This window comes from Cricetulus griseus, chromosome 4 (genome assembly GCF_003668045.3).
Source record: "Cricetulus griseus strain 17A/GY chromosome 4, alternate assembly CriGri-PICRH-1.0, whole genome shotgun sequence".
NCBI classification, from domain to species: Eukaryota; Metazoa; Chordata; class Mammalia; order Rodentia; family Cricetidae; genus Cricetulus; species Cricetulus griseus.
Window position 1 is genome coordinate 90,437,511 of NC_048597.1, and position 122,620 is coordinate 90,560,130.

General features: G+C 44.7%; 3 protein-coding genes and 1 non-coding gene across 17 annotated transcripts in view; 1 reads left to right on the forward strand and 3 right to left on the reverse strand.

Annotated features, from left to right (window-relative positions):
• Ddx51 (DEAD-box helicase 51) overlaps positions 1-2,752 on the forward strand; it is a 4,774-nt gene extending 2,022 nt beyond the window's left edge. The window contains exons 6-15 of the mRNA XM_027415898.2: positions 1-24; positions 181-289; positions 380-525; positions 649-841; positions 922-1,037; positions 1,116-1,232; positions 1,356-1,457; positions 1,626-1,689; positions 1,792-1,926; positions 2,143-2,752. The exon at positions 1-24 is cut by the window's left edge and continues 83 nt beyond it. Coding sequence (XP_027271699.1) covers positions 1-24; positions 181-289; positions 380-525; positions 649-841; positions 922-1,037; positions 1,116-1,232; positions 1,356-1,457; positions 1,626-1,689; positions 1,792-1,926; positions 2,143-2,169 — 1,033 coding nt within the window. The 3' untranslated portion in view covers positions 2,170-2,752. The remainder of the gene's footprint in view (positions 25-180; positions 290-379; positions 526-648; positions 842-921; positions 1,038-1,115; positions 1,233-1,355; positions 1,458-1,625; positions 1,690-1,791; positions 1,927-2,142) is intronic.
• A 4,187-nt stretch (positions 2,753-6,939) lies between these two features.
• Ep400 (E1A binding protein p400) lies at positions 6,940-107,855 on the reverse strand. Of its 13 annotated transcripts, none has more exons than XM_027415887.2 (55): positions 107,690-107,855; positions 98,031-99,400; positions 96,417-96,527; positions 83,950-84,040; positions 82,201-82,308; positions 81,298-81,683; positions 77,620-77,916; positions 76,205-76,390; positions 69,556-69,696; positions 68,736-68,814; positions 66,873-66,922; positions 66,388-66,445; positions 63,613-63,702; positions 61,350-61,457; positions 60,267-60,457; positions 59,902-60,079; positions 56,984-57,120; positions 55,137-55,306; positions 54,514-54,688; positions 54,271-54,407; positions 51,233-51,419; positions 49,474-49,640; positions 48,040-48,209; positions 46,929-47,171; positions 45,154-45,318; positions 43,548-43,706; positions 42,390-42,484; positions 41,660-41,931; positions 39,575-39,777; positions 39,314-39,483; positions 37,714-37,910; positions 33,892-34,003; positions 33,275-33,418; positions 30,100-30,258; positions 29,822-29,905; positions 29,276-29,410; positions 29,010-29,054; positions 28,765-28,918; positions 27,966-28,207; positions 27,629-27,802; positions 26,466-26,513; positions 25,105-25,241; positions 24,926-24,982; positions 21,760-21,838; positions 21,384-21,647; positions 19,968-20,013; positions 19,776-19,885; positions 18,423-18,630; positions 18,090-18,310; positions 16,091-16,312; positions 13,503-13,698; positions 12,823-12,947; positions 12,216-12,362; positions 9,250-9,327; positions 6,940-8,778 (listed from the first exon to the last, which is right to left on the reverse strand). In XM_027415887.2, exons 2-55 carry the CDS (start codon positions 99,363-99,365, stop codon positions 8,506-8,508), a joined length of 9,516 nt encoding a protein of 3,171 aa, XP_027271688.1. In that variant the 5' UTR covers positions 99,366-99,400; positions 107,690-107,855; the 3' UTR covers positions 6,940-8,505. The 13 variants fall into 13 exon arrangements, with proteins under 13 accessions (XP_027271688.1, XP_027271689.1, XP_027271685.1 ...); XM_027415888.2 differs by having other exon boundaries at positions 13,503-13,677; positions 29,276-29,413; XM_027415884.2 differs by having other exon boundaries at positions 29,276-29,413; positions 107,690-107,854.
• On the reverse strand, positions 38,134-38,266 carry LOC113835680. Its single transcript, XR_003485364.1, has one exon. It is a non-coding gene; the product is annotated as a small nucleolar RNA SNORA49 (small nucleolar RNA).
• Positions 107,856-109,647: 1,792 nt separating the features above from the next.
• Positions 109,648-117,922, reverse strand: Pus1 (pseudouridine synthase 1). 2 transcript variants are annotated; one of them, XM_027415901.2, is made up of 6 exons: positions 117,816-117,922; positions 116,943-117,153; positions 114,420-114,557; positions 112,045-112,147; positions 110,453-111,144; positions 109,648-109,957 (listed from the first exon to the last, which is right to left on the reverse strand). In XM_027415901.2, exons 2-6 carry the CDS (start codon positions 117,141-117,143, stop codon positions 109,910-109,912), a joined length of 1,182 nt encoding a protein of 393 aa, XP_027271702.1. In that variant the 5' UTR covers positions 117,144-117,153; positions 117,816-117,922; the 3' UTR covers positions 109,648-109,909. The 2 variants fall into 2 exon arrangements, with proteins under 2 accessions (XP_027271702.1, XP_027271701.1); XM_027415900.2 differs by lacking the exon at positions 117,816-117,922 and adding an exon at positions 117,501-117,774.
• Positions 117,923-122,620: the final 4,698 nt, after the last annotated feature.

Sequence of the window (122,620 nt, forward strand, 5' to 3'; positions counted from 1 at the left end):
ACAGGAGAGCCTTGTACAGAAGACGTAGGTGTGCCAGGTGGTGGGCTCTACAAAACGTCCTTCCCCAGCCCAGCTGGTGACCTTTGGTTGGGGTGGCGGCAGCAATGTTTTGCGTGTGAGGGTTCACTGTTAAATGGCCCTGGGAGGCATTTCCTTTCTTTGAGTCTTTCTGGTTTGTAGAGTAGATGGTTACCGTTGCCTGGCTGACATTTTGGTGGCCACACCTGGCCGCCTGGTAGACCACATTGACCAGACCCCAGGATTCAGCCTCCAGCAGCTCCGCTTCCTGGTAGGCCACCTTCTGGACACCTGGACTCCTGAGCTGGGGTGACCTCAGCAGGGAGTCTTCAGTTGGCCCCTGCTTCCTGTCTCCTGTTAGGTCATTGATGAGGCTGACCGAATGATAGACAGCATGCACCAGTCCTGGTTGCCCCGAGTAGTGGCAGCAGCTTTCCACAGTGAAGGCCCCTCAGGCTCTTGTGCCCTGCTCCAGAGGACACAGCCCCAGGCTGTGACTACTGCCAGGTACCCTGCTGTTCCCTTTTTTCAGCTCCCCTTGCTGGCCCTAAAACAGGAGTCAGGGTGGCCTGAGGAAGCCTGTCCTGCTAATATGCCCTTCACCCTGCTACCGTGCCCTTCATTTTCCAGCACCTGCTTTCCCCAGATGCCTCTACAGAAGCTGCTGTTCTCAGCCACACTGACCCAGAACCCTGAGAAGCTGCAGCGGCTTGGCCTCTACCAGCCCAGGCTTTTCTCTACAAGGCTGGGACACAAAGGCCCTAAAGACACAGTAGAGGTGGATGAAAACTTGGGGAAGTACACCTTCCCTGTGGGACTCACGGTGAGCAAGTAGGGCATGTGGGGCAGGTTGGTGGCCAGGCCCAGGGCTTCTGGCTAGCCCCTGCTGTCCATTCCCCACAGCACCACTACGTGCCCTGTAGACTCAGCTCGAAGCCACTCATTGTCTTACACCTGGTCCTTGGGATGAACTTCTCAAGGGCCCTTTGCTTCACTAACTCTCGGGAGCATTCCCACAGGTAAGCTGGATCAAGGTGGGTGTAGCCAATACAGAATAGACCCTGGCACCACCTGGCTTCTATTTCTTCCCCACCCAGGCTCTTCCTGTTAGCACAAGCTTTTGGGGGTGTGAGTGTGGCTGAATTCTCCTCCCGATATGGGCCTGGCCAAAGGAAGAAAATTTTGAAGCAGTTTGAACAGGGAAAGATCCAGCTGTGAGTACCTAGAGAACAGAGAAGACCTGGCTATGTAGAGTTGGGGTGTTACTGGGTCCCTGGCAGGGCGAGCACAGGTGTGGATGACACAGTCTCTGAGCCTCTGTACCTGTGTCTCCCCAGCCTCATCAGCACAGATGCTACTGCTCGAGGCATTGATGTGCAGGGTGTGGAGCTGGTGATCAACTATGATGCCCCCCAGTACCTGAGGACCTATGTGCATAGGTAAGGGCTAGTCAGCAGTGGCCATTTGTGGGGTTTATGAGCTCTTGGTCATTATACTTGGGATCACCTTGCATAGTAGTTTGTATACAGTTCTGCCAAGAGAGCAGCTGTCATGTTAGGTCTCCAGGGCCAAGGCCACTATCAGAAAACACTCATGCTTGGTTTCAGGGTGGGGAGAACAGCCCGAGCTGGAAAAACAGGACAGGCCTTCACACTTCTCTTGAAAGTGCAGGTAAGACCCTGTGGTTCCCAGCAGATGTCATGGGTCGATCCATGCTGCTGCCGATGCACCTGGTCCCAACCAGCCCTTTCCCATGAAACCGCTTCCCTCTAGGAAAGGAAGTTCCTCCAAATGGTATCAGAAGCTGGGGTACCTGAGCTGGCATGCCATGAGATCCCCAGGGAGCTCCTGCAGCCACTGGTCTCTCGATATGAGATAGCTTTGTCTCAGCTGGAGAAGACTGTCAAGGTGAGGGCTTTGGGGCCCAGGTGGGGCTTCTGCAAGTCCAGCCTCTGCTCTGGTAGTATCATCACATGCTCTAGGAAAGGGAGGCAAGCAGGAAGCAGCCCCATGCCCTGGGAGAGGCCTCCTGACCATGGCACCCATAGTCTCCCAATTATAAGGCAAGGGACCTACAGATAACAGGTAAGGATGCAGCAATTCAAAGCTCTGTTTTCTCCACAGGAAGAGCAAAAGCTGAAGACAGCCTAGATGGGAACAAGGGCCTGTGTATAAGCAGAAGACACAGTTCCTTAGGGTTCCAATGGGAACAACCCTTCCCCTCAAGCACCATGGTCATCCTGGGGCATGCAGCCAAGGTGGTGGCTTAGTCCTGAAAAGTAATGGCCCTTTGGTTTGTACTGCTGGGATCCAGTTGGTCTTTGGAAATAAGCTCAGGTCAAGCTGAAGGGTGCCTGCAGGAGTGTGATGAGAAACTGTGGTCAGCCTTACAGTGACTACAGGTTAAAGTGCTCTAATATTAGCATCTTATGTCTACAGAGAGACTATGGTGTGAGCCTGTCCCAGACGAGTCTAATATTAGAGTCCATGAATAGGTCGGTGGCAGCCTTGAAAATGTTTCCATGGCTACTAGTCTTCAAGATAGTACTTTATAATTAGCCACCACCCAGTATAAAGTAAACTTAAATGGTGGGAGAGTCCTTGCCTGAACATAATCAAGGAGATTTAGCACTTACCTGTGCTTATAAGAAGGCCTCTTTTTTGAGGAAAAAAAATCTAACAAGATAAACTTTTCATTTATGTTGTGAAAAAATAAACGGATCACTTGAACCCATTCATATTCCGGCTTTGGGGGCTGGAGAGATGACTCAGAGGTTAAGAGCACTGACTGCTCTTCCAGGGGTCCTGAGTTCAATTCCCAGCAACCACATGGTGGCTCACAACCATCTCTAATGAGATCTTGTGCCCTCTTCTGGCCTGCAGGCATACATACAGACAGAACACTATATACATAATAAATAAATCTTTAAAAAAGAAAAAAAATTCCGGCTTCAACACGGGAACACTTAACTATCCCTCTAACTCGGACTCCTAGGCCAGCCCTAGAAAGCAGCCCAGGCCAGGAGTGATAGCTAGCTGGGTGGGTATTCACCTGACTTTCAATAACTTTAATAAGGTCAAACTGATATTTAAAGTGCCTGAAGGTCATAGTCTAACTAGAAATGCCTGTTCTCTAACAAAATCTTAGCTAGAACCTAATACTAGGAACAAAGCTAGTAAGAGGTACAGGACCTGCAGAGGCATCTGACACATTTTTGTTAGAAGAGTTTGAAATTGGGAATAATTTCAGAAGTACTGAAAGTAAACATGGGTTCATCTCAGACAGCATTAACCCTGCAGAGCAAATGCTACTTAGCCCTGAGCAGTGGCTCAACAATTCCCTGTCCCACAATAGAACACAACCTGAAACAACTGGAGTAATTATGGAGCCTATGTTTTCCTGACTAGTAGTGTACGGCTTTCTCCACTCTAGCCTGGAAACTGGCCCTGGTTCTGTGGAAGTTGTATCTGATCCTAGCCTCTTGCTGTGTGGGTGGGTGCCCACTGAGGACTTTCCTGTACTGAGATGAAAGACTAGCCTGTGTTATTCTGTATTTTTCAATTTATTTTGTCTGCATGTTTTTCTGTGCTGTGTGTGTTACACTATGGAAGCCAGAAAAGGGAATCAGATCCCCTGGGACTGAGTTCCAGATAATTTTGAGCTACTATGTGGGTGCTGGGAATTGAACCTGTATATTCTGGAACAGCAACCAGTGCCCTTAAATGTTGAGCCATGTCTCTGGCCTATCCTTGTGCCTCTTAAACCACAGCCTTTATGGATAAATACAGCCACTGATCTATCACAGGATAATCACAGTTGGTTTTAGACATAGTTGGTCATCTATTTTATATCTTGGCCACAACCTCCACTCCTCCCCCATCTTTTTTTTTTTTTTTTAAAGGCAGGGTTTCTTCCATGTAACCTGGCAGTCCTGGAACTTGCCATGTAGACAGTCTAGAACTCAAAAGATTGACTGCCTCTGCCTCTTGAGTGGTGGGATTAAAGGCTGCCATCACCATGAATGAAGCTAGTCCTAAAGTGAGTTACTAGAGCTAGGATTTTCACAGACCAAAACAGTGAAATCTGATCATACTCTCTCGCCTCCTGCATTTTCTCCCAGATACACCCTCTTCCACTCTTCCCCTCCCCACCCACCTAACTCTGAGGTTTTTTGTTATTGTTTTTAAACCTATTGGATTGATTTGTATTGTTTACTGTTGAGTGTGGTGCCTACGAGGGGTCCAAGACCAAAGAAAACTGGCTCTCAGCAGCAATGAAATGCCAGTATCTCCTCCTCAGCCAGTAGTAGGGTTTTGTCTGACTTGAGCTTACCTAGGTCTTATGCATGCTGTCACAGCATTTGAGTTCATATGCCTTACTGCCCTGTTGTGTGTGGAAGACAGTTCTCCTTGAAGTTATGTACCACCTTTGGCTCTTAAATTTTTTTCTGCACCCTCTTCCTTGAAGATCCCTGAGCCTTGGAGAGAAAGGTATGAGATGTTCCTTTTAGGCTCAACTACACACAGTCTCTTGCTTTGTTGAGCAGCTGCTATCTACTGCAAGCAGCCTTTATGATTCGAACTGAAAGGGGAAGAAAAAAAATATTAAGCAGTTGTTGCCTGGCCTGGTGGAACACACCTTTAATCCCAGTACTTAGGCATGTATAGGTGGATCTCTGAGTTTGGGGCCAGTTTGGTATACAGAAGTGAGTTCCAGGACAGCCAGGGCTACAAAGAAACCCTGTCTTTTTTTTTTTAAGTAGTTGCTTGCTTCTGTAACACTTGTGCCACAAGTGGACATATCTGTCAGGCTAGTCACTGTACTTCACAGGATTGGGGGGAGGGGTAATTTTCTCCTCCAGCAAGCTAGCCAGTAGGGAAGAAGCATCCAGGTTGAGTATCTAAATTCTGTTCTGAAGGGAAACAAAATAACATTGGTAAAGTCTGCAATGTTTGGGGGTCAGTCGGACCCAATTGGCCAACAACTCAAAAGGGTAACCCATTCCTGCTTTGGGGTTTATTTGCTAACATATGGGGTTGGAGAGATGGCTCAGAGGTTGGCTCTTCTTCCAGAGGACCTGAGTTCAAATCCCAGCAACCACATGGTGGCTCACAACCATCTGTAATGAGATCTGGCGCCCTCTTCTGGCCTGCGGGCATATAGACAGACGCTGTATACATAATAAACCTAAAAAAAATTTGCTAACATGTGTTATGATTGGAATATTGTGCACCCTGAACCCCAATATAAGGTGTGTATATATGAAAATGTCTATAGAAAGTTTCCAGTATAGTTTTTTCAAAAGTATTAAGTTATCAGTAGCAAAGTTAGTCTATGTTCACTTATGACTGCTCTCCTACTGTGTGTCAAGCTGTTTAACCTGCCTTTAATAGTGTAGTAATCAACCTCAGCTGTAATTTTAAGTTACGTCCTCTTCCATGTCCTGACCCAGGTAGTGCACATTTATGATTTTTTTTTTCTTGGGGTGGGGGCGGGGGTCCGAGACAGGGTTTCTCTGTGGCTTTGGAGACTGTCCTGGAACTAGCTCTTGTAGACCAGGCTGGTCTCGAACTCAGAGATCCACCTGCCTCTGCCTCCCGAGTGCTGGGATTAAAGGCGTGCACCAACGCCCAGCATTAATTGCCCTCTTGATTTTCCCTTGACCAGATTTTCGTCCAGTAGTGTGTTTAGCTTCCATACAGTTTTTGTGCTTTTTGTTGTTCCTTTGTAGCCACATGGAATGCAGGGCTGAGACGTGCTTTGTATACTAATATATAGTTCTTTAGAGAAAGTTCCATAGTATTCTTTATACTGTTGGGGTAGAATGTTAGATACATAGTGTTTGTTTTGTGATGGGAACCTAGTCATCAGGAATTGAGAGGTTAAGTGCAACCTCTGGGCCAGTTTTCAGAAGTTTGCAGGGGCCTCACTGTGTTCTATAGGTGGTCCATGGGTAGCAGGGGCTTGAGTCACAGTGGAAATAGGCAGTGCTCTCAAGGTGGGATGCAGGATGCCACACCATCCTAAAGTGAAGGTGAGTGGAGTGGTGGCCAAACTGAAGGTCCTCACTTGGGATAAGGACACTGTGATCTAAATGGTGTCTTGCTGTGTAGTGTGTGTGGTAGACTGGCCTGGGGTTGTCTATCTGGAATTCTAGGTTAAACTCCATATAAGGGTGGGTAGGATGACTTGATAGACAGGTAGGCAGGCTGAATGGGTTTGGGGTCAGACACTACACAGTCTTAGAGATATGCAGTGGGTGGGGTGACTGATAGGCAGGTGAGTGGAAAATGAGTCCTTTTTTTCCATTCTCCCTCTGTGAAAACACTGGCTAGAGTTTGATCTACCTTTGCTTCTCTGTTGGGGATTAGGGGTGTGCTTGAGGGCCAGCCATTTTTATGGGTACACAGTGTTAGAAATGACCACATCTATTATCCTGTCGCCACACAAGATCAGCACCTGTTGTGCCCGAGTCATTAAGGCTTATCTGGGTCTGTATAGAATCATATCTGGTGAAGGTGGTGGAGATCATGGGACTGGGTAGGCAGAGGGCCACCTGGGGATCTGCATGCATGAGGCTGGCTGGGTATGAGGTGAACCCTTAAGACCTTTAAGAAAGGAAGAGGTATGAGGGCTGATTTTTTGCAGGACAATCCAACATGGTTTCTCTGGTGTCATAATGGAAGGTGCCTTGGAGAGGATTTTTATATGGCTATATTCTGGGGTAAAGACCAGGTCACCTGGTCACTTAGAAGGCTGAAAGGAGGTAGCAGCAGCTACTGGGACTACAGCTTTGGAGCAATATATGCACAGAAAGCCTTTAGTGCCAACACTAGAATTTTCTCACCTTGCAAATGGAAAACAACAAAGCCACACATCCTTAGCTCAAACACTGGTTTATGAAAGACAGAACAAGAAGGGTGTAGAAAGGTCACTTTTATTAGCCTTTGCTTGGTAGGACATCGGTGTCCTTTTAAAATCCTATTCAAGTACAAATGCTTGTGTTTACAAAGTATTTACAATTTCAGTCCTGTTTCTTACATTAAAAAAAAAAAAAAAACAAAACACAAAAACCTCATCTGGTTGAAAAATGAATGAAAGTTAACTGCCAAAAATAAAGACCTTGCCCCTCACTCCCACCAACCACTTGGCTTGGGCACACTGAAGTATGCTGCCACATACTTCAATGGGAAGGGTGGAGAAAGGTGAGTGTGACGTTGATAGAGGACCCCACTGAACTCAGTTCTGTCTGAGGACTATGGGAAACGGGAACTGCTGCTGGGAGCTAGGAACCTCTAAAGGCTCTTCCCCCGATAGCATACACCGAGCCAAAACGACCACATTGTTGCTTGAAGACCACATACAGGACAGGTTTATAGGTCAGGAAATTATTAAACCTCTTCTGGTTTTTCAACACCTAATTGCTACTTTCACCCCAAGTTTCACATTAAGACCTCAAAAGTGAGTTCTAGGTGGGCTTCAGGATGTATTGTCATATTCCTGCCCACACTGCACAGAAAAAGTGGGATGGACATGACAGGGAAGAATACTCAAACAAACAACTGTCTTCAAGGCTACAGTAACTTCAGGCCATAAAACAGGCACTGATGTGGAACATGGACCTTACACTCTGGCAGGTAAGAAGGCACGTCAGCCTGTTATGCCCATGAATGCCACACAAGTCACCTTACAGTGGTAAGAAGAGTGAACATAGGACTAACTCCATTGTAACTCTCTCCTTTAACTGAAGGCCTGTCACTGCAACAGCCATACCAGGCACAACAGGGATACCAGTTGTTGCTTAGTCAAGACATTTAAAATCCATAAAGAGCTGCTGAGGGGTGGCACAACAGATGCCTTCCTAAGAATACTAAGCTTTCCAGACTAGACCAGAACAACAGTAAGGGAACAGTAACCTTGGTACCAACTACACCAGGCTGCCTCACCTGCCATATACATGTGTACAGCACCTGAGAGCCACAAGAATACTGTAAAAGATCACAGTACAGTACAGTGTATCTAAAACACAAACTTGGCTATACAGAGATGTCAGTCAAAGGAGAGCCATTGCTCACTGGGGCAAGATGGGTGTTCATGATGCAAGCCAGATCTTGTGACCTACTGAAAAGGGTAAGAGGACCAGAGGGAGGCTCTGATGGTCTGCTGTCATCTTTCCTGCTGAAAGCTTATGGTGCATCTCCCTGGACAATGGCACCAAAGACCATGTCTGAGCTAGAGCCTGATGTAAGACATGCTGCCCCTACCACGTACTAAGTAGTGTGCACTACGAAAGAAACTCTAAAGGGCTTTTAAAAGACTGATGTGGGCACTCCCCAAATATTAAAAACTGCAACTGTCGCTTTTTCAGCTAGTCCCATACACACAGGAGAAAGTCAAGCAACTTTGGCCAACCTAGGCAGCAGAGTCCAGAAACAGTACAACATTCTGCTAAAACAGCCTTGTCATAGTACCAACCAGTTTCCTTCCTACTGGCACGGAGGCTTGGTGGGTGTCTTCAGCCTCACAGCAGGCACTCGCATCTGTAACTTTGGCTGCTGGCTTGGACTGTCAGAGCTGGCTGGAAGCTGTGCTGGGCTTGGACCACCAGGGGTCTGCAGTGAGGCAGAGGCTGTGGTTACCACCTGCTGCTGGATGAGCTTCTGCTGCACCACCTGGGCTGTTGCAGTCACGGTTGGGATCATCTGCACCTGTTGTCCTGCTGCTGTTGCCTGTGTGAGTGTCACTGTCTGTGGAGAAGCCTGAGCCAGGATGAAAGAACATAGGTCATCAGAGAACACCCCTGTCAAGCCTGTCCCTCTGACACATATACCCAGTGGCCTCAGTAAAACGGCAAAGGATGTGGACCAATGTAAGGGTAACTGGTTTCTTCAAGTTCACAGAAAGCTTAAAGTGAAAAACATGTCACCAAATAGTACTGCACCATAGGTAAAAACAGAAGTCAGCTTGCCTCCATCTGGATCCCATGCTGCCTACACTCCCCAGAAACTGTAGTCTTGTCTTGTGCAACATAACAAAGACGTCTGCTGACAGCAGGTTGGGGCACAAGTCTGGCCCTTCCCTAAAAAATCCCCCTAGTCAGCTGGTCATTTTCCCTGAAAGCTCATGTTTTTCGTGTGCATTATGAAAACTAAAAGTAACTCTCTCGTCACTAGTATTCTGCTTCTGAAACAAACTGTGCCCCATCCCCTGGTCCTCTCCTTGTACTCTACCTGCTGCGAAGCTGATGCAACCTGTTGGATGCTGGCCACAGGTGTTTGCTGCTGCACAACTTGAGGAAGTTTTGCAACCTTTGACAAAACAAGGGAAGCAGAGGATTCAAAATACATAAACAGACATCTTTTACCTGTTTTTAAGCAAACAAATAGTGGCAAGTAACATGGAGAAACAACCTCAAGTATACCCACCAGGATCCTAGGAGGATTGAGGAGAGGAGCAACAGACTCACTAGCAGAAGTAATCCATTAATGACTCAAGAGGACTGGACAGGCAAGCTCAGTGGACCAGGAGGTCTCACCAGGACAGATACCAACAATTCCCAGTGGTTTCATCCATCATAATTGAGAGCTCACATATATAAAGCAAAACTTTCTACCTTATGTTCACTTCCTGCAGATATTTTGTTGCAGAAATATCTTGCTACACTGAAGCTGTAGCTCAGTAATGAAACTCTCATGTAACAATCATGAAGCCCTAGGCTGAATTCTCAGAATCACACAAGCTACAAAACTTCCACACAGTCTGTGGTGTATGGCAGTCCACATGCACAACCCCCAGCACTCTGGAAGCTGAACAGAAGGATGGTGAGTTTGAGGTCAGAGCGGGCTACACAGCATGTTCAAGACCAGCCTGAGAAATAGTGAAAACCTCCCCTCAAACTAGCTGACTGTTTTATAGTCAGATTTCTGTAACCTGAAGCATGCACAGAGGAGACCCTAAAACCTGTGGAAACAAGGATCATGAGTCTGGAATTCAAGAGTATGTGGAAACACTTACACAAATTAATTTTAAAAAATTTTAACAGTGAAAGCCAGAAGATAGGAATGTAAACACAGGAGAAGTTGACAAAATCCTATCCCTAACCAAGAAGCTATTTGCTGGGAAAGAAAAATATCCTGGTTCTTCAATGCGGTGTCACTGAGAGTACACTATACATACTCCAGGGCAGACCCCATGACCAGGAATAGTTGACCAAATGGATTCCATGGTTGGTTTTTTGTTTTGTTTTGAGAGAGAGAACATATGCCTGAAGCTGGCTTTCTGTCTAGGGATCTGGGAGGTGTTGTGATAGGGTAAAGAATACGATCAAAATACATTGCATGAAGAAATTTTCTTAAAAGTATTATGCACTGAAAATATGAAAATGATATAAATACAGCTTTTATGACCTAAGTACCACAGAGGCTTAGTTTTAAGTAAGAGAACAAGATTGTATACAAGAATCCCATTATCTATACAGACATACTTATTATTTCCAGAGACAGGGTCTCTCTCTCTCTCTCTCTTTAGCCTTGGCTGTCCTGGAACAAACTGTGCAAACCAGAGTAGCTTTGAATTCAGAGATTCACCTGCCTCCCAAGTGCTGGGATTAAAAGTGTGTACCACCACACCAAGCCCATATTTAAATTATTGTAGAACAGCATTTAAAATGTTTACCTAAATAATAAAGTCTAAATATATCAGGGTTTCAAAAAAGAAAAAAAATACAGACTATTTGCAAAATAGCAGAAGAGGACTGGAGACATGGCTCAGCAGCTGAGAGCTTATCTAGGTCCTGGCTTTGAGTCCCAGCACCTACATAGAAGTTCACAGCTGCCTATAATCCTAGCTACTTGGGAGGCTGAGGTAGGAAGCTCGTAAGTTCATGGTCTACTTGGGCTACAAAAGGAGTTCAAAACTGTCTAGCAACTCAGCAAAACAGTTTCTAAATTAGTTTTTTTGTTTTTGTGCTCTGCAGCAGAGCATACTTACATAAGGTTCTAGGTTTAATCCCCAATACCACAATAAATACATCAAACACAATTTATAAGGCCCTTTAGACATATGTAACAGATGTACTATCCTGGTAAATTAGAAGCTAAGATCATAGACTACAACTCTTTTACTACTGAATCCATGCAGTTCTAACAAACTGACTCCAAAATCATTAACTTTAAAGTGCAGATAGCCAAAAACAGTTAGGATAGTCATAAGTGACAGAGCAGAAGAACATGCCTGCCACAGAGTGACACAGGCAATAAGCACTAGTCAGGGCGTGATGGAACCCACAGGATGAAGTGGAGGGTAGGATAGACATTTTTAATAAGCAGCCTTGAAAATAACAGGCATCCACATATGCATATTTCATCAAGGCATATTGACTGCAGGCACTATAGAGGCAAGAAAGAAGGCACTGGGTCCCCTGAAGCTGGAGTTACAGGCAATCATGTGTCACCCAATGTGGTTATTGGGAGCTGAACTTGGGTCCTCTGCAAGAGCTTAACTACTGCCAACCCACCTCTCTAGCTTCCAGGCTAGTTTTCTTAAGCAAGACTTTAGCCAGAAAGAGACTGGATATTCCAATGGCTCATCTAAAGATACTGTAAGTGGGAAGAGAAGCCATACACAAATGTTACCACAGCAACTTATATCTAGACTGTAAAAACTAACCTGGCAGACAATTTGACAGGTATGTCAGAGGAGACTTGAAAGTCAAACCAGAAAAAGATGAAATCTCATCAATTACCCAAAACACAAGCTAACAAAGTAACAAAAGTTTCTCTTGTTCCCACCCACCAGATATGGAGCTCAAATGCCAAACTTGCAAGTACAGTATTAAAGGCTTAGCCTCTCTGGAATCCAAATGGAACCGCACCAACCCAGAGCCAGGCAATGCCATCTGTACATCTGTGGACACAGTGGCCAGGACTGCTCAGGGACCGTGCCCATGCACGCCCACACACACAGAGTTGGTATACAACAGCATGAGTCTGAGACCTCATTCTCGAGACTTCCCAATGTTCTAGAAGGCTCCATGCCTACCACCCAGAAAGGGCCTTACAGAAAAGGTCAGGCAGTGATAGCTACACTGGCTGGCTGGGTGCTGGTACTCTTCCTCAGCCTATAGGACTCAGGAACTCTCATTACTTCCCCACAGACCCTGCCATCTGCAATGAGTTGCATACAGTAGCATGCTTACCTGGATTTGCGTCTGCACCTGCTGAGTCCCAGCCAGTTTCTGGGCTTGGGAGATGGGTGTGGTTAGAAACTGGGTTTTAAGGGCTGGTTGGGCAGCATATGAAACCTTCTGCTGTGGGCCCTGAGCAGTGATCTGTTGGGTGGTTAGCTGAAGAAAAGACAACAGAGGATCAGACCCAGGTGAAGATCAGGTTCCCTACTCAAACCCTCAGCAGCTGCCAAGAGCCTTCACCATTTGACCCAGTCACAGCACCTTCTAGACATTATGGTCAAGAGCATCCCAAGATACTGGCTTTGCCCTGCACAGAGGCAGTGTGCCCTGCTCTGAACCCACAGTCCACATGATGAACTGTTCCTGATTTTCTAATCTTTTTGGGCCCCTTCCAGTCTGATAAGTCCATCCCTAGCATCCAGCTTGTGACTACCCACCCTACCTAAGCATTCATATCAAAAAGAAAGGAAAACAAGGGACACTGACCACACTAACACCCCAACCCTGAAGCACACACCCCTGTGAGGCTTGTAGCCTAATACAGCCCATTTACTCTGGACCCTCCTCCCCAGCAAAAAGCTACACTGAAGTGAAACCTCACACAAGGAACCCATACCTTCTGCTGGACAGCAGCCTGGCCCTGGGCAACTTGTGGCTGGATGGCCTTTTGCTGCTGCACTGCCTGCTGCTTGAGCTTCAGCAGTTGTTGAACATGTACAGGTTGGGCCACGACAGTTTGCCCTATGAGAACACCAAGTCAGTTAGCTCCTGGCCAGGGCTCCCTGCTTATCTAGGTTCTGTTCAGAAAAGAATAGATCCTAGAACTGTCCTAAGGCAAAATAATCAGGCACTAAATAGACACTGTGTTTCTTTTTCTCATTTATTTATTTATTTATTTATTTATTTATTTATTTATTTATTGGCAGAGTTTCTCTATGTAGCCCTGGCTGTTCTTGAACTCATAAATTTGCCTAACTCTGCCTCCCAAGTGCTGGATTGAAAGCATGCACCTCCAGTGCTACATCACCACCACCACCACCACCACCACCACCACCACCACCACCACCACATATTATGTTTCTATTTCATAAATAACAAACATGGGAAATGTCAGAATGTTAATGGTTAACTGAGGGCCAAAATAAGAGAATTTACATTAAGCACTAGAGGACAACATAAGTGAAGCAGGAGTTAGGACAGAGCAAGGCAGTGACCACTTCCACCAGAAAAGGCTCCCTGTGTACCACATGTCCATCTGGGAAAGGCATGCTGCAAGAAGAAGCGGCAGGAAGGTACCTGCTGTTTTTTGTGGCTGTCCAATTGCCACGCTGATCCCTGCAACATTCATAGGCAGGGTCGTGACCCCTGGCGAGGAGACCACAGCTGCTGGGACAGACACCACTGGAGGCTTTGCCAAGGCCACCTGAGCAGGTTGGGGCGTCTGAGTTTGCATCTGCCCTTGTGCCTGCAGCTGAGAAGTAGGGACCCGGGTCTAAACAGTGAAAATAACAGGAGAATCCAGAGAAATTCAGACATTGCGTCCTTGTCTTTCCTATTTTGTTTTTTTTTGTTTTGTTTTTTTTTTTTTTTTAAAAACAAACATTTTATGACCAGAGGTCAAGAGAATTTACACAGACTAAGTGGAAAATCTAGAATCATGAGGCCAACCCAGGGACTTACTTGTCATTGTCACTTTTGCAGACACATGGGGACGGAATCTGTACAAGACTTTTGGACTTGTCTGCCGTGATGCCATGTTCTGATGTTCATAAGATTCCAAACACTCATCTCTTCTCCTGGTTCTATGCCACTTACTCTCCATCCTCTGGCTTCCACCACCCTCTCTCCAAGATCACTGCCATAAGTACCTATCTGAAAACACCCCCAAGGCTACCTGATCCTACAAATTTTCTACACTGCCAGCAAGCATTTATCTCTCTAAATTACATTTTACAAAAGCAAATGGAAATGAGTCAAGTTTTGTATATATAGAGATTATCCAAACACACACGTAAACCTTAAGAAAGTAAGAGCTACCCACAGTCCCAAAGTGCCCACAGACGGGGGACTGAAACTGACTTTCAACCTGTTAGGCATCTCTTCCATCTGTGTAAAAATGCAGTAGTACAACGAGTCACCTGCATTTTTTTTTTTTTTTATAGCCTCTTCCCTTTACAACAGTCACTTTCAAAGTGCTTGATGAAAGGTTAACCTTCATTGTCAATCTGATTGGTTGCCCAGGAGACAACCCTCTGTGAAAATCTGGAAGGAGATTATAGAGCCGAGGGGAAAACCCACCCTGACTGTGGACTGGGCGCCCAGACTGAAGAGCAGGTTAAAAGGAGTAGCAAAGCCTGATGAGCATCAGCATTTGTCTCTCTGCTTCCTGAGTATAGGGGCAGTCATGTCTCTTTTTTCACACTACCAGAACTCCCCTTCATGATAAACGAATCCAGTTGCTAACCCACCTTTTAGATCCATTTAGTGAAAACCTTTAGTCATTTCAACTCCTCATTATCACTGACAAAAGCTTTGTAACAGCCCCACTATTTCTGTAGGAGACAAGAGTACTATTGTATTAACTAGTATGTAAGGTTTGTAGCCTAATTACCAAAATCTACTCTGCAACAGCTCATTAAGTTCCTACCTACTAGCTGTCACCATTCTCCTGACTTATGAGTTTTGTAAACACAGGCATAATAGACTAGTTTTTTAAATAAATCATCCTCAGACTCCCTCTTTTGTGGAGGGGGCCTCTCACAAAGACCTACACATAGAACAAAGCCCAAGTACCTGGGACCCCAGTCCTAGCTCAAGCTATACTTGCCAAGTAAAGGATCCGAACAGATAATTAACCCATGTGCTCTGTGGTTCCTTCACTGGTTAAAAGTAGCTCATGTCGGGCGTTGGTGGCACACACCTTTAATCCCAGCACTCGGGAGGCAGAGGGAGGCAGACCTCTGTGAGTTCGAGGCCAGCCCCTCGTGAGTTCGAGGCCAGCCTGGTCTCCAGAGCGAATGCCAAGATAGGCTCCAAAGCTACACAGAGAAACCCTGTCTCGAAAAACCAAAAAAAAAAAGTAGCTAATGATACAAAACACCAGGAGACTGGTACAGAGCTCCTAGGGCAGCACTGATTGGGCAAACCCTCCAAGGGGCACCCATCACTGGCTGCTGCGACACAGAAGATCCTCACTGACTTTAGTGTGTTCATCTCCTCAGACACCACTATCTTGCTATGTTCTTTCCTTCAAACCTTCAAAGGCTCTCCCTATGGCCAAGTGGGCACAAGTGAGCTGGCCACGGAACCTGAGGTGCCTGTAACATACTAGACTGTGTTCTGTGCTCTAGCCACACTCACATTGCCCCTGCCCTCCCTTTCACTGCCTGCCAAGAACAGAACAACCAGTGTGCTGTGCCTACCCCTTACTATTCACCTTCTGCTACCCCCAAACCATTCAGTCCCTAACAGACCTGGTGACACTTCACTGGTTCTGTAAGTAATGCTAGCACAGCTTGCCACAAGTCTAATATCTTATCCTCTGTAAGGACCAAATCTGTTTCACATCTAAGTCTGCCACAGACCTAACATGCTCCTGAGCAAGCAACAGAAGCCTGACTGAAATGCAGTGATGGTGTCTAAGACAGCTCAGCAGGGAAAGGTGCCTGTTGTACAAGCCAAGCCTAACAACCTGAGATTAATCTCTGTAACTCACATAAAGAAAAAAAAAAAAACAACAAAACCCCCACCTTATAAAGTTGTCCAACCTCACTACACATGCTGGGGCATGTGTGCCCCCGCCCCCTCCTCACAATTTAAAAAAACAAACGTTGGGTAAATGCAAAGATGGTACTTTTGGACAATAAATATGAACTGGAACTTACAAGCCGGGCCACCTGGAGGTTGGCCACGGTGGTGCCCGTGAGTAAAGCCCCAGGCCGTGGGGCTGTGACTGTGGTGAGCTGAGGACTCTGTTGCTGTTGTGGGGGCTGTGGGGTCTGCACTTGCACTTGTGCCGGTTGCTGTGGGGGACCTTGCTGGGCTTGCGGTGTTGGGGGCTGTGGTGGCAGCTGCATCTTCTGTTTCTGCATCTTGATGATATGTTCCTGAAACCCAAATAAGGTATGTTCTCTGCATGAACTAACCATATGCCCCCCTCCATCTCTACTAAGAATTCATGTACATTAGCTGATATGCAGAATGTGAACCATCCCCACAACCAACTAGGTACTGAATGAAAATCAGCACTTCACCAAGGAAATGGGGGACAGCAACTCTGACAGATCACTAAGTTCAGAGCACGCTTTCCGGGTTCTTATCTCTCAAATGTCAGTTTAAATAAACAGTAATGGTTTTGTTACTAAATTCCATCAATAGTAATAACTTGGTAATAAACCCTATGAAGATAAGATGATGAGCTGGGCATGGTGGCTTAAGTTTGCAATTCTAGCACAAAGGAAGTAAATGGAAGGACCAGGTGTTCCAGGCCAACATCAGCTACATGATATTACCTGACTCAAAAACAAAAACAGACCAAGTTATCAAAAAACAATTAAAAAACATTAAAAAAAAAAAAGACTTTCCCCCTCCCACAAATGTTTGAGTTGTTCATAACTATTGGCTCTCTCTGGATATATCAGAAGTGACAATGGCTTTGAAACTGAATTAGAAGAATGTGGGAGAAGAATAAAGGAACAAGAAAGTGGGCAGGACTCCTGGCAGCTGGACTGGATGAGAAGTACTGACTGGAGCAGTCTAAATACTGGAGAACTGTCAGACAATTTTCCCCAGCTGGCCTTAGAGTAGTGAGAACAATTACTCTGGTCAACTGGAAGAAAAAGGGCTGTCTAATTCACCAGCCACAGCCTTGGGGGATGGTTTTGGAACCCTGAAACATAACTGCTGAATGAAGAGCTAGCTGAATGTCATAATTTGTGGCATTTTGAATGATTTAAAACGTGTGTAGCCGGGCGGTTGGTGGCACACTCAGGAGGCAGAGGCAGGTGGATCTCTGTGAGTTCGAAACCAGCCTGGTCTACAAGAGCTAGTTCCAGGACAGCCTCCAAAGCCACAGAGAAACCCTGACTCAAAAAAACCAAAAAATAAATAAATAAATAAAAATAAAATAAATAAATAAAACATGTGTGTAGTAGCCACACACACAACTGAGTAGTTTTCATCTTAGGTACTTTACCACCACTTCTCAAATAAAACAAGGTGGCCAAAAACACACTCTGGAGGTCCCAAGAGAATACCGACACTGTCACAAAAGAAACACAGAAAAACTGATCCATCTCTGGATCCTTCCCAAGCCTCACAGAGGTGGCCTCAGGTCAGTTCAGCTCTAGTGAGTCAAGCCTCTGACCAGCAGCTCACAAAGTCAGACCTAGCAGTCAGTCTGTTCACATTGCATCTGTTTTTCTGTCTCCTTTTGATGCTACACACCTGTGATTCTGCATTTGTTGCAAGGACATTTCCTTCTAAATACATTAGCACAATAGACAGCAAAATGACAGACTGGCAAAACTAGGAACATAAATTTTCAAACAAGCAACAAAGAGCAGCATACTTTGACCTATCTGCTCCTGAAGAAGAGCTCTGAGGAGCATCTTCACAATATCCTCCAAGAATGGTGCACACAGGCTTTTTAGTCCTCTGGAAATGAGCTGTGGCAATACAGTACATAGAAGATGCACCTGCTGGCAGGAAGCTAAGGTTTCCTAATGCTTCTCAGAGGCGTGATTCACACTTACTAGATAGAAAGTTGTGGTAAATGCAAGAAAGCAGGCTCTCTACCTAAAGACAATACATTTCCGTAAAATAGGTTCTGAACTACAGACAAACCAGGTCTGCCTGTGATGTTATGGTGAAGTATATGCTCACCGGTGCCAACTTGCCCACAGCTTTGATCTGTGCAGGGGACTGGGCCTGGCCCTGGAGCTGTGGAACTTGCACCTGGGAGGTCTGCTGCTGCTGTTGCTGCTGCTGCTGCTGCTGCTGCTGTTGCTGCTGCTGCTGCTGCTGCTGCTGCTGTTGCTGCTGCCTAAGAAGCTGAAAGTGGGCAGCAGGAGTGATGGTTTTTCCAGGTAGCTGGACTCCTGTGGCTGTAAAGAGGTTGGCTTGTTAGATCTAGGCATCCTCAGCTCTCCCGGACAATACCTGCAAGCTGAAGTTCTAACAGTAGATACTGGCTCAGGGAAATACCAAGCCTCTCACCTTGGGACACTTGGGTCACTAAAGACCGGGTTGGGGTCTGCACTGGAGTCAGGTTGGTAGTGACCACAGCTGAGGCTGTCACAGAAGTGACTGCTCGAACACCCTGAGTTGTTGTCATGGACACCAGGTCAGTGGTGGCAGTGGCTGGGGAACCAACTGCTCGTTGCTGGGTGTGGACCACCTGGGCAGGAGCAGAACCTCCAGATGTCTAGAAAGGTAACACAGGAATGTTATCAGAGTACTTGGGCAGGAGCAGAACCTCCAGATGTCTAGAAAGGTAACACAGGAATGTTATCAGAGTACTTGGCACAGTGGCCCAAACTCAAAGCAGCAAAGATTTCCTAGTATGTTTCCCTCCAGAAGTCCATTGTTTCAGTGTTACATATAACAAGTGTGAATTCAGTTGGGCATGGTGGTGCATGCCTTTAATCCTGACACTTAGAAAAAGAAAAGTATGAACTGTGCGACAAGTTTAACTGCTTAGTGCATGGCTCCTCAACTGTTCTAGCACCACATGGTGAGGCCAGTCCATTCCCTCCTAGCTTCCCTTGGCAAGTTCAACAAACCCACTGATTATACATACACAAGCATGTGTATCTATGTAGTTCTGTATTCCCCACAACTCCATCCATTTGTGTGTCTACCTCTGTAGGTTTTCAGAGAAACCACATCTTCCTAGTAAAGACATTCTCTAAACCCCAGCATTAGAGCTTTGAAGTGTCACGTCTTATACAGGAGATAGGCTACCTTTGGGTATGAGAACATCAATTCTAATGCAATGTGTTTTATTCTGACTGTGAGCTATGAAAGGAAAACAGGTGGTCGACACTAGGAAAACCTTCTGATCACGTTGTGTTATGTCACAGAGGGCATTTCCTTTCCTCCCTGGGGATCATATTCCCCCAGCTGACCTCTATCTTCATGCTTCGATGGCTCTCTCTGTGTCCAGTTTGCCTTCACCCCAGGAAGCCAGTTGCTTGATCACTTCATATGGCACTATGCTCCACACTCCAGCACAGCTCTCTACACCAAGGCAAAAACCTCACCTCTGCTTCCTACCGGTCCAATGAGGCACAGGTAAGGGGAACCTGGGTCAAGGGGACTGGCTGCTCTATCTTCATAGACCACCTCTCTCCTCTCTGAAAACTTGTCCTATCGGGAAATTCACCCTTTCCCTAATAATACAAAAGAGGACAGTTTCCTAAAACCTGAGGATTCCCAAACTGATCAGCTACTTATTTTATGAAATTCAAACTAGACCAGTTACTTTTCTCATCTGTGGAATATTAAAAAAGCAAATAATCTTCCCAAATACAAGTCATGGTAAGCTCTCTGAGCATGGGGAAAACTCACAGTCAAAGCTCCAGGAGCCACAGGTGATGCCAGACGCTTGTTAATGGACTGGAAGGTAGCAGCAGGGACACCCGCTATTGTGTTCACAATCACATTTCCACTCACAGTGCCTAGTAAGCAAGATGTGGGTGAGGCCAGAGGAGACAGACTGAACTCCATTTTCACGTTTTCAAACCCTTGTACCCTCCTCACCTGTTGGGATGCTTGTTCCAGTGACTGATGTCTTAATGGTTCCTGCCTATTGAAAAAAAGAAATTCAGATTAACTTCAGGTCAGGCCTTTTGCTGCACAAACTCTGCAAAAGCAATTATAATTAGCTAATGCATATTCCCTAGACTTCCTTCAGACTCCAGCCTGCTCCTCAGCACCTGGGCTATTTCCACATTGGTTTTCCCTTCCCATGCTGCCCCTCACCACATGTATTACCTCCAGACTATATGTCTCCCCCTAAAACAAACACACACACACACACACACACACACACACACACACACACACACACACACACACACACACAGGTCACATACAAGCCTCTGTGCCAGCCGCTTCCATCCTTCTAATGAATACCTTCCTGTCATTCAGGCCTCAACTTTCAAATGCCACCTCTTCAGAAAGAATCTTTCTGCCAACAAACAACTGTCCAGTTTCTTTCTGTGATCATTACTCCATTCCATATAGGAAGGCAAACTTCAGTGAGCAGGAGACACTGCCCATCAGCCTTTCTGTGAAAGTTCCCACACCATACAGTGTTTAGTAAATGTATCATCTCAGTGAAGAAAAAATGATGCCCAACCACATACAAAACCCCACCACAGCTTGATGTAATGATTCAGGGTCTGAGAAGACATCTCAGTTGGTTTGCAAGTATGAAGACTTAAGTTTGACTCCTAGCACTCATGTAAAAACCTGGAAGTAGTTGTGTGTGCTAGTAATCCTTGCACTGGTCAAGTGCAGACAAGGATCCCTGTGGTCCACTAGCCACCCTACTTATCCAAATCTGCAAGCCCCAGGTGAATGACCATCTCAAAAAACAAAGTGGATGGGCCCTGAGAAAACCACCCAAACCAGCACTCATGTGCACTGCAAAGGTCTGACTGTCAGAGCCCGTTCTCTTCGAGTGTAGTTTCAATGTCTGTGTGACAAACACCACAAAAAATTGAAGTATATATGTCAACAATATGTCCTTCAGGGCCATAACTCTGAATTTCCTTTGGATATTTGTATGCTTATGGCTTGAGAATGTGTGTGGGCACAAGTGGAACATCTTTAGGTGGTGGCAGGGCATGCACACTGACACAGAAGGTACTGCTCTATCCACCTGAAACGAGTGAACAAGCTCCTCTGTCATAGTCTACATAATCCAGGCTGGACTCATACTCAACATCTTCCTGTTTCAATCCCCCTCAAGCTGGGATTAAAAGTATGTGCAACTATACCCATCTTTAGAACCCAGGTTCTCCTTAGCCCTGATCCTTGTACCAAAGAGTGGCTTTACCCTCCCAACCAGGTGAGATGGCATAGTCAGGCGAAAACACAAGACTTTCCCCAGGGAGCACCCTGTGTTCTCACAGAGCGAGGCCCATAGACTATGGGTTTAGAGGCTCTCACCAGCACAGCAGCACTGCCTACAGTCGTCATTGTAGGTTGCCCCTTTGACTGTGCCTGCACAGGCTGTGGCTGGGCCTGGACCTGGGGCTGGGGCTGGACAGCAGGCTGTCCTGCTGGTGGCTGGCTGCCTGTTGCCTGTGGCTGTGGCAGTGGTGGTGGTGGCTGTTGTGGAGGTGGTGGTGGTTGCTGTTGCTGCTGCTGCTGCTGCTGAGGGGGCGGCTGTGTCACTGGTGGCTGCTGTGCCTTCTGCTGATCAGCCAAAGCCTAGAAGGATCATATGGGAAGAGAATCTGCTAAAGAAGCTGGACCTAACCCAGGGTGACATCATGTCACAGAAGCATGTTTCTGAGAGGACCCAGGGTCCAGGGTACCATACCTTTTTCTCTTTTGCAATTCGCTCTGCTCGGAGAGAAGCAACTTGAATGGGAGGCAACGGCTTGTCATAGTTGATCCCACTGTAAGATAAAAAGTCAAAGCTTGCTTCACTTACATATATCAGCCATGGGATGGATGGATGGATGGATGGATGGACGGACGGACACACACACACACACAATATTCTATAAACAATTCATTAGTTTTTTTGTTTTTTTGTTTTTTTAAAGATTTATTTATTACGTATACAGTGTTCTGGCACGAATACCTACACACCAGAAGGGGCGCCAAACCTCATCATAGATGGTTGTGAGCCACGAGGTGGTCCCATGCTGGGAACTGAACTCAGGACCTATGGACGAGCAGCCAGTCTTCTTAACCTCTCAGCCATTTCTCCAATCCCCATTTGTTTTTGTTTTGTTTTTTAAAATAGATTTAATTTTATAAATTTGAGCTTATATTTGTGAATACAGGTGTCTATGGAGGCCAGAAGATTCTGGGAAACTGAAGTAACAGGTGGTTGTGAACCATCTGACCACTCTTAGAAACCAAACTCTTAACTGCTGAGCCCTATCTCCAGGCCCAAAATTCACTAGTTTTAAATGGCACATTTTCCTGACTAGTTTGATGATAACATACGTTGTCCCATTCATTGCAGCCCAGGGTGTGACCTGTGTTTTGGTCCAGGGTGTGCACACTGTATACACTACTCATCTACTAGTCACCCTATCATAGTCTCAGCTACCAGACTGACTGTATTTCAGGCTTGTGCTAAAAACAAACAAACAAACAAACAAACAGCCTGGCCTACAAATCAAGTTCCAGGACAGTTAGAGCTATTACACAGAGAAACTCTGTCTGGAAGGGGAGAAAAAAAATCCCACAAATGAACAACAAAACCTGACTTAATAATGTACAAAAAGAGTAATGCTGGTAACGTAATTATGCCAAAAAGAAGCCAGGCGTTGGTGGCACACACCTTTAGTCCTAACACTCAGGAGGCAGAGGCAGGTGGATTTCTGTGAGTTTGAGACCAGCCTGGTCTACATAGCTAGTTCCAGGACAGCCTCCAAAGCCACAGAGAAACCCTGTTTTGAAAAAAAAAAAAAAACAAACAAAAGCCAAAAAGGAGTCGTGTAATGCTTAAATTAAATGTTTTTAACTTTAGAAAACACAGTATACAGAGCACAGTAGGTCACACCTGTAAAGGATTCTCAGTACTCTGGAGGCTGAGAAGATTACCACAAGTTCAAGGCCAGCCTGTGCTAAAGCCTTGTCTCAAAAAGAAAACAAATATAAACAAAACTCCCAGGTACATGACATTCAGTACTTTCTGCAATTTCAGGAATCTACTATCAGGCAGTACTCTATGTAAACTCTCTGGGTCTGCCCAGACATACCTTCACAAGTCTTCCACAGCCTACCACAGAACCTAGAGCCTGCCCAAAGCCATCCCACAACCCTGGACAAACACCACCCCACGTCCTACACCTGGCTAAACAGATACAACCCTCTTACTAGCAACCCAGAGCAGATGCTCTAAGGTTTTCATCTGGCTATCATTACACGATAGGCCTGAGTGACCTTATTAATGCCTGCCCATAGCCCACAAAAGTCTCACAGCCCCTTCAGTACAGTCTGTTTTTGCCTATACAGGTCTGGTGGTTCTGAGTCTCTTGTCCTCAGATTCCTTTCAAGACCCAGCTCACATTCCACCTTCCCAGGGAGGTGACTGAACACCCACTACCCTAGTACCTGAAACTATTTCTCCCAAACCCCAAGGATCCTCCTTTATGTCCTGTAGTGTACTCAGAGCATAGGCATCTGTGAAGAACCTCTCCTCCCTCTTTCATGCTACACATACCTCTGGAAGGCATGCCAGTACCCTTCCTAAGCACTATGTGCCATGGTAGCCCTTGACCTACTAACAAACACTAGCTTGACTGACTCATCATTCCACTCAATAAGCACTGCTGCAGAGGTGCAGTTAACAAATGAGTAATATAGGGCACCTCTGAAGGTAATCCCTAGGGCAAACAAAACAAAATCACTGCAGGGTGGGGCTTTAAGTTTCCACATGGTGGTCCAGCCCCAGGAGATGGGACACCATGACATCATGAGATGAAAAAAGCCCAGGTCACACAAGGCACTGCTAAAGGAAGCACAGTAGTGCTATTGGGCTCTCAGTAAATGGGTTATGAGTTGACCATTTGGCAAGCTCCACTCCCACAGCTATGTAACAAGGACATAAACAGCATTTAACAGGAAAGCAGGGGCTGGACAAGAAGCAACCAGTGTGCACATGTGCACTGATGAAAACAGACAGGTGGCTGTTTTACCTGAGCCGATCTCCTTTCCAATAGTTCATCTCAGAACTTACAAAAAAGCACCACCAGCATCTAGCCCAGAGCTCGGCTACAAAGGAATGCTCACATTCTCCCATCTTCCCATTTCACAATCCACCCACCCACTCATTCATTTTTCCTGTATTAAAAAATAACCAAGTGCATTCACCTCTGAACTTAATAACCTCTTATGGTACAACCAACAAAAGTTGTGTTTGCAGGGCAGAAGAACAATCATTCTCTTAGCCTTTGTTCTGTACCAGAGAACAAAGCTGCTGCCACAAAGCAACAGGAGAAGGGAGGAAGGAGAGAGGGAGAGAGGGAGAGGAAGGAGGGAGGGAGGGGGAGAAAGGGGGAGAGAAAGAGAGAGAGAGAGAGACAGAGAGAGAGAGACAGAGAGAGAGAGAGAGAGAGAGAGAGAGAGAGAGAGAGAGAGAGAGAGAGAGACAGACAGACAGACAGACAGACAGACAGACAGACAGACAGACAGACAGACAGACAGACAGGGGCTACCCCAAAAGACCTCAAGGTTTCTCAATTTCAGGGTCTGCACCATCATGGCCAAAGCTTAGATCATGCTGTTTTTTTTTTTTTTTTTTTTTCCCAAGACAGGGTTTCTCTGTGTAGCTTTGGAGCCTATCCTGGCACTCTCTCTGGAGACCAGGCTGGCCTCCAACTCACAGAGGTCCGCCTGCCTCTGCCTCCTGAGTGCTGGGATTAAAGGCGTGTGCCACCAATGCCCGGCGATCATGCTGTTTTATACTATAGTTCATTATATAGTGATGACACAAGGTGAAAAATGTGCCTGATCCATAGAAGTACCTTTCTGCCAGCACAGAGGCATGCTTGGGGTTCTTCTGAAAGGGATTCATGCCAAGCCTGCAACACAGAAACAAGAATGGTTACCAAACAAGAGGAAAACATAATCAAGAGCAAGTCTCAATATCTAGCCTCTCAGCTGATGCAATCACAGTAACGAAATGAGAGCCCAGGGAACATACAGAGGCTTGATTGGGGGGCTTCTCTTGCCAGCTGTCATTTTCATCAGGTCAAAGTGGCTTGTGTACAGCTGGGTGTGAGTGGCGTTCTCATCCTGGGCATAAATCTGGCTGGTGCGGAGTGGACGGTTGTTCTTACTCTGAAACAAAATTGACAGGAGCTCACCAAGTTTAGACCATTAGCCTGACACACTACTCTGGAAACTTAGCCTGTGGCTAAGTTCCGATGGCTGCACCCAAGTCCCATTCCCTTCCTTTCTTTCTGGGATAATATAACTCAACAGTTGCAACACTGAGTGGCCATCATTTGCCGGTAGCTGGCAACATCCCCAATCCTTAGGAACTTTGCTCAGTTGAGCCTCCCCTTCACTGAGGAGAGAAAGGTTGCACAAAACATTCAGGGTCACACTCTGGAGTTTACACACGGCAGGTGACAGGGTGGGGCTAGCTGCAAGTCTTCAATATTAAGTCTAATACCCATGGACAGATGAGGCAGTGGGAATCCCATACTGGTACCTTCTACCCATAGTGGACGGTGAGGGTAACACAGATGTATAAAACTGCATTCCTTGCAGGCTGTGACATTTGTACCTAGTTATCCTTCCTGCTTATAAATGTCACAGGTAAACAAAATTCAACAATTGTCTACCTGCTCCCAAGACATCTAAACACTTCCCCCCTCAGATATAGAAAGCCCAAAGATAGTCTGTGCCAGGTCACAAGTCAGGGACAAGAGCTCACAGGGCTCGCTCTCTCTGCCCTTCAGTATCTCTAAATCCTGACCAACCCCATTACTTGCAGTCAGTGATGTATACCCAGTAGAGCTGTGATGTACTTAGGCAAATACACATCTGTTGCTGGAGGATCTGCTTCTTGAATACTGCCCCCTATATAAGCATCCTCTTTTTTAAAAACAACAACAACAAAACTAAACAAAGGGAAACAGGGAGAAGGGAGAGTAAGAACTAGTGCATCACACCCACCACCAGAGTGAAGGTAAGACAAGGCCAAAGGCAGGAAGGATATGTGTTCAGCAATAAAGCCCTGGTTGGTCCTAGCTATGAACAACAGCTCCAGGGCTAAGTATGGTGTGCTTACTGGCATCTAGCCACCACATCACAGGCCTCAACAGGGTGTGAACAACAGGGAGGCTCTGGATGTCCCTGAGGGGCTCAGTGAGTCACTGTGTGGTTCCTTAATGTGAAGAAGCAAAGCCTCTATGCATAGGAATAAAAGGCACTTGAGAAAACCCTAAGTGCTGTGTTTCTGCTACTACAGTCCGGGCTCAGTCTGAACCTCATTGTGCTCCTTTTCACAGGCACTTACAGAAAGCTTTCCATCTCATTCAGAACACCTCCTCGTACCTTATAAATATTTTGTGCCTTTTTCTTTGGATTAGCTTCACAAATCAGCTATAAGAGAAGAAAATATTTTAGCTTTATTTTTTTTTCAATATTAAGGTAATGGCTGCTATTATTATAAATGCTTCCAGAACATAAAAGAGTGAATGTGAGATTTCAGGAAGTTTTACGGTGGAGGAACCACAGAATGGTATCATGAGGAAGGCTTGCTTTTTTATTAAAAAAAGCAAACAAATGCTTTGTTCTGAGACGAGTGTTTTAGAAATGACAAGAGATGGTTCAAACAGTGGTCACAGAAGTGAGGTGAGTGTGGCAACCTCATCCTGAGGGCACACGTGGCTCTCAACACCAAGGTAGTTTTCACAAACTGTACCAAAATAAGGACTAGATGCCTGTCTTACCAACATCGCTGTTGCTCCTATGCTAATGGACATACTGATGTGGTCAGAAAGGCAGTGTTCTCTGTACACCTGCCTTGGCATCAGAGCTGAACATCTGTAAATGCTGGTGTGACATGGCCTGTGGACACTGTAGAAAAACTAGCTGTCAAGTGGCAAAAAAAAAAGAGGGAGCTGTGTAAAGAAAGCCAAATGGAGAAATGGAAATAGACAAACTCCAAGCAGGTAAGGGAAAAGCTGAGTAGAGGCCTGCATGTCCCTAAGCAGCAGCACTGACTCATTTTGGTCCAGGATGCAAACCATAGCTGGCTTCCTGAATGAAACACACAATGGTTTGGCTATACTATAAACACTTTTAATGCCAATGTTAACCCAGAAACAGAGACTGCTTGTCAAACCACTACTGTGTTTGAAAGCGGCACAGAAAGCATGAACAGACTCTTCTTTAAGTGAGGTGGTAACAAGTCAAAGAAGAGTTCTTCCCTTACTCATCTGAAACCTCGATGGCATAGTTTTCTACACTGCAGCCACAGCAGAGGCTGGCATCTGGTTCATACACAAACACTAACCATGATAAAGGGCAAGGTTATTGACTCCCCATGAATGTCCATTACGTGCCAGGTACTGTGTAGACGTAGGCCTCACTGATGAAGAAGGCTGACTTCACCATAGTCTACAGGGACAGCTACACTGCCCAGCAATACACAGCAAGACCTGGCTACTGAAGAAGCCAGTTCTTCCCAGGGAAACCAAGGGGTACAAGCTCACCTTCCCCTCCTCTCTGGGAATGATGACATTTTCATAACGATTCCGGCACTGCTTGGAAGACCGGTAAATTCGGCTACAGGAGTTGACAACATCACTGACAAGGTCCCAATTAGGAGTGTGGGCAGGTGACACAATCGTGAGGTTCAATGGCAGTTCAAGTAACTGCTTTACAGCCTGGAGGATGAGGTTTCAGAGCACACAGGTCAACACACTTCAAATTTATTGGTGCTGTCTTTCCAAGGGCAAAAGACACACTACAGAGCACTGTGTGTGAATCAATGTGAGGGAGCAAACAAACCATGGGAATGCTCAACCCAAAGACAACATAGTCATTCACCTGTAGCAGGGCCCAATCCTCGCCAATGAGCCAGTCGGGACTGTCCTGGGCAGGCTCCCCTGAGGTCTTGACATAGGTAGGAAGAGGCTTGGCGAAGGGTGTCTGCTGCTTCAGCAGCAGGTTCTTCTTCTGCTCCTTGCCTTCACGTCGGATTTTCAACATGCCAGGTGTCGCCCGGTCAAACAAGGATCGTGGCGGGACTACTGCCTCACCATGCCGCTGCTTCTTCTTCCTGCCTGCAGCTAAACAGAAGTGGGATTCAGCAGTATAGGACATTTCCTCACCAGTGGAGTGGGAAAAGGGAAAGAAGGCACACAAAAGGCATATACACCACGAGGCTATGGAAACAACTGCTAAAATGTAAAAAACCACTTTCTTGAGCCGGTCGGTGGTGGCCCATGCCTTTAACCCCAGCACTTGGGAGGCAGAGGCAAGTGGATTCTCTGTGAGTTCTTGACCAGCCTGCTCTACAAGAGCTAGTTTCAGGACAGCCTCCAAAGCCACAGAGAAACTCTGTCTCGAGAAAAAAAAAAAAAAAGTAAAACCACTTTCTTGAGTTTCCTATTTATTTGGGAGTTTCAAAACAGTCTCACTATTTAGCACAGGCTAGCCATGAACTCTTTATGATCCTTCTGCCTCAGCATCCTAAGTGCTGGGAATGCAGGTGTATGCCATGTACCCATCATCCTAGTGGTCTTCTACACTAACAACCATAATCCCTGAAATTGGAGGACCCTGGAATATGGTACAAGAGACAATGGGTGGGTCCCTCATCCCATTCCAGCAGAGGGGTACGTACCTGATGGATCGGTTTTATGTCGCTTGCGCTCCTTCCTCACATAAACAGGAGGCAGCTTAGCTTCTGGGATAGGTGTAGTCTCATACATCAGACACATAACCGAGTCAATGTAGATATCATTGTCATCTTGAGGAGGAGTGGGTGGTGTCCAGAGCTGTACAGAGAAAGCAGGTTCCATAAGCTGCCAAGTTATGAGAAGGTTAGCCTTTGCTCAGGCACTCAGGGAGAAGGGAGAGGTCACGTACCGGCATGACTTCTGTCTGTCCGTCAGCATCCTCATAAACATACTCCTACAGAACAGAAGTTTAAAATACAACAAAGGCTTTACTTCATGGTACATGCCAAAAATCACATACTTTCATCAATATTCAAAGATGAGTGTGGTTTTAAAAGTGTGTTTTATCTAAATCCTAAAAATACCATCTGCCGAGGGTTAAATCAGTATCAGTTAAGACCTCAACGTGTTAGAACAGCAGTCATGTGAGGAAAGGAGATGAGTACTAGTTTATACCATGCTGTAGGCATCCTCCCGAGTGTAGGTGAGAAGCTCTGCCTCTTCCTGTTCAAGCTGCAGCTGGGCCTCCCTTTCCTGCAGGGCCCTAGCATTGCGGGATTCCCAGTCTCTCACTGATGCCATCACCAAATCCTGCTAAGAGAAAGCATGGGGGGAAGAACTCTCAAGATCTGAGCAGGCAGGCAGGTTGCTTCTAATCTCTTCCTAGTGGTCAACCCCCTTGCCACTGTGCACACACGACCAAGCCCCATCTCCCTTAAGGGATGTCTCAGTTCTTACTGCTGCAAGTATTCTGCCCCTCAATATGTAACCTTGTATCAGCTCCAAGCTACTTCAAAACAAGTGCAGTGACATCAAGGTGAGAAGCAAGCAATTCAGCTGCCTGCATTGGGCTTTCAAGATCACAGTCTCACTAAGGCCTGCACTGCTAGGATTTGGCTTTATCCCTTTAATTCCATGGAGTCATAGTCACCTCAAATCAAATGCAGCACTGGAAATTTTTACTTTTCATATGTTAAACTGACCAAAACTTGATTCTCTTACCTCACTGCTTCTCTCTTTTTCTTGTTCAATGGTTGTATGGAACAATTCCAAGTAATTCAATGCATATTTTTCAATTGGTGTAAGCTATTTCAAAAATACATTTTTGAACTGGGTTAGTAGCAACTTAATAGAGATCAATAAAACTCAAAAAAAAAAATCCTCTCACAAACATTTAATTTAAAAAGTAACTGTTCTTAGTCAAAGCAAACAAAAAAATATTTTACAAAAGGGTTCAAATGCTAAAATTCTTAGCTTTAAAGAAAAAAAAAATCCCAAACCTGTTCCATAAAGTCAGCCAGCTCCTCCAGCTGGGATGGCTCCTCCTCATATCTAGGGCTGTCTGAGTCTGAAGACATGACTACAGTGCTGGATCCAGACATAGCTTCCTCTGTGGACCTCTGTGTGTCTTCCTCCAAATACTCAATGCTCTTGAGGGCCTACAGGGAGTGTGCACTGAGACTTTGCAAACGAAGGAGTTTGTACTGTTAAAGTAAAAACCTGTACCTTGAACAACCAGCAAGCCTCCAGGGGTACTTCCCTTCTTTTAAGACTCATAAACATGCTGATGACAGACATTCCAGTGATGGGAGCTATGGATGGATCTAAAACTTCTAAAACTACAATAAAACTCCATGGAAGAACAAAACACTGGCATGGGTTACAGATGATAACATGCCAAAAGAAACGGGAAAATGAGGCCACCAAAAATTACATACTCTAAGAATGAAAAGGGACCATGTAATTTCATCTTACATCTAGTATATAGTACTAACCACAGCTGCTGACACAAGGTAGAACAAAACAGAGACCTGTTGACAGCCCAAATACAAAAGCAAGTCTACAGAAAACAGTAGCACAGGTGCCCAGAACATACAGGGCAGCTAACTTTATTAGAATATGAAGCATGTCCATTAAAAAGCTGCCATTAATTCCTTTAATTCCAGCACCTGGGAGGCAGAGGAGGCAGATCTCTGAGTTCAAAGCCAGCTTGGCCTACATAGTAAGTTCCAGGATGGCCAGAGCTACACAGAGAAACTGTCTTGAAAACCAAAAAAAAAAAAAAAAAAAAAAAAAAATGCTGCCACTGTTGCCCTTCTAAGCTTCCAGGAGCACATATCTGATCATGGGGATGCTGGGGATGTAAAAAGAGGTGATCACATATGAGACAATATAGCTATGGTCAAAAAACAAACAAACAAACAAAAAACCCATGCAACCAGTTTTCAGAGTATTTGGCAAAACCTGATGTTTAAAAGATGATCGTACTGCACAAGACCCCCAACATCATTCCCAGAAGACAATAAAGGAGGCAGCATGGTGACCTGGAGAATCTTTAAAGCTGGATACAGAAAGTCAGATGAGGACCACAGATCTAAGAATCTCTGTTTAGCAAGATCAAGAACGTAAGACATAAAGCATCCAAAAGGACAGTAGGAGAAAGAGAAAGGAGAAAACAAAATAACCTTCACCAGGGAACAGACACAGTAAGATGGCTCATCGGGTAAAGATTTGTGTTGCCAAGATTGATAACCTGAATTCAATCCCCAGAACCTGAATGGTGGAAGGAGGGAACTGACTCTTGCAAGCTATTCATTCATTCTCTCCCTCTCCCCCCCACTCTCTCATGTTATATTGGGCTAAATAGGTGGTTCAGCAGTTAAAAAGCACTTGCTTCTCTTTCAGAGAACCTGAGTTCAGTTCCCAGTGCCTACGTTGGGGGGGGGGGGGGAGTTCACAACAGCCTGTAACTCTAGTTCCAAGGAAACTGTTTCCCTTTTCTGGTCTCTGCAGTCACTCACATTCATGTGAACATATGCAACCACAAAATAAAACACACATACACAAACAAACAAAAAAGGCCCACCAAACTCCAAAATCCAAGAACCAAGAACCTTGACCAGGCAATTAAAAAAAAAAAAAAATTGTCCAGGGACTGGGGATGAGGCTCAGTAGTAGAAGTTTGCAGGAAGCCCAGGTTTTCATCCTTGGCACTGGGGCAAGGGAGAAGACGTTCATGGCCAGCAAACCCATGAAAAGGTGTTCAGATTCACTACTATACAACAGCAAGATGCAAAATAAAGCTACCACATGAGACCATAAGCCTAAGAGAGAAGCCACCCCGCAGAAGCTCTGGGCGATGCACAGAAGCTGCAGCACTCAGACACCACTGAGGTATACCTTTTAGCTCTATCCACTAGTCATGTGTTCAAGAGACTCAACTTCAAGGCCTACATTCAGTAGGAATGCATGTACATGCTCACATGAGTCACTGCAAAAGCACACTTCAAAACAGTCATCCACACACAGGTCCAATGAGCAATGTACATATCATTATCCAGAATGAAGACAGATACATTACTGCCGCATGAAACGAAAAGCAGACAGACCTAAAGTACAGAATTCCATTCATATCCAGCTCAAGATAGGAAAATGTAGTAAGATGCCACAAGAGTAGTCACTTCTGGAAGGGAGTAGAGGCTAAAAGAGGGACTTTCTAAATAGTTCACTTTTAGTATCAGAAAGTAGCTGGCCATCACCACTGTTGGTAAAGACAAGCTATAATAGCATGGAGTACAGGCCAATAGCAAACCAGGGCACTGATACATGCCATCATTCATGGCTTTTGCAGAAAAGCAAGCAACAAGTCAGTGGTCACCACCCTAGTCAAACAGCAAAATGAGAGGTGTGGCAGCTTCCCTGGGGAGGACACTCAAAGAACGCATGGAGAGCAGGGTCTGGGGAGGAAGGAACCTCTTCCCTTCACTTGAGGCTGTGGTAGAGAAGTATTCAGCAATCGAGGGGCAAGTAAGGTCAAGCCAGGAGCAGGAGGGAGAGGATTTAAGTAGCCTGGAAAGGTATCTTCTATGTTCCTATACAGATGGCCACTACACAGGACCCATGTTTGCAACTCCAAATCTCCTAGTGCCTACAATGAAACAGTAATCTCTTTCATATGAAACCAAAACATTATACCCTAAAAAGACACCAAAGTGAGAGATGGTAAAGAGAGACATTCAACGGCCTCATCTCACTCAGTCTTCAAATTCAGCTATGTGTCTTACAGGGACAATGCATTCAACACAGGTGAACAGTGTTTCTACTGCTTGGGGGCCACAGGGAACTGGTGATTCTTTGAGTCAGGGGAGGAAGAAATAAGACAGATTGGTACTAAAAATCAAGTTCGGCTCAGATAGTCCTAATGGAAAGAAGACAACGGCTAACACCATCTCCTCCACTCCCTCGACACCTCTTTACAGTTGAGACAGAGGAGGAAGGATGGCAGGAAGGCTGCAGGATCAAGGGAGGGGAGAATCAAGTACGAGTACAGACTGAGTACTCAAGAGGCCAGGTGAGTGAAACCACACACATACACTGGGAAAGTACACATAGTCAAGACTCAAGTAAAACATTCATTGGTAAACAAGTCTCATGGTTGACTGTATTTCTCCTCACCTCTATGAAAGGTCTTGCAATCTTGGGTGCAATGGTTTCACTGACCGAGGGTTCCTGAGAAAGCACCACGAATTCTTCAGCTTTCACAGGAAAGCCGGCATCATCCATGGGCGAATAAACTTCAAACAGCTCCTGGATAGTTCGCTGGACATAAGCAGTAAGTACAATCATTTCCAGGAACAGACACAATCCTATACCTGACCTGAGCCTTGGGCACAATAAAAACCCACCAGAGAGTCATCCCTCATTAGTGAATTCAAAATAAGATGGTTCTGTTCAATGTGCCATTCCTCACTGAGGGAAGCTGGGAGGTGAGACAGGGTCTCCCTACGTACACCAGGCTGATTTTCAAAGTATCATCCTCCTGCCTCAACATCCTGAGTGCTGAACTACAGTCCTGCACTACCATACCCAGTCATTGAGGATTCTTTTCTTTTTTTTTTCTGAGACAGGGTTTTTCTGTATTGTTTTGGAGGCTGTCCTGGAACTCGTTCTGTAGACCAGGCTGGCCTCAAACTCACACAGATTCTCCTGCATCTGCCTCCCAAGTGCTGGGATTAAAGGCGTGCACCACCAATGCCTGGCCTCAATGAAGATTCTTAACAAATGAAAGCTACCTGAGTCAAGAATGCCATCGAGTAGTCATTTCCCTGAGCAGCTACTTCCCGTATCAAATCTTTAGTTCCATTTTTCAACAATTTCTCTTCAATAGAGTTGCCACTGACAAGCCTACAAAAGAAAAAAAATATGTATGCGTATACAGTTAAGTCACCTAGAAACACATGCCAATACCAGGCATAGCTGTCCAGATGGTAGCCAGGGAAGCAGCAGATGCCTCATGTGCTGATCAACACCTGTCAATCTCTCCAACCTCAGCTCTAGTAAGCCCTGGAGTCTTTGGTCCATCATTCTGCTTGCCAATGTTTCTCCCACCACATTCTACTAAGACATGTCTCACTCAGTTCCGAACTCATCCCTACTGTCTGTTCACTTAGACACTCTCTGACCACAACAGGCACAGTGATTCTCTCTGACTTGCCTAGTGAGAAACTTTTAAGAGATGTCCCATTCTAACTTAAGTATCAACAGTTTCCTGTCTCCAGCAAGCTGCTAGGACAACAGAAGGTGCTCTAAGAAGAGTACTGTGGGTGTTGTCCCCACTTAACAGATAATGGAATAGACAGTCTCTTGGGGTAATGCCCCAAGCAGGCCCCATCACCCAGTCTATTATTTTCTATAACATTCACTGCTTTGTTTTAAAATATACTTTTAAAACATTTTATATATGTATGGGTGTTTTGCCGGCATGTATGTCTGTGCCTGTGAAAGCCAGAGGGTGGTACTGCATTCCCCAGAGACTGGAGTCACAGACAGTTGGTGAGCTGCTATGTGGGTGCTGGGAATTGAATTTGGGTCCTCTGGAAGAGCAGTCATCTCTTCAGTTCTGCTTACTTTTAGAATGTTAAATGCTAAAAGTCAAGAAAGCTTAAATTAAGCCATTTTAACAAAAATTTTCACAGGGATGAAAAAGAACAAATGAGAATTTTCCAAGAGAAAAAAAACTCCAAATAGGGAACCTAGGAAAAAAGTGACCAATCGGGGAATGAAGAGATGGCACAGCAGTTAAAAGCACTGACTGCTCTTCCAGAGGATCTGGGTTCAATTTCCACCATCCACATGGCAGCTCACACCTGTCTGAAACTCCAGTTCCAGGGGACCCAACACCCATGGCAAAGCACCAATGCACATAAAATAAAAATAAAATATCTTTTAAGAAAGTGACCAATCAAGTACTGTTGTTTCATCATTAATGCAGGTTCAGTTATACACAGTTTGATTATGTATGAGCATGAGAAATGGGGAAAAGTCAGATTCTAATCTGAGATCACCACTAAAACCATTTTATTTCTGTTCACCTTTGGTTTATAAGCACATCAACACTCTGCACGCACAGAACAAGACAGTACCTGTGGTGATATTTTGTTTGTGCTCTAACAAATAAAGCTTGCCTGAAGATCAGAGTGCAGAACTAACTAAGCCACTAGTTAGCCATAGAGGCCAGGCAGTGGTGGCTCACACCTTTAATTCCAGCACTAGAGAGGTGGAGACAGGAAGAGATATGGCTGGGCAGAGAGACAAATATAAGGTAGGATGAGACTGGAGCTCCTTCTCTCTTTTAGGCTGAGAAGTTGGCGAGGTAAGGTGTGGCTATGGCTAGCTCCTTTGTCTCTCTGATCTTTCAGCATTTACCCCTATATCTGACTCCGGGTTTTTATTATTAAAACCAATTAGAACTCCTGTTACAGGTACCATCTTACATTCATGTAATAATAGTACATACATGAAGTGGGTTGAGTTTATAAAGACAAGATATCACTATGTAGCCCAGGCTAGCTTCAAACTCATGATCTTCCTTGTCTAAGCCTCCTGAATTCTGGGATTTTAGCATGTATCACCATGTCCCATATGGGTAACATTTAAAAGAAAAAATGAGAGAGAGGGAGAGAAGACAGAATACAAGCACACAGGCATGTATGTGCTACACAACTCCTATGTGGAAGTCAGAGAACAACTTGTTATCACTACTAATTGGCAATGCTCCTTCTACCCTGTAGGTCCTGGAGATCGAGCTCAGGTCATCAGGCCTGGTAGTAAATGCTTTAACCAACTGAGCACATGGGGTCCTGTGGGTGACTTTTTAACAGACCTTTGTACAATGTGGCCAAAGCAAACAAAATAAGCCGCCATCTTCATCAGATCAGCTGTGCCTGCTTGCAATAGACCGCCATCAGTGGACCTATCTACTACTGTTGTTCTCTGGGAAAGATGGACTAGGGGAAGGCCACAGGGCTCTCAGCTTTGTATGTAATTCTGCACTAACTGAATGTGGAGGGGCTAAAGTATACAGGCCCAGGGAAGATGGGAAGAAGGGATTCCATCTATGCAGCTATACAGAAGTTACTATCCATTCTAGGGTGCAGCTACTGCTTTGAGATTACCCACACTCCTGTAAGAAACCACTCTTGCTCTGTAAGTAAGCCCAATAAACTCATGGCAATATTTCCCAAGTTAGGAGGTTTTAGTGATATCAAACTTAGGCTTGTCTTTGGGGCCTTCCTTATAAGGAGGCAGATGGGAAGGAATTCTTGCAATACATGTTTTTATCACTGTTTGCCTTTCCAACCCCTTCCTCAAGGTAGCCAATGCAAAAGCTATTAGCAAAATTCTATTAGCCTGGGTGTACCCCAACAGGCCTTTGATGTGTGCGGCATGAGGCAAATCCTATCTTTCATGACACGCTAACCCACACTTGCTCCCTTTGCTAAGAGGCATGAAGAAGCTCCCTATGAACATGTTTTCCTTCTGTCTGCAACAGGTGTAATGGCTGCACCCTAATGGGTACTCCCCAATCCTGCCGCAATGAACAACCTCAGTGTGGTTATGACAGGATAAAGGTCACAACATTTTAATTCAGCAAGTCTTCCCAAGCTGCTTTCAGAAGAGCTGAGACAATTCCTGTGCACCATAGACACAGTGGCTTCCATTGTTAGACTCGGCTTCTCTTTGATATGCTGCCTGTCTGTGGCCTCAAGAGACTGCATGTTTAACCTGAGTATCATGCTACCTCACAGCAAGCTGGCTCTTTTTCAGACTCTGACACCTGGAATTGAATATTTATATTCCACAGGGATAGAGAGGTCTATCCCCACTTTTAGATAAGAGCACCTTATTTTTCAACTTATGAAACTAATCTGACTTTTGCCCTAAGAACTGTAAGCCACTCTCTCCAATCTATCATCTACCTGTTTAATTTGCTTATATCTTTCTTCAATAGTCAACAGGGAGCCCATGCATCTTTTGCCTATCTAGACTATGTTGTGTTCCTAAGCAGGAAAGAGTGACCAGCCCCATCCTCTCACTTAGACCAATTAAGGTTCTAACATGATCACTCAGACTTGCACTATATTAGAATAATAACAACCAGAAATTTAAAAGTGAGCCATGGGCCCTTCCGTCTTCTCAATTAATTGTGAATGGTCAGTTACAATTTATATGCTTGAAGATAATGAGATATCTAAAATCTTTCAACAGATACTTTGTATTTTACAATTCTTAAAACAACACAAATATAAACTGTGCTCTCCAGTTATTCTAAAAGAGATGCAAAGTGTGAGCACTGAACAACAGCAAGCCAACAACCGGGCCTAAGCTACCCAACTGATTACAAATTCAAGTAAATGTCAAGTACAAAGACCAGACAAAACAGCAACACTAGAAACATGTCTAAATGGAAAGTAAACCTCAGTTAGGTAGAAGCCTATAAAATTCAATGGCGACATATTACATTTGGCTCTACCTCTTATACTGAATTCCTGCATCCATGCCCTCTACAAAGTTCATTATGTGTAATTCTATAAGTTGGCCAGGACTGTCATCACCTGTATATATGGATGTCCTTGCACCTTCCAATTCTATCACACCACTCCTGGGCTTTGGCATCCATAACAGGATTTAGGTCATTGTCATAAAACACCACGGTGTCAGCCTCAACAAGGTTTATGCCAGTGGCACGGCTATGGGTAGAGAGAAGGGCACAGAAAATCCGCCTGTCTCTGTTGAAACTCCTCATCAGCTCCTGAGAGGAAACAAAATGCTCAGGTTAACCTTGCTCAAGAACACTGGGAGAGCTTTGATACTTTCTATGATCTGTTTTGTAACAGTCTGATTTGTTCCATGTATAACATCTTACCCTGGCTCTCCTGAATGCATGCAGTTTCTTCTATCCACAAGCACCTGTGTGTTGTGTTTTGAGAATACAGGCAACATGTGCAGAAGATGGCATGCCCTATCTGGCACTTGCTGTCAGCCCAATCTGTAGGCCCCACAAGAAAGCAGAGTCTTGCTAGGGAGGGAGCTGTGCTTTCTCCTCTATCCTCAGGCAATGCCAGGGCACTCTACAGGCAAGAAGCCCCTGGAGTAAGGCTGAGGAAGTACAAAAAGATATCTCTAGCCATTTGGGACAATGAATTGTAATGAAAATGTGAATACTTCTCTTTTGTAACTATTACCAACAAAATTAGCTCTTTTCTATTACATCTATGTTACATAGGAACCTTCTATTTGCTATGGAATATAAAAAGGGCAACTTGATCTTTGTCTAGCACACCCCCTTTTTTTCACTCAGGACCCCTTGTACCATATGCTCAGGTTTGTACTGAGATACTTCTGGTAAAGACCTTCTAGTCTGTTATGTGAAGCTATGAAGACAGTTTGTGGTTCCCTGACAAGGCACAGACCTTCTTTGTGTACTTTCATCTGCTGAATATTCACTCTGTTACTGGTCACAGCTCATCATGTGCATTTCTACAGTGAACCATTTTATGTACCAAGCATGCAGTGAGGCATTATTGCTGTTGTGTAGAAGCCCTGGATAGGGAGCACTAGATCAAGGGTCTATCCATCTCTGAGGTTGGCAATCATGCTGCTTTCTGGAAAGTTATGCTAAGGAGGCTCCTACCAGCATTGTCTATTAAGCAAATGTTAAAAATTAGCAAATATGGCAAGCAAAACAGAGGCTATACTTTTCAATTTGTATTTCTTTTTATTTTATTTATATTTTATGTATATGAGGGTTCTGCATGTATGCCTGCAGGCCAGACAGGGCATCAGATCCTATTTTAGATGGTTGTGAGCTGGGAATTGGCTCTTAACCTCTGAGATATCTCTCCAGCCCTCAATTTTTTATTTAAGTCAGTCTAAAAAGCACTCATATATTTGCTACATAACCACCTCTTAAATCTTTAGTATGTCAGTACTAAATGCAATGTCACTACAGATTACCCCTTTATTTGTTCTGAGATACACTTGTTTGGGGGAGGGAGACAAAACATCAAGAAAAGAGTCAGTTTGGAATTTAGATGTGCCTAAACGCTAGAAGGGGTATGAGACTCTGACCTCACAGCTGTAGGAAATGAGGCCTTGATCCTATGATGCAGGGTCACACCAAGGAATCACCATGACAGGAAGATTATTTCTTACCTGCCGTTGCTCACTGTTGGCATTTTCATCGATCCGTACATAGGTGAGATAATGGAAGTTCAAAAACATCTCTAAAATATCCAGCATAAGAACCATCTGAGATAAAATCAATACTCGACGTCCTTCAGATTTCAGTTTCTGAAGCAGGATTGCTAAAGCTTCTAGCTTCCCTAAAAAAAGAAAGCAAGAAAGAGCAAGAGTTTTGTATTCCAGAACAAGTGTTTCTCATTTCATAATCCATGCCAACAGGGTCTGTCATACCTGAGTCGAATTGTACCAGCCTCAGCTCTGGGAACTGCAGTGAGCGTAGCGTTGTCAGCTGCTGCAGCTGCCGATGGAAGGGGCGGGTATGCTCCCTCAGGCACTGCCTCAGAGCTTGCAACCGGTTGCTATACAGTGAGGGCGGCCTTGCCACCCACAGGGAGGGTGGTGTAGCCACCACTGGAGGAATCACACAGGCCACCCTGAGGAGCAGAAATCATGTGTGGTCATTATGTAGCTCCATGGCAGCTGTGAGGCTTCTAGACAAGGACAGAAACCTCTGACAGTGTGCACTGTCAGACAAGCAGCCTGAGCTCCTGATTCTATCACTGCAAGGTAGCATCATCTTTCACAGCTAAAGGACACCACCCCAAGACAACTTCTATCAGGACAGATCTAAAGATAAGCACAGGGCTTTCTCCAGACCATAGCCATTGGCTCAAATATTCTTGCTGGGACTCTTGGGACAGAAGTAAATTGTCTCCGGATGAAAACATTCTAAATGCTGCAGATGACATGTAACTGAGAGGGGCCAGACCCAGAACAACCTGCAGGCAAACAGAACAACAAGGACATGGCCAACTTGATACTACTGGCTAACCTCCAGTGGTCTATACCAGAAAACCTTCCCCTGGGCATTAGCTAGAGCTCAGTTTTAATACTCATTTATTTACTTACTTTATATACATACATACATACATACATACTTTTTTTTTTTTTTTTTACTTCATTTATATGGGGTAAAATAATAGCTCCAGGCCAGCCAATCACTAGGTAACTCTGGCTGGCCTGGAGTTCTTAGATTACTCTATCTGCCTGCCTCTGTCTCCCAAGTGCTAGGATTAAAGGTGTGTACTATCATGCCTAGCTATTTTTATTTTTAGTTATGCAAATGTATGTGTGTCTATGTAAGGGTTTGTACACATGCATACAGTGCCTATAGAGGCCAGAAGATGTCAGATACCATGGAGCTTGAGGCACTTGTAAACTCCTTAATGTGGGGGCTAGGAACCAAACTAGGGCTCTCTACAGAAGTAATATGGGCTCTTAACTGCTTAATTGTCTCTCCAGCCCCTGAAGCTATGTCTTGGTGGTTTACTCCCAAGTACATCTACACTGAAGTGGCCCTCCATGATGTATAAACATGACCAGCATTTCAAAGACAAACAAGGGCATGAGAACAAATGACTACAAATCTACCACACAGCCTGGGAAGACCTGGCACAGGTGTTTCAGCCTAAGAAGGACTCCCTGCCCTTTTCTTTACTGATTCACTGACCTGAGACCTAAAAGGCAAGCTCTGAACGCTGATGCTCAGTCACTGGATGATCAGGGCCTTCCCTTGGACAGACAGTAACAATGTGATTCAGCCAGACCCTGAAGTAAAGCCTGGAGAGCAGGGCCAGGACATAAAGAGACTTCCATAGAGGGTCAGTAGTTTGACCTATCAAGTCAGTAGTCTGACATATCAAGGCCTAGCAGGAACAGTGTGGTTAGCTATGTGGCACCTAGCCCACTGGGGGCTGTTCTACTAGTTTGTTCTGCATACGGCTAGTTTTGTGGGTCAGTTTTCTAAACGAGCCAGCTAATAACCTTTGGGCTCTATGATCCCAAAGATAGATACTCCAAACTACTTCAAACCCCCAAGAAACTCAAAAGGACAACCTGGAAGAAAGCAATTGGAAATAAGAATATTTAAAAAAAAAAAAAAATTCAAGCCAGGCAGTGGTGGCACATGCTTTTAATCCCAGAATAGGGAGGCCCTGGTAGGTGGATCTCTCAGCCTGGTCTAAAGAGTGAGCTCCAGGACAGCCTCCAAAGCTACAAAAAACAACCCTGTCTTGAAAAACCAAAAAAAAAGAAAAAAAAAAAAATCCAAAGGATGACTCAAACCAGCACTTAAGAGGAGGAGGCATGAGCATCAGGAGGAGCTCAAGGAAAGCCTAGGCTGGCTACATGGAATTGGAAGCCAGCCCGCACATGAGAACTAAAATTAAAAAGAAAAAAGAAAATTTCCGGTGTGAAGCAGAGTGAAGGAACAAATACTAAAAGATAAAAACATTTTCCTGCATACACACAACTCACCTGTCAAGAACATCCTGAAGAGATTCTTGACGCTGACTCAATGTCACAATCAGATCTCCTTTACTTTTTGAGGCTGACGTGTAACAGTCTGCTGCTCTGGAAACCTTCCCCAGGTTGTTATCCAAAGACCAGCACAAAGGCCTCTTCCTTCTGCCAGGCAGAGAACAAATCCTCAGCAAGTCTCTGCCATACACTGGAGCTTGGGAACAGCGCCGGTCATTGACAAAATGCATCTGATCCAACCGTTCCTTCAAAAGTCTGCTTTTTTCCTCCTTCACCAAAAATGTCAGAAGAATATGCCCAAAGTGGGGGGGAAAAAAAAAGAGGTTATTTGAGAAACAATCTGACAAAGTCATTTCATCAAACGCTTTGGGAACTGTTACACACACATTCATTTCAACATCCATGGCCTACTTCTATGAAACTACTAGCAGAAAAAAATGAAGAGGCAGAGAACTTTCTCTCTCCTCCCAAAACATAGAGGACATTTATAACCAAGGAAAATATAAGACAAAAGGAAAAAAAGACCTTGATGTCTGCAGTCAGAGGCCCAGGTAAATTTCTTTCTCTGGGAGTGAGTGTTAAATCAAGGCTCTAATTCAAAGAGCATGTTCATCTCTGAAACTGAAAAGGACCCACCAGAGCCTTGGCTGCCACAGAAAAGCTCCCAAAAGTTGCCCACCTCAGCACCCTGCATTTGCAATTGTGTGCCCCTGCATCTAAGCCTTACCTGGGTGGGCCCTGCAGCAGGAGAAGCTGGTTTGGAAGCCAGTCCAGATTCTCCAACAGCCATAGCGCTCACTGCTACTCGACCTGGAACACCAACTACAAATGTAAAAGCAAACAGCTGAAGAGGATGAGAGTGTAGTTTAATGGTAGAGCACTTGCCCAGAATGCTTGAGGAGTTCAATTCCTAAAACCCATGTGCTCCTTGCCCCCAAAATTAAAAAAAAGAGGAAAACCAATATGCTTTCAATTCCCAAAGGTGGACTGCCATGGTATAGCAGTTAGTTCCTGAAGTTCCAAGAAGATAAAAGGAGTCTAAGGGTCTAGTGATCAGCTATGTACAGAGAACTGGAGTGAGGACTCTTATGAAACAGACAGATCACATACCTGTCCCTGCCCAAGCCAGCCTCATAACCTCCTTTGTCCTACACTGGTGAAAAACCACAGGTCATCATCATATAATGGGTAGTAGCTCCTTGCTTGCCCATGAATCAAACCCACCCATCAGTTCTAATATACTGAGCAATGCCAGGCAAGGGTTAGGCCTTAGAGAAGCTGGCAGAGAAAAGGTCAGAAGCTGGGAACCCAGCAGCATTTGGGCATAGGCCAGCTAGAGCAGTGTGCAAATCCTACACTACCAAGTACATGACTCTGTCTACTCTCAGGGAGTTCTAGGCACAGCTTCTAAATATTTTGTGGTTCCTAAGGTTTCTTTCCTTAAAAAAGAAATTGTGTGTGTGTGTGTGTGTGTGTGTGTGGGTGTGTGGTGTGTGGTGTGTGTGTAGTGCCCGCAGAGGTCAGAAAAAGGGTGACAGATCCCCTGGGACTAGAGTCACAGATGTCTGTGAGCCACCATGAGGGTGCAAGGAAACAAACCCAAGTCCTCTGCAAAACAACAAGTACTCTTAACTGATGAGTCAACTCTTTGACTCCCAGAGTTTTTATTAGAATATGACAGTGGGTTTGGCCATATTCAACTAGTACATTTAGGAGCAAAAGAAATAAAGCAAGCTTATGCCATGACACTTGTGGAAACCAGATTATCACAAATAAGGTTTGACATGCAAGAAGGCCCATGGCCTGAGGTGCATGGCCCCTCCCAGTCACTCCAAAGTCAGAAAGAAGTTCTCACCAAGCCCTCCTCCTCTTCAGAACACCCTACCTTGTGGGGTCAAGGGTGCGGGGCTAGGGCCACTGGTTGGGGGCTTGCTTCCCAGGGCTCCATGCACAGCGCCTGCCTGAGACACAGTCTGCATCACCACGGGGCCAGGGGCTCGCAGGTAGGGCTGCCCAGGGGCTGACACGATCTGGAGTACACTACCTGCAATCACACATCCACCAGGGGCATCAGTAACAGGTGTGTGTACATGCTACCACTTCCAAACGGTACAGTAACAAATGAGTCAGTATACTTCACACACACAGTCACATTTATACAAGCAAATATATCCACAGCTCAGTAACTCTGACAAAGGAGGGAATATTTTGAAAATCCCAGACAGAGACAGAAAATCATCTGAGGGGAGTTTGCTTTACACTACAACAAGAAAAGACCACTAACTCTGCACATAGACAGGTACATACCCACTAAGGACCACGGTTGTCCTAAGGCTATGAAGGTCACAGAAACACTCCCAGACTCATGTAGCCATTGCCAAAGGGATGAAAAAACTGCCAGAAAGACCTGGGCTTAGCCCAGGTTCCCATAATGACTCTGTGGCTGTTCTTTAAAAGTCTGTCACTTTTCTATTATGTGTGACAAGAGAACAAATAACCACCAACTATATTCATGGATGGCCACGAGTCTTAGATCCCAAGCCCTGTGGAGATAGGCATTAAAGTGTCACGAGATGCAGTCACCCAGCCACAATCCAGGGCAGAGTCTTTTGGAGTGGCTGCTGGGGTGGGGTGCAGAGAAGCTAGTGCTGCCACAGATACCTGTGACACCTTAACCTGAAGACAGGCAGCCAATCATCACACGGCATTGGATGTAGCCAAAAAAAAGCTGCAATTGTTGCCACATAATACTGGATTAATTTTAAGGAACTACTCAAGTTTTACTACCTCCATTCTTTTGAAAGCAATAACTACATATTCTTAGCCAAAGGTATGAGAGGTTTGGATCCCAGAGTTAATTAACACTTTAATCTGGCACAAATCTTAAGGTCTCAGTAATGAAGCTCAGACAGAAGGATGGCTTGATCTCAGAAGTCACAGGTCAGCCTAGGCAACATAGTAAGAACCCAACTGGCAGGTAGGCAGGTAGGTAGAGCATTTCTCTTACATAAATTGCCAGTCTTTTGGCATATTCATATTAGAAAGCATAGCAGACAGTGGTGGTGCATGCCTTTAAATTTGGGAAGCAGAAGAAAGTGGATCTCTGAGTTCAGAGGCAGCCTGATCTACAGAGTGAATTCCTTCAGGACAGTTAGGAGAAACCCTGCCCCCACCCCCCAAAAGAAAGAAAAAAGAAGCAACAAACATTTCTACTGACTTACAAAAGAGGAAAGGAAACTCTTCTCAAAGAACAGATGGTACCGATTTCAAAAAAATAAAAAATAAAAAATAAATGACTACCAATTATTTAGGGCACTGTCAAGGTGACTCATGGATGTCATCTCATCAATCCTCAACAACCCGACATGAGACTTGTTACCATCACTCCTGGATCAAGAACCTAAAACTCAGTGACAAGTTACCCTACCACCCAGGCAGGTTTTCAAGTCCTCTGTTCTTGTCAACTTTAGTATCAGCTGGTTGTCTCTTACCTTGCAGCTGCAGAGGCTGGCCTGCTGTTAGCTGCCGCAGCTGGCTATGTGACAAGGTGAACTTGTTCCCCTGGAACTGCAGTGTCACAGGTGTCTCTGGCTGGGCAACACGGCTCTGTGGCCCTGCAATGGATGCCAGCTGAGCTATTTTCACTACTTCCCCACCTGTCGAAACACAGAATAAAAGCTGAACTAACATCACTTGGAGTGAAGTTATTGACTGTTACACAATAATCACTATAAATAATGACTGCCTATACTATGCTCAAGTACCTTCAAAACACTAGTCAGGTACCACTTTCTATCATTAAAAAAAAAAAGTCATTTTAAGACAAAAGAAAAAATACTATTAAATATCAGACTTCAGTGGTTAATCTATTTAATCACAACTGGCAGGAACTTTCAGTACCAACTACTACTCATCAAACAAAGGATAGTTTTACTTTTCCCTACAAATAATAAAAGGGAAAAAAAAACAGTAAATATCAAAAATATCATAAATCTATTTGCATTAAATTGGAAACTTTTCAGAGAACTTACAAAATTTGAAAAAGTATGTGTCCACAAAATAAGATCATATATATCACGGACATAAAACCAACTTTAGTTGCACACGCTTTTAAGTCTAGGAAAGCTAAAGTAAATAAGTCAGACCTAAAACTCTAAGTTGACACTAATTCAAATGAGTGCACAGCAAATGATCAGAAGCTTAAAGGCTTTTTACCCAAAGGGTGCTATCCAAATTCAAATTCTCCTCTCCCAAGAAAATCCATGCCAGGGTTAGTAAAGATGCCGTAAGGAGAACAGTTAGTAAAAGACTAGCAAACTGCCTGAAGATGTCTTGCACACAGAATAACTGTGCACAAGGAAGGGGAAATGAAAATCAGAGATAGATTTATATACAGAGACACTTAAATCTCCCATCAGCCCTCCTAGACGGGTAAAGCCAGTTGAATCACTCTCTTCACACACGACTACATGTAAGTCCTCCCATAATAATGTAAGTCTCATCACCTACAGAAACATGAGGCACACAAAGCTTCCTCCTCTTGTGTGACTGCCTAGGACAACCACTCCCCACTGCTGGCCACAGAAGAGATTCCCAGTCTCCCCTGATGCTTTCCCCTCCCTTCCCAGTTTTCAAAAAAGGCCTCAATGTGACTCTGCTACATTGTAAATATGAAACATTTTATGATCTATAATACTTTAAGTTGGCATAATTTCCATAGTAGGCTGTAATGGTCTGTAGAAGATCTGGAAACCTGCTAATCCCATTGCCGGTAACACAAAATTCTGAGTTAGGAAAAAATTAGTAACAATTAGCTGTTTTAGTCACTGAATTATTGAGAAATGTCTGTGGACCAAATATTCATGCCAAGCTTAAACTTGGAATTATGTGAGAAACCAAAAAGAACTAATAGTATCTAGAAACCTAATGCTAGTTCGTGTAGTCTTACCGCCTTGCCCCCCAGAGTGGACCCCAGCACTGTTGGAACAGAACTATGGCTAAGGCTAAGTGGAGGTGCTAGCCCTGAACACCAGTGCAGCACAGGAGGAAAGCAGAGCTGGTTAAGTGGGGAAAAGAAAGAGTAGAACAGAGCAGGGCCCTGGACAATGACCTCTGGCAAGGCCCCACCATGACAGGCATCACGCTCCAGGCCTGGACTAAGGGACAGACAGAGGCAGTGGACAGCAAAGGTTCTTCAGACATCCCGTGTTCCTGACACACTGCTCCAAGGCAGTGAGAGCAGACTCTGGACAGTAAGGCCACTTACTGGGCAAGCGGGCCTGGGCCTGCGAGGTAAGCACCAGCCGCTGGGGCGGTGCGCTCTGCCCGGCCACCAGCGAGGGGGCCTGGGGCGGGGGCAGGGGTGGGCCTGGGGTGGAGGCCTGGACAGCGGTCTGAGCCCGCAGTTTCGAAGGATGGGCTGGGCCTGCTGCTGTGCTGGAGGTCGAGGTGGGTTGGTGTCGAGGCGCACCGACGGAAGCCTGAGAGTTCTGAAACGGGGCTGCTGCTGCTGCAATCAATAAGGTTGTTTTGTGCAAAGCTGTTAGAGGTTCTTTATAACACGCAGTATTTTACAACCGAATGTTAAAGAAATTACATAAACATTATTTCACAGTCTCTCAAATGAGAAGCCCACTCTTAGGAAACACACATGGAGGGGCTGATACAGTCCTTAGGTTGAGAGAAACTTAAGGCTCTGCCTGTTGCCAATCAGTAAGGCTCCCCGGAAGCTGACAGAACACACAGGGCAAACATCTTGGACTAGAAACGAGCCGTCAAATGGTCCCAGCTGTTAGAAAGCACTCTGTAAACACAAAGAAGCACCCACGCTCAGCAGTGTACAGAAACCTTTGCACTGCTGTTTTCAGATGAGGCTACAAGACCACTTCTAGGTCTTTCTCTGCCTCTTCACCATAAGTGAAGCCGAAACAATAGCACCAGATGCAGCAGGAAGGCTCAGAACTTTGCTGAACAACCTTGACAGACTTTAAGAAAAACACTTTGCAGAGGCCCTATCACCTGCTCAGCTAAGGTGAACTTTCTGCTACAGGGAAAACCCAGACTAGGAAACAAACTCTACATCCGGGCACAGTGTTGCATGCCTGGAAATCCCAGCACCCAGGGAACTGGAAGCAGAAAAATTATGAGTTCTAGACCATCCTGGGCTACACAGTAAGAGTCTGTCTTGGGGGGTGGGGGGAGAAAAGAAAAAAGTGTCTTCAACTCATCAAGATTTGCAGGCAGCACTTTTTGCGGCCATTTGAAGGTTTCCAGACCCTACAGCAGTGGCTATAACACTAGATAGGCCAGGAACAGAGAGTGCCAGCAGCTTTCCCACAGTCTTTCAAAAGAGAGAGCTGATTGATTATGTAAGATACCTTTTGCATCTGGGTTGGCAGAAAAGGTAGCAATCGGTGGCCGTCCTCGAACCTGGCCCTGTGGGGCAGCAGTGGCTGCATTGGTGGTTGCCATCCGAGGTGGATGTGTGCTGGGGAATGCCACGGTGCGACCCTCGGGCTTCTGGCCGTACTGCACAGGCTGAAATAACCTAGATGCCCATTGGCCCAAGCAGAAGACACACAATATCACCACAGCGCAGACAGCATGGGTTCTAGAGGGCCATCCCTCAAAGACCAGCTGGGAAGGCAGGTTAAAGAGGCATGGAGCTCCAAATAACAGTTGGCAAGAAGCTCACATCAAGCCTGTGGGGAACTGCTGACAAACTCTGTACTCAAAGGTCAGACATCTCAACCAGTAACACAATGATACTGTTCAATCTCAATTATTAGGTATATGTCAAAGTATGTTAAGAGAAAAACACCTCTGGTGTGTAACATCCATGTGATAACTACAGTGTAAAGTAAAAGCAAAGAAAAAGCAAATTCTCTACTAGTACATGTGACAAGACAGCTTATGAAATGGACAGAAACAGCAGGATCTGGAAAGGTGCACAAAGGGCCCAGTAAGGCAGCTGATTCTAGTTTGATCATGGAGGTATGAGTTCTCTGACCTAGAAAATGGAAGGACAAACAAGGAGCCAGCCATAGAAACCTTTTAACAAAGCCCAGTAAGTACAAGTAGAAGGCCTTGTCTGTGTTCACGTGGCTATAGGTTTCCTGTATGGGTCTGTCAGGCTTGAACTGAGCTGCTAAGGATGGGAAACAGGTCACAGTCCCAAGGAAGCCAAGTCTGAAAAAAGCTTGAAGAATGGACTTCTGATCTGTACAAATGCCCTCTTTATTTCTAAAAATAACTATTTTCTGTTTTCCTTTTTCACCCAAGCACAGGATTCTGCTTCTTTCTCATCACTGGGTTTAGTCTGTTCAGAAGCATTTACATCCTAATTTTACCACCTCCTGCCTCATGATCTCCCTCACCCCAAATCATCATTTATATCATTGTCATGTCACCTGTAAGAGCAACGACTTCACTGCTGTTGAGTGGACCTCATGTCTGCCCTTGTTCTTGCCCATGGGCATATTCTGCACTCTTCCCAATAAGAGGTCTGACCTGGCCATGCCAGTTAATGACAAATTAGACAGCAGACTGTTCTCAGCCTTGATGTCTCCCCAAATCCTAAAGCTTACTTTTAAAGACAACCTCAGTTAGAGAATCTTGTTAATGTAGTTGTGCTGACTGAAACCAAGGACATTCGGGACACTGTCCAGAACACAGCTTCTCTCATCACCACTGACTGCCTAGGTTAAGCTAGAGGAAGGGACTGCTTATGGCCCAGGCACTTGACTTCCAACAAGCAAAAAGTCATTGGAGTAGTGGATATGCCAGATGCTGCTTCTAACCCATCCTCATACCTGCTGGCCTTGAGCTTCATGGCTGCTGGCCGGACTGTCGGAGGTGGTGAAGCAAAGACTTCCTCCATGAGTTTCCGAGTCACTTTTTTCTTACACAGTAATTCAGCCTCATGGCGAGTGATTTTATTTTCAAGCCCAATGAGATCAAATATAGAAAGATCAGTTTCCTTAGAAGAAAAAGAAATGAGAAAAAAAAATGTGTAATAGGTGGCAGAAGAAACACCTGACCAACAGTCAAAATCTGCTACAAGGTAGGAGTCTACTGAGCTCTGTTTGACATGGTATGCCAAGCCCTCTCATGCTTGGGCTTAGGTAAGATCATGTCTCCTCAAAGGGCCAGACCTCCTTTTCACAATGGAACAACAGCTGTTTGGCCTTTCCCAGTGTCATGTTCCTATACTGAGGGACAACCTGGAGCTGCAGAACAGCATACGCAACCAAACAATCATCACCTGAATAGTGTGGAGACAAACAGCAATCATCCCCAGTGGGCAGTTGTGGGCTCCATGTGCTGATCAGATTGTGGGAGTGACCCCCAGTAAGGCTTATTGGAGAGACTACTCAGTGCTAAACAGAGTTGGACCAGTCAGATTTATGGTCATGGCCCTGGCAAGAGCAAGTACCCTGCTTTCCACAGCATGACTAATGTATATGTCTTAGAACTTGAGATAACAAGAAACAGCATTACACTGAAGAAGATGAAAGACAAAAAGAGAGTCATCAGGTGGTTCAGATGCACTTTTTTTTTTTTCTTTTTTTTTCTTTTCAAGATGGGGTTTCTCTGTGTAGCTTTGTAGACCAGGCTGGCCTCGAACAGAGATCCGCCTGCCTCTGTCTCATATGAGTATTGGGACCAAAGGCATGTGCCAGCACCACTCAGCTCAGCTGGCACTTCTTTAAAGAGACAGACGAAATGGCTATGTGATCCAGCAGTTCACTTGAAGTGCACTCACAAGAACACTGAAAAGCCAACTATTAGGAATGTTCTCATCAGCAATACTAATAATAGCCAAAGACAGAAACCACCTATGCATCCATCAACTGATGAAAGAACAAACAAAATGTGGCCTTTCACAACAGAATGCTACCCAGCCCTTAACAGGAATGACAATCTGACATACTGCAATGAGGATGAACCTTGAAAATACTCTAAGTGAAAGAATCCAGATACAATTCTGTAAGTTATACAATACCAGGTAAGTACACAGACAGAAACTAGTCAGAAGGAGCTAGGACAGTGGTTCTCAACCTGTGGGTTTTGAACCTTTCAAGGGGGTTAAATTATCATTTCACAGTTGTCACCTAAGACCATCAGAAAACAGATATCTGCATTACGATTCATAACAGCAGCAAAATTAGTTATAAACTAGCAACAAAAATAATTTTATGGCCGGGTGGTGGTAGTGCAAGCCTTTAATCCCAGCACTCAGGAGGCAGAGGCAGGAGGATCTCTGTGAATTCCAGAAAAGCCAGAGCTGTAACACAGAGAAACTTTGTCTTGAAAAACAACCAAACAAAATAATGATGATGATGATGATGATGATGATGATGATGATGATGATGATGGTATCGACAACAACAATAATTTTATGGCTGTGGGTCACCACAACATGAGGAAGTGTACTAAAGGGTCACAGAATTAGTAAGGTTGAGAACCACTAAGCCAGAGACAAGAGGGGTTGGAAATTGATCCACATAACTATGTGGATTCAGAAAGCACTATAAGTCCTGCACTACTCCTCCAAATCTTCTTTCTTACCTTCCAGAACTCTCTCTCCAGAACTCTGAGAATTAGAGAGGCTGACCGATACTGCAGAGAGCCTGCTGCATAGGAGGAGCCTGGTACCCGTGGCTCTACCAGTCCAGGATGGTTGCAGATCCGCTGTAGCCGCGTCAAGACACTCAAGACACTGACAAAGTGCCCACTCTTCAGAGCTTCCTGAGTCCTGCTCATGGAGAAGAGGCAAACGAGTTCGGTATCAAGGGCAAATGTATGTTCACCATTCAGTCTCATCATCAGTGACTTTCCTAATCTCAGAAAACACAGGAACTGAGTTAGTAAATTAATTATATTGCACATTCAAGTCTGTATTTGCACACGGGTCTATACTGAGTCATCCACAGAGCCAGAATTGTCTGGGTGAGGATAGCCCAAATCTCAAGGAAGGACTGTTCCTTTGTAAAGGAGCCATGTTTCAATAATATCAGAGTAAGTGCCCTGAAAGAGGAGAAGCATCCTAGGTATAGTTAGATGTGTGAAAAGAATCATTAAGCCAGAAGGCAGGATCAGAGTACCCCAGAAAGCATATCCCCTGATCCTGCAAGGAGAGTACACAGTGGTAGATGAGATGCTGAGCAGGGCACAAGCCAGAGCCTGCTGCAGTATCAGACAGAGACCCACCCTGGTCCAAGGTGCACCAGGACCAGGGAGCTGCAGTATGGAACTGAGCTTTTGAAAGAGAAAGGGGACTTCCAGGGCAGGTAATGAAGAATGGCATCTGGAGAGATAGAGAGGGATGTAGAACCATGGTGAGATGACTGCAGGTTCCCAACCCAAGCAGCTCATCTAAAAGGTGTATAGAAAGAACTGGGCTCAGGAAGTAGCTTGAGCTCCTTGCAGGAAATGCCAGGGACAACTCAGGTATACAACAGAAAAGAGGGAATCCTGAAAAACACTGCCAGCAGGAGATGCCACAGCAAACCTAGCTTGGACAACAAGAAAGTGAGACACAGCCATCTCTGAGTCCTGTGGTAAGGGTCTCTGCACAGGGTTAGGCACAACAATAGAATAATAAGCAAGACAGAGTATCCATCTAGCTTAGGGGATTAGAAGTGGAATGTGATATTTTAAAACAGATGTCAAGTTTGGCTTTGAGTGGGCTAAAATTGGCATCTACTTCCCTGAGTTCAAGAATGATAGATGTTGCCAGGGAAAGGACATGCACAAGCAGGTAGGAGCAGAAAGCCAGAAACCATGAGGAAGGTAGAAGGTGCTTGATTTGGTGTTCCAATGCATCAGGACAGTACAATACAGAAATGAGGACCTACCTCAGGTTTTTGTCTGGTGGTTTGAGCACCTAATGGTATCCAGAAACCTGGTTACCAAGTGCAAAAATGGGGTCAGGATGCACAAAAGCTTAACACACTAACACTTGAGTTGTGGCTCAGAGAGAAGAAAGGAAACATGTATAAGTCTCACTGTCATTCTACTCAGAGCAGGTGTCTCAGAACCAGCCAAAGAGCATTAAGACAAGATGTGCTGGATCGCATGCCATAACCTCTTACACCTCCAAGAAAAATGATATCATTCCCAAACACAAGCACCTCACTACCCTGTGGGCACAGTCACATATCAACAAGCTAAATTCCCTAAACAATGATTCGTTAGAGCTCCTAATGGAGGGCAACCTAAGTAACTTAAGGGTAACTGAACCATGTTTCCCATCTGCTGGCACCTGACCTCCACAGAAGCTCCATTCCCTTACACAAAATTACTTTTCACTAACTATAACTAGTGCATCACTAAGCTCAACAAAAGAAGATGCCAACATCTTGCTGAAGTATCTGACAGAAACCAGTGCTGTAGCAACATGGCTAACTAGTTTCCGCTCAAGTAGTTTCCACAGTATTTGGAGGGTTGATCACAGTGAAAGCTTTGAGGGTGCATTCACTTGCTCCTCTTCCACATCAGATGATAGACTGAGAGTCTCTTACCAAAGACTACCTGGGAAACAGTCTGTAAATGAGCAGCCATTCATTCTTATACTCAATCCCAAAATTTCCAGTAAGCCTTTTAAACATGCTGCAGCAATGCCAAATCATTTCTTGAGGGCATCAAGGAAGCTACACACTACTGTAAGAACTTTAGAAATATATTACTTTTTCTTAGAGAATCACATAAACCCTGTGCTAAGCAAACAAAAAGTAGCAGGAGGCTGGCCAGGTTGCTAGTAATGAATGGGCCTTGTGCCTCACTGCCTCCGAACTTTGGTACAGGCTATACCATCTCTGCCTATGGCTAAGGTCTCTGCCTACAGCTAAGGCAAGTGCTTACAATATAGCTTTGGGTATATCTGATCCACAGAGTAACCCACAGCACCACATTATGTCCCTACTGAGTGGGAACCTGTAAACCAGATAAATGAGACTAGACTGATGAATATGGAGTAGGTCCACATGTCAGAGACTGCTACCATGTGAGTTCATAATAAGCACACATGTGATTCTTCTCAGTTGAGTTGCCTTTAGAGTCGAGAGAGTAGTGTCTAAGATCTGAGAACTACCAAGTTTAAAATTAACATCTGTTTGAATTTTATTTCTACAGTTCTTGAATTTGTTTTAAACATAACACACCATAGGAAAGTCATGGAGAGGATTCAGAGGATCCAAGTTGAGCCCACTAAATGACATTTGGGGCTACCAGGCAAGAGTTGGGAGATGACCTATTTAGGTTACAGGATGCTATAACATGACATGGATATTATACCCCACTGATTTCCTTCCAGAAAGACCATACTGACCTGGCAGAGCAGTGGTTACTTTCAAAGAGTAAAATGGTCAATGAGTTGAGTTCACACTAACCACCCAAGCTAATGCAAGAAGCAGCAGGCAGCAGAATAGACACCAAGCTACACAAATGGCAGGTTTACAGAAAAGCATATCTAAAGGCTGAGTAAACAGGAAGCAGACTGAGTAAGTTCTGGAGACTGCAGAGCTCCTGGTTGCTTCACTGATAGGCACACTCACTGAGACAACAGGGTGCACTGCCAAGGGGCAGGTGGGTAAACCAGCACTTACCTAGGCTGTAGGATGACATCCTCATACAATGCCTTTTGCCGACTGGAAAGGCGGCACTTTAGAACATGCTCATACTTCCTGGTCAGCTGTTTCTCCACATCTCTCTTGGTTCTCCTCAGAATAAATGGCTGTGTGACCTAGAGAAAATAATAGCCATTTTCTCCCCAAATAATGCCATGGTGTATTTAGCAGAAGGCAAATATGCTTTAAATGAGCCAGCTGCAATCACTGAAGCAAACATACCCTGTGTAATCTTATGACCATTTTGTGATAGTAATCCTGGTTTTCCTCATTGGGAGCCTTCAGGGGGAAGCTCAGGTAAGGCCTGGAGATCCCAGGAATGAGAAAGTGTACCATGGTCCAGAGCTCCAGGAAAGTGTTGTGCAGAGGCACATCAATCAGAAGCAGGCGTTGCTGGCTACAAACAAAATGGGACAATGTTGGCACTCTGAAACACAAAAGGAGGCTGCATAACTCTTCTCTATTGCAATGTGAGATGAAAGTGAAGACAGCAACTCTACGTATGTCTTCAAGGAAAGGACAGGCACAGTGACACACACAGCACTTGGGAGAAGGGAGTAGGGCCAGAGGCAGGCAGACCTCTAAATTCAAGGCCAGCCTGGTTTACATAGAGAGCTCCAAGCTAACCAAGACTACACAGCAAGACCTTGTCTCAAAGAAAAGGATTGAACAAATGGACTCTGTGTGTCTCTTAGGTCCAACATGCTGTGACAAAGGAGATGGAAATTCCTTTTCACTACCATTGATACATGTATGCAATGATTTAAATTTAAGAAAAATCCTTAGGTAAGAACAAACAACACTTGGAGATTTGGAAAAGACAGAACACTTGAGTGAGGTCAGACCTCTGCAACTTGAAGATGGCTTCCCAATGCCGCTCAGTCATGCCCTTCACCCGCTGCATTTCATCAATGACAAGGCATTTCCATTGCACCCTTGAGAAGGCAGTGTAGCCCCTGAAGAACTGCTTATAGGATGTGATGCAGATGTGGAAGCTGTTGGGCTCAGTCCACTCCTGCAATACAGAAAGAAGGCCCCTGTCTTCCCTGAAACCATCTGTAAGACACTGCTGGGCAATCACACTCAGTCAACCTACATACATCACCAGCAATCCGACCCATTCTTTACAACAACTACTCAAGAAAAAGTCCAAGATATTCTTCTCTGTTATTCTAGAGCCCAATGGACTTTCGTTGACAAATCAGGCTGCTTTAGAGGCACTGGAAATTATCACTGGGAAAACAGATTACCAGAGACAACCCTAGCTTTTATAGTGTATAATCTAAACAAGAAGGGTAAGGAAAGCAGATGTCTACATTGCAACTAACTGCAACAAGATTTTTAGCGCAACTGGAGAATGAGCTATGGTCTAATGCATCCTCTCTAAAACTCAGAGTGAACTGATCTACACTGTGGCAGCATTAAGACTTGGACCTTCTCAGTCCCTAAGAATGAGTCAGTGCTTTGTGAAAAGATAGCAAAGATTCATGTGAAACCCTTCTGCATTTCTATCTGCCCAAAGTAAGCACATAGCAAGAAAAGTATCATCTCAGAAATTGAAACCAGATCCTTGCCAGATGCCAAACTTGTCTGGAACATGGTATTAGACTTCCAATCTCTACAACTCTTAAGCAGTACATTTCTGCTCTTTAAAATTATCTTCTTTAGGTTTTTTTTGTGGGGGGGTATTTTGTTTTATATTTTTACAGCAGGAGATAAAAAATAAGACAAATGGTAAAAGAGAAAATGTACCACAAGATCCACCCTTAGTAAATTTTATTTGACATAGTGTCTTAACACTAAGCCAAAATTTCAAATGATGGAAACTGGTCTATACACATTCACTTGGGACCTGGCACTATTAATAAGCATTGGGGGCCAAAGGAAACTTGTATCTGTCACAAATATTCTTGTGAATAATCCACAGAAATCATTCAGAACTCAGTAGACCTTACATACTCCATTAAGCTTGTGAAAATCAGCTGTCTTGAGGTAGGATGTACCGCACTCTCTCTCCAGACAAGAACTCAGCTCTGAACTATTTTCCTTGCAGTACTGGGAACTGAACTCAACTCACACATGCCAAGAAAGTTCATATGCAGGCCAGAAGGGAAATGGAGCCTAAAGCCTAAGCAGCTTTCTCCCAGGAAACTGGGCATCCATCCTGTGTCCTCTATGCTTTTAGGGGCTCAATTTCTAGAACCACATATGCGTTTGGAGGCTTACAAAATAATCACATTAGGCAGCATGTAAAATACTCACAGGGCTGGAGCAGGAGGATCCAGTGGTTTAAGCCAGCCTGAGCTACATAAGGAGATTCTATGTTAAGAAATATTAAGATGTCTAGCTTTATTTCATGCTTAATTATTGTAGGACATGTGTGAGCTATGTCTGTGCAGGCATGTGTACACCACAACATGCATGTTAAGAGTCAGAGGACAACTTTATGGAGTTGGTTTTCTCCTTTATACCTTCACATGACTTTAGGTATCAAAATTAGGTTGTCAGGCTCATGCAGCAAGTGCTTTTCTCTGCTGTGCCATCTCTTCAGCTTCTATATACCATGTTTAAAAGATGCTTGGCTAAGGGTGTTCATTGGCATACCGCTTGTCTAGGATATGTGAAACTTGGATGCATCCCCAGCAGTGCAAAACAAAGTAAGAGAGAGGGGGTGGGGGCAGGGTGGCACTACCTGTCTCTTTGCTTTGAGTTCTCTGTGGCTGCCAACATAAGAAAGAGTTTTGAGGCCAGGACACCAGCGTTTCAACTCAAGCTCCCACTTGAGTATGTTACAACTCCTCATGACAACAAGATGAGGGCCCCAATTACCTATAAAAGAAAAAAAAAATCTGTGAGATCCAGGAACCTAAAGCTGAGTTTGATCAGAAGCTTATTAAGTATGTGGGCCATGGGGAAAGCTGACACCAAGGAAACAAAAACTATCCTCTAACATAAATACACTGCCCAGAATAGGAGGTGTGTCCTTGATGCACTAGGATGGGGTCAGGCTCTCCAGAAACACTGCTGAAAAGAACAGACAAAAATAAAACCAAAATCCACTGACAACCATATGAACTTTTTTTTTTTTTTTTTGGTTTTACGAGACAGGGTTTCTCTGTGGCTTTGGAGGCTGTTCTGGAACTAGCTCTTGTAGACCAGGCTGGTCTTGAACTCACAAAGATCCTCCTGCCTCTGCCTCCCGAGTGCTGGGATAAAGGCATGCGCCGCCGCCACCACCCAGCTCATATGAACTTTTATAATGAGCCAGAGAAATAACTCTTGTCTATTCCAGATATGGTGGTGCATGCTTTTAATTCCTGCACTCGGGAAGCAGTGGCAGGCAGAGCTTTATGAGTTCTAGGTCAGCCAAAGCTGCGCAGTGAGACCTTATTTTAAAAAACAAACTACTGACAACAAAAAAAGAACTTTTGTCTATGGCAAACAAATTCCCAAGACAAGAAAGCTGCTCACTTGGGACCTCAGACCCTGAATAATCCTTCCCAGTAGCAAATGCTCTGCAGCCCAAACAGACAGGCACCTCCTTAGGTACCTACTTCTATGTAGAGAATATCCAATTGACCCAGTAATTGACCTTAGTCTGAAAACAGCATTTTACAAGTCAGTAGGTGTAACCCAGAAAGAAAATTTCAATTTCTGTGCCATAAGTGAAATGAATGCAATTAAGGGTCAAAGACAGAAATGGCTGATTTAAAGATAAAGCTGCACTTCACATATCTATGGCCACTGTTGAAGCATGGCTAGTGATTCTGAAAACGAACTGCTCAAGAGAAAACTTAACGATCATTTCAACAGAAGTTTCAGAGAAAAAACTTAAAAGTCAATAAGTTTCCCCCCTTTTGGTAGTAGTGCTAGGGATCAGGCCAGGATCTCTCTAGACACCAAGCTGAAGAGATGGCACTTCCAGAAGACCTAAGTGTGATTCTCAGCATGTACAGCAGGCAGCTCACAACTGCCTGTATCTGCAGCTCCAGGAGAATCTCACACCTCTGGCCTTGATAGGCACCTACAAACACACATACCTACACTCAGACACACATATGTATACATAATTTAAAAAGCAAAAATACAATCTTTAAACTCTAAACACACAATCTTTTTTTTAAAGATTTTATTTATTTATTATGTATACAACATTCTGCTTCCTCTGAGCCATCTCTCCAGCCCTAAACATACACTCTTACAAGTAAGGAAACATGACCAAACCCAAAATGGCTTTCTCTCCAGAAAGTTAAACAGGATTAAAAACCTAAAATGGGGCTGAAGTGATGGCTCAGCAGTTAGGAGCACTACTGTTCTTACAGAGGACCCAGGTTTGGTTCCCAGCGCCCACAAGGCAGCTCACAGCTGATTTTAGCTCGAATTCAATGCCTCTCTTAGCCTCTATGGGCACCAAGCATCCATGTGGTACACAGACATTCATATAGGCAAAACACTCATACATATAAAATAATAATAATGGCTAGAGTTGAGCATGTGGGACACAGAAAAGACCTTGTCTAGCACTACGAGGCCCTGAACTCAACTCCCTGCCATAAACAAACAAACAAACGAGGTTGGAAAGGTGGCTCAGTGGCTAAGAGGGCATGCTGCTCTTGCAGAGAACCAGAGTTCAGTTCCTAGCACTGATGTCAGGTGGCTCACAACCTCCTGCAACTCCAGCTCCAAGTTGCAAGGATCCAACACTCTGTTTTGGTCTTTAGACAGAGAAAGACGGACATAAAAATAAGTCTAAAAAGAGGTAAATTCAATGTATAATATATCCTTATATCAAAATGTCCTTATGTAACAGGTACCATATACAATGAAAATCTTTTTTTCTTTCTTTTCTTTTCTTTTCTTTTTTTTTTGACAGAGTCTTGCTATGTCGCTCTGAATGGCCTGAAACTTCCTATATAGAACAGTATGGCCCCGAACTCAGTGATCAGCCTGTCCCAAGCACTAGGATTAAACACACATGCACGACCACATCCAGAACAGTGAATATTAAAAAAAAAAAAAAAAAAAAAAACCTCCAAATATGTAACACAAAATTCCATTCTTGGAAAGGCCCCAAGCAAGGAGCATCTACTCTTAATCCCAGGGGCAAGGCAGAGCAAAGAGTGGCAAGTTTTGCTAGCTCCTCCTCCTACACGTGGCCTTCTGAGACAAGCCACACCACCCTCTGCACACCAGACTCACTGGACAAGCCACTTGTGGTAGCACATGTCTGCAATTGTAGGGGAGGGAGAAAGGGATTCCCAGAACTCACTGGCTAGGCAGTGTAGCCGAAGGCAACTTCCAGTTTCAACGAGATCCTGCCTCAAAATATAAGATGCACATCAACAGAAGAAAATACTCATCCCTCCCACCCCAAACTCCCACTGCCAGATGAACCTGAGAGGCAGTCTGAGGCTGCTGCATTTTGAATAAGCATTACAATTCAACCTCCTGAGTGCTGGCGTTACAGGACTTCACCAGCATTCCCAACTGCCTAACAGTATTTTCAGTGTCTTGCCTGGCTCAGGTAAAAGGAGAGGAACAGAAGAGACCGAAGAAGTTTTCTTCCTCAAAGGCAACACACTCTGCTGGTGGAAACTGAGAGACTCTTACCTTCATTACATGCAAGATGAGCAAAGAAAGCAATGATCTGCACAGTTTTCCCAAGCCCAGCTTCATCAGCTAATATGCCATTGAGATTCTTCCGGTATAGCTTGGCCAACCAGTCAAGGCCTATCTTCTGATAGTCTCGGAGAGTACCATACAGCAAAGATGGAGCACTAAACTTCACCTATAGTGACAGACAGACCAGCCAAACAATGACAAAGCAATCAGCATACCTTCTCAGAGCCTAAATCTAGAGGCTGTATAACACACCTATAGGACAGTCCCAAATGATTTACAGAACAGAAGAACAGCAACTGCCTTTTCTAGCAATTTTTATGGAGCCTGTTGGGAGGCAGGAAAGATTTCCTCACCGCAGTTGTGACCCGGGCACTGCCCTTAGGGAGGATGGCTTCAGCTACAGCAGTAACTTCTGTGATGTCCTTGGTGTTGGATTTTCCAATGCTCATTCTCTCTGCAGCTTTAAACTGATCCATGATGAAGAGTGAGTCAATGAGAACTGAGTCCCTGCGGCTCTCCCTGTCACTAGGACAGTCTTCCACGTCTAGAACAATGAAACAGAGCTAGAATGGCTGTTTTATGAGCCTAAACACAGAAGGGGGGGTGGTGGCAACAAATGATAAGGAAGAATACAGAATCGATACATTTTTTTTCACTGAAATCCATTTTATACATCCACAATAACATGAATGACTCTTAGGAAACATCACAATCAACTATATCTTCCCCAACAGCCTGCTGTTCAGGAAATGGTTGTGTTGATTGGGAGACAATAATGTGGGCAGAATAACAAGTATCTTAGGTTTAATGATCTCCCTTCTACTACTATCACAAAAAGGAAAAATTAGAAACATCACCCAAATTTGGAAATAAGGAAAAAGTCTTTGTCTCTGACCCTACGCCTTGCTACAGAAGGGGACTGTGAAAGGTCCTGAATTCCCACAGGAGACCCTCTGACAACTGTCTCATGACCCAATGTTCCTGTCTTCCCTCTCACATGCTCTTGTATCTATCTAATAAGCAAAATAATTAGCATGAGAAAAGGACACACTGTTAGTCTGCGTATTCTGTGTATCTGTCTGGAATTAACCAGTTAATAAACAAGCGCAGAAGAGCCTATAAAAACATAAGCCACAATGCACATCTAGAAAAAAACACTTCTATTCCCTCCACAATTCACCCAGTGCTCTGATAAATGCACCAGGAAAACTGCATATAAAATACGCTTCTTTTTTTTTTTCCTGGCTCAAATTCTTTTGTTCTTTGTATACAGTCACACACAGGCTTTATCCTATCCAAAGCCCCAAGTCCTTGCCACAACTAACATGAACTGGAGAACTGTCCTAGGGTTCAATACTTCCAATTACTTACTCTTATTTAATGTCTTTATTGGCTTTCATTTTAAACATGGTTTCTTTACAACACTAAAAACATACCCTCTTCCCCACTTGACTCTTCATGATCAGGCTCAGGCTGTGGCCACTGAAAATTTGGCAGAAAGGCACCTTCATACAACTTCATCAAATCAATTAAGGGCAATTCAGCTGGAAAGGATGACAGGAAGAAACAAGATCATTTTATGACAACTGTCACTTAGCTAAAAAAGAAAAAAGCACTCAGAAAAGCATAGCAAAAAGACTGGATGGGTAGCCTGTCACACATACTCCTCTTCCTAAAGCAGTTGACACAGGCCTAAGACTAGCCATATTCATAGCTCTGCACACATCTGAAAATCCACTATCAAGAATACTCTGGCCAGGCATTGGTGGCGAACACCTTTAATCCCAGCACTCAGGAGGCAGAGGCAGGCTGATCTCTGTGAGTTTGAGGCCAGCCTGTTCTTCAAGAGCTAGACAACCTCCAAAGCCACAGAGAAACCCTGTCTGGAAAAACTGAGGGGGGCAAGAGAGAATACTCTGAAATCTGAAACGTCAGAACACCATTTCCTTACTGCTTTGGATTTCAAAGCATTTTGGATTCTAAGTTTTTAGATTAGCAATTTTCAACTTGCAAATTCTAAAAGTACATTTTAAAATTTTTTTTGAAAAGATTTATTTATTATGTACACAGTATACCTACAGCCCAGACAAAAGAGGGCACCAAATCTCATTATAAATGGTTATGAGCCACCATGTGGTTGCTGGAAATTGAACTCGGGACCTCTGGAAGAGCAGGCAGTGACCTCTGAGCCATCTCTCCAGCTCAGGCACTATAGAAAGCCATTGTTATGACCAAAGTCTAAATAATTCATGTCCCCTGGAGTGGAGAGAAGGCATAGCACCTAAGAGCACTTGCTACTCTTCTACAGAAGCTCAGTTCCTAATATCCATGTCAGACAGCTCTCATCATCTGTAATTTCGCTTCAGAGGATTCAATGTCTCTGTGGTCACTGAAACCTCATGCACATACTCACATGCAGACACACATCTACACATAAAGAAGAATAAAAATGTCAGGCAGTGGTGGCTCACGTTTTTAATTCCAGCACTGGGGAGGCACACGCAGGTGTATCTGAGTTTGAGGCCAGCCTGGTCTACAGAGTGAGTAACAGGACAGCCAGGGCTGTTACACAGAGAAACCCTGTCTCGAAAAACCAAAAGATTAATAAAAACAAAACAAGAATTTGTATCCAGAATATATAAGGAACTCAGTAAGTCAATTAAGGAAAATAAAACCTGTTTAATGAGCTCAACAGACACGAGAAAATGCACCCCACTGTCAGAGAACTATTCCTTCAAGTCACCAGGGGGCTCTACCTTCACCACCAGCTCCAAGGCTAATACCAGTACAGCATGCAGCTTGGTACAACCAACTGTATATGCTACATGATTCTGCAGGCCAGCCATGTTCCAAACCTGAGCTTATATAGAGCCATTTGTGTACAAACACCATAGAACAAGAGAATACCAACAGCAGCACTGTTGGAATCAAAGTAACCAACAATATATTTATGTGTGAAATGGTGTGTAGAATTGAGGTGTTAACAGACATACCCAACAATCTGGATGAAACTACTGAGCAGAACCACTGGACAATAAGAGCAAAGCACATCTTACAATCCCATTGTCAAGGAATTCTGCTTCAGTCTCAACAGTGGCTAGGAAGACTCACAGAGGTGGGAGAGGAGTTCAGGAAGTGAGCCACAAAAAAATATAGGTCAGCTGTGATCACAAGGACAGAAGTAACTCTGGCAGTACTATGCTGTTTTGTAGTATTTGTTTAACTATGCAAAGATGTGCTGAATGGTCTAATAAAAAGCTGAATGGCCAATAGCAAGGAGGAGGTATAGGTGGAACTTCCAGGCAGGGAGAATAAGTAGGAGGAGGAATTTAGGCTCAGGGGAAGAAAGAAAAAGAGATGACAGGGAGACACCAGGGACCAGACAGAAGACAGACACGGAGGAAGCAGGAAAGTGGGACATACAGATTGAAAGGTAAAAAGCCCCAAGGCAAAATGTAGGTGAATAGAAACAGGTTAAATTAAAAGAGCTAATGGAACAAGCCTAAGCTAAGGACAAGCATTCATAATTAATAATGTCTCCATGTCTTTATTGGGAACTGGTTAGCAGCCCAAAGAAAATGCCAACTACATTATGCCCCATGTACTGCCGTCATTTGTATCTGACATTATTTTCAAATGTTCCTGTGTATCTATTTGACATTTAATGAAAATATTTTCAGTATTATAGTGACAACCTACCTTCTTTGGCCAGATTAGAAAGTTCTGTGTGGTGGTCTACAAGCCCTTCATGTGCTTCCTCCTCTTCAATGGTCTCTTCTTCATCTTCCACTAAAATGGTTATCATCAGAGGTCAGGGACATGCAAAACTTCACTTGAACTTCTTAACATCACTAAATACTATTAGACTTCTAAACTGTTTTATAACTATTAAAGAAACTGAATGTTAAATTTTTTCAGGTTGATTCTGGAAACCATTGTTAAACAAGCAATAAATGGGAATCCCTTTCACTTCAGCCTGCCATTCATAGCCTGTTTCTTCAATATGCAATAGACCTCACTAGCTCAGAATGCTGGTAAAGTTTCTATCCACTGCATGGCCCACCACAGAAAAACTACATGCATACTTCCTGGGGTGTATGCTTTCTAGGAACTCATCACTGCCTACTACAAAGACGGGCCACAACCCAAACCAAGTGTGTGTCCAACCCTTAGCACTCCTGTGCTTCAAAAGCCATTAACTCAGACCAGCTTATACTCTTCAGCCCTAACCTCTCAGAGGTAAGAGGGCTGGCCAGCAGCAGTTCTTCAGCTGGCTTCTTCTTAGTCTCACTATTAGATCATCTAGCTCTTCCAAAATGCATGTGCATATGCACTGGACCAAACCAAGCCCTCTGAATATGGGTACCAGCTAGGTGACCAAGACAAGTCTATGGGACCTCTAACAGTGGAGCCAATCTTTATCCCTAGAGCACAATGGACTTTGGGAGCCCATTCCCTATGGAGGGTTACTATTGCAGCCCAGATACAGGAAGGAGGGCCTAGGCCCTCCCCCAAATGATATGACAGACTTTGAAGGTCCCTGGGGAAGAGTTGGGGGGTGGGCTGGGGGGATAGGTGGGGAACATGGGAGGATGGGAGGGCGAGGGAATGGTGTGATGGATATATAAATATTAGTAATTAAAGAATTTAAATAAAAAATTAAAAAAGAAGAAAAAAGAGCTCTCTGATGAAAATGGAGCCTTCACATAATAAACTTACATTGGTTGTGCTTAATCAAACTTGAATGGCTAATTTTCAAAAACATCACTGGAGTGATTTCAGAAGAAACAGCAAAAGGGATTTTTAAAGTATATTGCGAAGAAGAAGAAGAAGAAGAAGAAGAAGAAGAAGAAGAAGAAGAAGAAGAAGAAGAAGAAGAAGAAGAAGAAGAAGAAGAAGAAGAGAGAAAAAGAAATCCCTCCAGCTATCTTCTCTGAAAAAAAGAAAAAAGAAGGAATTTCATTCTGTCATTTCTCCTGAACTTGCTTAACAGAGTAGATGGCTCAGGAGAAAGAAACGTGTACAGCTGTGGTGGCCATGCTGACATCACAACTGGAGGACAGCCTGGGACTGTTAAAGGCTATATCAAAGAAACACAGTATTTAAGGTGACAACATTATCAGATGCCTATCCAGCAAAGAGCTCCTACTGCATCTAATTTCTCTAAACTAACCACTACCTAACAAGGGGATACCCCAAATCAGCTAGTCACAATTATAGTCTACAAAGAAAATCATCAAAAAAAAAAAAAGAAAGAAAGAAAAGAAAATCATCTAAAATCACTACACAAGGTTAGATGCCAACCCAAATAAATAAATAAATAAATAAATAAATAAATAAATAAATCTACTGCTGGCTGTGCTGATAAACATATCTAGCCTCCCAACAACAACAGGTAGCAAAGGAGAAAAAGACAAGAACTTAGCCTAAATCCTTCCAAGAGGACATTTATTTGGGTGGAGGCACCAGAATTGCTTCTGACCTCTACCATCTTTCTCCAGCTTCAGTATCAACAGTCAGAGCTCTGTATGAGTAGTAAAAACACATTGAGAATAACTAAAAGAAGAGACAGACAACCAGGACACAGGAACAAATGGGAGACAAGGGCATTTTCAAGAACACCAAGTTGCTATGTCAGTGCCAGGCAATGGTACCCAAGCTCCTAGCTCCTGTGAGCCACTGTCACTCATTTATTTATCTTTTGGAGTGAAACAATCCTAACAGCTACCACACTAATAACTTGGCCAAACTCTCCCAAACAAGAATCAACCCATACTAAAACCTCAAACTTTCAAAAGTCTGGAAGTTTACACACTGCCAGTCAAGCTAGTAAAGTTACAGTGCTGCTGAGACCACTGGGGCCTCACTCATCCAGGATCTGGGATATCACACACTGTTATGTGTTCCCTCTAATACCCTATTTCTGTTTCCTTTCTGTTTCTACAACAGAAAGCCAGGACACATTTGTTTGCAAAAAGGTCAGAAGCCAGGCTGAAGAGATGGATTAGAGGTTAAGAGCACTGACTGCTCTTCCAGAGGTCCTGAGTTCAATTCCCAGCAACCACATGGTGGCTCACTATCATTTATAATGAGATCTGGTGCCCTCTTCTGGTGTGCAGGCACACATGCAGACAGAATACTGTATACATAATAAACAAATCTCTCTTTAAAAAAAAAAAAAAAGGCCAGAAGCCATGGACACAGGCAGATCTCAAGTCACTCACCCCAAAATTGTATCTATGTTCTACTCTGAACCAAGTGTTGACATTTAAACATGACAGGGGCTCCTCCCAAAAGATCCCAGACAGGTGAATGTGGTGGCAGTGAGCATGTCTTCCTTCAAAAGGCACATCTACCCTAACATACCAAGTTCACTCCTTGAGGACAGAAACAGACCTGGCCCTGGATCATCTGTGTATGCCTAAGGCTTGTGATCTCAAGGCCCCAATAAACATCAGGGAGTAGGGAACGAACCTTCATCATCAGTCAAAGATGTGCTAGCTTTTCTTTTCCTCCCAGGTAGTCCTAGATCCTGAAACAAAATAAAAGTCAGAAATGTGAAATTTAACAACACAGAATGGGATCTCAAGGCACAAGTGTCTATTTAGCAGATGCTCACAGGAGAGTATCAAAGCACTTGCTAGGCAATCACCAAAGAGAACAGGAGTGAGAATATAGATCCTTAATTACTGTATACAACTGCATCCTCTCAAATTCACAGTCATACCCTAAGTGAAACTATAACTATTAAGTGCCACTGTATTTTCTTTTTTTGTTTTTCTGTTTTTCAAGACATGATTTCACTGTGCACCATTCTGCCATGGCTGTCCTCAAACTCACTTGCCTTCCAAGTATTGGGATTAACGACGTGCACCACCCACCATCCAACACCATTGTATTTCCAAAGCAGACTGATTTCACAAGCCCAGTCATGTCAGAGAGCAACAACCTGTACTTACTAGGAAGTGTTCTGGTGATGTATCAAATCCCTTTAATCTGGACTCTTTCCCTAAAGAGACAAGAAATACAGTATTATCACCAAAGCTGTAGCAAGATGATGCTTTTTTAACTGAGCAAGTACTGTCTGCTTATACAAGCTAAGTCCTAAGGCTATCAACATTCAAGGACAGAAGTACAAATTCCACCTCCTCCCCTACATACTAAACATAGCTTTATTCCTCTTGATAACCCAGAACAACTGGTTCCATCTTGTGGTTCTTTTTTTGTGCTTGTTTGTTTGTTTTCTGAGTCAAAGTCTAGCTGAGTTCAAGCTAGCTTCAAATTCACAAACACCTGCCTCTAACTGCTAAGCGTTGGGATTCAAACTTCTGCAACTTTGTCTAGCTCTCAGTTTATAGGGCCTAGCATTCACTTTACAATTCTACAACTTTAGCAATGGCCACCTCTTAACCTGCGCCCTCATCAATAATATGAGAGGTATGGGGGCTCCTGGAACATTCTAAGGACTAGAGAAGACAGTGAGTGCCACTTGTGTTGGTGTCTCACATTTCCTAAATATTCAAAGATGGGGGGGAGGGACCGACCTATTGTAGAAATATCTCAGTTGTGCAAAGGCACTGCACCAGCCCGATCCCCAAAAGATAAATCATGATTTATTTACTTTCCAGAAACAGGACTTAAATTCTGAAAGCATTCAGAATGGACCAACTTTGGGTTACTGATACATAGTAAAAAGAGCAAAAGAACTGAGATAAAGAACTAAGCTGTTGCTGGGCTTAGTGGTGCACATCTCTTAATCCCAGCACTCAGGTGCTGGAGGTCAATCTTTCCTGAGTTTCAGACCAACAAGGACTACAGAGTGAGATCCTATTCTTCCCTAACACCCACCCCCTTCATGTCTCTCTCTTAGTGTACACAAAATAAAAATAATTAAGCAGAACAAATGCATGCACATGGTCTCTCTAGCCAAAACCAGAAAGCTGCACAAAACATGAAAAATGAGAAGCTTGTATGTACATATCCTGTAAAGTAAATGCAAGGTCTCACAAATGTTAGATGAGTACTCTATACCGGATACTCATTAAGACTATCCTTAGCTGGGCGTTGGTGACTTGGGAGGCACAGGCAGCAGATCTCTGTGAGTTCAAAGCCAGCCTGGTCTACAGAGCAAGTTCCAGGACAGGCTCCAAAGCAATACAGAGAAACTGTCTTGAAAAACCAAAAAAAAAAAAAAAAAAAAAAAGACTAACCTTAAAAACTTGGCACGACAGTTCAATGAGTAAAAGCCAGCAAGCCTGATAATCTAAACCCAATCCCCAGAACCCATATGACAGAAGAAGAACCAAGTCTCACAAATTGTACTTAGACCTCAACAGGCATGTGGTGGCACACATTCATCCATTCATATACAAAATAAATAAATAAACCTTTAAAAATATTTTAAAATGCTGGATGGTGGTGGCGCACGCCTTTAATCTCAGCACTGGGGAGGCAGAGACAGGTGGATCTCTGTGAGTTCAAGGCCAGTCTGATTACAAAGCAAGTTCCAGGATAGCCAGGGCTAACTTGGAAAAAAAAAAAAAAATACACACACACTGTACATACACACATATATATACATATGTAAGGGTCTGTACCTTCTCTTCTGACCTATCTTTCTGGGCCAGACAGGTCAGAAGATAAGGACCCTTACTGTCAAGCCTGACTGCCTGAGTCTGATCCTTAGGACCCACATGATAGAAGGAGAGAACCATCTCTTGAAAATTGTCCTCTGACTTCTACACATGCCATGGTGCACATGTGTCTTCCCCCATCCCACTTTAAATAAATAAATGTAATAAAAAAAAATTTCAATACCATACCTCTTTTGGAAACTTTCTGTAAATTTAAGGCTTTTTTCCTTTTCTCTTCTAATTCTACTTGTAGTTTTATTTCCACAACCTAAATAGATAAAAAAGGATGACGAGATAAGCAAGCCATTAAGGATGTAAACTGTACAATTCTACACATAACACATTAAACTTACACTAACAGCCAACCTCATTCAAAATATTTAAGGAAAAAAACTCAGTTTGGTGCTTCCTTCTTTATTTTGTATCCTAGTCTATCCTGCTCAAATTCTGTAAGGTAGTAAAAATTTCAAAGTTTTTTTTTTTTTTTTAGATTTGTATTTATTTATTATGAATACAGTATTCTGCCTGCATGGATACATGCAGGCCAGAGGGGGCACCAGATCTCATTACAGATGGTTGTGAGCAACCATGTGGTTGCTGGGAATTGAACTCAGGACCTCTGGAAGAGCAGGCAGTGCTCTAACCTCTGAGCCATCTCTCCAGCCCAATTTCAAAGTTCTTAAAAGAGAGAATGTACATATGGGAGCAGATATCCTAAAGACTTTGCCTTTCACGGCCACAACATACCAATTAACAACCTGACAGGCCTTCACTACATTCTCATTTCAAAGCTGTGGCTTCCACAGGTATAAGTGTAAACCAAGAGGTCGGAATGGCCTCATTCTAAAACTTGCAGAAGGCTAACAACAAAAAGGGGCAAGTGAGCACAAAGCCTCTGGGTGCACACACATGAATGCTGGAGCTGCTGTGTTCCCTGGCACGCAGCCTCACAGCTTGGACATGTTTGATTTTTTTTTTCTTTTTTTTTTTTTAGATCCCACTGAATTACCTGTTCAATATTTGACCAAAAATATTCTATTTCACGGGCAGTGGTGGCAGCAATGCGTCTCAGTCTGCTCTGCTCTTCCTTCTTCCCTCTTTCCTCACGAAGTTTCTTTTCCTCATGATGCCGGGCAACCGTTCTGACAAGCTGGTGAAGAAAAGTTCAAGAATATGTTATACTCAGATTGGCAAGATGAGTCAGCCAAGTACAGGCACTTGGTACCAAGCCTAATGGCTTGAGTTTCATTCCCCAAGAGCCATATGGAATGGAAAGAGGCAACTCCCACAAGTTGTTCATGACTGAGAGGGGGAGTGTGGATTGAGGAAAGGAATAGACAGGAGACAAGAGATGAGTCAGGAGGGCATCCAGTGAATACTGAACCACCCATGTTTATTGTGTACAGTCATTTTATACCCATCAAAAGAGAAGGAGAAGGCACAAGACTCTGGTTTGGGTCCCCAAGTGGATCTGGGAACTGCATCTAAGGCCTCTGAAAGAGCAACAATGCTCTTAACCACTGAACCATCTATCCAGACCAATATTCTATTTCTAACTTATCAGTCTGTGTTCCTAATGGGAATACTCTATGTGCTTGCCAGTAGCAGCTCCACAAAGTAGGGACAATAACTGAAGGAAAGAATTCATTCAGCACAGAGCACAAACCAACAACCACTATTCTACCCTATCTGAGAAAGAAAACCACTTAACTACAATGACACCATGCACTAGTCCTAGTCTCTTGCCAACCCTCTGATGGCTTCCTTAAAAGCTCTCCTTGGAGATGGTGTCTGTTTCTGTCAAAGTGAGAAGGAAGGGTTAATGAGCAGAACTGATCCCTCTTTATGGCCTATTAATTCTGTGCTGATCTTCAGCCTACCTACCCTACCCCATCACCTAGTTCTTGTCTGCCCAACCTGGAATCCAATCTCCACCCTGTCCATACCAGTCCATGTGTCCATCCCATTACCCACATGTTTCTCCCACTAGCTACATGTCCATCCTATCCAGGTTGGTATTCACATGTCCAGAATCATTTTCCTTTGTAACAAATATTTAAGAAGCTTTAGGGGCTGGAGAGATGGCTCAGAGGTTAAGAGCACTGGCTGCTCTTCTAGAGGTCCTGAGTTAATTCCCAGCAACCACATGGTGGCTCACAACCATCTGTAATGAGATCTGCTGCCTTCTTCTGGCCTGCAAGGATACATGCAGGCAGAACACTGTATACATAACAAATAATCTTTAAAAAAAAAAAAAATGAAAGAAAGAAAAAAAAAAGCAGCAGCAGCAGCAGCAGCTTTGGGCTTTTTTTTTTTTTTTTTTTTTTTTTATGTCCATGGATCTACCCTGAGACCCTTTGTCTCAAGTTTTCCCTTCTTAAACCAGATGAGGAAAGAAGGAAGTTCAAAGATGGAAGTGCACAGGTCAGGGGACAAAGGATCTACCCCAACCCTGAGTACAAGGAAGGTGAAGAAAATATCCAAGGTCTGGGTGTGAAAACAATGGTCCATGATGTGTGATAATAAGTGTAGTTGCAGACTGATGCAGACCCCTGAACATGGATGCCAATAAGGAGGCCTCTGTACTCCAGGGAGCCTCTGGTAGTGGATTAGTATTTTTCCCTGGTGTAAGAAGGGACTTTGAGAGCCCATCCCACATGAAGGGATACACTCTGGCCCTGGACACATGGGGAAGGGCCCAGGCCCAGCACAGGAAGATTTGGTGGACTTTGCAGAGCCCCCGTTGAGGGCCCTACCTGCCTGGGGAGTGGTGGGTGGATGGGGTGGGGGGTAGGTTGGGGTTGGGGAGGAGGGATGGGGGTGGGAGAGGGAGAAGGGACTTACATGTGAAACAAGCTTGTTCCCTAACTTGAACTAATAAAAAAAAAAAAAAAGTGTAGTTGCCTACATAATGAAAGGATAGCTAAGAGGCCAAAGTTTTCCAGAAACCTATCTTCTTATTTTCATTTTTATAGAGTGAATAGTACCACCTCACAAGTCTCTGAAGGATTATGCCTAGTATGGGAACAACAAAAGGACCAAAGTCTGCACCAGAACCAGAGACAGCTCAGCCACAGAGTTAAGCAGTGACACACCAGGGGCAAAAGTGAAGGCAGAGTGTTGGAACCCAACATTATGCTGACCCCGCCCCCTGACAATGGACAGGATATGCATGTCGGCATTCAGGCAGATACTTAGGCAGCTCAAAGTAGCTCATGGCTATGTCACACCTTGTGGGGCTGCATAAGGACTCAGTATGAATGTGCAAGCTTTCCCTTTTAAGCAAGCCCCTCCACATGTTCTCTCAATCGTGCGCTCACTTTCTTTCTCTCTCTCTCTCTCTCTCTCTCTCTCTCTCTCTCTCTCTCTCTCTCTCTCTCCCTCCCTCCCTCTCTGTCTCTCTCCTTCCCTCCCTCCCTCTCTCTCTCCCCCTTCCGCCTCCACTTGTGCCCCCCTTGTCCTCTCACCCCTTCCTCCAATAAACTCCACATGGGTTTGTTGAGTCTCATGGTTCCCGTTTTCATCTACCTGTGACAGAAGCATGGTTTCCTGTTCCATCTACTCTACCTGCACATAACTGATTCAAAAGAACAACATTTTGTTGCATGTAACTTGGCAGGTTTTCCTGTCATTTGCTCCTTTCTGTGGCAGTCCGAGATATGCCGGAACCCTGTACCCTTCAACTCAGTCACTTTTCCAACTAAAGATCTCTGGATTCTTCCATCCACCACTGCCATGTCTGGTAAGCCCAGCCATCATTCTCTACCACTGCCCATGCTTCCATGGGTTAGGACTCGTATCGAGACTGTAGTCTCTCAAAAATCCCAGTACTGGGTGACCACTTGTCTCTCAGGCTTTCGGAGCTCTGGCCCCTGATTTGTGCTCAGGACTACAAAATCAGTCAGTGCCTTTTGTATCCAATCCTCCCTTAGTCTCTGGGACGCTGGAGATTATAAACTTTGGATCTTCTCTACCTCTCTCATGGAAGCTGGGCCCCCCATATCAAACCATGTGCCCACTTATTGGCACCCTACATTCTACCAGTGATCCATAGTTGGAAGTGTGGCCTCTGCTCTTTTTCACTTATCTGTTTCCCTCTCACTTATCTATCTCTGGTAGATTTCCTAGGATGAGATCTAGCACCGCCCTCTCTAAGTGGTGCCTTCAGACTTTTGGCTTCATGCCCTCAGCAGTTATGGATTACTGTCTTCTCTTGGGCTATGGAGTCCTATCGGGCTTTGCCCCTTGGCCCTCACTCCTGAGGTGACAAGCTGTAAGAGCGACTTATGCCATTTTCGGCCTCACCCATGGAAAATATAAGTCAAATTGGCTGTTTAACGGCTTTTTAGATCCTGGTATTTTACAGGACCGTTTCAATTATTGACAGTGGACAGTTAAATGTAAGGAGTTACCACATATCCAAGCTTTCTTCTACCTCTCTGCTAAACAATCTCTTTCCTTAAACTTGTCTGTGTCCCTCCTCTTCCCGGCATGCTAAAACTCTCCTGCCTGCCACAGCTGTATCCTGTCCCAGGACAGGAATGTGTTTATGGAGGCTGCCATCTTTGCCATGTGGCCTAGCTGTAGGCCCGCCCACTCCCTTCCCTTGGCCTACGCAAAGGGACAGTCTAGATAGTCTAGCCAGATTCTGCCAACAAACTTTACTGCTCCATCTGCATGGATCTGCTTTCTTGTCACTGGGAGTTTTAAGTCTACTCTGTCTCCTTAAATGTCCTGTCTGTTTGCTGTAACATGAGAATCAGAGATCACACTCTAATTCTTCCTTCTTACTTTCACCCGGTCCTGCTTGATATATCTGTGTATATATCTGTACATGTCATTTAAATTTAACTTTATATATGTGAATGTAAGCTAACTCTATATGCAACTTAAATGCAACTGTACTGTCTCAAATAATTCCAAATTGTTGTTTATCTTTAAATGATGGTAAACATTTAAGATTATAAAGATCTATTTCAAATTAACAAAATATTTACACCACCCAGTCCTTCCTATAAGCTGTTTACAAAGGTTAAGATTCTATTACAAAAGGGATTTTCTCTACTACTTTGTCCTTTACAGGTGTTAATCAAACCTACTAAATTAAAACCAGTTACAGTCAGGCTGGAGGGCTCTGAGTAAAACATCCCTCCACAACCATTCAGCTTCAATCCAGTTCTCCTGACAGATCCTACCCTAATGTCATTGTAGCCATACTAAATACAGATCAATTATAGGGATAAAGCCTTACCTAGCCACCCATGTGCTTAAGGCAAATAACTAAAACAGACAAATTCTGTCTGCTGAGATATACTAAACAGACAGTCCTCAAATGCTCAGAGATCTAGAGACTATGGCATTTAAAATGTTTTAATACAGTGCTTTTTATAACAGAGAGACAGGCCAACTGCTGACCCCACCCCATTTCCTCCAAGATGACTGGACACTGAAGAAACTCCACCCACAAAAGTGACAACACTAGCCACTGAGAAATCCTGCCTTCCAAAGGACTCTTCGGACCAAGGACAAGAGGACAGTGGAATCGACTTTCTCCATGTTGCTTGGACCAACAGTAGACAAGTCTTCGTAGGGCTCCTAATCCACAGGTCTCACTCAATCAGCAGAACGTGGGTGTCCCTAAAGCCTTTGACCTTAACACCTGTGGATCTGGGGGTGACTGTCCATGCAGCCAGCTAGCAAGTCTCTGTTACTCTCTAATCATTAATTCAGGTAAAATTTTATCCTTCTCAAGAACTCTGATGCAGTTTGATGGTTGGTAGGTTTCAGTATAACATCTTACCATTCCTTTGTTTAAAAAGATGTTTTAAGGTATAACGTTTATGTAGGAACATAAAAGCTTAAGATGTATCAATCTAAAAATGTTTTAAGGTATAACAAACTTACTAAAGGTATACAAATGCAAGTTATCAGATTTCTTTCTCTCTTATAATGCTACTGTTCACAGTCTTAACATTAATCAATAAAGTTCTGATATGGTATTAATCCAACTCTGACAGGGTACTAAACAAGATACTATAACACTATAAGGTAACTGCAAGGTCAAGATTAAGGTGCTTTTCATTGTCCTAAAGATATGTCAGTTTTAAAAGTGTTAATGCTTTTAACCAAATCATTTCTGACATAAGTATACTGCTAATGTGACTAAAACTTATGTTTTCACAAACTTAGGATTCTTGTAAGTTCCAGGAAGCCAAATTGGACCGACTCAAACAGGTCAGATTCACTCCAGATAAATATTATTCAATCTTTCCCCTATCCCAGAACTCCCTCCCTCATCTTACAATCTTCCCCTCAAGTACCAGGAGGACCTAAGAAGAAAATTTTTTTCTAAACTTGGCCTTGTCCTCTGCTCGGCCAACATCTTGCCAGGTCTAAAGAGGTGCCAGCCAGAGTGCCACACAGCCAGGACTGCAACGTAACAACCAGCTCCCAGGACGTAGCATTCTCGGTTCCCCCCAAGATGGTCAATGCCCCCCACACCAGGTCAGCAGGAAGCAGTCTAGAGAACTTGACACCCTTATTCCCTAACCTGCCATGCCTAACTCCCCATCTTTTTTTTTCCCCCCTTTGGTTTTTCAAGACAGGGTTTCTCTATGTAGCTTTGGAGCCTATCCTGGCACTCCCTCTACAGACCAGGCTGGCCTTGAACTCACAGGGCTCCCACCTGCCTCTGCCTCCCAAGTGCTGGGATTAAAGGCATGCACCACTACTGCCCCTCCCTACCTTTTTAATAAGAAGAGGTGAGATTGTTGGGACCCCACATTAGGCTGACCCCTCCCCCTGACAATGGGCGAGACACGCATATTGACATTCAGGTAGATACTTAGGCAGCTCAAAGAGCCCTGTGTTGCATGGCCACATCATGGCTACATAAGGACTCAGTACACGTGTGCACAAGCTTCCCTTTCAAGTGGGCACCTCCATGTTCTCTTCTCTCTTCTCTCTCTCCCCTTTGCCCTCTCTCTTCTCTCTGTCTCACTTCTCCGCTTCTGCACCCCCCTTTTGTTCCCTCACCCCTTCCTCCAATAAACTCCACATGGGTTTGTTGAGTTTCGTGGTTTGTGTTTTCATCTACCAGTGACTGAAGCATGGTTTCCTGCTCCATCTACTTTACTCATAACTGAAACAAAACACCAACACAGAGGACGATCATACTGCCTAGCATCTTATGCCTGGCATTCCTAACTTCCAGCCTCTTCAATCACCTGACCATCTCTGAGTGTCCTAAAAGCATCCTAATACTAGCTGGCAAGCAAACTGGAAGGAAAAGGAACCCAACCTCAGACTCTGAGTTTCCACTATTCAACAGAAGATGGTTTCTCCACACATTAGGATTCCAGTCTTTAGAGAATGGGGCAGGAGTCCTATCCACTGCCACTTCCAGCAATTTTTTTATTTTTTTTTATTTTTTTCAGGACAGGGTTTCTCTGTATAGCCCTGGCTGTCCTGGAACGCACCATGTAGACCAAGACACATAGTACTCAGGGAGATCTGCCTGCCTCTGCCTCCAGAGTGCTGGGATTAAAGGTATATACCACCACTATTTAAGGCCAGGGCCTGGCTCAGTTAAAGCAACTTAAATCCCAACTACTCCAAAAGACACAAAGCATGAATCACCACCCCAGTTTCAAACCTACCTTCTTAGCAGCAGCCAACTTCCATCTCCGCTCCTGGGCAAAATCTGTGGCCATCCACTGCATCTCTTCCAGTAGATAATCCCAATGAGATTTAGGGCGAGGAGCTTCTTGAAGCTTTGGCAGCCGCCTTAAGGACCACAAACCTTCCTTCCTTAAATCTGCTATTCGCTGATGGATCTGGTTTTCCTGTAAGAAACATGGATGTGTGGGATAAGGGTTAGCATGTAATTAAATGTACTGTGCTAAACCCTATTGTGTCAGAGTCTCCCAGACTCAAGGAACACAAGCAGTAGTGATCTTGCTGTCTCTAAAGAGCAAAAGAAAATGGCCCAGGTGTAAAACTCAGTGGTAAACCGGGTATTGGTGGCACACACCTTTAATCCCAGCACTCGGGAGGCAGAGGCAGGCGGATATCTGTGAGTTCAAGACCAACCTGGTCTACTGAGCAAGTTCCAGGACAGGCTCCAAAACAATACAGAGAAACTGTCTCAGAAAGGAAAAAAAAAACCTCAGTGGTAAAACAACCACCTAGCATCTCAAGACTCTGGGTTCAAGCCCTCAGCACCACTAGAAAAAGAAAAAAAGTTAGACGGAAACCAAAAGGACCAGTGTTTACACCAAAGAATCAAAGTATCTACAAGGGAAACAACCATGCCAGGAATTTGCTTTAAAACAACCTGGAAGAAGCTGGGCAGTGGTGGGCACACCTTTAGTCCCAGCAGTCGGGCGGCAGAGGCAGGCAGATTTCTGTGTGTTTGAGGCCAGCCTGGTCTACAAAGCTACACAGAGAAACCCTGTCTTGAAAAACAAACAAACAAACAAACAAACAAACAAACAAAAACAACTAGGAAGAAGAATCAGTGAGGACTGGCCACAGAACTAACACCAAGCCAGAAAATGAGACACACTTAGTTTATGTCAATCAAATGTAATACATGCTTATTTTAAATCCCTGATGAAACTGCACAAAATAGTCATCCAACAAGAACTAAGTACTGAGCATGAGGATGGGGCTACAGTCTGTCACTACTGCCTGACTCCCACCTACAGCCATGACTGGAAGGAAATCAGCCCACCATGTTCAATTTTACTGCAAGGCATAGATGTTCATGAGTCTACTTCGAGCAGAGAAGGCTGCATTATTTGGTCCCAGTCCTGGTTTCTAATGATCAGTTTTAAACTATAACAGTCTTAAAACAATAAAATGAAATGTAAATCACAAACCAAAATATAAGCTGAATTCTGGCTGTGTTATTTGATGAAATACCTCTTTATTTTGTTCATCTACTCCCTTAGCCAAGTCGGGAGCAAGATCGCCCTAACCCAGAAATGAGGGGTTAGTCTAGAAAACAGGAAGATTCCCCCAAACAAACAAACCAAACAAATATGTTCTGTATTTGCCTAAGCACACTTACCAGTGTTATTTGTTCTGCCAGCTTATCCTGAGAACCATCCTGCGATGAGGCTGCATTCTGAGCAGGACTCTGTGGCTTGGGGGGAGCTGACACTGCTGCCCCTGGAGACCGGGAAGTGATGGGAGACAGAGCCTTGCTGGTAGCAGAAGAGGGTCTGTTCACTGGTGAAGAACGAGCAGGCGAGGGTCCAGGGCCTGAGCCACTCCCGGATACAAGGGATGAGGAAGAAGAGGAAGTGGGCAGAGACCGCTGGCAGGGCTGGGTGGAGTCCAGGGGGGGCCTGGTCGATGCCACTGTCTAGTGGGCAGAAGACAAGTGAATCAGGATCAGGACAAGGCTTCCACAGGTTCAGAGTGCCCAAACGCCAGAAAGCTCAGCCGACACAGGCCAGCTCAGTCAGTGCCTTCCTCTCCATGGCAACACATGCACACAAAATTAATCCCATCACAAACCACAACTCAGAACCACAAGCTAGATATTGTCCAAAGATTAAATTGTTGTACTACAAAGAACCTAAGACAAGCTCCATTATAAACTGCACTTTAGTACCCTGCTACATTATCTCAGACCTCATGGAAGCTTTTCCTCTTCTTCAGCTTTTTTCTCTTACTTTTAAAAGGTAATTAAAAACAAAACAAAAAACCTTGATTATAGAGCCTAAGGAAGCCTTGAACTGTATCTTCCTGCTTCAGTCTTCTGAGGGCTGGGGTTACACATACACACCATCATATGCAGCTTTTTCCTTGCATTTTGAAAAGTGGTGCTGTTTTAATTTCTTGTAATGCTTTTGGGTCTGGATTGGCAAGTTTTATTTTTCGTTTATGCAGAATTAAAATTTGTATTTAGAGGCATTTAAGGAAGGAAAGGCAGTTGCTTTGATCATGAAGTCACAGAAAAGGAAACTGGATAAAAGCCATAGGACTGAGCACCTGCATCCATCTCTCTCTGCTCACTGACTGTATGTACAAAATGACCAAACACCTTCCCCTTCATAATGGGTTGTACCCTTAAACCATGGAACCAGAAGTCCCTTCATCCCTTAATTCAAAGTAAAATAAAAACCACACAGGACTGTTTTAGCTGTAGAAAAATGAATAATACAATGCTAAGCTAGATTTTTATTTGTATTATATTTTCATGTAACATCATCACTCAAATGTCAGGTAAGCTTACTATTTTTATGTATACTTTTTAGAGACAAGAACTCAGTAGTGTAGCTCAGGCTGGCCTTGAACTCTCCATCCTCCTGCCTCAGCTTCTTGAGTGCCTGGATTCTATAATACAGCTCCACCATATCCAAGCTTGGCATCTTGCATCTTTTTAACAGATCCATGTATGTCTCTTGTGGCAAGAAGATTGGAGAGGTAGAAAACTTTTCTGTACTGTCCAGAAGCCATGCTCACAAAAGGGGCCTCAACCCCAGCAAGGCTGTGCGAAGTTCTCCCAGGGGCCCAGAGTGGAAGCCACTTAAAGAGAGGTGAAGGCCAGGGAAGAGATTGGCAGGAAGGCCAGTCGGGACCACCAGGGCAAGGAAGACTCAGCAGACATAGTCTCAAGATTTAACAATGACCCCCCCAACAGCGAGTATCTACCCTCAGGGGCCCAGAAGTCACAGCAGGTACATACATATAGAAATAAAATTTTATGGGAGGATAGCCACCTTTACTCACTCATATATTATCTGCAGCTATGTTTTGAGGAACAAAGCTGAGGGACCAACAGAAGCAGAATGGCCTGCAAAACCAGAAAATTTCTTTCATGGCCCTTTATACAAAACAGGGGCTAATACCAGCCCAAACCATAAGAAATAAGGGTCTCTCCCACAATACTGGAGGTTGACCCTAGGGCCTCAGACAGACTAGGCAAACAGTCTACTCAGCTTTCTTTTCACTTTTCTCAATGGGATCTGTCTAAATTGGCCAAGTTAGCCTTGAATTTGTAATTGTCCTATTCTAATCTCCCAAATAGCTGGGATTACAGACCTGTGCTATGAGGTCCAAGTAGTAATGGGTTTCTCTAGATTTATGGTTTGGTTTTGTTTTTTAAGATTTTAAATTACTTTGTGGGCATGTATGTGTTTCTGTGTGGGTATGTATGTGCACATGGGTATAGGTGCCCTTGGAAGTCACAAGAGGATATCAGAATCCCTGGAACTAGTCTTACAAGTGATTGTAAACTACCCAATGCAGATGCTGTGAACTGGACTCAGGTCCTCTGCAAGATTATGTGCTCTTAACCACTACAGCGTCTCTCAAACCCTCAACAGTTCCTTAAAAGCCATTTACTATAGCTGACACAGTTTTGTTTTGTTTTTGTTTGGGAAAGGGTTTGGGGGGTGGCTTTTTTCAAGACAGGGTTTCTCTGTGTAGTCTTGGCTGACCTGAAACACCCTCTGTAGACCAGGATGGCATAGCTGATCCTTTTAACAACAAAGGCATGAAACAAAGGTAAGAAAACCACAGTGCTATTCTAAGTAAGGACTGTGACTCCAAGAAAAGGAAGGTTACTCTCTTGAAAGCAAAGCCATTTGGCATGGTGAGCCTGGTATAGTAGTACATACCTTTAATCCCAGTACTCGGGAGAGGCAGGTAGATCTCTGTGAGTTTGAGGCCAGCCTGATCTACAAAGTGAGTTCCAAGAAAGCCAATTCTGTTATACAGAGAAACTCTGTCTTGGGGGGGGGGGGGCACCAGCCATGAGGACAGAGCTTAATGGCCCTTGGGGCAATCACTCTCCTCCCCTAACCAAGTGTGTAGGAGTTCTCCATACCTACCTGCCTCAAAGATCTAGAATAAGCAAAGGTACTTACTTAGTTGATGGCACGTCAAGTTTTTAACCTTGTGACCTGATGGGAATAGCAAATCCCACTTCGCAAAGTTGAAGTCCCCACCACAGCACATGGTAGTCAATACAGATTGTGTTTCCTTTTCTGTGCCCATCCATTTTAAGTCTTTGCTATAAATCCTAACTAGAACTTAAAGCTCTCTTGAGTAGCTTCCTTATTAATATGAGGGAGGTGAGAGCAGAGAGGCCCAACACTCACTGACTCCCATATATGCTCTAAAGCTGGTGTGTCTGCAATGCTACACACAGTCCCACTGGACTCCAGAGACTATAGTAAAGTGAGTGAGGAGGAGCAGCATCCTCAACACTACAACAGGCACAGTGCCTTCCACACTGGTGGAATTCATCACATTGGAAAAAAGGGAAAGGAGGCAGCAAAGGAGAAAGCCTAGCTGATGGTGAAGATCCTGGCTTCACCCTTAAACAAAGCTGGAGTCAACTCTGAATTATCACTTCATCCATGTCACTTTGGGTCAGTCCCACAACTGTCAAGACTGGCAAAATTGGTCACCATCTAAGGGTTCCCAGAATACCAAATGGGGTGACGAATACAACGCGCTCCATACAGCATGTGACTCAACAGGTTGAGGCTCCCTCTACTAAGAGCAACAATAATAATGATTTTCTATTACTTTAATGATTGTTATTACAGAGCCAAATAGAACTGCTACAATAACCAACTGTGCTAAGAGGGCAAGTAAAGCTGCTCCCGGGAATGTGCGGGTTCAGTGCAGACCATACTACCAAATACCTAAATGGCAAGCCACCTTTGCAGAACGTTTCCTCTTTTCTTCTGCACCTCACTAGTCAAAACAGCCAATGTCCACAGAGTACCTGGGTCTGGGAAGAAAGCTGAGAGGTCTGCATCTGCGCCTTCCCTGGCATCGGAACGTGGAGGGCTGGCTGAGCGGGCTGTTGAGGAGGAGCAGCAAGCTGGCTGGGCATGGGGGGAGGAATGGGGGCATTCAGCTGTTGAGTCTTCACTGGGATTTGGAGCTGCGTTGGAGCTTCCACCATCTGTGACTGCTGTGAAAACTGTAAGGTGGAAGGGAGGGCTGTGGCTGGGACACTGGCTGTGGGCAGCCTCGCGGGGAGCTGTGGCGGTGGGGTATGTAAGCTGGCGGCGTTCTGCACAGGAGGCCCTGTGGAAGGGTCGTACTGCTGCTGGCTCTGTTTTTGTCCAGTGAGCTGAGTAGCCTGAGGAGTTGGGGGCATCCCTCCTGCAAAATAAAAATAGAGCCCAAAGCAATGATCTCAGTGTATAACAGCTTCCACCAAGTGACTCACAAGGACACACACTGGACATCCTACTATTGCTCACATTGAGAACTGTTACACTCAAAATGGGAGTATCCTAGAGCAGACCTACGGTCAGGATGAGCACACAAAGAAGGAAAGAATGCACCCAACTATTGCAAATTAGTACTAAGCAAAACAAGCATCAAATAACCACAGGGCGCCTGACAGCAATAGCAATAAGGAACACAGAAATAAAATCACTGGAAAGCACAATGTGGAAATGTGAGGCTCCCACTGGCTCCCACTAGAATGAAAAGAACCTGTCTCCAGGGGCTTTCTCAATACTGAATTAACAGAGATACAGAGACATGTCCCCACATGGGAAACTCCATGGCCAGTATACTCCCTTGACTGCATGGCCCCAATCTGGGCCTGGCACTAGGTTTTGGGCAATCCCTCATGACAAACTAGGAGTGCTGCTCTACTGCTGGGTCTTACCTTGGACTGTCGGCATTAACTGCTGCAGAGGGACTCCTGCATTCACCCCTGGATGCTGGAAAACTACCCCTGGATGACCCACTTCAAGACGAGGTCTCTTAGACTGCTCTAGAATAATTTTCAAGAAAGGTGTTGTTTCATGTAAAAATAAAACCACAGAAGTAGCAGGGAAAAAAAAACATATGTAAGTGTTTTTATAATCTCTGAAAAGGGAAGCCCTTCTATGCTATAAGGGATAAGACTGACAGTTTCATTAAAAATTTGAAAATACAAAGAAAAGCATCATACAAAGGTCAAAGGAGAAGCAACAACTGAGAGACATTAAAACACATGACTGGCAGAGGCTCACTTAATCATTCTCAAAGCACTCACAAATAACATGAGAAGTTTCAATGCCCAGGACAAGTGACAGAGAACATCAACAGCGAGCCAGGGATAGATTCACAAATGGTTAATGAGCAATAAAAGCTCCTATGCAACCTTACTCAGAATCAGACATCCACATCAAAACAGGAGGTATAAATTTACCCTTAGGTCAGACCACCAAAGATTACAAAATTTATCAATAAGGAAAATGGACAAAATATGAGAGAGCCAGAAACTGTTAACAGTGGTGGAACTGGACATGCCTGCTGGCAGGCAGTTTGAGAGAGCAGCACTACATCTCACTCCTCTGGGACCTGCCAGTTCATTCAAGAGGCTGTTCCTTCAAATCAGCTACCAGATATGTCAAATGAACATTTCAGACTATATGTCAAGTCTCTGTTCATTCTGGCAGAAAAACAAAACAACAACAACAACAAAAAAATGTAGTAATAAACAGGGAAGACTAGCAAAGACTGATAAAAGTCAACTGTCCAAAGCCATGTGTACTGGCACACACCTGTAAACCCAGCATTGGAGAGCCAGAGGCAGGAGGTTCCCTCCAAGTTCAAAGCCAACCTGAGTTACATCGAGAGTTGCAAGCCAGCCAGGTCTCATGAGACAGTATCTTAAAAAAAAAAAAAAAAAAAAATCCTTCCACACAGTGGAGCACGATGCAGACACCAGAAGATTCAGATGCACTGACTGGGAAAGTGGACTATTATGCTCATAATTTTTTAAAAAGCAACTCTGTATCTGTGTGTTTACATTTTACTTTTTTTCAGAATAACTCACATGTATAGAGGTTTGGTGTGTACAAAAAAAGTCTATGACAATCATAAAATATTGACAGCAGCCCCTGCTGTGGCTGCAGAAGAAGCAGAGGCAGCTATGTGTCACCTTCTGAACTACCTGAGCCTCTCAGTTAAAAAAAAAAAAGGAAAAAGAAAAAAGTGATGGGCAGTGGTGATGTCAACTATTAATCCCAGCACTGGGGAGGCACAGGCAGGAGGATTTCTGTGAGTTCCAGGCCAGCCAGTGATACACAGAGAAACCCTGTCTTGAAAAACAAACAAACAAAAAAAAACAACAAAAAAAGTGTCATCACATTATTGGGGGCGATGGGTGGCATGGCAGTTTAAAAAATAGCTTCCGAAGGTGACTACGCAGCGCTAACAATAAATCATACCATAGTGGTTGCTCATGGGAAAGCAGATGGATGTACAGATCAACTGAATTTTCTAACTTCAATACATATAAAAATTTATGCAAATATTTGGGTTGATAATAATCAAAAGAAAAATTGACTTAGAAAGTAGAAGTTAAGTTCTTTAGAAACATGTGGCAACTAAACCATCACTGTACTGTTGGCCAGGTTGGGCATACCTGTGGGTGGCATCACCTGCTGCCTCTTAAAGGGGTCGGCTTCTGTGGCACTGCCAGCCCCCACCACTAGGCTCCCAGTCAGGGCTTGGTGCTGAAAAAAATGAAAGGCAGTAAGAATCTTACTGTTACAACCATCAGAAGAATGACACACACTACAACTACCATACCTGTTCTAAACACTGACCTTTCTCCTTTTAGTAAGGAGGCTGCTACTACCTACCCAATATCTTTAAACACGCACGCACGCACGCACGCACGCACGCACGCACGCACGCACGCACGCACGCACGCAAACTTACCTCTTAGGAGAAAAAAAGGGACTGGTAAAGACTTATTATTCTGGTTTTAAATGGAATTTCAAATCATCACCAATCTATGAGCTTCCTATCTTTAACTACTGAATGACAACAAAAGGGCTGAACTGGAAAAACCTTACTTTCAGTTTTGAGGATATAGCCCAATTTCAAACCAAAAACTCAGTAACAAAAGGAAAAAAATAGGTGCCTTCTTACTGGGGAACAATACGAAAACACTAACAACAATCTATCTGAAATCTTCAAGATGATGTTTTTTGATTACCCCCTCCCTCCCTCTCTCCGCGTGTGTGTGTGTGTGTGTGTGTGTGTGTGTGTGTGTGTGTGTGTGTGTGTGTGTGTGTGTGTGTCTATATGTAAATGAAATATGTATGTTATTAAATAAGGTTCAAGTAAAACAGAGGAACTCAATCTGTATCAGCTGCATGGTTTCAACTAGCTGCATTTGACATTCTAGAAAAGGTAAAACTATGAGGAGAGAAGATGGTCTGAGACTAAAACAAGTGAGTGGGAAATGGGGATGGGTAGAATATGATCTTCATGGCAGCCTAAACCTAAAATAAGCACAACAACAAGTGGGCCTGGTGTATACTATAAACTCTGCATGACAATAATATCTATGTAGGATCAGTTAAACAAGTAAACCCCTGTGGGCAGTGTCAATAGGAGTAAGGCAAGTGCAAAGACAGGGAAAAAGGGATTTGGAGAATCTTGGTACTTTCTTTCTGTTCTGCTATACACCAAAAGCTGCCCTAAAATTATTTGTGTGGACACCTTTAACTCCAGCACTCAGGAGGTAGAGGCAGGCAGATCTCTGTGAGTTCAAAGCCAGCCTGGTCTATAGAGCAAGTTCTAGGACAGCTAGGGCCATACAGAGAAGCTCTGTCTCAAAGGAAAGATTTTTTTTTTTTTCATTTTGTTTTTAAGAAGACCTTTAAGCTAGGCAGAGCAACTCTTGCCTATAATCCCAGCAACTCAAGAAGCAGAAGCAAAAGGATCTCTGAGTTGGAGGCCTGCTAGGGATACATAGTAAGACCCTCAAAAAAAAAAAAAAAAATAAATAAATAAATAAATAAATAAATAAATAAATAAATAAAAATCAAAAGCCATAAAAGCATAGTTACCTGAAAAGCTATTGACATGTCATTTTACAAAAAGAGCAATTAACTGAATTTTGGTCAGCAAAGACTTCTCCATCTGAGCACTGTCCCTGCCATCTCAGCAGGTCCCTAACAGTAGTGCTGCTCAGTAGGTATAGGCTATGGAATTTATCTCTAAAGGACTTGGCTCTTCCAATCTCCTCAGCAGGGCACTTTAAACACCAATGTTACTGGTGCTAATCAAAAGACTATGCCACACATACATGGTATCGAAGCCTAGAAAGAGACAGGGTTTGGCCCCACAACCCACACCACAAAGTAGAGGCTCACCAACAGCAGGTGGCACAGTGAACACAGACATACGCTGTTCATATTTAACAAAGATAGGAGGAAGACAGGAGAGCAAGGAGAGAGTGTGCTGGCTAGTCTTATGTCAACTTAACACAAGCTAGAGCTCTCTGAAAGGAGGGAACCTCAATTAAGAAATGCCTCTGTAGCCAGGTGGTGGTGGTATGCTCCTTTAATCTCAGTACTCGGGAGGCAGAGGCAGGTGGATCTCTGAGTTTGAGGCCAGCCTGGTTTACAGAGTGAGTTCCAGGACAGCCTCCAAAGCCACAGAGAAACCCTGTTTTGAAAAACCAAGAAAAAAAAAAAAAAGACAAGAAAACAAATGCCTTGGTAACCAGGCAGTGGTGCCTCACATCTTTAATCCCAACACTTGGGAGGCAGAGTTAGTCGGATCTCATGAATTGAAAGTCAGCCTGGTCTACAAAGAGTTCCAGAACAGCCACTGCTGTTATAGGGAAACCCTGTCTCAAACAAACAAACAAAAACAAAACAAAACAAACAAAAAAAGCTGCTGTAAAATCCAGCTGTAACTTAAAAAAAATAACTTTTGAAAAAAGATCCATCTGTAAGTTTCTTTTCTTAATTAGTGATAGTGATTGATGGGGGAGGGCCCAGCCTATGGTAGGTGGGGCCATCCCTGGGCTGATTTGTCCTGGGTTCCTTTTTTTTTGGTTTTTCGAGACAGGGTTTCTCTGTGTAGCTTTGGAGCCTATCCTAACACTCACTCTGGAGACCAGGCTGGCCTCGAACTCAGAGATCTGCTTGCCTCTGCTTCCCGAGTACTAGTATTAAAGGTGTGTGCGCCACCAATGCCTGGCAGGTTGCCCTGGGTTCTTTAAGAAATCAGGCTGAGCAAGCCATGAGGAACAAGCAGGTAAGCAGCACCCCTCCATGGCCTCTGCATCAGCTCCTGCCTCTAGGTTCCTACCTTGTTTGAGTTCCTATCCTAGCTTCCTTCAGTGACAGACTACAATATGGACAGACTACAATATGGACGTGTAAGACAAATAAACCCCTTTCTCTCCAACTTGCTTTTTGGTCATAGTGTTTCATGGCAGCAATAGAAACCCTAACTAAGACAGAGAGGGAGGAAATAAAGGAATGGTCTGCAAAACATCAGATCATGTTAATAGTGGCTTCTCTGTGAATGAGATTATAGATAACTTTTAATTCATGTATGTGCACTTTTCTCAGTTTTCCAAATACTCTGAAATAAATGGGTATTATTTATATATCCAAGACAGTTACTCTTTAGTGAAAAGATAAGTGGCTTACATCCAGGAGTGACAAAGTACTATGTATTAGATGAAACATACTCCAAATAACCATAAGCTCTAGGTGGAACATCAGAACAAAGAAGAGGTAGCAGGTGATACAGAAGGGAAAGGACCCTAGCAAGTTTCCCAAAGTTGGCAGGTGGCATGAGGGCAGTCTCCAAACTACACTCTGTGGAAGGAGGACAGGGAAAGCAGAGACTGCTGGAAAGAGGAGGCCCTGTCTCCCCTACCTAGGTCTGACTGGCAGGCATTAGGAGTCTGGCTGACCATCAACTATATGCAGAAAGACACCCAGGCAGCATACAGGGATCAACATAAGAAACTAAAAAGTTAAGTGCCATCTGCCTTAAGGGAGAGCAAAACTGCAGCTGCAACACAGTAGCCAAGCATGGTAGGTCACATTCCTAACACTCAGGAGACCAAAGCAGGGGGACTGCAAATACAAGGCCAGCCTGGACTGCATAAAGAAACCTTGTCTTGTTTTTTGTTTTTCTGTTGTTGCTGTTTTTCTAGACAGGGTTTCTCTGTGTAGCCATGACTGTCCTGGAACTCAGTTTATAGACCAGCTGGAAACCCTGTTACCTAGGGAACAGTAAGATGGCTCAGCAGGTAAAGATGCTTCCCACCATGCCTGATAACCTGAGTTGGATCCCTAATAAATACATGCAAGAAGGAGAGAAATCAAGTTCCCTAGGTCATTCTCTGACCTACATACATATCCATGTACTGTACACATATACGTATGTGTATGTGCTTGCATACACATACAAAATAAACAAACAAACAGGGCTGGAGAATTGGCTCAGTGGGTAAGAGCACTAGCTGCTCTTCCAGAGGTCCTGAGTTCAATTCCCAGCAACCATATGGTGGCTCACAACCATCTGTAATGAGATCTGGTGCCCTCTTCTGGCCTTCACACATACATTCAGACAGAACAGTGCATACACAATAAATAAATCTTTAAAATAAACAAACAAAGTAGCTTACAGAGAACTAACTCAAAATGACTGCTGTCTATACAAGAATACACTCACCTCCTCCTGGAGGAAGACTTACTTCATCAGGAACCTGCAGCTTGAAAGTGAAAATTCTCCTCAATTTTAAGTAAGTAATGAAATGGCTAAATGGCTAGACCACAGGTTCTAAGACTGACACTGTCATTAAAGGTAGAATGGGGTCAAGGGAGAAGAAAGAGACCTTCCGTTAGAGGAAGAGACTCACTAACCTTTCATCTCTTAATTCAAAGTCTTCAGACACCAGGACTTGGTATAGACAATACAAAACGTACCTGAACCTTCTTTTCAAAAGTATGTACAGTGGAACTAAAGGGATGACTCCATGGTTAAAAGCATTTTTTGCTCTTGTAGAGGACCAGAGTTTTGTTCCAAGCACCCACATGGTGGCTAGCAAGCTTCTGTAACTCTGGTTCCAGTGATTCCAATGCTCTCTTCTGGTCTCACAGACACCAGTATGAATGTGATACACATACATACATGCAGGTGACACACTCATGTATACAAAATAAAAATCTTAAGAAAAACAAAAACAGCCGGGCGTTTGTGGCGCACGCCTTTAATCCCAGCACTCGGGAGGCAGAGGCAGGAGAATCTCTGTGAGTTCGAGGCCAGCCTGGTCTCCAGAGCGAGTGCCAGGACAGGCTCCAAAGCTACACAGAGAAACCCTGGGGGGGGGGGGCATAAAAAGCCAGATTTGGTGGCACACACCTTTAAAAATCCCAGCACTTGAGAGGTAGTCTACAAGTTTGGGGCCAGGGAGGTTTTATATAGTGAGACCTGTGTCTCCCCACACCCCCCAAAAAAAGGCAATAAAATAAAATTCATTTCTTAAAAAGTATGTATAATAATAAAACAGGTTAAGATCCCATTTCATGCTTATAAACTTTCAACTATGCACATGAAAACATGAACACATTCACAATATAGAAAACAATGGATGGGTTAGGGTCCCTAAAACTGCAAGGTTGGTTACATCAGAGTACAGGAAGGGGCTGGAGAGATGGCTCAGAGGTTAAGAGAACTGGCTGCTCTTCCAGAGGTCCTGAGTTCAATTCCCAGCAACCACATGGTGGCTCACAACCATCTATAATGAGATCTAAGAACCCTCTTCTGGACTGCAGGCAGACAGAATACTGTATACATAATAAATAAATAAATAAATAAATAAATAAATCTTGCCCATAGTCAGGTGGTGGCAGCATACGCCTTTAATCCCAGCACTTGGGAGGCAGAGACAGGCTGATTTTTCTGAGTTCCAGGACAGCCTGGTCTACAAAGCAAATTCCAGGAAAGGCTCCAAAGCTAAAGAGAAATCCCATCTCAAAACAAGCAAACACCTCCCCACCCCCAGATGTGCAGGAAGACCTTCCTCAGCAGCTCTGGGAAACAGCTGGGCCACAGAAAGCTCTAGATCTGTATTCTGACTAGCACAAACATTAGCTGCAAACAACAAAATCCATCCTGAAATTCTTTTTAGAATGCTTAGTGATGGGATGTCCTTCTTTGTGCTGTGAATATTTGTTTCTCTTACTGGTTGATGAATAAATGCTGATTGCCAGTAGCCAGGCAGGAAGTATAGGCAGGGCTACCATACTTGACTTCTGGGACTGGGAAAGTTAGGGAAGCAGTCAGCAGATGGAGACACCATGTAGCCGCCAAAGGAGTAACACAATGGAACATTACAGGTAAGCCACAGCCTCGTGGCAATACACAGTTTAATAGAAATAGGTTAATATTTAAGAGAGAGTTACCCGATAAATAGCCTAAGTCATAGTCCAAACAGTTAATAATTAATACAAGCCTCTGAGTATTTATTTGGGACTAATGGGCTTCGGGACCTGGTGGGATAGAAACTCCGCCAATAGCTGAGTGTAGCTGTCAGGACAGTATATATGAGAACAGGAAGGCTGGGATATTCAGATATATCCATCAATATTCTTGGGTAAATATGATGTAACATACATCAGGCCCTATAAGCTAACCTCTTCTGACTCACAAATTCTACGCCCCTAAGAGTACTTCCCTAGTGGGGAACAAAAGCCCAAACCTGAACGCCTTTAATCCCAGCACTTGGGAGGCAGAAGCAGAGCTCCAAGCCAGCCAGTCTATATAACAAGTTTCAGACTAAACAGGACTACACAGTCTCAAAAAAAAAAAAAGTGAATCTCAAAAGTTCTCTCTCTCTCTCTCTCTCTCTCTCTCTCTCTCTCTCTCTCTCTCTCTCTCTCTCTCACACACACACACACACACACACACTAAACAAACAAACAAATATTTTTAAAGGGCCAGGCTGGCATGGTATTCAAACCTTTAATCCCAGCACTCAGGAGGCAGAGGAAGTTTGAAACCAACCTGATCTACATAAAAAATTCCAGGCTAGTCAGGACTACATGGTAAAATCCTGTCTAAAAAATAAAAAAAGACCAATAATCAAGCAATGACCACACATTTATGGAAATTCTGGATACCTCCTCCTTCCTTACCAAGATCCTCATTTTTGAAGACACACTTTTCTCTAGTCTATCTCCAGAGTTCTGCTTTCTGCTGAGTTTTATATTTGTGGCACAACCCTCACTTACCCACAGAGCACTCTGGTTATATTCCTCTGGATGGATACACACACCATTGCCCATACTGCTGCTAAAGAATCTTTGGTTCTTTCCAGTCAGGGCAGTTACACACAATGCTACTCAAGAACATCACTATACCTATGTTCTGGTACACCAAAATTAAAAAAAATCCTCAGGCATACACTGATGAGTCTGGGATGTGATCATCACCCACCTTTTCCATCTGAAACAAAATGTTTCCTTATGCCTACCTAGATCAAGCACACTACTCCAAAAGAAGGTGAGAATCACACACACACACACACACACACACACACACACACACACACACACACACTTATGCATGCCACCAATTTCGTCTTGGGTCATCAAGTATGTTTAATTGTGAATCTGAATGGCTTAATCTGCACTAAACACATTAGACATCTTTTTATATATTTGTAGGTACCCTGTACCTTCCACAGACCCATTGTTCTTACACAGACAGGCCTCTGTATGACATACAAATGAACTAATACATTGCATTTCTGCTAATACAGACAAGAATTCCACCCATAAATTTTCTTTTTGTTTTGCTGCTGTTGTTTGTGTGTTTCAAGACAGAGTCTCACTTATGTAGCTCTGACTGTTCTGGAACTCAATATGTAGTCCATACTGGACTCAAACTCACAGAGATCTGCCTGCCTGCCTCTCAAGTGCTGAGATTAAAGACATATGCCACTACACCTGACTGAATTGTTTGAAACTTTCTAGTTTAAGATTCATCTTCACGGCCAGGCGTTGGTGGCACACGCCTTTTATCACAGCACACAGGAGGTAGCAGACGGATCTCTGTGAGTTCAAGGCCAGCCTGGTCTCCAGAGCGAGTGCCAGGATAGGCTCCAAAGCGACAGAGAGAAACCCTGTCTCAAAAACAAAAAAAAAAAAAAAACAAAAAAAAAAAAAAAAGATTCATCTTCAGTGCCTGGAGAGATGGCTCAGCACTTAAGAGAACTTGCTTGTTGCTCTTCTAGAGGATCCAAGTTCAATTCCCAGTTCCCACACCAGGTGGTTATAACTCTAGTTCCAAAGGATCAGACAGCCTCTGTACCAATGCAACACACATGGCATACGCACACACAGACATAAATAAAAAGCAATACAATTAAAACCTTTAAAAAAAGATTTCTTATCTCTAAGCTCATTATAATGAATTCACTAATAGTAGAATCAGGTTACTGCTCCCCACAAAAATGAATCATGCTCTTTGGAAAAATGGTTGATCTCAAGGCTGGATCAAGGAACAAAGAAGATGCACTCTATCTATCCATCTATCTATGGTGCAGGTTCTCACTAGGTAACTCTGCCTGGCCTAGAACTAGCTGTGTAGACTAAGGTAGCCTCAAATTTGAAACAATTTCCCTGCCTCTTGATTCCTAAGCGCTGGAATTACACAAATGAACCAGCACACACAGCACAACAGATGAATCTTAAACATTCTGTGCCATGAAGAGGTATGGACATATCAAAAGTACAGAAGAGCCAGCTTAAAGAGGCCTCGGGCAGTCAATTACAAATATACTGAGAATCAAAACAAATGAGAGCTTTAGAAAGGGGCTGGGTAGTTGTCTGGCAAAAAAAAAAAAAAAAAAGAAACTTCAGGGTGAGAAAAATGGACACAGTGACCAACATGTGGGTTATACCAGAGTGAGAGCCTGTTAAAACTCAGCAAACTCTTCAGACTGACAGTGATGTGCTTCCTGCAAAAAGTATTCCACAATTTAAGATAAAACGCCATATTTAGACTCAAGAGAAATCACAAATCACATTATTAGACACAGAAGCATTACTTGAAAAAAATCAGTATGCACTGATGAAGGGAATTTCCCCCAGCCTGAAAAAAAGACATCTACAAACTGATGGCTCCCACCCTAATCCTGCAGAGAAAGGTCCTAAGAACATTGTCTGGATTTCCACTCCTATAAGATACTATCACACTGAAGTCTTGACCTGTTCAGCATAGCAGAGCAAAGGATAAAGAAAAGGTTAAGACTCCAGGCTAGAGAGATAATGCAGCAGCTAAGAGCACTGACTGCTCTTCTGAAGGACTAGTATTCAATTCCCAGCACCTACATGGTAGCTCATAACCACGTAAACTCCAGTTCCAAGAGATCTGATGCCCTCTTCTGACCTCCCTGAACACTGCTTATGCATGGTACACACACATACATGCAGGTAAAACACATAAGAATAAATCTAAAAAGTAATTAGAAAGACTTACAAATAGTAAGACTTTCTATTTATAGAAATGATTCTCTATGCAGAAAAATCCCATGACATCTATAACAAAACTCCAAAAATGAATTAATGAGTTTAGCAAGGATGCAGAATATAGGTTAAAATAACCAAATGTGCCAGGCGTTGGTGGTTGCATGCCTTTAATTCCAGCACTTGGGAGGCAGAGGCAGGCGGATCTCTGTGAGTTCGAGGCCAGCCTGGTCTACAGAGCGAGTTCCAGGACAACCTCCAAAGCAATACAGAGAAACCCTGTCTCGAGGGGAAAAAAAAGCCAAATGTATTTCTATGTGTTTGCAATCAACATCTAGGAACTGTTTTTAAATATTACTTATAACAAAAAATGATACGCTTAAACATAAATCTAACAAGTTAGAACACATTAGCATGCTGAAAATTACAAAGCACCAATCAAGGAAACCAAAGACCTAATGTATGGAGAAGAGTCATATTCAAGAACTGAAGGACAGACAGTACAGTAGGGCTACCAGTTCTCCCCTGTTTTTAACAGATGGAATGCAATCCCTGTCAAACTCAAGAAAAAATATCAAGTCTATTCTGAAACCTACAGGAAACAGAAATAGAAGGACCAAAACAAAACAACAAAGAAAATAGAACCAAGGTGAGAATGTATGGTACCTGGGCCAGTGAGATGGCTCAGTGGGTAAAGCCTGATAACCAATACTGATCACTTAAACTCAACTTCAAGATTATGGTGGAAGGAAAGAACCCTTGCAAGTAACAAGACATGCACATGCCTGAACAGAAACACACACACACACACACACACACACACACACACACACACACACACCCCTATACAGAGAAGGGGGAAGGGGGGAAAAGAAGGGGGAGAGACCGCTCTGGCACTAGTACAATCAAACACCCATATATAATAAACTAACACCCACAAACATCTGTCACACCACATAGAACTTCACTGAAATGGATCACAGGCCTAAATGTCAAATTATTGAACTTCCAGGCAGAAACACAGATCTCTGTGACTTGTACAGAATTCTTAGGAATCACATCAGTACATCACTTCTCAGCCTTTGGCTGAGATCAACTACAAGCACAATCCATTAAAAAAAAAGCTATACTTCATCAAAATTTTTAAATACTTGCTCTGTAAATGATAGTCAAGAAGAAAAAAATTGCAACTAGCACAGTACCAAATTGGTGTCGGTATCATGAAAAAAAAGAAAAAAAGAAAAAACCTTCTAAATTCAACAACAAACCAACAACTAAATGAAAAAAATAAATGAGCAAGATCAACACTTCACCAAAAGATCTGCCAACAAACACAGAAAAGATACTCAAGATTATCAGGCTGAAAACTGTCTCATACCTATCACTACCTGGAAAAAGGACTATAGCTTAGACTATGATGAAGAGGGGAGTGGGGAACACAAATCTCACATTACTACTGAGAATACAAAACCACACAGAAAAAAAAGTTCATCCTCTTGTATAAAGCTAATAAATGCAGAAGTAATATAGGAAACAGAAACCCCACCTCGAAGCCCAGCAGTGATGGTGCATGCCTTTAATCTCAGCACTCTGGAGGAAGAGGCAGGTAAATCTCTGTGAGTTCAAGGCCAGCCGAGTCTACAGAGCGAATTCCAGGACAGCCAAGCTACACAGAGAAACCCTGCCTCAAAAAACCAATAAAGGAAGGAAGGAAGGAAGGAAGGAAGAAAGGAAGGAAGCAAGCTCCACTTCGGAGCTGTTGTGGGACAAAAAGGGAGGACCAGAGAGTTCAAGGTCTTCTTAGGCTATATAATGAGTCTGAGACCAGCCTAGGTTACTTAAGATCCTGTCTTTATGATCAAAAAAAAAAAAAAAAAAGAAGAAGAAGAAGAAGCAAGTCTTACTGATTCATAACTATAATCCTATCAGCACTTGGGAGAAAGGTAGAACTGCTGTAAGTTTGAGGTTGGCCTGAGCTACAGAACAAATTCCAAGTTAGTCTGGGGTAGAGTAAAACTCCGCCTCAAAAAGAAAGATAAGAAGAGAAAGGCATAAACAAACAAATAAATAATAAATCGAGAGGATTAAGGTCAGACATGGTGGTGCATGCTTTTAATTCCAGCACTCAGGAGGCAGAGGCAGAAAGACCTCTGAGTCTGAGGTCTACAGAGTGAGTTCCCAGACAGTCAGGGCTGTCACACAAAGAAACCCTGTCTCGAAAAACCAAAAAAAAAAAAAAAAGATTAAAAATAAATAAAAATAAGGGAAAGGAAGAAATGGGAGAGACAGGGAGGGAATCCACTGTGAATCTTTATAATAGTAACCGATTTAGAGTGATTCATCAATAGATTTTTGAAATAGAGAGTTTGAGGACTTTTATAAAACTTATATCCTTATTTACAGAAGGAAAATTAATGTCCACTGAACAGGCCTGGTGGACACCACCTCAGATACTTCAACTTAACATCACCAGTTGGGACTAGGCAACACCGTGGCCTGGTGACACAAGACACTTGAGATGGACACACTTGTCATTTCTGTGACATTCCTCTAAAATCTATATGACTTGAATATGATCCTAGCGTATGTTACACCAACCCATACACCAGAACACTCTACAAAATAACTGGTCTGTATGCTTCAGAAACATCACAAAAGACCAACAAACCAGCCTAGATTAAAGAAAGCCAGAGAGGCATTACAAGTAAGGAATATGGATATCCTGGATGAAGCCCAGGGCTAGGGGAAACAAACTGCAAGGGGCCTCTGTAAGACCAGAGATGGAATCTGAATCTCAATTGCCACTCATAAAGCAGCACCAGGTTATTCTGGCATTTCCTGACTTGGAGGGCCTGCCCTTTTCTACTAGTTGTAGCTTTTAGGGATAAGGGTCATGATACAATATGGTACTGTATAATCATAGAATGAAATGCAAATGAGCAAACAGAAGTGGATCAGAAAAGGCACAGGGGCTTCCTGTATGACTATAGCAACTTTCATGTTTGAAATTATATTAAAATTAAAAACAAAAATATCACCAAGGACAAAACTGCTTTCAAAAACCAGCACACTCTCTCCAAAGCTCCTTGAATTTAGCATGTGTATGAATCTCAGGGTCTCAAATGCATTCTGCTCTCCTCTACTAAGAAATCTTAGTCCTAATGACCTACCTATAGGTGATTCACACCAACATTTCTTCCAGCTAAGGAAAATACCTACTATGTCTTTCCACTTGTTCTGTTTTGCACTGTTTTCAAAATACAGATAAAAGACACAAGAAAGAACAAACATTAAACACAGCACACAAGGAACCCTAAGCATACAATAACAGGACTTTGAATATTAGAGGACATGCACACTACAAGCTACCACCACATTGCAAGTCACAGAAAACAATGCAGTAAGGTCCGTGTTGTCATTCATTCATGCAACTGAATTTCAGAACTGTGTATGCAGAAAGGCTTTTACTGTTCAAAATAAGAAATGGGCTCTGGAAAAAAAAATGCCGAAGAGCAAATAGTAAATTGAAGGTTAAAATATCTGGATGAAAGAAACGTTTGGGATGAGACTACAATTTAGAACCATCAAAAAGTACCTGAAACAGTTGCTGCTGGGATGAAAAAGCAGCAGAAACATTTGGCGGAAGCTGGGTTGCTATAGCAACGGGAGTCCCAGTCTGCCCATCCTTGCCTGTCACAACCTTTACCTGAGAGAAATATTTTGAGAAAAAAAGGTAACATAATTTTTAAGACTGCTCAAAATTATTAGAATTTCATTGCTGACAGCTCACTAATTTAGGTGCTTAAAAACAGAATGATTTTTGCATCGAAACCTATAAAGGGACACTGAACTGACAGGTTCATAGCATAACAATCTAATGATGCCAATCTTCAGAACTCCAGACTAGATCACAGGCAACATTTTAGATTCTGCAATGTCCAACTGTAAAATGAGAGTGGCAGACACTCAGGAATCAGCGTCCCACAGCTGGTTTCTTGAAAGATCTGCACAGCTATAATGTTCTGTTGCCTGCCACACGGTTCACACAGCAAAACTGTTTTTAGTAGAAGCTGTGAGAGGATGTATGTTTCTTTAAAAGTACAGATAAGGAGGCTCAGCTTACAGACAACATTGGTTACAGACACAAAGAGAACTCAGGGCACTAGTGGTAGTCCTCAAAGTCATTGAGACCTTTCTGAATAACAAAGATGGTCCAGCCTAGCTAGGTCCAGTGTTGAAGAAGACACAGATGGCCAAGCCACACAGATACATCCACAGATGCTAGTGGGGACTCTGGAGCAAAGGCAAACTTTTGCTCACCAAAAGCAGGTTTCATTGCCAAAGGGCTAACAGCAGTTTAAATTATTTTAGCTCTATCATAGAACAAAATAAGCTCCACCAACATAATAAACACTACACAAGACAAAGGCACAAAAGACAGTGCATCACAGTACAGGCCACTAAGAACCCAGTATACCTCAGAGAACTGCAGAACTGCTATGCTGTTAGGGGTACTTACTGTGCAGCATTCTAGAATCCCCCCCCAAAAAAAAGAAGTCTACAAAAGCTTCTGTCTCAAGTGTCACCCCATAGGTATTTGCAAAGTGTGAGCTTAAAATATGATCTCACATCTAACACTACATCTAAAACCTTAAAAAGTTAGAGATTTCTTATAGTTGTTTGACACTATACTTTAATTGTGAACATCCCACGTAAAAATACACCAAGTGACTTGAATTCCTTGTTTAAAAACTTTGTTTTATGGATAGACCTACACAAACATATAGTGAAATCAGGAAGCCAGGGGGAAAGAGCTAAGCTTCACTGTATTGGGAGAACTTTTCCTGGGGGTTGCCAAAGAACAGGCAACAATGTCATGTTGGCCAAAGACCACATACACAGAAGTGAGAAACCTACACAGCATTAGCTGAGCCCTCTGCCCAGGATGGGTTCTGGTTCTCAGTGACAACACCTAGCTCTGAGAAGGCATCAGTCACAAACAGTCCTTCATCTTTCTCCCCAGACAGCTACACTGAACAGCTCTTCCTCTACATGAAGGAAGAAGGAAATTACACACTCTATTCCTATTTTGATCCTATGACATTCAAACCCTAAAATACCCCGAGCTCACACATTTTCAGTCTACTGTTGCACACCATCTATTTTGCTTTATATAGCCTTTCTAGAGTACTGAACTGCTGTTTCTTACCTCATCGTTGATAACTTCAGATTTCTCTTCCTCCTCCTCTTCCTCCTCCTCCTCCTCTTCAATATCCAAATCATTCTGCCTAAGATATGCTTGTAAAGGGGCATAGTGCTTCTTTTTAAAAGCCAAGAAATCCATCATGTTCCCCTGAAGATGTTGCAAGAAGAACAGTTCAATCAGGTACTCCTTGAAGACTTCCTTAAGTGCCTCCATCTCCTTGTAGTGGTAGTCCAGGCACTGCTTCCTCATCTGTGCCATCTCCTGGGAGGCTGGAGGGATCTCCTCTAATTTCTTGGGAGCCTTCTTCATTCCTGAGCTTCCCATAGATGTGAGAGGCACACTGGAAAGGCCTGGAGGCATGGTGGTTCTGGACGGGCTGGTGGGTGGTGGTGGGGATGTCATCCCAAATGCTGAAGGCCCCCCAACACCAGGGAGCAGCACACCTGGTGTCCTCTCAAACCCCAGAGATCTGTTCAGTGGCTGTCCCTGAAGCACCTGCTGCTGTTGCTGTATCAACTGGCCCTGAATAATGCTGCTGATCTGGGGTGGCAGGCTGGCTGTGGTGATGTGGTTTGGGCTGGCCAGAGGTTGCAATCCGGTGCCTCCTGCAGCTGCAGGACTCTGAGGCCCTAGATGATGGATGGTGCCTCCCGACTGTGCATGAGGTTGGGAGAGTCTCCGTTCTCGGACAGTGATGGGAGCTCCTGAATGCTGGAGTTGAACCTGAGCTCCCTGGGCCATCTGGGTCAGGCCTGGTGCCTCCTGAAATACAAAGTGACCACCACTTGAGGGGCTCAAGCTGATCTGCCTCACAAGCACACTGGCATCCACAAAGCCTCCAGTGGGGCTGCTGCTGCAGATGCCCAGCCCAGGACCTGGGGCACCTGCACGAACATTCTGCAGGGCCTGCCCTGGCCCAGGACTAGGCTGTGTAGGGCTTTGAGTCTGGACCTGCTGCGACAGAGGAGAAGTAACTTGAATATACGATGGAGAGCCATGCTCAAAGCGCCTCTGCTGTGCACCAAACTGAAAACCTGGAGAGGTGGGGTTGGGCAGTGGCAGAGGGGCCAGTGTGATCTGCTGGTTTCCTCCTACAACAGGGCCAACATTCTGTAGTGTGATGTTCACATTTTGTCCAGCCACAGGACTTCTGCTCATTAGCTGCTGAATCTGGTACCCAGGGGACTGGGGTGCAGATGGGCTGGCTGATGGAGCAAAAGGCGCTGCAGGTGATGGGGGTAAGTTGGGATGAGCTGGCTGCTCCTCTTCACTCCCAGTGAAGGACCTAGACCTCTGCAGCTGATGCTGGACATTCTGAGGACCACTGCCATGGTGCATTATCACCTCCCTTTTCTATCCAATGTAATATTCCCCTAGAAAATCAAAATTAAAATCAAGACATTGGAAGGCAAATACAATCATTGGATTACCACGTAATATAATTACCACTTAGTAGCACTGAAATGATACTTGATAGGTTCCCACTGGTCTGTTTCAAACAAGAGCTCTTATTACTTTTTATAAAAGAACAGATGACCACTTACATAACTCCCTTCCCCATCTCTTTTCCTCCACCCAAGATTCTAAAGGAAAGAAGACCAAGGGAAGAAGGGTCCCCCAAGCCCTGCCATCATATAAAAGTAAAACTAAGGCAGAACTTAAGTAGAACATTAAGGAAGAACTAAGAACTATGGCACTACACAGCAGATTTAGCCCAAAGGGACAGTGACTACTTTGTAAATGATCCTGTGATATCTGCCACCGTGCCAAAACCCTCCTCTACAAGTGGCTCAAAGTGGCTCTTGGGATTCACTAGTTTAGCCAGGCCTTATATGCCAAACAGCTACATCTGCCTCCCAAGAACAGCCCAGAGTAGTTACACTACTGACCCAAAGAAGCAAGCTGGGGGCAGAGTATGTTCCCATTAAGAGACCACCAGTCCCTCCAAGCACAAGTCAACAGTGTCATCACCTTAGTGAGGAGAGCTCAACTGGTGATGATTATACTTGGATCCCAATGTGTGACATCTTCCTGTCAACCATGTAAGGCAACAAAAGGGTCCCCTATGAGCTGAGCTGGCTACAGACAGTGATGAAAGAGCAGGAGAGACTTGGGGAGGAATGCAGGCTTTAGAAGGAAAGAGAAGACAAAACAGGGAAGCACAATTCAGGTGTCAGATCATCAGTTCAACACCTCGGTCTGCCTATTTTCTACCATGGTGGACCGCAAACACAGAATATCTTCTTACTCAGAAAAAACAAAGGTGCAAATCCATAGCACCTGACATTCAGCTCAAGATAGGTTACAAGAGGAAGCACAGGACAGTGCCCAAGTCATGGCACTGAGGATAAAGGCACACCTGCTACCAAACCTCAGGATCTGAGTTCAATCCTCAGGTCACATGTGGTAGAAGGAGAGAGCCAAGTTGTCCTCTGACCATCTATATACACACAGCACAGCACATGCATGTATACACAACCAAGTACTCAATTAATTTAAGGGCATATTTTTGCTACCAAGATAAGCAACAGCCTCATCTCAAAGCTATCACTGCTTATTCTATCAGAAAATGAAAAATAAAGAAGCCATGAACCTGAAAAACTTACAAAATTTACACAACTTTCAAATCAAAACTGTATCATCAAGCTGGAATAGTGGCACACACTAGCAAGCCCAGCCTACCAGAGGCTCAATCAGGAGTGTTGCTGCAAGTTCAAGGCTATACAGTAACTACATAGTAAGACCCTATTTCAAAAAAGAGATGGGAACAGAAAAAGTAGTAGCACATGCCTTTAAATCCCAGCACCTGGGAGGCAGAGGCAGGAGAATCTCTAAATTCAGACCAGTCTGGTCTATAAAGTGAGTTCCAGGACAGCCAGGGCTACACAGAGAACCCCTGTATTGTGAGACATTTTTGTATACTATGTGAAGGTGTATTGCTGTGATTGGTACAATAAAAAGCTCAACGACCAACAGCCAGGCAGGCAACATAGGCAGGCTCTCCAGGGAGAGAAAGAGGAGGAGAAATCTAGGCACCCAGGAGTCACCAGCCAGACATGGAAAGGAGACAGGAGGTGCTAGATGGAAGAGAGGTAATGCCATGTGGCAAAACATTGATTAAAAACATGAGTTAAGGCCTGGCATTGGTGGCACACGCCTTTAATCACAGCACTAGGGAGGCAGAGGCAGGCGGATCTCTGTGAGTTCGAGGCCAGTCTGGTCTCCAGAGCGAGTGCCAGGATAGGCTCCAAAACTACACAGAGAAACCCTGTCTCGAAAGACCAAAAACAAAAAAAAACAAAAACAAAAGTTAATTTAAGTTATAAGAGGTAGTTGGAAAAGGTAAAACCAAAAATGGCCATAGATTAGGTCAGAACTTGAAGTGGGGAAGGCATAACCAAAGAGGCCTGAGGAAGCCTGAGAAAACTGAGCTATTTGTAAAACTTGATGTGTAGCACACATTAACACAGAACAGATTCACCTAAAAATTAGCACTATAAACTTTATTAGAATTAAATTACTATGCTTTTGTAAATGAGTCTGACCTCAGTAAGCTTATTTATATTCAAGTTATAGAAATAAATACTACGAACTATAAGGTAAAGAAGCCACTCATGCAAAAGTGCTTCCCAAGGGGTTGGAGAGTTGGCTCCCTGGTTAAGAACACCAGTTGCTCTTTCAGAGCACATGGCACCTACATGGCACAATTGTCTCTCACTCCAGTCCAAAAACATCGACGCCCTCTTCTGGCCTCCTCAGGTACTACATATACGTGGTGCAAAGGCATAATACATGCAGGCAAAACACCCATACACACAAAGTATTTTTAAATGAAAAATAAAGTGCCTCCCAAAATGAAGTACAGATACCCCAACAGGCAGCAGGGGACCACCAACAGCAAAACTGCCTGTGTTTCTTTTTTCTTTTCTTTTTTGTTGTCGTTGTTTTGCCTTGTCTTGTTTTTGGAGATAAAGTTTCTCTGTCCTGGCTGTTCTGTAGACCAGGCTGGCCATGAACCTAGAGATCCGCCTGCCTCTGCCTCCCTAGCACTGGAATTAAAGGAGTAAGCCACTATCACCCAACTATGTATTTCTAATTTTGACTCAGCTTTTTGTTGCTTTTATGAGACAGTCTAACCATGTAGCCCAGGCTGACCTGCTGGTTTTGTGAAGGGCACATGAGCCAGTTAAAGATGGCACTGAGGGGAAGTCAGAAGGATGAGTCCTGAGATGTTTATAAAAAAGGGTGATTGGGGAAAAAAAAAAAAAAAAGAGTGATTGGGCCAGGAGTTGGTGGCACACGCCTTTAATCACAGCACTCGGGAGGCAGAGACAGGCTGATCTCCAGAGCGAGTGCCAGGATAGGCTCCAAAGCTATACAGAGAGACCCTGTCTCGGGGGGGGGGGGGGGGGGGGGTGATTGGTCACCAAGATTGAACCAGATGAGGTCACTGTATGAATGGCTGTGTTCACTAGGTAAAGCACAGGGTGACCAGGCACCTTTAAAAACATTGGCTGGCTGTTTTCCCGCTCTGCGGTTTATTGCTTTAAAAGATGCTTGTTGTGGGACAATAAATGAGTTCCTGCTTGACTAGATTCTCTGCTGCATCTGATTGACTCCGGAATCCTGGGAGGCTGGGGAACGGGTGAGCAGCACACTTATCCTTCCTCAGACCCAGCTCAGCCTTCCCTGGTTGGGCTAAGACCCTGCAGTTTCGTAGGCATGCAGAAGTAAGGTAAAAGAGTTGCAGTGGTGACACATGCCTTTAATCCAAGCACTTGGAAGGCAGAAGCAGGTGGATCTCTGGGTTCCAGGCCAGCCTGGTCTACAAAATGAGTTCTGGGATGGCCAAGGCTACCCAGAGAAACCCTGTTTTGAAAAACCAGAGGGGGGAAAAACAGTTAAGGGTCACAGAGGTTTAATACAAGGTTCCAGGGGGAAAAAGCAGAGAAGAAAAAGCAATGTGTATAACCCATAGGGTAAGTTTGGGGTTAAGAACCTATGATTGGGTCATGAAGCTGTGAAGGTGAAGCCTAAGCTGAAAAAGCAATTCCAAAATGTTGGAGATGCCTAGAATGTGAAACATCTTCCAAGGAAAATCACAAGCACCAAATGGAGCTGCTCAAGAAAAGAATCCATACAACACATAAGGCTGACCAAGGCTGTTGAATCACATGATACCATGAGCCCCAGATGCTGGATATGAAGCTACAGGTTTGGTATTTGCTCTGCTGGGTTTCAGCCTTGCTTTAGTCTGGTCTTTCTTTGCTATCTCTCATTCCTCCATTTTGGAATAGCAATGTTTACTCAGTGTATATTGGGAAAGCACTTAACCATTTTTTGTTTTGTTTTTAACAAGGGTTCACAGCTATGAGTTTGCCTTAAGTCTCAAAATACTCTTTGAACTTTGAACAATACTGGGATGGTTAAGACCATGGGGCTTGTACAGTCAGAGTGAATACATCCTGCACTATGAAATGTCCTAAATCTTGGGGAACAATGGCAGAATGTTAGTTTGATTATTAAAATATCCTCTACACTCATGTTTGATGAACATTTCATCTCCAACTGGTGGCACTGTTATAGAATCTTCAGGAAGTATGATTTAGCTAGCAGTAGATTGCTGGAGTGGGCCTTGAAGGTGGTATCTCTACTTCTAACTACAGCCCAAGCTTTCTGCTACCCAATACACTGAGATGTGAACAATGTGCTCCAACCACCAGAGAACAAACCCTCAGTCACCATAACTATAGCTTCTAAACTGTGAACCAAGACAAAATTCTCTTCTCAAGTTACTTCTGTCTCATATTTTCTCACAGCAACCACAAAAGTAATTAGTGTACTGTATGTTGGCTTATATCGATTTACATAATGTCTCTAATTCCATGACATCTGTGGAATGACCTGACTTCATTCTCTTTAGAACTGAGTCCTCCATTGTACACACAATGTGTACAATGTGTATATACAATCTTTCCCACTCATTCTCAGAATCCTCCGTTGTGTGTGTATATACATATTTTTTTTAATTTATTTATTATATATACAGTGTTCTGTCTGCATGTATCCCCAAAGGCCAGAAGAGGGCACCAGATCTCATTACAGATGGTTGTAAGCTATCATGTGGTTGCTGGGAACTGAACTTGGGACCTCTGGAAGACCAGCTAATGTTCTTAACCACTGAGTCATTATCTCCAGCCCACATATCACATTCTTGATGTGGGATGTTCTTATGAATTCTGTGAATATGTGATGCTTTTATTGGTTAATAAATAAGGCTGGTTTGACCAATGGCCAGGCAGAATATAGCTTCCAAGAGGGAACTCCAAACAGAGAAAAAAAAAGGCAGAAAGACGCCATGTAGCCACTGGGGAAGCAAGATATGAGGTAACAAGCCACAAGCTTGCTGGTAAAATACAGAGTATTAGAAATGGGTTTATTTGCCAGGCAGTGGTAGCACATGCCTTTAATCCCAACACTCAGGAAGCAGAGACAAGCAGATCTTTGTGAGTTCGAGGTCAGCCTGGTCTACAGAGAGAGTTCCAGGACAGGCTCCAAAGTTACAGAGAAACCCTGTCTCAAACCCACCTCCCCCCCCCAAAAAAAAAAATAGAAGAAAAAAGAAATGGGTTAATTTGGGCAGGAAAGATGGCTCAGTGGTTAAGAGTTCAATTCCCAGCACCTACATCACAACTGTCCAGTTCCACGGTATCTGACATTCTCACACCAATGCACATAAAATAAAGGTAAATAAATTATTTAAAAAAAATAAATTTAAGTGTAAGAGCTGGTCCGTGATATGCCTGAGCCATTGACCAAGCAATTACATTTAATATTAGCCTTTGAGTGATTATTTAATAAGTGTCTATGGGAACTGATACACAGGACAGAAAATATCTAACTACACTTTCTTTCCTACTCATTCCAAGAACCCAACCCTCCCCTCCCTCCGTGTGTGTGTGTGTGTGTGTGTGTGTGTGTGTGTGTGTGTGTGTGTGTGTACACATCACATTCTTTCCAATCCTTCCAACTCATTCCCAGACAGGCAACAGAGCTGACTCTCTATCTTAGTTATTATGAACAGTACTATTAGAAACATGGCTGTGCAGGTGTCTCTTCTGTATGCTGACTGCAAATTCCTTTAGATACATACTTGGCTTGGGACTACTGGGTCATAAGTAGTCCCATTTTTTAGTTTTTCAGGTTCTCCCATTCTGGGTCCATTTTGGCAGTATTAATTTACATTCCCCTCAACTACATACCACAGTTCCCTTTTCCATAACCTCACCAACATGTTATGTGTTTTTGTTAACTAACTGGGATGAGACCACATCTAAACATGATTTAAATTCACAGTGTCCTCAGTGAGACATTTTAACTCAGTTTAAACTCTAACTTCACTTTATTTTCTCTGAGACATGGTCTCACTATGTAGCCATTGGCCCATACAGAGTAGGTTTTGGGGGTTAGCAGTTGGTATGACCAGTATTGGTTAACTGGTCTCTGTCTCTTTTTTTACTTTTTTATTTTTTTGGTTTTTAGAGACAGGGTTTCTCTGTGTAGCTTTGGAGCCTATCCTGGCACTGGATCTGGAGACCAGGCTGGCCTCGAACTCAGAGATCCGCCTGTCTCTGCCTCCCGAGTGCTGGGATTAAAGTCGTACATCACCAACGCCCAGCTGGTCTCTGTCTTATATGAAGACAACTCAGTGAGAGCCAGGACCCAGATGGGATCAAGCCCCAGAAGCAGAGCAGTGGCAGCTAGACTAAAAGGCCTTGTGTCACCCAATCACTGAGGTCCAGCCACACAAAACTACTCCATTCCCCCCAACACAAAGTACCTTCACATTTCAAAACGCTCACAAATGTTGTCTGCCTTCACTCCCTGAGAACCAATGCTCAAGAACCCTTTCCGTTCCCAAATAAGTCATTTGACAGACACCAAAAACTAATTACCTCTACCTGAGGGTGTTAAAAACACTAAATGTTTCAGAAGCATAAGGGTTAGGGATATAACTCAATGGTTAAGTGCTTCCTTAACAAAAGCAGGACCCTGAATTTGATCCCCGGTACCATTTACATTCAGAGAGATTAAACATATTAAAAATGATGTTTTCCGAGGGCGTTGGTGGCGCCCGCCTATAATCCCAGCACTCGGGAGGCAGAGGCAGGAGGATCTCTGTGAGACCAGCCTGGTCTACAAGAGCTAGTTCCAGGACACCTCCAAAACCACAGAGAAACCGTCTCAAAAAAACCAAAATAAAAAAAAAAAATTATGGACAACCAGAACAAAGACTTCAGAAACAGTGGAGGCTAATCAGATGAGAGGGGAGATGACAAAAAGCCCAAGAAAAATTGCTACAGAGAAAAATAAGGAAATGGTGACTGGAAGTACACAAAATTTCTCTCCCACCTCGGTATACAAGGTAGCTGAGAAGTGACAGGGTCAACTGGAGGGGAGCACTAGCCAAGAAAAGGTTACTATTGTAGGTGTGGATAAGGTGGCCAGAAAACAACTGGAGGGAGAGGGAGAGGGGGAGGGGGAGGGGGAGGAAGAGAGGGAGAGAGGGGGAGAGGGGGAGAGGGAAAGGGAGAGAGGGAGGGAGAGGGGGGAGGGGGGAGAAAGAGAGACAGGGGGAGGGAAGGAGGAAGGGAGATTGAAGTATGAAGATAACCTGAGCCCAGGCCAGAGCCTAGGACACAAAGTAAGGTTCGCCTGAAAAACAAGTAAATGAAACACCCAGGTATAACGACTCACACCTAACCCCAGTATTGTGGCTGAGGCGACTGTACTACTACTAACAACTACAGGCCAGCTGGGGAATCCTTAATGAGTTCCACACAGACTGACTCCAACTTCATGAGACTTTGCCTCAGGAAAAAAAAAAAAAAAAACTAAGTAAGTGAACAGAAATTTTAAAGTAGTTTGCCTTTCCTGACCATTCATAGTATACAGATGTCACACACACCAAAAAAAAAAAAAAAAAAAAAAAAAAAAGTACAAGAACCACAGATCTTTGTGAGTTCAAGGCCAGCGTGGTCTAAACAGCAAATTAAAAGGCCAGCAAGGGCTACGGGACGATATCCTGTCTTTAAAAACAAAACAAGAACCGTTTTTGTCACACGTAAAAATCCCAGAACACACAGAACGCAAACACCCTGCCAGGGATGAGCGCAACCCCCAATTCAAAGTCGCGGGGCTCCCAGATGCCAGACCTGGGGACAGACCTGCAGAGACAGCGGCTCGGAAGCTGACGGTGCACCTCCGGGCCCCGGCCCGGGGAGCTCCCCGGTGTCCGGCGTCCTTCCCGCTCGCTCTACCTCAGCTCCCAGGTCTACGCCGCGAAGGAAGCCGCGCACCCACCGCCGACCAACGGCACCGCGGGCGTTAAGAGCCCCGCCTTCCCGGCCGCTCGGAACCGGCAGCCGCGAGCCTGCCGAGAACGCGGCTCGCGGGAGTGCAGACGAGGGAAAGGCCTTCCAGAGGCCGGATCACGCGCCAAGCGCGGCCACCGGCCCCTCTCCGCACCGCCCGGCCCTCGCCCCGCCCACGACAAAGCGCCGCCGCGGCCTGGGCCTGACGCGACGCGGGCGGCAGCACCGCTGAAGGCGACCCGCCCGGCACGCCACTGCCGCCAGCTGCCTACCAGCCCGGCCTCTCACCCCGCTGTCGCCGTTCCGGCCACCCTACACCTCGAGCCGCGCTCAGCCGCGTCCGGGACAGCCGGGAGGCTCGAGCGCGCCGCAGCCGCTCGGCGCATCCGGGTCCACGGGCGCAGGAAGCAGCAGCGACGGAGCTACGGCAAGCGGCGAGGGACTAACGGTATATATTCTGCAACACCGGCCACAGCCGCGCGATGTCGCCTGCAGTTAAATGCTCCAGATGGCGGAGGCAAGGGGCAGGGCTACATGTAGGCGGCGCGTTGAACGGGTCCGGGGCGGATCCGGATTGCTGAGGGCTACCTCAGGGTCGCCTCTGAAAGGCCTCAGCGACGCGAGTTAAGACTGTTTCGGTCAGTACAGAGAGCGTCTGCGCGCAAGCAGGGAAGAGCTGTGGGTTCACCAGGTTCCCCCCCGGGGGGCGTGGCCTCGTCAGTACGAGGCGGAGCCTCAAGGCTCGGGGAAGTTCGGGCAAGTTCGGGCGTGGCGTCATCAGTACGAGGCGGAGCCTCAAGGCTCCGGGACGTTCGGGCAAACTCGGGCCTAGCCTCGCCAGTACGAGGCGGAGCCTGATCTTTCCCTCCTTTATGCAGCCTGTGAGCCCAAGGCTTGGTTTGTTTGTTTTTTGAGACAGGGTTTCTCTGTGTAACAGTCCTGGCTGTCCTAGAACTCGCTTTGTAGATCAGGCTGGCCTCAAATTCAGAGACCAACCTGCCTCTGGGTCCTGAGTGCTGGGATTAAAGGTGTGTGCCACCATAGCCGACCTGAGGTTTCCCTTCTTTAATGTCCAGATTTTATTTTTTAATTAGGTGTGTGCATGTGTGCCGTATGTGTGGGTATGTTGTACATGAATGCAGTGCCCTCAGAGACCAGAAGAGGGGGCTGAACCCTCTGGAGCTAGATGTATAGTAAGACTTAAGCTGCCCGATAGGGGTGCTGGAAATTTTGGGTCCTCAGCAAGAATGGCAGGAACTTGTAACTGCTGAGTCATCTCACCAACCCTTAAAATAAATTTTTTAAGAAATGTTTTAGTCTTATCTATTTTACTTCTTGTATAACATTTTGCCTTCCTACCTGCCTGCAGCCTGTTGGATCCTCTGGAACCAGAGTTACAGATAGTTGTGAGCCACCATATAGGTGCTGGAAATCAAACCCAGGTTCTGTTCAAGCAAAGTGCTCTTAGCTGTTAAGAGTCTCCTCTCACCAGGCCCTGGACTGTAAGTGCTTGCTTGCCATTCTAAACAAACAAAAACTCAGGTTGTGGGATGAAGACATCTGTGCAGGTCTAAAGGCTGAATGTGCTAGAAATTTGAGTATGCCTCACCCATAAAAGGCAAGGGAGGTTCCAGGAGGATTACACTGGGCTGAAGGGGCATTCCAAGTCTAATACTGAGCTAGTTAGTGGCAGTGGGTGTGCAGGCAGCTCTGTGCAGGCAGGTGGAAGTCAGGCTTCCAAATTTGGGGTCTCAGGGACAGAATGGACAGGAGGAATGTCCTGAGGCCAGAAAATAAAAAACTGAAGTTCCATTTCACAGCTCTACTGCTCAGGTGGGACCGCCACCTGCCAAGGGACACGAACAGTCATGCAGTTTAGGAAAGGAGACCCAAAAGAGGTGAAGAATACCAGGGCATGGAAGCACCCCACTTGGGGTCACTCCAAAGTCCAAGAATAAGAAGCATGAAATCACAACCAACAGCTCACATTACCAAGGTAACCACCTCAAAGAAAATGGGACTGGACTCAAAGAACAGGCCAGGATAGAAGAAAGAGGGTACAGGTAGCAATTGGAAGCATACTGCTGGTGGCAGGACATACCACTGCACTCACCTACGTCTACTGCCTGCACTGCCTGTCAATCACACCCTCATGCTGACCCTTTGTGCCCTTCAACTATCCCAAACACAGCGGTGTCCCCAGCCATCTTCTCACAATCAAAAAAGGAAAAATAGGAAAAGAATAATTCACTAAGCAAAACATATTTAATAGGAAAAAATCACTTCTTTTTTTAAAAATGTGTCCTTTCATGCTAAGGTGTATACACACAATGCATGGGCTGAAAGAGGCAGCTAATTCCTAGAATGAGAAATTTAATATCCTGAGGTTATGAAGCCAGGCTACATCCACAAACTGGCCCCAGAATTCTTGGCTTTCCTGTCCCAAGAGACAGGCAAGTGCAGAGACTCCAGCCTCAACCCTCACAGCAGTGGCCAGCAGCTGTAGTTTCAGTCAGTGTCTCCGTCCCCTTCACTGCCCTCCAGGGAACTGGGGACCTGTAGGAAGGGGGACAGACAAGAAAAGGACTGTAAGACCCAACTTGTAGGCACTCCCATGTGTGAGGCATGGGGGAAAACAATGGAATCCTGGGCATAGTGCCAAGTGCTTGAGCTCAAAACTAGTAGAGGGAAGACCACAGGAACAGACTGCAACTGAACAGACAGGCACAAGCAGCCTACACCTTTAGTGGTGACCAGACAGACTACTCGGCAGCTTCAGCCCAATGCCAGCCCATGAGCAAGCCTTGCCTAGACGACAGCTGGGCTGCTGAGTCAACAACTACCTCAGCACGCAGCTGAGATCACAGGGTGGGGCAGGAGCAGGAGGTAGCCCAGGGACCACGTAACCCCCCATTCCTCCAGGGGCTGTGTGACTTTGGGGATTCTCTGTGACTCAGCTTGCTGTCTACAACTGGGGCTGAAGACAAGTGTTTACCCAGCCCGCCCAGCCCCAGTATGTACACATATGCATTCTATAGACCAGGCTCCTACCTTGGCACCTGTGCCGGCCGCTCCAAGTGCAGTGGCACTGAAGTTGTGGATAGGCAGAGTGCTGAGCCACTGGGCCATGGACCGCTCATCCCGCTCAGTGCTGACAATGGTAGGATAGATGTATTGCTCCTTGAAAGCAGCCACCTTCCCTTCCTCCTGTGCCCAGTCCAGGGGTTCATGGAGCCCATCACTGCCAAAACGCTGATTGTACTTCTCAAAGTGCACCCTCTCCAGGACTAGGCCAAGCCCCGGTGCCTTGGGTACATCCACCTTCTCCTCGCCCCAGCTGCGCTCCAGGACACTCTCAGGGGCATAACCCTTGACAATGGCTACCACCAAGCCAACCATCTTCCGGATCTGGTGCATCATGAAGCTCTGGCCCTTCACCTTGATCACTGCAAACTCCAGGCCCTCCCGTACAAAGGGCTCTTCACAGTACATTTCCAGAATGTAGCGCCGTGCACTGGGCTCTCTTGGCCCCTTCTGTGAGGTGAAGTTGTGGAAGTTATGGGTGCCCTTGTAGCAGGCCAGAAGCCGGTTGACCTGCTCCAAGGTCTCTGGACTTAAGCGATAACTCTCATCCTGTACATCCCGGTCTTTGTGAGCAAAGGCAAAGGTGGGTAGCATGTAGCAGTAGGTCCTGGCATCGCACTTGTTCTTGGAGTTGAAGCCACCTGTGACCCTCTTCAATCCTAGAGGGGCGGCACATAAGAAACCCAGATGAGTAGGAACACTTCCAGGGTGGGAACATCCTGACAGCATGATTCTGGCACCACTTGCCCAGGACAGGTTCCCAGTTCTGACTCCGAACTCAGAATCCATACAATGCTGAAACCCAGAATGAAATAAACCCAGATGATAGAAACCTAAGGATCTGCTGGGACTGGAGCTGGCAAACACGCCAAGCCCAGGTTATAAATCTACAGCAGCTTTTGACCAAGCCTTGAGTCATGAGCCACCTGAAGGGGGAAGCTAGGACCTAGAATGCTAAGTCTTTCTACAGATACAGCAGCAGAATTTTTTTTTTAAGATTTTATTTATTATGTATACAACATTCTGCTTCCATGTATATCTGCACACCAGAAGAGGGCACCAGCCGGGCGGTGGTGGTGCACGCCTTTAGTCCCAGCACTCGGGAGGCAGAGGCAGGCAGATCACTGTGAGTTCGAGACCAGCCTGGTCTACAAGAGTTAGATCCAGGACAGTCTCCAAAGCCACAGAGAAACCCTGTTTCGAAAAACAACAACAACAAAAAAGTTAAGAGGGCCTAGAAATATGGCTTAGAACAAGCATAAGGCTCCAGATTCTAAAAGTCCATTTGCCAGTCCCGTTACAAAAGAGCACGGCTGACCTTTTTTTAACCATCTGCCTACACGTTCACAACCACCATTTTATGAGAAAGGAACTGTGTGCTCAAGTAGCTAACCCTGAGGGAGCAACACTGAACATTCACAGCACCCCACCATCTGCTGAGCACCTGCAAGCTTCTCCATTTCATTCCCAAAGAACTTGGCCAGAAGTGGCAGGGCAAGCACAGCCTCTGTCCATATGAGGGGAGCCACTCGGGTGCTTGCACAGGAAGGCAAGCTTACCCAGAATCCGAATGTTGGATGGAAGGTGGCTGTTGATCTTGTCCAGAATGTCATCAATTAGCCACACCTTTAGGGATACTACCTGCCCAGCTGCAGACACACCCTGCAAAGAAAGCAGAGCATGAGGAGAGGTGGGTTAAGGGGTCTTGTCCTCCAGCACAACCCTCATACCCTGGTCCTCTGGCAGAAGAAGAAGCCAACACTCCAGCTCAGCCAGCAGCATCCCATTCTGGTCCTGCACCAGCAACAAGCAGTTACAGCATATTGTTCTCACTGAGCTTGTTCTTGTTTGTTTGGGAGTGCTTTGGGGAGTGGGTCTCCCTACATAACCCTAGCTGGCCTGTAACTCACTAGGTACACCAAGATGACCTCAAACTTGTAACAGTCTTCCCACAACCCCTCCTCCTCTGCTAGGATGACAAGTGGGTACAAGTAGACCCAGTGTTCTTCTCTCATTTGTTTTAAGACAGAATCCTGCTATAAAGCCTTCAACTCTGTAGCCTAGGCTATCTTTGAACTTGAAATCCTTCTGCCTTAGGCTCACAACTTCTGAGACCATATATATGTATGTGTTTATGGATGTGTGTATGTGTGTGTGTGTGTGTGTGTGTGTGTGTGTGTGTGTGTGTGTGTATGTATGTATGTATGTATGTATATGTATAGTCTGGCTGTGTTATAGAACACATAAGTGCTTTCAAGCCCTACCACCCCAATCTACACACAGCAGGTTCTCCTGGAGGTCAATCCAATCATAAAGACGCAGGCCCAGACATGTGTTTGTATGTCCCAGGCCTGGGAATGTGATGCAGACTCTCAAGCTGTACCCCCAAGTACCACCATCAACCAGGAATTGATTCCAGGATGGACACCCAAGCCAATCAGAGACAGCAGTATTTGACCTTGTGATTTGGAGTATAAAAGCTAGGCCATCAGCTACATGCAGCCTATTCTGTGAGATGAGCCATTGTGGCAATATGCTTATCACGTGGGTACACAATGTTGTCAAAGACCTCTGACCCAGGCAGGAGAGACAGCTGAGTAGTGATAGCATTTGCCATGCAAGTCTGATGACCTAATCCCCGGAACCCATGCTAGAAATGACTACTCAGAAGTTGTGCAGACTTCCACATGTGCATACCCATACTCATAAACAACAAAAACAATAATAAAAAGTCCTAGTACCCACAAAGGGAGGGGGAAGACATGTCCCACTGGTAGATGCTCACACTGACTATATGTTGCAATGAACACATCTTGGCTATGCAGATAAATGATGCAGTCAGACTATTAAGATTAACCATAACTAGCTCTATCAGAAATCACAGTCACAAGTACATAGATGGAAGAAGCAAATGTCCAGGCAAAGCCCAAAGAGGTCCCCAAAGGCTAGGGAACAGGTATAAGATATGCCAGAGGCTGGGGACACTGATACAAGTTGCTGCACTGGGGGCAACTGTTCATAATTTGTTTCTCCTAGAGTTAGAACGACAGCCTGTGAGACCTGCCTTGTTTAGAACCAAACCAGCCTGTGTTGGTCTTTGCCCTGGAGTTGGAGTTATGGGAGATGTAAGCCACCTGATGTGGGTGCTAGGAATCAAATTCTAATCCTCTGGAAGAACAGTAAGTGCTCTTAAATGCTAAATGCTCTTTCCAACCCAATAATCATCTCTTTTGTTGTTTCAGATTAAAAAAAAAAAATCAAAACCAAAATTAAGGGAGGAAAAATCCACCCACCTAAACAAAACAAGTGCAGTCACCCTAATAATCATATCCACTTTGTGGGAGGCTATTGTGCATGACTGTTAGACAAAGACGTGCCACTTGCTGCCTTTGGCCTGAGACAGAGCTGTCCAAAGACAGCAAAAGCCAGTGAAGACAGTCTTTTTCTTTTAAAGATTTATTTATTATGTATACAACATTTTGCCTCCATATATGCCTGCACGCCAGAAGAGGGCACCATATCTCATTACAGATGGTTGTGAGCCACCATGTGGTTGCTGGGAATTGAACTGGGGACCTCTGGGAGAACAGCCAGGGCTCTTAATCTCCTAGCCACCTCTGCAGCCCCCAGTGAAGACGGTCTTATGCAGCCCACCTGGGACCGAGCACCAGCTTAGCAGTCCGAGCTCCTGGCCCTCCCTACAACAAAACAAAGTTTTCTTTCCCTCAAATACTGGCATGATAGACAAGCACCACCAACTCAGCCAACCTATGTTTTCTTTGTATTTCTAAGTAAAACAGAACACAAACCATGTCACTATTATCAAAATTGCTATCATGCCTCATCAGGCATAACCCCTGACAAGGATCCCTTCCGACAGGTGAACCCTGAGGCGACAGGACAAGTGAAAGCTGCAGGCAAATGGGGCACATACCTTGTCTGTGCGAGCACATCGCTGAAAGGACATCTTCCTCATGTCTGTGCCATGGTTTTCAGGGATACAACCTGCCTGGACTAGGGCAGATACCAAATCATCTTCAATGGTCCTGAACTGAGAGGACCCCAGATTCCTCTAAAGAAAAAAATGGACATCCTGTTTTCATGAGCTCTTGGGAATGTTTGCATGTCAGGAAGCTGAGTGTCATTTCTGGAACCGGCTCTAATGCTGCGCCTCTCAGCCTGTGCTAACCTTGGTCTAGGGTGTGTTCTCAGCCAAGCTCCCTGTGTGAGAACATCTTCCCAAGGTCTGCCCTCATTGCCACTGAAGTCCACCCCAAAATGCACCATGAAGTCAGGGACTCTTCCCAAATCACATAAAAAGATTTTAACAAACAAAGTGACCACAATCCTCACTCAGCACTGTGAGCCAGGCACCTTTGTCATTTCCCTAATGGGGAAACTGAGGCAAACAGAATCTTACTGGGAAGGCACAAAACTCTTCAGACAGCCTACAGTAAAAACTTTCTGGACTGGAGAAATTGCTCAGAGGTTAAGAGCACTGGCTGCTTTTCCAGAGGTCCTAAGTTCAATTCCCAGAAACCACATGGTGGCTCACAACCATCTGTAATGAGATTTGGTGCCCTCTCCTGGCCTGCAGGAATACATGAAGGCAGAACACTATATACATAATAAAGAAATCTTAAAAAACAAAAACTTAGCCGGGCGTTGGTGGCGCATGCCTTTAATCCTAGCACTCGGGAGGCAGAGGCAGGCGGGATCTCTGTGAGTTCGAGGCCAGCCTGGTCTACAGAGTGAGTTCCAGGACAAGCTCCAAAGCAGTACAGAGAAACCCTGTCTCGAAAAACCAAAATAGATAGATAGATAGATAGATAGATAGATAGATAGATAGATAGATAGATAGATAAAAACTTTCCATACTCAGAACTGCCCTCCAAAGAGCAGACCAGTCACCCCAGGAGCAGTGAACACTCTATATTCTCACCAATGTCATAGTCAATACCAGATCAAAAGCAGCCTGTCTTTAAACTTGCAATCCTCCTGCACCAAATTCCTGAATGCCAGGATGACAGGCCATGTGCCACCATGCCAATCAGACTGTGATGTTTTTTAAAGTAAAACAGAACATGACTGTGTCACTGCTATCATTCATTCTTAAAATTACTGACATTATTTTATGGAGCCACTGTTTTGGTTGGACACATCACAGCAATGAACTCCATCCTATGAATCAAGATTAAGGTATTTTGTTGTTGGTAGGTTTTGTTTTGTTTTGTTTTGTTTATCCAAGCCAGGGTTTCTCTATGAACAGCCCTGGCTGTCCTGGATTTGATTTGTAGACCAGACTGGATTTGAATTCCCAGAGATCTGCCTGCCTCTGCCTCCCAGTGCTGGGATTAATGTTATGCACTACCACCACCATTCAGGAAGGTTTAAAAACCGAGGAAAGGGATCAGAGCAATGGTGCAGTGGTTAAGAGCACTCTTCTAGAGGGCTGGGTTTGATTATCAGCTCCCAAATGGCAGCTCACAACTGTCTGTCACTCCAGTCCCAGGGGACCCTCTTCTAGCCTCTGTAGGTAGTGCATGCACATGCACACAGACATACAAGCAGGCAAAACACCCAGAGATACAAAATAAAAATAAATGTTAAAAATAAAAACCTGGCTGGGCAGTGGTGGAGCACGATTTTAGTCCCAGCACTCGGGAGGCAGAGGCAGGTGGATCTCTGTGAGTTCGAGACCAGCCTGGTCTACAAGAGCTAGTTCCAGGACAGGCTCCAAAGCCACAGAGAAACCCTGCCTCAAAAAACCAAAAAGTAAATAAAATAAAATAAACAATAAATAAATAAAACCCTGGTGTGTGTCGGTATATGCATTTAATCCCAGCACTCGGGAGGCAGAAGACAGGTGGATTTCTGTGAGTTTGAGGCCCAGCCTGGTCTACAGAGCAAGTTCCCGGACAGCCAGGGCTGTTACGCTGAAAAACCCTGTCTCACAAAAAAAAAAAGAAAAAATTGTTTTAAGAAAAATTAGAAACAGGAACACTGTCAACAGCAGAGGTGACAACAAGGAAGAAGATTCTTCCCACACTGGTGAGCACCCCTTTCAGAAGGTCAGCTTGGGTTAGAGACAGAGCCTAGGTGCCAGCTTGCCCCAGAGACACTAATGCTCTTCAGCAGGGTTCATCTGCTCCTCAGGATACTAGACAGGTAGCACCTGCCAGCTCTCTGGTCTCCGCTCTCGGCATCAGTAAACCTGCCCCACATCACACAGTTCCATAGGTACCATGCAGGTGCCATCCTGATGGAAGACTCACAGCTCCCAAGGTCAACGTGAATCGGCTACAGAGCCGGCCTATCCATACTGGAAAACAACCATCCAAGTCTCGTATGGAGGACTCTCAGTGTTTGCTATTTCCTGGGACGGCCTCGCTCTGAGTAACATCAGGGAAGCAGGAGCTGACCTAGGTAGGTGCTGTCCAGGAGCAGCCCTCCTCACCTGCATGCCGTGGTAGCCCTTGCCGGAGTAGGCCATGAGCAGCACAATTTTGCGCTTTGGCAGCTTGCGTGGAGCCTCTTCATCCTCAAGGCTCTTGACCCTCTTGGGAGGATGCGGTGTCTCCTCCCAGACCCAGCCACCTCGGACCTTCCTGTCTTGTTGGTGTGAGGCCAGCGCTGGTGGCACCTTGTTTGCAGCCATAGGGGGCAGGCTGAGAAAAATAGGCATGAGTGACCAAGGTGGTAAAGGATACAAGAACAGAGCCTGATGAGAGGCCCCAGCTCTGCCTGCCTCAACGGTCTCTGAAGACCTGGCCTAATGGAAGATCAGTCCGGCTCATCAATGACAAGAGTGGCTGGGGTAGGGAAACAGTGGCAACTCCAGGGTGGAGTTGGGGGCTCAGCTGGACAAAAGCAGGTAGCGCTCCAGCCAGAGGCCGACAGCTCAGGGCAGTACAAGACAGAGATAAGACCTAGGAAAGCATGCAGAGGCAGGCAGGCAGGCAGCCAGGGCAGCAGTGGGAACTCAGGGCAGAGGCGCCGGTCGCGGGGTCTTTACCCGGGCACGCGCGGACCAGGACACGCCGTCCACCGTCCCCAGGCTCTCAGCAGTGCGGCCCACAGGCGGGGGAAGCCCATGCGCGACAGGGTGGCGGGAGGCGATCCTCGACCTCACGGATCCCTGACGAACTCTGCACCCCGGACACCTTTGCCCTGTCTTCCTTCCTGAATCCTTAGCTCCGGCCCTGCGGCGCTCCTGATCCTAGGCTGACCTGACTCCCCCAGAGCCCCTGCCCCCCGCACACCCGCCGCCCTAGACACCGCGCAGCTGGCGCGCGTGCGGAGCGAGGAATGTCCCGCCGGCCCCACTCACGGCGCCGCGGACCCCCGGAGCCGACCACGTGGACGAAGGCGGAAGCGGGCCAGCGTTGGAAGGCGGCCGAAGGCGGACAAAAAGTCTTTCTGGGACGCGCCCAGTGGGGTGGACCCAGTGGGTGGGGCTTCCCAACCAGGATCAAAGCTAGCCTAGCTGCGGCTCTCCCAAGAAGCAGAAAGCCGGCGGTTGCTGTGTCATGAAAAGTGAAACCGCATCATTAAAATGTTCAGGCTAGGAATGTACCAGGGAGCCAGGTACAGTACGCACCAGGCAATAACTGTGAAAGCCCAGATAACCCCATCACCGTCTCAGCGGTTCTAAGTGGGCCCTTGCGTGAACGCCTAACGTATCAACCCTGGCATTGATTGAGAGATCACAGCGGCTCTTGCAGTTTCCACCACAGGGTTTGCGGGATGCAGACCATCAAGCATGCCAGCATTTGTCGTTTCCAGAAAATGCTCCAGTTGCCAGACACTGATGTATTTAATAGCACGAAGCCGTGGGTATCATTCTGTTGTCGCCCTGTTAACTGATGAAGTCGGGCACAGGTTCAGGTTCTGGTCCTGGATCACATAAATGGGATCTAGCCAGGTGTCTACATCCAGCTCCATTTTCCATTTCTTTCTTTGAGAGTCTTATTATCAGCCTGGAACTCACACAAATAGATCATAGATAGATAGAAAGGTAGATAGGCTGGGCAACTGTGGTTCACGCCTTTAATACCAACACTTGGGAGGCAGAGGCAGGCAGATCTCTTCGAGTTCAAGGTCAGTCTGGTCTTATACGTAGCCCTAACCAGCCCAGAACTCACATAGGTAGGTAGGGAGGTAGGGAGGTAGATAGGTAAGTAAGTAGATAGCTTGGAACTCACATAGATAGGTGGCTAGATGGTAGGTAGATAGATAGATAGATAGATAGATAGATAGATAGATAGATAGATAGATAGGACAGACAAATATATAAGCCGGGCAGTGGTGGTGCTACCCTTTAATCCCAGCACTCGGGAGGCAGAGGCAGGTGGATCTCTGTGAGTTCGAGGCCAGCCTGGTCTACAGAGCGAGTTCTAGGACAGCTAGGGCTACACAGAGAAACCCTGCCTCCCAAATGCAAGGATTAAAGGTATGCACCCCCATACCCACCCAGCTCCTGTCCCCAAACTTTTGGCAACCCTCCTGTCTCAGCCTCCCAAATGCTGGAATTACAGGCGTGAATCACAACATCTAACTTCACACATCAGTCTTATTTTTTCTAATTTTGCTGAGGACTGACACAGAGCAAACATGATACCGAGCATGCAGCCACTGGTGCATAGGCCCCAGTTCCTTCTCTGACTTCATCCCCCATTTTCTGGCTGTCACATTCATCCTGAGCATTCCCATCCTCATCTTACATCCTTTGTCACTCTTTCAGAAATGATGAGTTTCACCCATCTCTGGTTCCCTTGTACACCCGCCTGGCTGACCCAGGATACTTCCCTATTCAGACTCTTGGCTTTATCAGATATATAAAGCCACACAGGAGCTGGTGAGGTGGCTCAGTGGTTGAGAACACTAGCTGCTCTTCCAGAGGTCCTGAGTTCAGTTCCCAGCAACCACATGGTGGCTCACAACCATCTGTGATGAGATCTGGTGCCCTCTTCTGGCCTGCAAGGATACATTCAGACAGAACACTGTATACATAACAAATAAATAAACCTTAAAACACACACACACACACACACACACACACACAACACACACACAGAGGGAGAGAGAGAGAGAGAGAGAGAGAGAGAGAGAGAGAGAGAGAGAGAGAGATGGGGTACTGGACTGGACACCACTCAAGTGTCCACCACTTGAAATGGGACAGTCAGGGAGCCATGTGTATGCAAGGGTAAAACATATTCCAGGTTACTAGGGACCAGTGCAAAGGCCCTGGGACAGCAGTGTGCCACAACGTAACAGACCCTCCCCAGCACCGTCTCTACAGATAGAGTGGGAAGAGCCAGGAGGATCACTTCCAGAGTCTGCATTTAGAGATACCATAGGGATGCCTCATAATACAAAATGGTAAAAACAAAGCCAAAGGAGTAAGTGGCTTTATTGGCTGTGACCACTACTAAAGTGGGAGTCCACTGGGCTGTGTCGGACAAGGCAGACCTGGGGGAAAATGGCTAACAGCAAGAGGCAGCTTCCTATGCTGAAGACTTCCATATAGTTCACCCTGCCCTGGTTCCATGCATTGAGGAAGGGCTCCCAAAGAAAGTCCTTCTCAGGACTTGGCCACCCCAGTGTCTCTTCACCTATCATGCTACAGAAAGCCTTGCTGTCTCTGCTGTTAGGTATGGCTTCACCCTTTGGTATGAGCATGCCATGGAAGCAACTATAGAGGTCCCTAGGTGTAGGAGGCATGGAGGTCTTTATGCTCACAGATAAGCACTAGGGGAACCCAGAATGTTAAACATACCAAGTTGTTTCTTCACGGGAAGGAATGCAAAACCTGTTTTCAGCCCAGAAGGTTCAGTGACCTTTGGGCTATATGTGTGGATAGAGACTTCTCTGGCACTGGACCTTCCTCTAAACCCGTATCATAAATTTGTTTTTCTCTATCAATCATAAACTTGTTTTTCTCAATCTATGAAACTTAACTTTATAGATTTTACAAAGAGTTTTGTTGTAGTCATGTCTAATCTGTATTTAACCTGCTTTGTTGTGTACATGCGACTGAATTATCTCCAGAATAATTTTCGCCAAATTGTGCCTTAAATATGCCTAAAATAAACTATCCAGAGTAGACTTCAGAAGTTTGAACCAACACCAACTACTGAGTCATGTTGAACCAAACAGTCTTCTTGCCTCCCATTGACGGTCACTCTGCTGGCCATGGAGATCACAGAGACCATCATACCTGGACAGATGGTCTCAGTCCTTCAGCCAGAGGCATCCAGGTCCACTTCAGGACTTTGCTAGTCTCCACCCCAGCACAGGCATCTACAAGCCCAGCCACATGAACCTCGAAGTTCAATGCTCTGTAATGGGGTCTCTGGTGGAAGAGGGCTTTGGTAGAGATCCAGGACTCCTGCTTTGTTGACACCAGGTTGTTTTTACTAAAGCTCAATAGTTCAATTTTACCAATAAAGACTTGGGATTCAGATGCTAGGGTGAAAACCTGCTGGCTCAAAGAGGCAGAGAAAGCACCCAGCCAACGTTCCTCCTCAGCCTGTATCCCAGAAAAGACCTTCCTCCTACATTATCTCAAACAAGACTCCTCCAACTCAATGTCCCTCGCTTCTACTTCCTGTGTGTCTCTCCATCCTCCTGACTCCCTCTAGCCCTATGGTTTTTGTTTTGTTTTCTTGTTCACTTCCTGTCAACTGGTTGCTTGCTTTGCCTCTAGACCGACCTGAGGTTGACTGTATTTAATCCTGTTTACATTAAGCACAGAGCTCTTGGATTAAAGGTGTGTGCTAGGGCTGAGCCGCACCACAACTAGAAACAGTTTTTGTTTTTGTTTTTGTCCAGTAAATATTGCAGTCTTGGGTTCCAGAGTATTATCAAGTACCCTACATTTCAAATGAAGACCAAAAGATTATGAAATTAGTGGCAATAGAATAGTCCCTTATTGGCTGGGTGGTGATGGTGCATGCCTTTAGTCCCAGCACTCCAGAGGCAGAAGCAGAGGCAGGCAGATTTCTGTGAGCTCGAGACCAGCCTGGTCTACAAGAGCTAGTTCCAGAACAGCCTCCAAAGCCACTGAGAAACCCTGTCTTGAAAAAATTAAAACAAAAAAAAAGAATAGTCCCTTATTTTCTGTTTTCCTCTGTCCCATACTTGATGGCTCTTCTGATATGAGAGAGACATTTTGGGTTTTCCTTTAACAAGCCAGTTTTAAATTTTAATTAAATTGAGACTACATAAAGACCACTTGCCACTTATGTCTGTAGAGGGCAGCAGAGACAAACATTTGACAATCCACCGTTGGCCAGCCAGCCACAGGGCAGGAAGAAAGAAGGGAGCTATTTACACCCTGACCCACAACAGATGGCTCTCCTGCAAGAAAGGGTAGCTACTAAGGAAGATGGTGGCATGGGTGCTGACGCTAGTTGGGGCTCCGAGCCGGGATTTCAGGCTGGTCAGTTGGAGGTGTGCAATACTAGGCCAATTTATTGTTTTCCTTGGGACATTTTCTCTTGATGTTCTGTCCTTTCTCTTCAGATGTTTCACTTGTCCAGTCTCTAGATTTTGTTTTCTAATTTATTTATTTAGGTTTTTTAAGACAAAGTTTCTCTGTATTGCTTCGGAGCCTGTCCTGGAACTCACTCTGTAGTCTAGGCTGGCCTCAAACTCACAGAGATCTGCTTGCCTCTGCCTCCCGAGTGCTGGGATTAAAGGAGTGCGCCATCAATGCCCAGTCCATGGCAAATTTTATTTTCCAGTCTTAAACATGATGCTAGTTTGTTCACTATTTCATTATTTTCAGGCATCTGTCTTACCTGTATGAACAACATGAAACATAAGATTTGATGTCTTTGCTTAAGTCTTGCTAGCTTTTGCCTTTTATTTTTTCCCGAGACAGGGTTTTTCTGTGTAGCTTTGGAGCCTATCCTGGCACTCGCTCTGGAGACCAGGCTGGCTTCGAACTCACAGAGATCCGCCTGCCTCTGCCTCCCGAGTGCTGGGATTAAAGGTGTGCGCCACCACTACCTCTCTTAATTATTAATTAATAACCTATAACTACTATTCTATGCATTTCTACATGGTCTTATCTTACCAGAGAACGACTGGCACATCCTATCTTCCTGATCTCTACATGGCAACTTTCTC

Coding starts and splice junctions, on each gene's coding strand:
- Ep400 (XM_027415884.2), bottom strand. CDS start 99,365: ATGCACCATGGCAGTGGTCCTCAGAATGTCCAGCATCAGCTGCAGAGG. Junction 82,309..83,949: donor GCAGGTGATGCCACCCACAG/GTATGCCCAACC, acceptor AAATTATTCTAG/AGCAGTCTAAGAGACCTCGT. Junction 16,313..18,089: donor CTGTGGGCAAGTTGGCACCG/GTGAGCATATAC, acceptor TTTGGGTTTCAG/GAACATATCATCAAGATGCA.
- Pus1 (XM_027415900.2), bottom strand. CDS start 117,580: ATGGGCTTCCCCCGCCTGTGGGCCGCACTGCTGAGAGCCTGGGGACGG. Junction 112,148..114,419: donor GATGTGCTCGCACAGACAAG/GTATGTGCCCCA, acceptor CTTTCTTTGCAG/GGTGTGTCTGCAGCTGGGCA. Junction 109,958..110,452: donor CGGCCGGCACAGGTGCCAAG/GTAGGAGCCTGG, acceptor CCCTTCCTACAG/GTCCCCAGTTCCCTGGAGGG.